General features: G+C 41.0%; 4 protein-coding genes and 1 non-coding gene across 10 annotated transcripts in view; 2 read left to right on the top strand and 3 right to left on the bottom strand.

The window, feature by feature from the left end:
* Positions 1-10,323: 10,323 nt before the first annotated feature.
* Positions 10,324-26,699, bottom strand: MYNN (myoneurin). Of its 4 annotated transcripts, XR_004299838.1 has the most exons (9): positions 25,918-26,698; positions 24,767-25,063; positions 19,604-20,397; positions 18,703-18,862; positions 16,712-16,890; positions 15,733-15,816; positions 14,647-14,733; positions 12,650-12,970; positions 10,324-11,010 (listed from the first exon to the last, which is right to left on the bottom strand). XR_004299838.1 is itself a non-coding variant. In XM_032407248.1 (8 exons), the coding sequence occupies exons 2-8, from the start codon at positions 25,030-25,032 to the stop codon at positions 12,708-12,710; spliced, it is 1,833 nt and encodes a 610-aa protein (XP_032263139.1). In that variant the 5' UTR covers positions 25,033-25,063; positions 25,918-26,698; the 3' UTR covers positions 12,491-12,707. The 4 variants fall into 4 exon arrangements, 3 of the variants coding, with proteins under 3 accessions (XP_032263139.1, XP_032263140.1, XP_032263141.1); XM_032407248.1 differs by lacking the exon at positions 10,324-11,010 and having other exon boundaries at positions 12,491-12,970; XM_032407249.1 differs by lacking the exons at positions 10,324-11,010; positions 15,733-15,816 and having other exon boundaries at positions 12,491-12,970; positions 25,918-26,699.
* Positions 26,700-27,543: 844 nt separating this feature from the next.
* TRNAV-AAC lies at positions 27,544-27,616 on the bottom strand. The gene has a single exon. It is a non-coding gene; the product is annotated as a tRNA-Val (tRNA).
* Positions 27,617-29,375: 1,759 nt separating this feature from the next.
* ACTRT3 (actin related protein T3) lies at positions 29,376-31,199 on the top strand. Its single transcript, XM_032406203.1, has 2 exons — positions 29,376-29,575; positions 30,108-31,199. Exons 1-2 carry the CDS (start codon positions 29,376-29,378, stop codon positions 31,024-31,026), a joined length of 1,119 nt encoding a protein of 372 aa, XP_032262094.1. The 3' UTR covers positions 31,027-31,199.
* Positions 31,200-64,520: 33,321 nt separating this feature from the next.
* Positions 64,521-64,967, bottom strand: LOC116633590 (ATP synthase subunit f, mitochondrial-like). Its single transcript, XM_032406204.1, has 2 exons — positions 64,844-64,967; positions 64,521-64,549 (listed from the first exon to the last, which is right to left on the bottom strand). Exons 1-2 carry the CDS (start codon positions 64,965-64,967, stop codon positions 64,521-64,523), a joined length of 153 nt encoding a protein of 50 aa, XP_032262095.1.
* Positions 64,968-103,445: 38,478 nt separating this feature from the next.
* Positions 103,446-144,179, top strand: part of MECOM (MDS1 and EVI1 complex locus) — a 534,952-nt gene continuing 494,218 nt past the window's right edge. For all 3 annotated transcript variants that reach the window (XM_032407252.1, XM_032407251.1, XM_032407254.1), the window contains exon 1: positions 103,446-103,532. In XM_032407252.1, the coding sequence (XP_032263143.1) occupies positions 103,496-103,532 (37 nt within the window). In that variant the 5' untranslated portion in view covers positions 103,446-103,495. The remainder of the gene's footprint in view (positions 103,533-144,179) is intronic.

Below are 144,179 nucleotides of genomic sequence, written 5' to 3' on the forward strand. Positions count from 1 at the left end.
AATCAAACAGTGGCTTTGAATGAAACACTAGACCAGGTGGACTTAACAGATATAAACAGAATTTTCCACCCCGAAACAGCAGAATATCTATTCAAGTGCACATGGAACATTCTCCAGAACGGATCACATGGTAGGCCATAAAACAAGTCTAAGAACACTGAAATCATATCAAGCATCTTTTCCCACCATAACAGTATGAAATTAGAAAGAAATCAATTACAAGAAAACTAAAAGAAACATAAAATACCTGGAAGCTAAATAATAGATTACTAAGCAACTGATGGATCAACAAAGAAACAAAGAGGAAATCAAAACATACTTGGAGCCAAACTAAAATGGAAACACTACAGTTCAAAATCTTTACCACACAGCAAAAGCATTTCTAAGAGGGAAATTTATAGTGATACAGGCCCACCTCAAGGAACAAGAGCATTTTAAATAATCTAACCTTATATCTAAAGGAACTAGAAAAAGAAGAACCAACAAAGCCCAAAGTTAGTAGAAGAAATAATAAAGGTTAGAGTGGAAATAAATGAAATAGAGACAAAAAAAAAACAATAGAGACGATCAATGAGACTAAGAGCTGGTTCTCTGAAAAGATGAACAAAATTGATAAAACTTTAGCCAGACTAATCAAGAAAAAGAACTCAAAATCAGAAATGAAAGATGAGTTAAAATGACACCATAAAAATATAAAAAATTATAAACAATTACTACAAAAAACTATATGCCAACAAATTGTACAACCTAGGGGCGCCTGGGTGGCTCAGTCGTTAGGCGTCTGCCTTCGGCTCAGGTCATGATCCCGGGGTCCTGGGATCGAGCCCCACGTCAGGCTCCCTGCTTGGCAGGAGGCCTGCCTCTCCCTCTCCCACTCCCCCTGCTTGTGTTCCCTCTCTCACCATGTCTCTGTCAAATAAATAAAATCTTTAAAAAAAAAAAATTGTACAACCTAGAAGAAAGAATTCCTAGAAACATACAATCTTCCAACTGAATCAGGAGGAAATAGAAAATCTGAACAGACCAATTAATAGTAACAAAATTGGACCAGTAATAAAAAACTCCCAATAAACAAAAGTCCAGGATCAGATGGCTTCACAGGTAAATTCTACCAAACATTTAACAAAGAGTTAATACTAACTATCCTCAAGCTATCCCAAAAAACAGAAGGAGAAAGTCTTCAAAATTCATTCTATGAGGCCAGCATTATCCTGATACCAAAACCAAAAACACTATAAAACAAACAAACACAAAAAAACCTATAGGCCAATTATCCTTGATGAACATAAATGCAAAAATCCTCAATAAAATATTAGTGAACAGAATTCAAAAATACATTAAAAGGATCATTCACCATGATCAAGTCATATTTATTCCAGGGATGCAAAGATGGTTCAATATCTGTAAATCAATTGATGTGAAGTACATTAACAAAATGGATAAAAGTCATATGATCATCTCAGTAGATGTAGAAAAAGAATGACAAAATTGAACATCCATTAATGATAAAAACTCTCAAAGTGGGCACAGAAGGAACATCCCTCAACATAATAAAAGACCTATATGACAAGCCCAAAGCTAACATCATAATGGTAAAAAGCTAAAGCTCTCTCCCCCTAAGATCAGAAACAAGGATGTCCACTTTCACCACTTTTATTCAGTATTGTACTAGAAGTCCTAGGCGTAGCACTCAGACAAAAAAATAAATAAAATAAAAGGCACCCAAATTGGTAAGGAATAAGTAAAACTGTCACTGTTTGCAGATGACATACTATATATAGAAAACCCTAAAGATTCCACCAAAAAATTATTAGAATAAATGAATTCAGTAAGTTGCAGGATACAAAATATAGAGATCTGTTGCATTCCTGTACACTAATAACAAAACAGCAGAAAGGGAAATTAAGAAAACAATCCTATGTATAACTATCAAAAATAATAAAATACTGGGATGCCTGTCTGGCTCAGTCAGAACAGCACGTGATTCTTGATCTTGGGGTTGTGAGTTTGAGCCCCACATTGGGTGTACAGCTTTCTTAAAAACATTAATAAAGGTTAAAAAAAAAAAAAGACATTGATGAAAGAAATTGAGGACAACACAAACAAATGTAAAGATATTCTGTGCTCATGGATTAGAAGACTTAATATTTTTAAAATGTCCATATTACCCAGAGCAATCTACAGGTTTAATGCAATTCTTATCAAAATACCAATAGCATTTTTCACAGAACTAGAACAAAAAAATCCTAAAGTGTGTATGGAACCACATAAGACGCTGAATAGCCAAAGCAATCTTGAGAAAGAACAAAGCTGGAGATAGCACAATTTCGGAGATTTCAAACTATACAACAAAGCTATAGTAATCAAAACACTATGGTACTGGCACAAAAACAGACACCTAGATCAATGGAACAGAACTGAGAGCTCAGAAAAAAACCCCATGCTTATATGGTTAATTAACCTATGACAAAGGAGGCAAGAATACACAATGGATAAAAGACAGTCTCTTCAGGGCGCTTGGGTGGCTCAGCCAGTTAAGCGTCTGCCTTCGGCTCAGGTCATGATCCCGGGGTCCTGGGATCGAGCCCCCCATCAGGCTCCCTGCTCAGTGGGGAAGCCTGCTTCTCCCTCTCCCTCTGCCTGCTGCTCCCCCTGCTTGTGCTCTGTCAAATAAATAAAATCTTAAAAAAAAAAAAAAAAAGTCTCTTCAATAAATGGTGTTGGGAAGGGCGCCTGGGTGGCTCAGTTGGTTAAGCGACTGCCTTCAGCTCAGGTCATGATCCTGGAGTCCCGGGATTGAGTCCCGCATCGGGCTCCCTGCTCAGCGGGGGGTCTGCTTCTCCCTCTGATCCTCTTCCCTCTTGTGCTCTCTGTCTCTCATTCTCTCTCTCTCTCAAATAAATAAATAAATAAATAATCTTAAAAAAAAAAATGGTGTTGGGAAAACAGGACCACTTTCTTATACCATACACAAAAGTAAACTCAAAATGAGTTAAAAACCTAAGTGTAAGAGACCTGAAACCACAAAACTCCTAAAGGAAAACATAGGCTGTAGTCTCTTGGACATCAGTATTAGTAGTATTTTTCTGGATATATGTCTCCTCAGGCAAGGGGAAAAAAAGCAAAAATAAACAATTGGGACTATTATCAAACTAAAAAGCTTTTGCACCGTGAGAGAAGAATCAACAAAACAAAAAAGCAACCTACTGAATGGGAGAAGATATTTGCAACTGACATTATGATAAGATGTTAATATCCAAAATATATAAAGAACTCCTATAACTCAACGCCAAAAAACACCCCAAATGATCTAGTTAAAAATGGGCAGAGGACCTGAATGGACATTTTCCCAAAGAAGACATACAGATGGCCAACACACATGAAAAGATGCTTAACATCACTAATCATCAGGAAAATGAAAATCAAAACCACAATTATATCACCTCACACCTATTAGAATGGCTAGTATCAAAAAGAGAAGAGATAAGTGTTGGCAAGAAAAGTGTTGGTGTGGAAAAAAGGGACCCCTTATAGACTGCTAATGAGAATGTATATTGGTATCACCACTACGGAAGACAGTATGGAGTTCCTCAAAAAAACTAAAAATACAACTACCATATGATCTAGCAATTCCATTTTTAGGTATTTACCCAAAGAAAACAAAAACACTAATTTGAAAAGATGCACCCCTATGTTTACAGCAGCTTTATTTACAATACCCAAGATACAGAAGCAACCTAAGTGTCCATCAATAGATGAATGGATAAAGATGTGGTACAGATACACAGTGGAATGTTACTCAACCGTAAAAAAGAACGAAATCTTGCCATTGGCAACATCGATGGACCTAGAGGTTATGCTAAGTGAGACAGGTCAGATGGAGAAAGACAAATAACATGTGCTTTCACTTATATGTGCAATCAAAAACAAATGAACAAACACGAGACTCATAAACAACAAACTAGTGGTTGCCAGAGGGGAGAGAGAGAGGACAGACAAAATAGGTGAAAGGGATTAAGAGGTACAAATTTCCAAATGTATTAAAATAATAAGTGATGAGAATGAAAAAGTACAGCATAGAGAACATATTCATAATATTGTAATAACATTGTACAGTGACAGATGGTAACTACACTTATCATTTTGTAATGTATCTAATTGTCAAATCACTGTGTTGTAACCCTGAAACTAATATGTCAACTATACATCAATTAAAAAACAAAAGAAAAAAAGACTGGAAGGAAAAAAGAATAGAAACTAAAATTTTAACCATGGAGGGGGGGAAAAAAATCAAGGAATTAAACTAATTTGTTTTTAAAAAGAAAATACCATTAAGTAGTAAAATAGCATAAAAAGAAAAAGTCATTATAGGTATCCTAACGGAAAGTTGTCATGAAGTGGTAAAAAGGGTTCAGGTGGCAGACTGCCAGGGAATTTCAGGGGGTTTAGAAGTTGAAAAAATATTTTATATATTTAGGTAATTATTATGATTGTTGATACAATTTCACAAATACAGGCAAAGATATATATAAACATATATATTACAAATACATATAAATATATGCTTTCTAGACAAGTCAGTAATGCCAGTGAACTTTTTAAGATCATTCTCTTTTAGAAGATGCCAGTAAAATTTTAATGATTTGATGGCAAATAATTACTGTTGTCCATGGCCAATCTTGTTTTCAAATTAAGATTCCTATGAGGAGGCAACAAACACTATGACGCTTTGACTACAGACCTACATTCACAAATTTATTCACACATGCCAAGAAGAGGTTGCTTCATCTGAATGATTTACTCATCAAGCAAAGTGTGAAAAAAAGACATGTGGACAGTTTTAAAAGGGTACTTTAAATTAAGCTGAGGTTCTGCAGTCTAAAAGAAAATACCATCTATCTCTAGGTGTTGACAGGGAGGAGGTGGAATAAAGGCAGTGGTCAACTTTATAGCTGTCAAAGTACTGGCCTTCACTTAAAGTATTGTGAATTCCTCATCATAGCTGTATTTATTTTTTTTAAATTAGCATATCAAAAAATCACATCTGTCCACTTCTTTAGTAGATTAAACAATTAAGATCAATATCCCCTACTCACTACTTAATGATTTTTGAAGGTTTATAGGTCTTTCCTTATAATTGGCACCTAACACCATGTTCCTATACTCCCTGGGAGGAATGGGGGGAGGGTGGGCACAGAGGGTAGTGGTGGCTACGTAAGGGGAAGAACATCTAATAAACTGTACAGGCATTATTTCACTTAATGTTACAGAGTCACTGAGCCAGAAAAGACTCAATGCCTTACCAAATCCATTCTCACGCTTTCAGAGATAATCTGAATCATCCAGGACAGGACAGATGGTTGCTATCAGGTTGAGTCTGTGCTGAAAAACAAAATCTTAAAACATCTGGAATTGGCTGAAAAATACACACTCAATAGTTCATGTTAATTAACAATGTGTGAAATGGATTTGAAGTTGTTTTCATTTTTTTTAGATACTGTTTATATGTTATATCAAAGAAAACTATCACAATCTGGTAACGGATTTCAGAAATAATATGACCTTCCATTGATGTGAAAATCATGTAAAAGATCTGCCAATGTTTACAATGGAACTAACAAAACTATACTGTATAGATTACAGAATTCTATAAATGATGTTGTGTATCCTGACACTTAAACTGACTGATTTTACTAGTTACTGATTTTACTTATTAGGTTTTATCAAACCTTACTTGGCAACATTCTGTGTGTTCAAATCTTATTTTATTTCCAATTTAAGATCTCTGCTCTGCAGATATAAAGACTGGTCATTCTTTACAGAGTTCTTTTACATTAGCACATGCTAAATAGTCTAGAACTAAATAGCTGTATCTAAAAAGGCTATATATCCCAGGAAAATCAAACGTCTTTGTATTGTTAAAACTGCAATACGAAATGAATAAAATCTTTTGTCTTTTAATCAAATTTGAAAATCTGCAGAATTTAATGGATGCAATAAAACCATGCTATAGGAAAAAAAAGAAAAGAAACATTTTAAACAACCGTCATTACATTTGTAAAACATTAAGGTGGTTAGGAAATGCTACACCTAGCAATTAGAGATCCAATAAATTCAGACTCCGGTAACAATATGACAAACCTCTCATACTTGAATATCTGTCCAGAGAGTTAAGGAGAGTTTGTTAAACTACAGATGCGAAATCAGCATTTTTAAAGTGTGGAGCATCAGAACCACTGAGGCAAATGTTAAAATAGATTCTGAGAGTCAGACCTACTGAATCAAAACTTTTGAGGATAGTTTGGGTGATCTGCATTTTTACAATCCAGGTCTTTAATCTCATTAAAGTTTAAGAACCAATGCTCTGGTTTTCTTCATTCTTCAAATTCGTTTTTTTAATATGTACTTTTTAAAACGGAAGTATAGCAATCATTCAGAAAGTACACAAATCTTTTTTTTTTTAAAGTAGGCTCCATGCCCAGCGTGGAGCCCAATGTGGGGCTTGAACTCACAACCCTATGCTCAGGGCCTGAGCTGAGATCAAGAGTTAGATGTTTAACTGACTGAGCCACCCAGGCACCCCTTGAAAAGTACACAAATCTTAAGTGAACAGGTAGATGAGTTATCCCAAAGCTAACCCACCCTTGTCAGCCATGACCTAGATAAAGATAGTAAATGCCACAGGCTTCCCAGAAGCTCCTCCAACCTTCTTCCAATAAGAAACCACTCTCCCGCCTTCAAACACTACAGAGTAGTTTTGCCTGTTTTTGAATTTTATATAAACTGAATCTTATAGTACACACTGTTTCTGACTTCTTTTGTACAACATTAATGTGATTCATTCATGTTTAATGTGGCAACAGTCCATCTTTTATTGAAGTATCTGTAATATGCTGGGTAGTAGAGGAGTTTACAGGATTCTGGAAAGAGGTGGCCTCATCAGGCTAGGTAGGGCACAGTCACACGAAAGTAAACCTTGGTAATGAGATTTGTTTGTCTAGGTTAATCTCTGTTCTTGTGTGGTATGGAGGGGACCCACAAGTTTCTATATTCTCCCAAGGGGAGACTCAGAAGGTAGCTGAGTGGGAAGCAAGTTGATGAATCGGAAGCAAAAAGGCTTACTTTGAGCCTGCAGGACGGTGGGGCAGGTTAAACCTGCACCCTGATCTACACTGGCCTGCTTGAGACAGAGCTGCAGAAATGTCAAGAGTTCTCCACATTTGTTAGAACTAAGGTGAGGCCAATTCAGTCAAGAACTACTGGGCTCTGACCAAGCTAGGAAAAACCTGATCACATGTTTTACAGGCTGTGGCCTACTGCATCAGAACCCAGAGAATGGAAGAAATGAAGATGCTGTCCTCCCTGATAACATTATATCATGTTAAGTCCCCTCCATATATCTGGACACCAGTTTAAAGAGAAGACAAAGGACAGAAATAAGAGCATTTTCCCCAAAGTTTAAGCATTACCTCAAAATCTTATAAATTGTATCTCCTTTATATCAGACTAAGTTTTAAACTGGCTGGGACTAAAAGTTAATTTTTTCCTGATTTCCCATGGGGTGGGAGCTCAAGAGGAAGGAAATGCAAGTTCCATCAGAAAACTCCACTTCTTCTGCACATCTGAACTGTAATGAGTAAATGTGCAACCATATAAAGTTTCCTTCTATCTTCCTCTTACCATCCTTTAAGATCAGGCTCAGATACAGCCTCTGATTACAGTGTTGCAAATCATACTATGCTCATTATTTTACAGTGTTTCAGATTTGAAAACAAGTAATGACGTGCTTTATATTTTTTACGTATTTGACAAAAAATAATCCTGCTCCACACTGCTTTTCAGCTAAATAGTAGTATTCAATGTCTTAACTACTTGAACCATATCCACCTAACTTCTACTCCTGCTATTACTATTACTGCCTTCTCAAAGGATCATCATGCTTCAATTACCCAACCCAAAGTTGTCTTTGATTTGCACCCTATTTAGTCTCTGTACTAGTACAAAACCACTTCTGTCTTCATAAAACTTGAACTACCCTGGTGTTCTTTCTGTTATCACTTTTTATCTCCATCTTTTGCTCATTTTTTTTTTTTTAAGAGTATATTCTTCTTGAAATTAAATACTACACTGGGTGTGGAGCCAAAGTGGGGCTTGAACTCATGACCCTGAGACCAAGGCCTGAGCTGAGATCAAGAGTCAGATGCTTAAATGACTGAGCCACCCAGGCACTACTATCTTTTACTCATTCTTTAAATGTATTTCCCCAAAGATTTTCTTAGCTTTTGTTCTATACCATCTCCCAGGGCTGCCTTAATCATTTCTATTGCAATAATTATTAGCCTTATGCTACAAGATCTGTATCTCTAGCTCTAACCTCTCCTGGATTTTGGGCTCCATTTCCAAGGACTGCTAGACATTTTCACGTGGCTGTTGTACCACCAACCAAATTCAGTGCATCTAAAATAAAGTCTTCTCTTCCATAAACCTCTTCCATATCTTCCCTATCACAGTTAAAGGTATCACAATCTTCTCAATCATTAAGGATCAAAACTTAGGTGTCTAAGTTGGGGCTAATTACAAGGAAAAGAAACGGATTCAAGCCTGTGTAAGAGAAGGGGGATTTACTGTAAGGATATAACAGGAAAAAGTCACTGGCACCCAGGGACAAGGAAATGAAGCATAGAGTTGTGCCACCTCAAGAATGGGACTGCAAAGCCAGACACCAAGGCCACACCTCTCTCTCACAGGTAATCAGTGGCTTGGTTCTGTAAACCTATTTTATTCCCTTGCTTCACTCTATAGATCAGCTTTCTCTGCTTGTTCATAATTTCTTTTAGATTTTGGCTTGCTTCACTCACTCTGGGCCAGTTCTAAATGATCTTTTCATTTACACGTATACCAAAACCTAACAGTCTCTGAATTTCAGAACTCAAATTCTTGAGAATCTAACTAGCTCGGTCAGAACTAAGAATTGTTTCCCTCTGGTAAGGTGTTCAGTTAAACTGTGGACATAAGTATGGCATCATGTGTTATAAATGTGGCTGTCTAATCCTCTAATCCCTGACCTTCAGCAATCAACTGTGCTTGGATGTGTGAGATTAGGGGTTAAAAACCTGGGTATCCAATCCTACTCCTTCAGCACAGGTTAAGGACAGAGGACTATTTCATGTAAGATGGTGAAGGCATAGTGCTGGACATTTCTTTGACTCCTATCTCCTCCCTGTTTCATACTTTTTTCATTTGGCCTATTTCAGTTGGCTGTGTGCACATTCCTTCCCATCAGCATCATCCATCTCTTCTGGTTTGTCTATCCAGAGGAACAGTGGCCCTTTTTCTGTCCATTCAACTCTCATTGACTGCTCAGTATTTCCTTCCTTGCCTTGCCCCATAGCACTTGACATTCTGTCTTGTTTTACTGCCATTATATTCAGGTTTGTCTTTCCCATTTGACTTAAGGGTAGCATTTATCTTATCTTTGTTAGGTTTATGTATCCTGATTTCAATAATTTTCCAGCATTTGAAATACTGGCCAGACACTTTAATCCAAGTATCTGTTCACATCCATGATGTAAGTATATTCTTCTTGAAATTAAATACCCTATTTCTGGATCATTATTATGTCTATCTGATAATTACCAAATTCCTTAAGTGAATATAACAAATCTCTCTTGAATAAATGGGGGCAGGGGTTGCAGAGAATAAAAGAGTAACCATACCATTGTCTCAAAAAATTAATGTTCCAGTAACTAAATCTCCATACTGTTCATAAATAGTGAGTAAAAATGCAGAAATTACTAGGTGGTATTTCTAGGGAAATTCCAAAGACTCAAAATCTGAGTATAAGATGGAAGTTATATCAAGAGCTTCAATTTTAAATGCTTCCCGAAAGAACACCAAGAAACATTTAGGATATTAGTTCTCAACATCTGGTTACATTAAAACCACCTGTGGAGCTTTTCTAGCATGTATGTCCCAGAGATTGTATGATTCAATAGGCCTAAGGTGGGGTGGGGCTTGGATAGTGTTACTTTAAAAATGTTTCTGATATGCATCAAATGTCAGAACTATTATTCTAGGATATTTTAAAAAACAAGAACATGTATATTGTCTTTATACATGTACATTTCAACTACTTTTGTTTGTACAATTTCTGCAGAAATGAAACATACAGAAGTGATAAACTACTTTTACAAGAGAACTGATAGAACCTTTTCTTTAAAAAAATTTTTTCTAAAATTTGTCTATCAAAATCATCCTATGAAATTAAACATAAAACAAGTACCATTTAAAAACAGCAAAAAATCATTTATATATAATCTATGGTTTCTTTTTAAAAAGTCTACAATCTAACAATACAGTAGGAATAATCTAATACATACAAAATTATTTTAGAAAATAATCTCTCAGTAAGATCTTCAACATCCTAAACAGACTTTCAAAAATGTAGTCATATTTAATTAAGAATAGAGTTTTCCGCAAACTGCATTATAACAAATATATTTAAAAACAGGCTTAATAAAAATGATAATTACGAGTGTTAGGACGATACCAGATACAACTGAAATATATCCGCATTATGATAAAGAAGCGTATAGTATTATGAGAGCGACAAGACAGGAACCTCAGCCTTCAAGACTTCTTACATGTCACTCCGGAAGAGCATCAAGCCATGTCAATTTAAAATAAAATGACTTTAGCTTTGAAGCAGATAATGTGATGAAGAAAAAGCACAGTAAATCAACCTTAGTCATTCCAATCCAATAATATTAAAAATAATAAATCTGAAGACTAATCTATGCAAAATGCTAATTATCATCACATTAGTGGAAATTTGGTTAACTACTGCTCTCATAAAATTCTGACATCACTGTAGCAGTTTTTGAAATTTTATTCATTAGATGCTTGGATTAATGAAGATGTGAATTAAATATAACCTCTCCATTTCAGCAGACTTCTTAAAGAGGCTGAGTCTTTTAATTTTCTTTAATTTCTTCACATTCCAATAAATTCCTATTGAATTTAAGCCAGAATAGATTAGTTGAACATTTTATAACTTTGTAAATTGTATTTAAGCCAGTATATTAATACACATGCATAATTAGATTTCTTAGATAAATAATTAAATACTAAGCTTGATGTCTATTATACAAAGGCAACAGTTCAAAATCTATTCAGTTAAGTCAGTCCCATTGGTGGCAATCCATTGTGAAAATGCTGAGTGTGTTGGGAAATAGTGACAACCTCTACAAGAATTAAGTTTTACTACATCCTCTTTTAGTTGGTTCCTCTGACTAGGACACCAGAGAAAATACAATTAAAGAAATCAATACCAAAAAAACCCTGACATTAACTTCATTATAGGTGTAGTTTAAAGCCAGAAAATAAATAAGGCAAAGCTAATGCATGGCAGAAATAAGAAATGTCACCATGGTGTTTGATCAGCAGTATAGAAATTGACTCTGTGGAACTGATAATTTAATGTCCAAAGATTAGGCAGCAAAATAAATCAATTATGTGGGAAAAGTGGGATGGGGAAGACTGGTAGTAAGTATCAGAAGGATACTCAATTTTCTACATTCAGCAGGAAGGAAACAGACTACTGTGAAACTATGACAACAGCCAAATGTTGTGGTTTAATTTATAAAATTTTAAAACTCAAAACTTATAGAAAACTTAAACATAAAATAGTTAATAAACTGGTTTTATGATAACTCAAATGTTCACTTATAATTGAAGCTAGTTTCTTAACTCTTTATGTAATTACAATGTGTCAATTCAAAGGCCAAGTGATTTAGAGTATGCATTAAGTTTATATTTAAAAAATTCTTTTTAGAACTTAGTATTTTAAAAAGAGTAGCAGGTATAAGAGAGGCTTATCAAAAATTTTCAAAACTCAGTATATTTTCCTCATCACCAGTAATGTAGAAACCTATTAAAACATAACCTGAACCACATTTTGAAACTGTCTTTTAACAAGTTAAAAACATCAAATGATTTATTTAAAACTCGTTTTGCAAATGTAGTCTCAGATAACTCAGTTAAGTCGAAAGTACTGACCCTTGCTTTTCTCCAGAATACTGAATTCTAAAAGAACAAAATTGTACATACAGTTTTCTAGCTTTTAAGAAAAACACTTTTTAAATTCATTAGAAAAGTTACCTCCAATGGAATATACTAAATAGCACAATTCTTATTCAGTACCTAAATTCTCTTAAGTAGAAATATGAAAATTTACTTCTCTGCCATAGTTTATATATTGATCTATGGGGCTTAGTAACAGCAACACTCTTGGCCTGATACTATCATGGATTTTGCTTAAATTTTGAGGGGAAAAAACTAAAAAATCCCACAGGTCAAAACTGACTCATATAAACGGAAAGATTCCACTTCAATAAATGACAGGCAATTTAAAATGCAAAATAAAAATGAAGTAAGGCAGCTCTAAAAGAAAATATAACTTATCCATCCAAAATAGTGTTACTACAGTATAATTCACTTCTTACACGTTGTGTTTATAATCTAGACATAAAAGCCAAAAATCAAAACAAGCATTGCAGTTACGATGCAGCATCAGGTGTTTACTTCAGTGAATGAAAAAAATAATGCTTACAACTCGAATGGTAATTTAATATGAATATATGCATCTTACCAGAGATGTTTATGTTTACTACCAGAGACGTCTTAGAAATTCCATATTCCTCACAAAATCAGTATAATTGCTGTAAAAAAATCAACTGTGGTTCTGAATACCCATTCACAGTTGATCTCAACAATGTATCTGATGTAGGAGACTGATTATCTGTGACAGGCAGAAGGATGTGGTGGTCCTCAGTTCCAAGTGGAAGAGATAGCGGTAAAGTCATATCAGAAGGTTTCACATCCAATGTTTCTGATAACGGACTTTTTTGTATGGAATCTTGTTCACTCAAGGGATGCTCCTCTATACTAGAATCTAGAATTTTATCTGCACCTGAAATAGAAGGGAAACAAATTTATGCTATCTCTCAAAACAAAACAAAAACCCTTAGACTAAATCTGTTTACCATTCCCAGAACTTGCATTCCAACCTCCACACCTTTTACTCACGCTGTTTCTCTTATGCTGATTTACCCTCATTATCTATTCAAATCCAAATCGGGCCTCAAGCCTAGGTTCAAGCACCAACTTGAACTTAAAATGGACTTAACTGTTCTAGACTAGGGTGAGCTGTTATCTATTTTATCACTCACTTGTCAATTTTTCATGTATCACCTTGTAACATCTATCGCTCTTATTGCTACTGAACATTCTACTTCAGTATGCTCTGAATTCTCAACCAGACTAAATTCCTTAAGGGCAAATATCAAGTTATGCTTTTCTAACTCCTTCAAAGTACTTAACAGTGCTATACACATAATAAATTTGTTCACTGAACATATTAATGAGTAAGTCATACTATTCTCTGAGTTCAAGTTCAGAGGTATGGCACTTTTGTATATTTTCAGAAGTGAGAAATTCTGCTCTACTTAGGGAGTGATTATCACACTATCATACACTTTTGCCTTCAAATTTCCCATGAGTTTACCATGCTCCTGTCACTCAAAGGATTTACATGATTTCAATCTCCCTGTCTTCATTAGACAAAACTGCCTATTAACTTTCATAAAATTATAATTCTCTCTGTTCTTGCCAAACTACTCTCAGTTCAACCAGCCAAGAATATAACCTGTACTTCCTTGTCCCAAAGACTCCCTTTACAATGTTCTCTCTGCCTGGGACGACCGCTCCTTTTCCTATCTCCATCTTTTGAACTCTCCTTCAAGTTTCCTAGAATTAAGCCTTTCTAGGACTTACTTCAGAAGGACTTTATCTCTTCTTTAGCACTTTTGTGTCTCTATTATACCCTACATTTTATCTTGTAATCACAGTTATTTAGCTTTCTGGTCTCCCACACTAGATTGTAAATTCTTTGAGGACTAAGAATGTGCCTTGTTCAACTTCATATATCTTGCAGTTATGTGTACTTTGGAGACAGAGGCATTTAATGTTTGTTGAATTAATGACACTGCAGTTTTCAGAAGTTACTGACTTAATCCTTATTATGTTTCTGTTCACTATCAGACTTGTTAACATCTCTACACACTGAAGAAGCCTAGTATTTTGTTTCTAATCATGACAAACACAGCGAAACTTTTTCAAGGATTCATTTTAAGCAACAGATTCAAAATTTTGTAGTCTCGCTTTCCATTTCTATGTAACAATTTGGGGCTATTTCCCTATTTATATGTTTCTATTATATTCCCTCTTATATGTTTCTGGATTAGGGTTCATGATGCCCTTTTCTTCACATAACTATAGTAATCCCCAGACTCTAATATGGAGAATAGTGATACATATTTTTTTTTCATATGCTTTCATTCTTGAAACTTCATAAATTAGGTTTTTAAAAGAGGAAATATTTCAAGTACTGTTTATTAGAAGGTCAATATGGAAAGAAAGAAATTCTTACTGAACTTACCTACAAATTATAAAGCTACATACCTAATATGTGTATATCTAGTTTTCAAAAATATATATCTAATTTAAACTGTTATAATGTGCATCTCAACATTTTAGGAATAGCACCAATATGAGAGCACCAAATTTTTATAAAACACAAACATTTACCGGAATGGACTTTTGTTTTGTGCTTCTTTAAATTTTTAATATCTGTGTAAGAATTTCCACATAATTCGCAGATAAATGGCCTTTCTCCTGAAAAGCAAGTTAAAAAGTTTAAACTCACTATTTTAGAAGTTGCTAAGACAAAAATATCAATGTCTATGAACACAGTGCAAACATTACTATACTGTTTAAATTTAGTTTCAAATGACCTTTTTAATCACTTGGTTATAATAGAGTGAAATGAAAACTTCTATACATATTAGGCACTCCTTTACCTTATTCAAGGCATCCCCATTTCTGGGAAAATGGAGCATTTTCATAACAGAAATTTAACTTACTCTTTTACTTCTATTAGACATTTCATTAGTGCCAGTTATCTGCCAGACCCTAAGAGGAATAGCTAAGGGAAAAAAATGTGTAATTATGGTTTCTGCTTTCTGGCAGCTTACAAATTAGAAAATCCTTTAAAAATAGTGACAGAATAAAATGCTACAGAATTATAATTCCTTTGAAATAAGAACTGTTCAATACTTTATAGACAAAGGAGCATGAGAATATAGACGTTTATTAAATGTCTACTAGGTGCTCACACTATTCTAGATAGGAATTATGAGGAATAATTTTAAAAATGAAAAAGTCACAACAGTACATTTTCGAGGTGGCATTTTCCTTTAATTTATTTGTTCCGTTTTTCTTCATACTACACAATACTATTACAAGAAACATGTCAATACTAAAATTCATTCTGAAAACTTGCTTACTGAACATTATTTGATAAGAAAATATATTATCCACCTATTCCTTTTCATTTCTTGGTACACCTCTGCAATTTAATCCAAACCATCTAAAAACTATTATTATCTGGCATATTAGAAAATCTATACAATTCTAGACCAAACTTAATTACTACTACTCCAAATAACTAAAAAAAAAAAAAAAAAAGTAAAAAATTGATATTTATACATGAAAATATTGCTATAGGTAGAGTACGACTAGATACCATAGAGTCCATAATGGTTTAAAAGTCAAGGTTTACATAAAAAGAAATTAGGGAGAACCAAAAATAATACGTTCTCCCTAAACACAGACCTGTATGGGATCGAAAGTGTTTGTTGAGCTCTCCTGAGGAAATAAAACTTTTCCCACAAATACCACATATGTATGGTTTTTCACCTAGATGGAAAATAAAAGATAGCGAAGTGGTGTACTATACCAATATAATATTTATCAATTACAATAATCTAAAGTAACCTGTTCTAAAATATTATTTAAATTAAAACCTCCTTATATATTGTACTTTAGAGGTATCTTCAGTGTGATCCTACTTAGATGAATATTAGTAATTATTTTACACTGTTCATGAGACCTGATGCTTTTCATATAATAAAACTTTATTTCTGCAAATATCCTTCCAGTAGACTAGAGTTGGGCAAGAAGTTCAATTTTTATATGATTACAAACATCTGATTAAAAATTCATCAATCCATTACTTTAATTCTTGCTATCTACTATATTATTAAGAGGAATAAGATTATTTAGGAAAGATCTGTTTTAAAAGGTAGGTACCCTATCAAAACTGAAAATCTTTGAGTATAATTTGCTTCAAAACTGATACTGTGCATTTGAAGTATCTGTTTAATTTGCAAATCTTAGAATGTCTGCGTAGGAAAAGTCCTAAGAAGTCATAAAAATCAATGTTCTACCTAAACCCACCCCCACCCCATAATTTCACTCTACAGTTTCATCCAAGGAAAGTAAAACAAGAGGCTAAGGAGTTTTTCTAAGGTCATAAAATATGTCTCAACTCAAGTTTATATATTGTCAAAACTCTCTGATGTTAATGTACATAAGTTACATAATAAAAAATTCCAACCACCGTTAGTACTCTAGAAAATAAATCTGCTTTTACAGCTAATATTTATGTGAAAATCACAAACTCAACAAGCACAAACACAACAGATACACAACACAGAGTCTATAATCTATTTTCTTTAAGGGCCCAATTTCCCTTTTTCTTTCTTTTATTTACAACTTTTCCTTATTTTAAACATCTCTGTCAAATTCTTACCTGTATGTTTTCGAGAATGAGTGATAAGAGAACTAGAGACAGCAAATGCCTTCCCACAAGTATCACACACATAAGGCTTTTCTCCAGTATGCCTACGAACATGATAGGTCAAAGTGCTGGCTTGAGCAAATCTCTGTCCACACCTATCACAGACATATGGCTTCTCTCCACTATGCTTCCTATTCATAAATAAATATAAAGTTATATGCTGGTAAGTAAAACAATTTGGGTCCAATCTATATAATAAGCATTTTTCATATAATTTTCACGCAGTATTTTATTTCATCTTAACAGACCAAAAATATGTATTTAAAATCAACAGTTTCAATGTACATATTTTGGTTATCAAAACATCTGTTCTAAGATCAGTTAAAAAAAAATTGTGCCATCATCTTCATATGGTTGTCAAGTGTGCCCCTAATACCCCAGGCAATTATTTTCACTTGTCCATTCACTCACTCTTCAAAACTCTTTCCTTAAACCTTCAGCACCTCCTCACCCATCTTCACCCTTAGCTGATGTCCTCGCTTCCTCTTTTACTGAGAAAAATTTAAGCAATCAGAAGAAAATTTCCACCATCCCAACTCTCTACCTATAGGCATCTGCATCTATGTATTTGCTGTTCTTCTGTTAACTCTAACATGAGGGTGACAGTTCACCTGAATCCAGCTACTCCCATTTGCATAATGAAGATACTATCCTATCCCCCATGTCTACTCAATGATTTTACTCCTGCAATTTCCTCCACCATTCAGTTTTCCCATCCCATTGTATCGCAGCATACAAATATACTGATGTCTTCAATCTTTAAAAAAAAGACCCCTGATCTCTCTTGCTCCTCCACTTCTCTGCTCCCCTTTATCAAAAATTTGAGTCTCCAACTGTTCTACTTTCATTTCTTCTCTACTAATCTCTTCTCTACTAGCCTCTGCTAACATTGCTTTTGTCAAGAGCGCTGCTGACCTCTCACTCTGCTAAATTCAATAGTCATTTCTCAGTCTTCACCTCCCTATCATTAGAATTTGACACAGCTGATTGCTCCCTTCTGGAATAATTTCCTTCACTTGGATTCCAGGGCAGTCTACTCTTGGTTTTCCTCCTAGACTAGATGCTCCTTCCTTGTTACCTCTAAGGGCCTCCTGACTCAGTCCTTTGATCTCTTTTCTATCCACATTCATTTTCCTGATGACCTCATTCACTGTTATAGTCTTAAATACTATCTATATGCTAAAGACTCCCAAATTTTTATCTTCAGCTCAAACCAGTCCCCCGAACTACAGACTTACATAACCAATGTACATCTCCATTCAGATGTCTAATAGTCACCTCAAATTTAACATGTTCAGATCTCTACTCCCTCTTTAACTGCTCTATCCACAAATCTTCTCCATTTCCATTAACAGTAATTCCATTTTTTCAGGTGCTCAGGGCTATAAACCTCAGAATCATCTTTGGATACCACTCTTCTTTCCTTCTTTCATACCCCACATCCAATCTGCAGCAAATTCTGTTGTGCTACCTTTAAAAATATGTCCAGAATCTGACTACTTATCTCTTCCACTGTTACCACTTTGGCCTGAATCACTATCACTCTCACTTGAGTTTTATCTATAGCTTCCTAACTGGTAACTTTGCTTCCATTCTTGCAATCTTACATTCTTTTTCTAATATTGCAGCCAGAGTCATCCCCTTAAAATGCAAGCAAAATACATCACCTACTTCTCAATCTCAAGAGTAAAAGCTTTATAATGGCCTATAAAACCTTATACCGTCTAGATGCTCTATCACCATTCTGACCTTATGTCTCGCCCTTATTTATTCCTCTCCAGTCACCTTGGCTTCCTTCTGGTTTCTCGACTACGTTAAGAAAATTTAATGGTGGAGCCACAATTAGAACTCTACTGTCCTGAGTGCTAATACAGTAGTCTATTCAAAAGACTATGGTGAATGACAGACTCAAAGATCAAACAACTTATTTTTTTGTTTTTTACCTTGCATGAATCTTGAGATTGCTAGAAGTTGCAAATTGTAAATTGCATACATCACATTTATAGGGTTTTTCCTCACCATGATGCATACGACTATGGAAGACCAGCTGGCATTTCTGAGCAAATCCTTTATCACACAATTCACATTTGTATGGCTTCTCACCTAAAAGAACAAGCAAATAAAATTTATATTTAAAAGGAGATACTCTGTTTTAGTTGCTTGAGCCACATAAGCTTTCAAAAGAGTTCATAACAGTACTATTTCCAGTATTCAGAAAATGTTAACTGCTGGAAGTAAAAAACAAATAGGATTTTTTCCGGATTGTCTATGTAGAATTAAAAGAAATCAGTGCTTCTCAATTCATAATAGTGAAAGGTGATCAATGAGAGAAATACACACTGCATCTTAAAATGTACAAATCTAAGTGTACCAACAGGTAAACGTAGAGGCTGAGGAATGAATGTATGTGTAATTCTAAGAAACATGTTCAGAGGTTGACAAAGTCTAGGAAGCAGAAGGTGAGATGTGTTGGCAAAGTCTGAGAATTGTCCTGAGTTGTAACTACTTTGTCTCTCTATCAGTTCTCTTAATCTTTGTCTCTGTTAAATACTTAGCAAGCTAGAAGCAAGTTTGTGTTTATTTTAACTGAGGAAAAATGGTACAAAGACCTCATACATTAGGACTTCAGAGTTACCAGCAGCAATAAAACAAATAACCATTAAATACTTGGTCACAATTAAAAAGAAATTTTCAACAATCTAACATGCTAAATACTTTGTGAATGCAAGTATATACCAAATGTTGGTCACAAATAGTCAACACTGCATATTAATATGTTCTTTACAAAAATATTGTTTCAGTCACAGTACAAAAGCAATTATATCTCCCACAAACCAGTCTTACCTGTATGAGTTCTTACATGCGTTTTCAGCTGGTTACACTGGGTAAATGCCTTTCCACACAAGTGGCAGACATAAGGTTTAACTCCTTTATGTATTCTCATATGCCTTCTCAAGCTGCTGGCTTCTGAAAACACTTTCCCACATGTGTTACACATTGGCTTGGCCTTGGAATACCTCTGATCCAGCTCTTCCCCAGAGCTCTCCAGCTCATAAGAATTCTTGACACTGGCTATATTAGACATAGAGTGTTCTTTCAGAGCACAGTTTGGTTGTGATTTTCCACGTTTCCGTTTCACTGTAACAGTTTGCACAATATCTTGTGCTGGAAAAGTATTTTCCACAACTGATGTCAATTCGAGTTCTGAATTATCATTTCTTTGTGCAACTTGTTCTATTACAGGTGTGGATAATTTATTTGCATCTAAAAATAATTCAACAGATGCATTCTCTAAAATGTCACTGGGATATTGCACTGTTTTATTCTGTCCTGTTTTCTGGGAGTTGAAGGCCTTCTTCTTCTTTTTAGTTTGAGATGACTTCTTTGCTAAAGCCCTTTGTTTAGGATTTGCCTGAACTAAATCTGTAGACACTTCTGATTTTTCCCGACTGTTATAATCTCGTAGAGTAAGGAGACAAGTCTGTTGATTCAATTCAATGTTTCCAGTAATACTAGATATCTCTGTAGAAGAGGGATTAGCAATAAAAGCAAAATCTTCCATCTTTATTTTACATTTAGTGACCACCTCTTCCACTTTGAGATAGTCAGCAGCCTGATGAATTTCTTTAACATTCCAACTGTAAGGAAACAAGGCTAAATGACAATATTCTGAACAAAGAAAAACTATTTGTGAAACAGAGCTGCACATATATTTCAATGTCTTTTAAAAACCTAATGAAGCAGAATGATGAAAAAGGCATAACTAGAAGAACAAATTTACGAAAATTCATTCACTCATTCAGAATAACGTGTAGGCAAAAATCTCCAGTTTTGCAGAACTTGAAAAGATGAAAAAAATTGGTTACAAACTACATTATGTACCACTATGGAAAAAGAAAATGTTAAAATTACTGTGTGTTTTAAAAAATACTTGCAACACAAAAGTAGCTGTTGGCAACTTACTGCCTCCTCCCATTATCCTGAGCCCTATTCAGATATAACCACCTTTTCTGGACTGGCAACAGCGAGTCTAAAAAATTATTTCCTATTATCTTTCTCTGCTCCCCTATGAGGGACTTTAACTGTGCTTCTCAAACTTTCCCATGCATCTAAGTCACCCAGGTATTTTGTTAAATGTAGATTCAGATTCTGTGGGGAGGTCTGTGATGGGACCTAAGTGTCTGCATTTCTAACACACTTGCTGGTGATGCCAATGCGGCTGGTTTATTGATTACACTTGGAAGGAACAAGGATTTAGAACGCACTAAGCTCTAACAACCCTCCCGTGTGTGTGTGTGTGTTACTCAACTCATGTTAGTTGGAGAATCTGTCATCATTAGAATTATATAAAAAGACTTAAGTTCATCCTGTTCAACATTCCAGTCAGTATTTACTGAGCATCTACCATGTGTGGTACACTAAGAGGGATATTAAGAAATATCAAATAGTCCCTGCCCTTCAGAAGCTTATAATGTAGTGAAAAATTGTTTGATTACTCTAGCATTACAATGTCAATTAATCAGGGTAAGTCAGCACCTTTAGGCACTTCAATTTTCTTAGCTATAAAATCTGAGAGCTGAGGGGCGCCTGGGTGGCTCAGCTGGTTAAGCGTCTGCCTTCAGCTCAGGTCATGATTCTGGGGCCCTGGGAGTGACCACCACATCTGGCTCCCCGCTCAGCAGGGAGCCTGTTTCTCCCTCTTCCTCTGTGTTCTCTCCCTCTGTCTCTCAAATAAATAAACAAAATCTTTATTTAAAAAAATCTGAGAGTTGAGTCGGTATTAATTCAAAAATATGACTCTTTTAATTATCGGAGGACAGATATACATACACACACACAAACACACCCTTCAAGTAACCTTACTACTTGCCATTTTCCCCGAATGATATTTAACTCTTCAGAAAAAAAATATATTTTCCCTTTTCCCTCTTCATTATACATATAAGCCAGAAAAGGGTTTTAGTCATAGCTGATAATATAAATATAATGCTATTAATACATCTTTTTTTTTCTTTAAAAAGGAGTAAAATTTGAAATGAAATTAAAAATTAACTAGTGTCATGAACCACTCGGGTCTTTGAAAGTATAGTACAGTATCTACAGATCTCTATCCATTTTCTCATCATCTAATGAAAACGTCTTTATTCCAAGTGCCACTTGTTTCTTCTTTTTTAATTTAACATTACACTGGCTTTTAAAAAATTGCCTTTCATCATATACATAATCATTTTTCAGCTCATTAATGATTAAGTAAGTTTATAGGCCAGTTTGGAAACCTAATCACAAGTTTAGGGAACATTTTATTTTCTGGGAAAATATACCTAAAGTTCCTAAATATACTATAAATAAACTTTTGGAGTATAATCTGTTTGCAAATGGAGTCTTTCCCCTAGATAAGAAAACATTACTTAAAGATTTCTTTTCTTATGTCCCTTGGTTATAATTTTGGAATATATAACGAATGATCTTTGTAATGAAGTTAATTCTCTATTTGCAAAGATATAGCACAAATGCCCCAAATATAAACACAATCTTGTTCATCTTTTATACAAAATATTTTTTGCCATATATACAGTAGCATTATCACTTCCTAAAAATATTGTTTTTCTTTAAGCATTTTTATTAATTTTGTTACATAGTCTATCATTAAATTACAATAAATGAGAGATACCACTAGAATGAAACCAAATTTATCACTTATTATACTTAGGCCTCCAGTTATAGTTGTGCTTAGTGCTCCATAAAAATGAACCACCAAACACATAACAAGGTCTGGTAGCCTTTAAGACCAATACAAACTAGCACTGAGTGGCACACTGTTTAGTACTGATACAGTATTTCGTACAAATTATTCATCTATTTCATAGACAGCCTATAATCTCAGTTACAGTTAAGGGAATCAATCAGCATTTGTTTACATCAATAACTGCTTTTGTTTACAAGCATGAAGCTACAGTGCTTGCAAACTTGCTTTCATCTTTTGAACAGTCACTGAAAGTCATTTAATTACATATTGCCAGGTATATGGCTAAACGCTTTACACGAATAGTTCATTTAATCCTTAGGACATATCTATGCAATCTGTAATAATCCCATTTTACATTCAAATGAAGGCTCAGAGGTCCAAAGAAAGTAACTTGTACAAGATCACAGTGTGTTAGAACTAAGATTTGACCAAGGAAATCTGGCTCATGAGTCCACTTAATTCTTTATTATTTTGTTTTCTTTCACTAAATTTAATCACTAAGTTGTACAGACTTTCTACTTTTGAGGTAAGCCGTCTCACATTTGTGGCTGGGCTCAAACAACTAGTTCCCAGGAAAGAAGATATGTACCAAAAAAGATTGAGCAAAAATCTGGCTCTTTTTCACACTGGTTCTTTGCATGAAGGCTCAAAGTAAGCTGCTCTTCAGTGTGTTCAAATCAATTCAAGATTGTTCTGGAAAAGTTAATTGAGAAAGGGAAACCACTAAATTGAAGATCAACCAAAATTCACTAGTTCTGTGGTTATTTTATAGTACATATTCTAAATATTTAGATAAGAGGCACCTGTAGAGTCAACTACTCAGTAAATTTAAATAATTTGTCATGTAGGTTAATCTATGACACTGGTCTGTTCCTTTAATCAACTCATACAGAACTGACTCAAAGATATCATTACACCAAAATTTAAAAATAATTCCAAATAGTATGAATGTTTCCTTTTCAAAAGGATTAAGGAACATCCTGATTCTAGCTTTTTAAAGAAGTATAGGTCCACAATAAGCTGCAGTGTAAAACAGAGAGAAGGATTCTGCTTAATGTGTATGTGCATATATATAGAGAGAGATCACCTGGAAAAGAATGAAAGAATATTTATCAAAATGTTAACAATGATTATCAGTGGGTGGCAGAATTTCAGGTGTTTCCTTTTGGTTTCTTTCCTAATTTTTCTCCAAAAATTGTGGAGTTAAAGGGAGAGAGGAGAGTAGAAAAGAGAAAATAAATGAAACTAATGTTCATCGGGAGAAGGGCTTTTGAGTAGATCCTTGATCTTCACAGTAACACCAAGGTAGTTATTACCATCACATTTTTACAAATGGGGAAATTGAGGCCCTCAGAGGTTGCATCTTGCTCAGAGACACAGTGACTGACAGGCTGGATCTAATCCTAAAGCCCATAATCTTTTTATGTCAGATTATGATCTAGTCATGTTCACACTTTCATCATTAAGAGAGGGAGGAAAGAAAACAGGAGTAATCTGATTGGTTTCTCTTTCACCTCCACCTTTCTCTCCACAACTGATAAATGCATTAGTATTAAACCAATTATATAGTTCACTATGCATGGAGGAGACACAGTGCCTGCATTATCAAATTCCTCAGAACCTACTTCTTGTAGTGCATGCAGTGAGAGCATTAAGCATTTCAGAAAAGCCTTCTAGCACCTTGGATCTAATTTAAGCATTAGTACTGATAGCTTTACAGAGATGACAGGAGTCACCTGCCATTTACACTCCAAGTAAATTATTTTCCTGAAACAAGATCAGGAAGAGGTCCTGCACATTGCTATCTATGGTTAGAAATGGGAGTACTATTAAACGAACACAGAGAAGCATCCTTCTTTCTTCATCTACACTCCCTTACCTCAAGCACCTTAAGAAGTAAGGGACAGAGTAAGGAAGAGACAAGAAAAGAGGTACATAAAGACCAAAGAAACTGGAATTCATTTAGAATTCATTGTGTATGTTCCCTAAGTTTTCATAACTGAAATCATAGGCTTTAAGTAGATAAATCAAATGTGTCAGAAAAAAAGGCTTTAATCTTATTAACACCTGTGCTTTTTGTGCTTAAGAAATGTAGTCTGTTCATCCCCAATCAGTAATACGGACTTCTTTATTAAAAACAACAGCAGCATTATGCACATGACTATATGAAGACTCCAAATTAAGGGGAAAAAATACAAATATACTTTAGCTCTACAGATTGCTGACCAGCTTTTATAGTGAAAATAAAATGTGTACTTTACCTGTCAAGATTTAAAGTTCCTGTGTATATAAACTCCAACAGTTTCTGAAATCCATCAGCCTTCACCTGACTCTGATCAAGGAAGACATTGTTCTCAGAAGTGCTTCTGTAGATCGCACCAAAATACTCACTAAATGAGGCAAGCACATTCCTATGAGCTTTAAACTGGAATTCCCCAATCACTACGGTGCAGTCACAAAGAAAACCTGCTTCCCGCTGTTTGTTCAGTCTCTCTAAAAGGTGCTCACAGTGGTGCGAATACTGCATTTTGATATCAGAATGGAATTTTACCCTTGTTCTAAAAGACAAAAAGAAATAGTAAGTCAGTAACCCTAAGTTTTCATCAAACGTTTCACCCAAGCAATTGGTAAGGGGAGAAGGGACATGGGACAGAACATGGACAAAAACAGTCAGTCCTCATTTATCCCCCGCCCCGAAAATTCTTATCAAACAGAATAGTTAAAAATGCTGAAGGTAAGTTCCTGTATATCTTTGTTACATCTTGGACAATTAACACAATCCTTTGGACACATAAATAAATGGCGATGAATGAAAACACTTGCACAAGCTGAAAAAAAAAAACACCGCAAAATTTCACGTTTTTGCAGCAGCTGAACCTTCAGACTTTCAAGCTCAGTACGCATGCACATGCTGGGGAAAAAATTTAACAAACCACTAAGAAATGACCTCCTTTGAACAGATGGCAAAAAAACACGGTACGAGTTCTTTAAAATTGTTCTCAAATCACCGAAACCTGTTAAGTTTCCGTGGTGCACAGTTGCTTCAAAACGCGAGGCGGGTGCCCAGGGGGCGGAGAAAGAGCAGAGCCAAGAGTTGTCAAGGTTCCGTCACTCGCCCGGAGGAGGCCACACCCCCTTTCTTCCCACTTCTCCATTCCCGACCGCAACGGAGAGTGACAACCAAAGCCGGTGTCTCCCGGCTTCTGCCGCACTGCCCTTCGCCAAGCTCCCACTACCTCAAGTTCCCACACCAGAGGCTGTGGCCAAGGCCAACACCGGGCTGCCTCCCCAAGCTTTCCACGTTAATACCTTCGCCCCGACCTGAATTCGAACTCCAAGAAGCCTACCCTCCAATGGCCCAGCGTCTGGAGTGAGCGGGACTGGCAAGCTGGGGGGTGAAAAAAGAACTCACCTAGAGCAATCCAAGGGGGCACAGTTTCTTCACGCTCTCTCTGCCATTTTGGAAGGACGTCACCGCGCCCGCTCCGCCTCTTCCTTCTTCCTCTACGGCGACATCATATCCGGCCCGGGCGTCACATGGAAACGGTGGAGGCTCTGGGACTGTGGAGGTCCGACACCGGGGAGGACAGACAAGACTCGCACACAGAAATTCCACTCCTCAGCATACTAGGGCCCCCACGCGAAACCGCAAACGTCATGAATACGGGACTTTAGGGCTCATTCACAGCGCCCCACTTGTCTTCCTCATTCTGAACATTGTGGTCGGCCGACAGTCAGCATCTCTCCTACGGCCCGCGGTCGGGCGGCGCCGCACGGAGGCCCTCTTTCCAGGAGCCAGATTGTGCACTGCATGCTGGGGCTTGTAGTTTCTCGTCTTCTCCCATCATCCTCCCCTTCCTCGGGACCCCGCGAGTGCAAACAGCTTGTGTACTTAGGCTCCTAGCCATGGGAGATTTTCGAGCTGAGACAGATCACCCCTTTTCAGTTTACGTGCCCGAAAGCTTCTGGGACCCTCCTGGGTTTTGTTTGCATCAGCCGACTGTAGCCTAGTTTCCAGGATATCCTTACCTGTTACAAGTCTGCGATGCAGCAAAGCGGAGCAAAGCAGTAAGGTACACTGAGCACGCGCAACATTGCAGGAAGGTGGGCTTTATACCGGAAAAGGTTCTGCGTCGGGACCAGAAAAATTTTAATATCATGATTTATATCGAATTCAGATTTTGTACAGTGAAGGAAAAGGAAGCCAGTTATCTGCGTAACATACAAAAGGCGCAGAAACAGTAAGATAAGTCCTGTTTATATGTTACAGTGAATTTTTCCCTAGTACTTGCGGACATCATAAATCTCAGAAAACCAAAACTTCATTTATTCTTGTTAAAAGTTGTGTCAGGACTTTAGGATATTTACTCATGACTTTATTTTAAAGGACAGTCAACTGGAATTTACTCCTTTCTTCTGAGATTTTTCCAACGACATTCTGTTTGCTCTTTAACTTCTTTTCTCTGGTCCGTAAAAATCATATTTGTGAATAAAGCCACTACCCTTATGTTTAGAAGGGAAAAAGTTGAGTCGGCTTATTGATTTCATCTTTCTGATTCCACTTTTATATTTTGTCGGAACCCTTTTCAGTAGTTTATTCAGAAATATTTATGAATCTCTACCAGGTGTTAAGCATTACACCAAGTATTTATAAAATAAGTGAAATATGGTCTCCTGGCGTTTAGGGATATTTGCAGTCTGAAGGGGAAAACTAATGGAAAACTAAATGACTTGTAATACAAAGAGTGCTAAGGAGGCAACAGGGTTAAAAGTTTTTAACACCGTGTTTGAGCTCCTCTTCTAGGTTGTACATTACATTCTTTTTCAGTAGTAGGTTGGGAGTTGAATTGTTTTTTTGAACCATTTCTGCGTGGCAAGCTGTCAGTAAAAACATTTGCTGAATAAAATAACCAACGTGAAAGTTCATATTCCCACTGTTCCACAAGTTTGTATTTAGGTTGTCTTTTAAAAAACTAAATTAGTGAAAATCACACGGCCCTGTTTGAGGGAAGCCAATACGAAAAAAAAGCACAGCATATGTTTCCGCCCGGTTTCGAACCGGGGACCTTTCGCGTGTTAGGCGAACGTGATAACCACTACACTACGGAAACCTAACTGGTAACTGTGGTTCAGAATAGCCTTGATATGGATGTAGTACCGTGAAATTCCTGGGCATTTAAAGTAATATTAAGGCAGCTTTTAACAGGAAAACAACAACAAACAAACAGAAAAGGAAAAATGACTATACTTCTAATTGTGTAGTGCTGACACTATTTCGAAAGTTGGAATTTGCCTGCGCTTTTTTTCCCCAGAGGCTCCTACGGACCGCTGCAAAAACCAGGCACAGGTTCCTTGCACTTCCTTTGGGTACACTTTCTTCTGTGGGAAAGAAATGTTTTATTTGACATTCTTTCTCCGCCACGCATTGCTGAGAAGCCCGGGGCAAGTGCCGGGCTTCGTTGGCGTTCCCCGTCTTGCCGCTGTTTGCAGCACCAAATGCCACCGCTGTTATTTAGTAACGTGACCCTTTCAGCCTCTGGTGGAGAGACAGGTAAATAGCTTCTGAATTTCCTCCCCTGCTTCCATAGGCCAACCAGAGGTTCGAACTTGCCTACTTTTAAAATTCTCTACACGGTGTGTAGAATTAAGGGGGTGAAAAAATCAGACATCAAGATGCACTTTTTGGCACGCAGTGTACTTAAATTATTCTAAACCTGAACTTTGCATGACCTAAGGAATATCGCTTTTCTTGCAAAGAGGCAGACACATCCTTATGCCTAAAAATAAAATATTTTTAGGAAATGAGAATGACTTTCCATATCACACGAGGTATAACCGGGTGAGATTGTTAACAATCAATCAATAAAAAAAAAAAAAAAAGCAAGATTCTACCTTTTTGGTTTTGAGTACATTTTGCTTAGAAACTGAAGGAAAGATACACACAAAGTATTTGCCCATTATATAGAAACATTAATAAAAGTATATAAAACCCACTTTTTTTCTTTCAAGATTTTATTTAAATTCAAGTTAGTTCACATATATTGTAGTATTAGTTTCAGGGGTAGAATTTAGCGATTCATCTGTTGCATATTAACACCCAGTGCTCATTACATGAAGGGCTCTCCTTAATGCCCATCACCCAATTACCCCATCCCCCACCCTCTTTTCTAGCATCCCTCAGTTTGTTTCCTATATTTAAGAGTATCTTAAGGTTTACCTCCCTCTCTGTCTTTATCTTATTTCATTTTTCCTTCCCTTCCCCAATGTTCATCTGTATGAAACCCAGGTTAAATCCTAGCACTCTTTCCTTTTTCTTTTTAGAAGTTGAGGAGGGTTTCAGAAGAGCTTCTGAAACCGAGCTTCTTCTCCGACAACTTTCCCCTGTCAAATCTCTCCACCTTTTGCTAGTTTCAAGGGCACATTCCAGAGCTTTCCGCAGGCCCCTGGACAGATACATATTAAGCAGAATTTAAAGGCTTTGGAAAAGAAAATTGTTTTTATGGCTCATCGAGGTATTAGAGAAAGCCACTTGTAAAGGGTTAGATTTGTATAGTTAGGGAAGAAAGTTGGGTTTTCCTGATATTGGTATCCCTGGATTCCAGGGGGTGGCAAGTGACCCACCCCTGTGAGATGCAATCGGTGGGCAGTACTTTGGAGAGTCAATGGGCCAGGCCTCTCCCTGGCCCCTGCCCTCACTTGCAGGCGCAGGCCTCGTGGGGCTAGGCCAGGGCCTCTGTGACGCGACGTTCCAGGCCGTGGGCCTGTTAACGCTGCCCAGAGTCCGAGGCCCGCACTTTCCGCCCTCCTGGCAGAGCCCGCAGGCAGGGCGGCCGGTGTGGCCAGGTGACAGGAGGCGGCGGCGGCGGCGGCATGAGCTACTACCAGCTACCAGTGGTGATCGACAACGGCTCGGGAATGATCAAGGCGGGCCTGGCTGGCTCGCGGGAACCCCAGTTTGTCTACCCGAACATTATCGGCCGAGCCAAAGGCCAGAACTGGGTGGCCAAGGGCGTGCCGGAACTGTGTGTGGGCGACGAGGCGCAGGAAAGGAGAAACTCACTGTCCATCAGGTATGGCCGTCTCCCAGCAGGCAGGACCCACGTGGGGGCAGGGGAAGTCCAGATGAGGGGCGCAAGGGTGCGAGGATAAGGAAGCGGGGAACAGGAAGGTCTCACCCCGCTAGTGCAGGCCACAAATCTCTAAGGGTGTATAAATAAAGTTATCATTCATAAAATACAAGTTCATTAAGAACATCACTTAATTCATAGTACCCTCATCATGTGGGTTTCTTCAGTTAATTGATATTAAAACTGTACCATATTATGTAAAGATTTCCCAATTTTTTAAAAAAGATTGTCTTCTAAAGGGGGGGGGACAAATGGAAAGCAACAAAAATTGCAGAGCAAGGTAGTAGCTATGCTAACTTTTGTTGGCAGTTACATTTTCTGACTGGCAGTCACTGCCCACAAAGGGATACTGGTAATAAATATGGGGATTAATCCAAGCTCGAAGAGAATAGATGCTGGAGAAATTAAAAGCTGCCATTGTTTAAAAAAAACAAAAACAAAAACGCTGCCGTTTATCTTACTGCTTTTCCTACAGCTACCCAGTGGAGCGTGGTCTGGTTACTTCTTGGGGAGACATGGAGATCATGTGGAAGCATATCTATGATCATAACCTGAAGCTAAAGGCCTGTGATGGCCCAGTCTTGATTACCGAGCCAGCACTGAACCCACTGGTGAACCGGCAACAGATCACTGAAGTGTTTTTTGAGCATCTGCAGGTTCCTGCCTTCTATATGTGCATCCAAGGGGTGCTGGCTCTCTTTGCCGCTGGCTTCACAACCGGCTTTGTGCTGAATTCAGGTGCTGGGGTTACCCAGTGTGTGCCCATCTTCGAGGGTTACTGTCTGCCTCATGGTGTCCAGCAGCTAGATCTGGCAGGCCTTGACCTCACCAACTACCTCATGATGCTGTTGAAGGACCATGGCATCATGCTGCTTAGTGCTGCAGACAGAAAGATTGTCACAGACATTAAGGAAACCTCTTGTTATGTGGTAATGAACTATGAAGAGGAAATGGCCAAGAATCCTGAGTCTATAGAGAAAGTTTACCAACTGCCTGATGGGAAGATGATCAAACTCCATGACCAGCTCTTTCATTGTCCAGAGGCCCTCTTCTCTCCACATCTTATGAAACTTGATACGCCTGGCATTGATAAGTTGTGTTTCAGCAGCATAATGAAATGCGATACAGATCTGAGGAATTCGTTTTTCTCCAATATTATCCTTGCTGGGGGATCAACCTCTTTCCCTGGTTTAGACAAGCGGCTAGTTAAAGATATAGCAAATATGGTACCTGCCAATACACCCGTGCAGGTTACAGCTCCCCCAGAAAGGAAACTATCAGTGTGGATGGGAGGCTCTATTCTTGCATCCCTGTCTGCCTTCCAGGACATGTGGATCACTGAGGCAGAATTTAAAGAAGTTGGGCCCAACATAGTACACCAAAGATGCTTCTGAATACAGATAAAATGGTTAGAAAAAAAGGTTTTGACAGAAAACTGGATATTATAAGTATCTGGGGGGAACAGGAAGTATTTCAATTATTGGATTGTCCATGTCTCTTGCATTTCTATGATGGGGGAAAATAATGTGGAAGTAAACCATTGAGTAGAGACAAATTAAATGCTAGAGGAAACTATTCTTGACCTTGGAGATCTTATATTTCCTTTGGAAAAAGAGCAATTTGTAGTACAACACATGTGCCCAATGAATGATATAGATTTAAGTTTGTTAAGGTTACAGAAAGAAGGTTGCTGTGAGGAAAGATTTCATAGCAAATGTATGCCATCATGGATGGGGTGGCATTAGGATGGGTGTATGGTAGAGGAGGAGGAAGAGAGCAGATATCCAGAAGAGCATAATGGAAATGAGCAAGGGCCTAGGGGTGAGAATGAACAAAGCATATTCAAAGCATGCTTAATAGACTGGTTTTAGTGAAACGAAGATCTCATAGGGAGCAAACTAAGAGCAATGACTAGGAAGGTAAAGGAAGGCCAGGGACTGGACTGGAAGGCTTTGTGTTAAATGTCCTATAGGCAAAGGGGAACAATTAAAGAATGAAGACACAGGAAATTAAGTTAAGATGAATGTGGCCGTAGTTTGGAAGATAAATTGGACTGGGAAGGCCCTGGAGATTGGGTGGTCAGTTAACAAGTTACTAGTCTAGATATAAAGTAGTCAAGTTTTATACTCAAGATTATAGGCAATAGGAATTAAAAAGAAGAAATTACAAAAAACTGACAAGTCTTGGTGTCTAATTAGATACGAAGGGGGGGAAGAAGGGTGTAAAATGACCTGGATTCCTGATAATGATGGCAGTATTAACATAACTCAAAGTATTTCATATTTGCTCTATGCAAAGCACTGTGCTAAGTGCAATGAATGCTAAATCAGGAGTCAGATCCTTTCCTTAAGAAGCCAGCAGTCTAGTATTACAGATGAAATTTTTACCTTAATTATAATAATACCAAATAGAAAGTGATTTAATGTTCTCAGAGAAATATAAAATGCTCTGAGGGCTCAAAGGAGGGAAAATACCTTGAGGGCTCATGGAAGACTTTCTAGTAGATTTGGCTTTCGGGCTGGGCTTGAAAGACAGTTGGAATTGAAACCTAATGCAATGCCCTTTCCTCAGAATTTAGGGGCAGCATATGTGGATTTAGGTCCAGGCCCTACCACCTACCAGCTGCAGGAACATTTCATCAAGTGGGGCTGCTAATCCCTATCTGTCTCATAGAGTCATTGTGAGGTTCAAATGGGATAATGTCCCTAAAGATACTTTCAAAATACAATAAAACAAGTTATTTTTTGTTATAGAATTAGATAATTTATAGGTCCAACTTAGATGCTACTTCCTCCACGCAACCAAAATTCATTTTATACTCCAGCACATGTATTACTTGTACTTCTATTGACCACTTAATTTATGCGGCCTTACTTGGTTTGCTTGTCTTTCTCCCGCACTAGATATGTTCTTAGAAGATAGGGATTGCGGGATTTCCTTTTTCATCTCTATCTCCTTCCCTAATGCTCTCTATGGTGCACTCCCAGTAGGTATGTAGATATGTAGAATTGACCAGAAGCACATTCTGGGCAGAGGTTGGAACGTTAGGGCAAAGGCTCCAAGGTGTAAAAATGATGGGCGCATTGTACAAGCAGGAGTAAGTAGACCTGAGTCAAGCATTTGTGAAGAGGTGCATTTCATTCCTTGGTACTTCTCTCCCTCTTTAGTGATTGTAAGCAAAACTAGATTGGATAAGGTGTAGAAAATGATTATCTGCGGGCAGTTTGAACAGTTGAAGCTGTGCTCACTAGATTCATAAGCACTGTAGAGAGCATGAACTCACTCTTCACTTTAGAATTCTTAAAGTACTTTTTTCTAAAAGAAAATAAGGCTATTTATCTAATTATCTAATTTAAACTTCAACATCCCAGAGAGGTGGGCGAGACAATTATTATTCCTATTTTACAAATTTAAGAAATTGAGATTTAAACAGGTTAAGAGATTTAAGTTTAAAGCGATCCCAAAGTAGCTTGCTAGGTTAGGCAGGCAAATGATCCTTAACCGTGGTCTCAGGTAGTTAACCCAACAACCAACCTGGAATATTCTGTACTGACTCCAGCCTCTAACATGGGGTCATAGATGATCCTTTTCAGGTAACCTAGGGATAGGGAATAAAATTCGAAAATCACGTTTATATTTTCCCCACCCTTACAATCGCTGGAAACCAACGCCCCTAACATTTTGCTTTTCTCTCAGATTTAAGTGTCAACAGCGACAACTCCACAGAATTCACCCAGTGGTACAATGAATTCAACAATTAGGATCTGCCAGTTGTATGTAAAACAGTATTACACCGGCCATTATAGAAACCCGCTACAATTTATGGTGGATTGTTCTTTTTAACCTAATCACAATATTAAAGCAAAGCCAACGACTGAAAAGCTTTTATTCGTAATAAAAGGTAGATTCAATCCTGAATGTTAAAATTAAGAATGAAGTAGTTATACTTAATAAAACCCATCCTTTGTTCAAGGAGAAGTTGAAGAGCGGCATTCTAATGAGAAGGGAGCAGGGTAGGAACTCCAGGGCAGTCCAACGAGCCGAGCCAATATTCTGGTTTAGTCAAGGCTGTCCGGGAATCTATTTTCTTAAAGATCTCTAACAAATGTGATTACAGTTAATTTCCCCGGCCCTAAAATTTTTCTGTGAACTCCATTTTTTAAGGTGGTCGAGCGCACCGTACCCTGTCTGTAAGTGATGGAAAATGGAGCGGTGCAGTACTGCAAGTTAGTTTTTACTCTCAAAGTACAGACGGAAAGAAAGACCTAACACTTGCCCTAACGAATGTGGAGGAGGGGCGCGATTGTCCGCATGGCCGGAAATACAACTTCGGGGGCGCGGAGGGGGAAGTGCCGACGCCGGGTCTCGCGAGAGCCGAGACGGGTAAGCTCCGGCCAATCGGCGCGGGCCGCGGCCTCTCCCTTTATAGGCAGACGCGGCCGCTTGTAGCTCGGATTGCGGAGGGTGGGCCTGGGAGGGGTGGCGGTCAGGTTCTCTCTAACCCTAACTGAGAAGGGCGTAGGTGTTGCGCTTTTGTTCCCCGCACGCTGTTTTTCTCGCTGACTTTCAGCGGGCGGAAAAGCCTCGGCCTACCGCCGTCCACCGTCCAGTTTGGAGCAAACAAAAAATGTCAGCCGCTGGCTTGCTCGCCCCTCCCGGGAGCCTGCGGTGGCTCGCCCGCTTAGCCCCCGCGTCCCGCCTGGAGGCCGCGGTCGGCCCGGGGCTTCTCCGGAGGCACCCATTGCCGTCGCGAAGAGTTGGGCTCTGTCAGCCGCGGGTCCCTTGGGGGCCAAGGGCGAAGCTCTGGCCGCAGGGAGAGAAACGGAGCGGGTCCCCGCACGCGGTGCGCTTCCCTGAGCTGTGGGACTTGCACCCGGGACTGGGCTCACACACATGCCGCCTGCTGAGCGGCTGCAGGAGGCCCGCAAGTCGGCTTTCCCACGGGAAGGGGTTGTGGGCACTCCCTTTTGTGCGCTTCGCTGTCCCTTCCCCATCAGTGGTGGGCCTGTGGATCCCCAAACCTCCGGATTGGACCAGGGTGCGTGCAACTTGGTAGACAGGTGGAGGGCATTTATACAGTTTGCCCAAGTGAAAGGGCAGTGAGCCAAGGAGCCAGCTAGCCATTCTTTTGTAGGGTTTTTGTCCTAATCCCCCTCTTCTGGTTGTGTTGCCCATTTGTATCTCAGGTATTTTCTGCTCTGCGGATTTTGTTGGAAGTTTTTGTCTTTACCAAAGTAAGATTTCTCGGCCAGTCGCCTCAATCGGTTGCGAGATTGTTAAACATTCCATAAGTATTTGTTAACTAGAACTAGCGTGTTCTCCAAACAGTGAAAACTGTGTTCCTTGATGGTGGTTGCGTTTTAATTTTCTTTGCCTCTGCCTTTGGATGCGAAGTGTTAAGTGGTGGCAAACTGAAAGGGAGTTTACGGAGAAATCTATTCCCCGCCCCCCATTGGATCTGGTTTTCTTCCCGAAAAGAAAACAAGCTGGTGGCCGTCTAGGTTAAAGGAAACAACCTACAGGCCCTTCTGCCCACTCATCCCCAAAACCCAATTCTTAATTCCAGGCTTATGTATTGGATTCACCCCAAATTTGGGCCTTCACTTCCTTAAGACAGCTATTCTGGGGGCAGTTGCTGGGAGAGATAGTAGCCAGCGGCCTGCATTACGAAGGGAATTATCAGGGGTGATACCCAACTCAAATCTGACCTGACAATGGAAAGGGTCAGTCAGGAGGACCATGTCAGCAAATTTGTAAATGTGTAGGTCTGTAGCATCTCAGCCCATTACCTAAAATAGGAACTTCAATGTTGTCCAACACAGTTCTTAGCCCTATTATGGGGAAAATGGGAAATGGGGTGGGAAAAAACTGGAATTCACTGTTGCTGGTAATGTTCTCTAAGTAAAAAAGGAAAAAAATTTCCCCAGTCAGCTTGGTTTTGTGGAGAGGACACAGGGTGAGTAACCAAATGAAGTGATAGTTCTGATTTTCTAGATTCTTGAAGTAACTAAGCTTCACTAAGATTCCATTTACTCAGAAGTTGATCTTTGAAGATCTCTTGAGGATTGCCTGGGTTCCTTGAGCTAAAATAAAAGTCTTTTGTTCCTGCTCCATCTAGTGGTACTTTTGCTTCTCCACATTCACAAAATTGGTGGTGGTATGGGGCCCGAGGCAAGGATGGTCATCTACAGGGAATGTTTTTGTCTCATTTTTAAAAAGAAAATGTAATTGAATAAACACAATTTAAAAATAAGCCCACAGCTGTTGTTGTTTTTTGTTGTTGTTGTTCTCATATTTGAAGTCCTCCCTGGATAATGTCTTGTAAACATTCCAAAGGAAAGTTCTTAGTATTATAAACACTTGACATATTTATTCTATTTTGGTAAAATGATTCTCTTCCTTAAGTTATATAGTTTTGGAGTAAGAAGGGACCATCAAGGTCATCCAATAAGAGAATTTACATGGAAACCTTTTGTAGATAATAAATAATTATGGCAAATGTGACTTACTGCTATAAGATTTAAATCCCTCTAGCAGATAAAGAAACTGATGCTTAAATGGGTTTAGATAACTTGCCTGAGTTAATTATTTGCTGAGTTGGGACCAGCAACAAGGCTTCCCAACTTTAAGTTCAGTGTTCTGTTTACTATGTGGCATCTTACTGCTGTGTTGGTTTGGCTGGGAGGGATGACTAGCATTAACTCCACCATCATCTTCTGGTTTAAAATAAAATAGCATCCTTAATTGTTACTTGCCTGTGAGCTTAGTTTTCATCCCACCCCCACTCCCTCCACAGTGTCTTTGATGTGATTTTCTGCTGGAAAGTCCCATGTGCGCTGCACTATTTTACAAGTACAGTTTATCTTCGTCATTTATGGTAGTTATGTTCTAATAAAGTCATCATAAACACTGAATTAGTGAATACCGAACCATTTCTCTCAGGGGAAATATAGAATTCGGTTTCTGTGAGCCTCTGGTCACAACATCTTCATCAACTGATTAATGCATAATCTTGTTTTATGTGTGTTTCTGTTTAAAGAACTGTATTAATATATTCAATATATTGTTGACTTACTATTTTTAATATTCTATTATTTAATATATATCGTTGATTCATTAACACTCAACTCATGTCTGTACAAAGCTTATCTAGCACATGTGTTTTCTCTACAGGTCATATCACAGTCGTCTTGCACTTAGGAACACCGGATAGCACTTCAACACTATGCTTGGGGGTTTTAAAGGGCAAAATCATTAAGAAAAAGCACAAAAGTGCAAAAATAGTGCCACTAAATAGAACACAAAAAGGGCAGTTATTTATAGTGTTCTTTTGGAAGAAGAGTGTAAAGTGTCACCTTGTTTGGCCTCAGCGGGGAAACTTCATAATCAGGTGACTCAAATTTTTCACTGCCCTGCACGTGTTTGTGATGACCATGAAAACATTGAGGTACTGATTTTGGGGTTACAAATTTTAGTGAGTAGATGAATTCCAAATAGGAAATCCACAAATATTGAGGATCAACTCAAGGGCTATGTGACACCCAAACCTGAGACTACAGGTGTCCCCATGGCCACTGATGTAGATGAGGCTTGTTTCCTGCCTTTTATATTCTTTAAACAAGTGATTTACAAAGGGGTTTACAAAGGGAGAAGGGTATATAAAGTTTGAAAATAACAGTTTTTGTCCCACTTATTTATTTTCAGTGAATGATGTTGAATTTCAAAGAATAAAGGAGGATGTGAGAATTTCATGCTCATGAAATAGCTTTGAAAATATTGAAAAACCTAGGTTTTGCTTTGTCTTTAGAATGAGAGGCTTCTCTTCTAAGGTCCTGGGTTGGCTATAGTCGTTGACTCTGAAAATGACACAAGTTTCATTTCAGCTTGTCCTGGTTCTGCAGTCGAAAATGTCATGCTAGCCTGGCTCAAGACTTAAGAGACTCATACATGGTACAGGCATGCATATGTGCGCACATGCACCCAGCCTCACAGAGAGCGTAGAGGAAGAGTAGTTTGCAACAGAGAATGAAATGAGGTTAATTGTCATTCCTTCCCTACCTATTCCTTGAAGTTAATAATGTGTGATGCAGTAAAAACAGCCAAAATACCCAAGGCCTAGGCCAGAGTTTGCAAATGTAAATATTTGCATGAAGGAAACAAAGGAGGGAATCACACCAAGAATAAGAAAACAGAGAGGTGGGAGATGGCAGGGAGCGTGAGTGTCCCTTTTAAAGGGGGCAGCAGCTTTATGGGAATGGAGGCCTAAAGTTGCCAATATGTTAGGGGAGGACAAAACATTTAGATTTTTATGTGAACACGGATTTTTAAATGTTGGTAGCTCAGGTGAAATAAAATTTAAATGTTGCGTGGGTTTTTAAATAATTTGGCTGGTGTTTGTTTCTGAGTTGTGGGGAGTAGTTTCTATACCCTTGGAATTCCCCCTCAGTGGTAGGAGTGCTTTTCTTGTTCATGGTGGGCCTCTTACAGTTTCTGAGGTGCCTAATAGTATGAGATGACTCAGTTTGGGGCTGGTCATGCCAGGAAGAGCAAACATGGGATTATCGCCCAGCCTCCTAGGAAGGGTGGGGGTGGGGTGGGGTGGGGTGGGTGGGCAGAGACTGATTCATGATTTAGCCGATCATACTGATAAAATGAAGCCCCAGTAGGAACTCTGGACACACTGATGCTTGAATGGACCTTCCTGGTTCGTAATAATCTGTCTTGTCACATAGCAATGTGTTGGGAGAATAAGTCCCTGAGGACCCAGGAGAGAACAGTGGAAGCTCCACATCTGGGACCCTCCCAGACCTCACTCTATGCATCTTTCCTTCTTGCTGGTCCTGATTAGAATCCTTTTGTATAATAAGACTGTAATTGTAAGTATTGCATTTTCCTGAGTTCTGTGAGTCATCCTAGCAAATTATCAGACTTGAGGAGGTAGTAGGAACCTCTAAATCTGTAGCCAGTAGCTTAGAAGGGAGGGTGGCCTGGGACCCTTGAACTTGTGGCTAGTATCTGAAGTAAAGGCAGTTTTGGGGCCTATAACCTGTGAAGTTTGGCCTAACTTGGGTTGTTGGTGTCAGAAGTCATTGCAATGGGCCAATAGAAAAGCCTTTTGAGGTAAAATCTGACCCATTATAGGCTACTAACTTATGACCTCTGGCCTAGGCAAATTCAGCAATACCAGACCTCAGTTATGCCTTCCTTAGAAGTATAGGGGTTTGGGCCATCTCACCAGTTCAGGGCCTACCCAGGATAATTGTATTTGAGAAGAAGTTACGCTGTTGGCATCTTCTGTAGGCCCCTGAATATATCCCTGGAGACAGAAATTTCAAAATTCAACTTTAATAATATTCTGAAATAGTGCTACCCCTTCCCCCATGTATAGGGCCTAGGGTATTTTCCCCAGGGTTCTTCTTCTTCTTCTTTTTTTTTTTTTTTTAAGATTTATTTATTTGAGAGAACGAGAATGAGAGAGAGAGAGTACATGACGGGGGGAGGGTTAGAGGGAGAAGCAGACTCCCCGCCGAGCAGGGAGCCCGATGCAGGACTCAATCCAGGGACTCCAGGATCATGACCTGAGCCGAAGGCAGTCGCTTAACCAACTGAGCCACCCAGGCGCCCCTCCCCAGGGTTCTTCTTGAGGGATGGGCTTATCGTCCCTCAGTGTCCATTCTGTCAGGTCCCGGTGGGGCTGTGAGCAGGCTTCTACCATCACTTGGTGGAATTGAGGTCATTTTCTCCCTACCATTCCTCTATTCTGGTTTAGCTCTCCCCTCCTAGAAAGTTATCAGAGTGTACAGTGTCTTCATTTGTGTTGCCTCGAATTCTAATTTCTTCCTTGAGAGAAAAAGGAAACAGGAAGAAATGGGAATGAGGGTATCCTTGTGGTCAAGCATTTTTATTTAGCTTGTGTTCTGACCTAGCTGGGAGACCTAGTATAAGTCACCCTGTTTCAGATTCCACGTCTGTCGAGTGGATATATTAAGACTTACCTGGAATGGTGTTATTTTAGAGAAGGGAGGTAGGCCTTATTCTCTTACTTTGCAAGGAATGATTTTCTAGCACTCGACTGGGAGTGTTTTGGCTACTCTAGCAGGGAGAGTTTTGATTTGTGTTAGGCATATAGGTAAGATATGTGTGGATAAGGATGGAGGTGCTAATGGTTTGTGAGTTTTTTAATATAATCCTAATTATGAACTTGATGCACATCTGTAATAAGAAATGTTGTTCTAGATGATGTTTACTCTCCTGTATTTTGTCTTGAGGCTTGCAGGTTTTTACTTTGGTGATATTTATGTGTGTACCCTGGCTATCTCTATAGATCTTCCTTGATTTACGATGGAGTTATGTCCTCTTAAACCCACCGTAAGCTGAAAATATCATAAGTTAAAAATGCATTTAATACACCTAACCTACCGAACATCATAGCTTTGCCTAGCTTACCGTAAATGTGCTCAGAACACTTACATTAGCTTACACTTGGGCAAAATCTCTAACTTAAAGCCTATGTTATAATAAAGTGTTGAATATCTCATGTAGTTTATTGAATACTGTGCAGAAAGTGAAAAAACGGAATGACTATGTATGGGTACAGAATGGTTGTAAGTGTATTCGTTGTTTACTCTGGTGATTGCGTGGCTGACTGGGACCTGCAGCTTGCTGTCACTGCCCAGCATCTCGAGAGAGCATCTCACCACATATTGCCAGCCCAGGAAAAGATCAAAATTCAAAATTTCAAGTATGGTTTCTACTGGAAGTATCCATATCGCTTTTGCACCTTCCTAAAGTAAAAAAGTTGTAAGACAAGTGAACCATTTAAGTCAGGGACCGTTTGTATTCGAAATGTTAAAATGCATAATTATTGCTATTAAAAGCAATTTTAGGAAAACCTATCAGAAAAAAATGCAACAAGGAAGAAATGAAAATACTGAATTTTTCATATCAATTTTTGAATGAGGATATTGTAGCTAAAATGAGAAACATTATTTATATATATCATTTGCATAAAATAGTTATATTCACCTCACAATCACTTTTTAGAGTGCAAGTAGCTTACTAAAGTGAACCAAAGGACTTATTTTCAACCTTGGAAGAAAAACTCAATTAAAGCTGCAATTGAACTATAATGGCACGAAGGAGTTCAACTTGACCTCACATGCCAGATGATAATCATCTTTCAAGTGTACAAACAAGGAAGCATAGTTATCAAAGAATGAGAAAGACATTTGTTCAAAGACCATTTACTGCTTTAACAAGAGGTGAAAGCTTGCCAGAAATGTATAAACACCTAACACGGTGCTATTCATAGGCTTAACATGTTCAAAGACTTGGGGGGCAATTTAAAAATATCTTTGAAGTTGTGAGTATTCATCATTATATCTAATAATGCTTACTTTCTAGAGCCCCTTTCCAAGGAGGGCAAAGCAATTTATCTGACTTATTTTCATGACATCCTTGTGAGATAAGGCAACTACCATTATCTCCCTTTTGCAAATGGAGAAACTGAAACACTGGGAGGTAAAATCACTTGAAGTAGGTCAGTAGCGGGCCCAAGAATTTAAGCACACACATTAAAGCTTTTAATTCCCATTTTAGTTTAACTACAGAAAACTAAACAAACAAAGAATTAAAAAAATAGGAATCTCGTACTTTTTCTTTCTCTTTTTAAGTTGAAGGATAATTAATGGTCAATCAATTTCTCCTTGTCAGCCTTGGTAAGGAAAATTGTCTTAAGATCAGGCTTTTCACCATTACTAGAATCTTATTACGTTGGAATGAATGAAATATTTGCAAAGCTGTGACGTTCGCTTACCAAATACTTAATGGTACTCTGTAACATGTTGCATTGTTCAGGATGTTAAGATTTCAAAGGTGAAAAACATATTCCCCATTTTTAAAGATCTTCCTGAAGAGAAAGATTATATAAGCAGATTATATATGGCAGTTCAGCATTACTTAAATTTAACTAAATTCTTCATTTTATCCCTCCAATATATTTCTTCTTCTATTTTCCCATCTCTGCAAGTGCCACTGCCATACACCCAACTGTTCAAACCATTAATCTGGCCACCATCTGTGACTCGCCCTCCCCGAATCCCACCATATCCTTTGGTCTATCTTGAAAACATACCCTGAAGCCTTTTAGTCTAATTCATCTCTTCGCAGGTGGCTGCAAACACCCCTGACTAGCCTCTCTGCTTTTTATTTCGTCCCCTACTCACTACCAAATCATTTTCCGGAATACAGGGTGATCTTTTTTTTTTTTTTTTTTAAGATTTTATTTATTTATTTGACAAAGAGAGAGAGAGACAGGGAGCACAAGCAGGGGAAGCGGCAGGTAGAGGGAGAGGGAGAAGCAGACTCCCCGCTGAGCAGGGAACCCTATTGTGGGGCTTGATCCCAGGACCCTGAGATCATGACCTGAGCTGAAGGCAGATGCTTAACCCACTGAGACACCCAGGTGCCCCCAAGGGGTGAGCTTAATTAAAGTGCAAACTGAATCATGTTTCTTTTCTATACAACCCATCAATGATTTCACGTCGCATTCAGAATAAAATTCCGAATTCTTATCAAGGTTTGGCAGGAACTGGTCCCTGTTTACCTCCCAACCTCATTTTACCCCTCTTCTCCTCTTGCACTGTGCTCTAGCCATGCGGGCCTCCTGCTTTTAGTTCCCAGGACTCTTTCTCACCTTAGGTCCCCTGCTGAAATTGCCCGGCCCCAGCACTTGCAGTTCGTGGCCACCTTCTCATTCTCATCTCAGCTTAGATACTACTTCCTTGGAAGCGTCTCTGACCTCCTTTTCAAGCAAGTTCTCCTTCCTATTATGACGTTATTTGGTTACCTTCATACCATGTTTTCCTCATTTGTTACAAATTATTTGCCTATAGTCTGTCTTCTTCACTAGGCTGTAAGGATAGGTCCAGGGACCACGTCATTTACTCATTGATATATCCCTGGTGCCTAGTAGGTAACAGTTGCTCAAAAATTATTTCTTGAATAAATGAATGAGTGCTGTTGGGACAGAGAACAGACCACTTAAATGGCATTGCTGCTTTTTTTTTTTTTTAATTTAAGTAATCTCTACACTCAACGTGGGGCTCAAACTCACAACCCCAAGATCAAGAGTCACATGCTCCTCCCACTAAGCCAGCCAGGCGCCCCTGTAATTACTGTTTTGCCACCATAGGGGCAAGCTGCTAAGTAGATATAAGTAATAATGCTTTCTTTTGTTTTTTTCCAGTTATAAAATTAATGTAACAGTATCACAAACAAAGTTGAGAAGTAGAGAACAATCACATTTCAATAAAACTCAAGTATTATTTGGTATATTTCTTTCCAGTCTCTTTTTCTTTTCCAATCATGTATATTTTACATGATTATATCTGATATGTACATTTTACATACTTATTTTCCAAATTCTGTTTTCACTCAGTAATTTGTGATATTACAGAGACCTCAGATCCATTAGTTAATATTGTTGCCTAGTGTTCCATTGAATGGATGTACCAGGGCTACATAACACTTTGCCTGTTGATGGATATTTAAGTTGTTTTCAATTTTTTCCCCGCTATTGTGAATAATTATTATGCACAACATTCGCCATGTTTTTAGATTATTCTTTCACTTAATTACTAAGAGGGCATGACTAACACAAGGGGTAGTATTTGGTTTGAAGGAGAATCACGCATGCTTGCATAGTGCCTTTGGATAATCTACCTATTTTGCTTTGCCGTCCAAAATTTCCCAAAATAGAATTTTTCTTGATCACCATAAACATCTACTTATATAGAACATTAAATCTGGCCATAGCTGCAAGCGTTGCTTAACTGTGCAGATTGAGTCATTGAATCTTTCTCAGAGTCTTTCTACTAAAATGAAGGGCACAGTATATATTCCCTGTCTTATCTTTCCTCATTCTCTTTCCTATCTTGCTTTCATGGTCAATCAGTTTTAACAAAGCAGGAGATAGAGATGACGGGAAGACCAAGATGGGGTGGGGAGAGAGGGAGGGATGCAGGGAGAGAGAGAGAGAGAGAGGAGAGAGAGGGTGTGGGAGCACAGGGGCGGGGCGGGGGGGGAGAGAGAGAATGGTTTAAAAGGCTGCGTCTATTTCTCAGACAGTTTTGTTTGTGGTTCTAAGTTATAGGGACCAAGGAAATCAACACAGAGCCTTGATATGGACATGGACATTCTACATTTTTCTTTCCTCCTGCATTCAGTTGCAGCTATGCATTATAGGTGGAAAGGACTGACCCTCGCCTATATCTGGAATGTTCTAATCCCATCTTCCTTGCCATCGTGATCAGTTCTGGTATGGTCCAATTGGAACAAGTCCAGCACTTCACTTTAATGGTTGAGTGAAATTAGAGTCTCTCTCCTTGGATGGGAATGAAGAAGCTAGAAATCAATGTTGCTGCTATTGGCTATTAGAGAGAGAATCTCAGAGATTCCGATGCTGATTTTTTAATAGGGCACAAAGACCCAGCTATATTATTCTTCATGCCTGGCTTCATTTTGCCATTTTCCTTTCTATTAGAAGGAAAGCCAGTCTGAGGACAGAGTCAACACGTAAAGGAAGGCAGAGTCTAGAGAAACACAGAGCAATGTGGGAGGGGGGGGAGCCCTTGATAGACTGTACTTAAAAGTTTGCTCTACTTCTGGAATTTCCAAATACATGACCTGACACATCGCCCTGATTGTTGAAGCCATTTGGAGTTGAGGTTTTTGTTGCTTTCACTAAAAACTACCTTACTGCTGCAGAAGGACTGGCACGACTGCAATATGATTGCTATCTTGCACGTAATCTTATTGTGGCCCTGTCCCAAAAGAAGGGTTACGGTGGCTTCTGTCCTAGAATGAAATGTTCTCTCCAGCACAGGAGGCCTGCCTCAGAGACTTCTGGACCTGCTCTTCTCCCACTTTGTACTCTCAGGCCCTGGACACAATGATAGGTGGCATTGCCATTTATTAGACTTGCAACTTTCAGATTCTGTATTTGCAAGTAAATGTTCTATTAGAAGGGTTTTATAACTACCAAATGCCATGGATGTGGTTTGTGATAATTTATAATATATAAAGATAATATAATTTAACTTATACATATTTTATTGTAAAATCATATAATTTATAAACATATAAATAATATAATATATCAAATAGAGGCACGGAGGCTGTAATTCTGAGGCAGAAGCGATCTGGACAACAGCCCTAGGCTATTCAGGGATGTAGGTCTGAAGGCTAGGAACTTGGAACCACAGGGCATGCTTGGAGTGCTTATTCTTAGAGGTGAAAAAAATTGTGTGTGTGTGTGCACGCGTGCGTGTGTGACACACAGCAATGAAAACTCGCAGTTCTCTGCTCTTCTCCATCTTCCACTCCTATTCCATCCTTCCCCCATCACTAGTTCTCCCCTTATTCAGCTGGTTGTTTATGACAGAGAGATTCACATGAATGATGTAACCGAAGTAAGAATATCTGTCTAGTTTAATTTTGTCTTAAAGTTAATGTTTTAAAAGAGTTAATGCATGTTATTAGATGACTGTCCAAGGTGTTATTCCCGTTATGGAGTAAGTCTTCCTTTGGTATTTTTTGCAACAAACTGACTCTAGCAAAAAATAGCACTGCTGATGATAATGCTTCTGAGTGGTGACTTCCCTATTAACAGGCCTCCTCTTTGCTACCAGATAGAACGGTGTTCCTCAATCAGAAAGATTGTTTTGACCTCTTTATTGATGGAATTTTCTCTGCTAGTGAAAGATACAGAATTAAAACAAAATTATAGAGAGCAAAGGAGAGGAACAGTGGGAATGGTTTGAATTCACCAGGACTCTCTACTTTTCTCCATGCCTGGCTTCATTTTGCCTTTTCCCAGCACTAACTCTGACCTAACTTGGTTGTTTGGTCTTTGTCTCAGAGATTCCGATGCTGATTTTTTAATAGGGCACAAAGACCCAGCTATATTATTCTCAATTTCACAGTATTTATACCAGTATTTCCCAAAGGTGTTCTGCAGGATGTTTGATTATTTTTTTCTATTTGTTTATTCATGTATTAATTCATCTAATAAACATTTATTGAGTACCTGTTATGTTAGGTGCTAGGAATGCCAGGCACTGGGTGATCAAACCTCAGGGTCCCTGGCAGTAAACTAGAGAAGACACATAGTGACAAGTAAGCTAGCAAATATGTAATTACAGAGTATGAAGGAAATGAACAGGGTGATGGACTAAGGTACAACGGGTGGAGGAGGAGGACTTTCGTAGTGGCTGGAGGAGAGAAGTATATATATTTGGATTATACTTTGTAGATAGACCTATGAGAGAAATTTTATGAAATCGTTGTGAGTGGAAGAGAGAATTGGGCATGATTCCCAGGTTTCTGGCTTGAGCAAATGGGATAAATATAGATGGGATTTAATAATATGAGGAAAACAGGTTTTTTTAGAAAAATCAATGATTCAGTGTTTTCATGTTGAATGAGATGTGAAACATCTAAGTGGAAATATTTATAGAGTTGCCATAAATCCCAGTTTGTATATAAGACAGGGCCTGCTTGTGCTGATTATTCCAGTGTAATTTTTTTTAAAAGATTTTTCTTTATTTGAGAGAGAGAGTGAGAGAGAGAGAGCGGGGGGAAGGGCAGAGAGAGAATCTCAAGCAGACTCAGCGCTGAGTGCAGAGCCCGACGTGGGGCTTGATCCCATGATCCTGAGATCATGACCTGAGCCAAAATCAAGAGTCAGAAGCTTGACCAACTGAGCCACCCAGGCACCCCTATTCCAGTGTAATTATTAATAATGTTACTTTTTATTCTCAAAAATCCTGCTTTGTGCAGTACACTACAGGGTGATCCTATGTATTGGTGAGACTAGTTTTGGTCAACTGGAGAGGTGTGATATTGTTGTTTGTAATAAGAAATACATATTGGTCTTCCACCCCATTTCTGGCACAGATCTCCTAAAACTTGGAATTTCCTGAGTAGTAAGAGTGATAAAGATGTCTTGATATTCTCTAACAAACCCCTTTTAGGCATATCTGAGTTTACATTGATAAGGTAACTTTTGGAAAGCAGCTAAGGATGGGTCTGGTTGCTAGGGGAATCACCAGGTGCTTAGGGGGTTGGAACTTTCAGTTGCCTCTCTTCCCCAACCAACATGTGAAGTTAGAGCCTAGGTCATGTGTAAGGATTCCTTCATTCTTCTAATACTCAAATAACTCTTTGTTGAATATTTGAAAATAAGTACCTTATTTTAGTAGCACAAAAACATTGTACTATAGCTACTATTATCTGAATTTTATATAGGATAAAATCGAGGGTGAGCAAGGTCTGTGACACCCTCCCTTAAGTAATGCTGCTTCTGTACTTCCAACCTCACTATGCCCCATGTACTTGTTCTTCTTTCCAACCTTTAGTGGAAATAAAGACAGAAAGAGCCATGTTTTCATTGCACTGAAATTTAGAGTTTTAGCTTGAGTGTCTGATGGGATTCCTCCTTTGGGAGCTCTCCCACAATTTGATCTTCATGCTTGAGTATTCTTTTTTTTTAAAGATGTTATTCTATTATTATTATTTTAAGATTTTATTTTTAAGTAATTTCTACACCCAACATAGTGCTCGAATTCACATCCTTGAGATCAAGATTTGCATGCTCGACTTACTGACAGAACTAGCCAGGCACCCCTAGTGCTTGTGTATTCTTAATTTAAAAACCAACTCTTGGGGCACCTGGGTGGCTCAGTCGTTAAGCGTCTGCCTTCAGCTCAGGTCATGATCCCAGTGTCTGGCTCCCTGCTCAGCAGGGAACCTGCTTCTCCCTCTCCAGCTCCCCCATGCTTATGTTCCCTCTCTTGCTATCTCTATCAAATAAATAAATAAAATCTTTAAAAAAACCCATGTCTTATATTCCAACAATTATGAGTGTAGTAATGAGGAGACTATGGCTTCACATGTGAAATCTGACTGGCCCAGAAAATCAGACTTATTGTCCCCGGAAGTAGAAGGAACACTGAATTGAGAGGATATCTGGGCTTAAATCTCAATTTTGCCCCATAGTTTCTCACTGACGCTGGGTAATTCATTTTAATTTGAGCCGGTTTCCTCATCTCTAAAATGAGCTTATTAATATCTGCTCTTTCTAACTCACAAAGATTTATACAGATTAGATTAGGCAAACCATGTGAAAGTACACTGCTATGCAAATTTAAGTTATATAACTTCTTTCCTTAAAAGAAATATTTTGAGTCATCCCTTCATGTCCTGAAAATGAGAATAAAGGAAATACATCTACACTTATGAAAGTGGCCTGATTCTAATGTTAGAGAGGAATCTGGGGCAAAGTAGAAAACACAAAGAATGATATAAAGAATTTCAATTACTTAGAATTCAGCTAACCCAAACCTTTAATTAATCCGGATTAGTTTTTAAATTTTCTGATTCTAAACCCCAAAAGAAATTTCTTGGATTTATCTTGTGATTTATCCCATTGTCCACCCATCTACATTACCTCACACCGGGTAAGTGTGAGGATGATGGCGGAGGGAAATGTGGGATGGAGGGGGTCCTTGATGACGCTGATGCACTGCTATCTTGACTTGCTCTGGAATCCCCTGCCCTGGACTTTGTTACATGAGATTATAAATTTCTTTATTGTTCGAGGCTCCTTCAGTTGGGCTTAACTGTTATTTGCAACCCAAAGCATCTCAATATATTTGCCTCTACTAATTTTACATCAGGTAATCTTTATTCTCATCGAAGATAGGCTTATATGAGTTTTTGATCTCTTCCTCACTAGAACTAACACCCAAAGGCACAGGGCTTCCTAGAAGCAGCACACGGCAGAAAACAGATAAAAAGCAAAAGTTCGTTCTAGAATCAGAAATTTATCTCCCCTACTCGCTTCATCTGTTCTGTTGAACTCCTGATAATTGATTTTGGTTGCCTGGACTTGGGTATATCTCTGTCTTTTGTTGCCTCTGCTGGTGATTTGAATTTGGCCATATATTGTCTAACACAGTACAGTCTTTGCCTATTTTAATGTCATCTTCTCCTACATTCTCACTTCTATTCGGCCCAGCTCCTCTTTTCCTTACTTTCCTTACCGCATGATTACACATTTCATCCCTAGGAATCGTACCTATCCTTATTCAAGCAAAGCAGGAAATGATCATTCTGGTGCTTTTCTGAAACTGTGAAAGATAACAGAAATTTACACATGAGAGACAATGGCGCCTAGCAGGGTTACCTCATTTACCGGGTCTCATGGTGGACGATGGCAGTGCCAGATTCAGCCCTGAGTCCATTTGTCTCCCAGTCTATTTGGCTGCTAGTCATCATGCTTTTCATTTTTTTACTTTCAAAACAGGAATAAAATCATCCTTAACTTGAAAGGTAAGCCTTATTTAATTTCTTTTTTTTTTTTTAATTTTATTTATTTATTTGACAGAGAGAGACATAGCGAGAGAGGGAACACAAGCAGGGGGAGTGGGAGAGGGAGAAGCAGGCTTCTCACAGAGCAGGGAGCCCGATGTGGGGCTCGATGTGGGGCTCGATCCCAGGACCCTGGGATCATGACCTGAGCCGAAGGCAGACGCTTAACGACTGAGCCACTCAGGCGCCCCAAGCCTTATTTAATTTCTTAAAAAACTAAACATACACTTACCATATGGTCCAGCAATCACACTCCTGGACATTTATCCCAGAGAAATGAAAACTTATGTTTTTACAACAACCTGTACATTAGTGTGCAGAGCTGCTTTATTTTCAATAGCCCCAAACTGGAAATAACCAAAATATCCTTTAGTGGGTGAGTGGTTAAACAAACCGTGGTCCATCTGTACCATGGAATATTACTCAATAAAAGACCAATGATACATACAACGGATAAATCTCAGGCATTGTGCTGAGTGGAACAAGCCAGTCACCCAAGGTCATGTACTGTGTGATTCCATTTCCATGACATTCTCTAAATGATAGAATTACAGAGGTAGAGAACAGATTCGTGCTGGCCAGGAATAGGGATGGTGGAGAAAGGGGAGGGTGCATGTATCTATAAAGGGGTAGCATGGAGGAGATCTTTGTGACATAGTTTCATGTCTTGATTGTATTGTGGGTTACATTAAGTCATATTTGATAAAATGACAACTGTACACATACATTGTACCAATGTCATTTTCCTGGTTTTGATATTATGCTATAGCTATGTAAGATGGTCCCATTAGGGGAAAGTGGGTGAGAGGTATTTGGGACTTCTTGTGAATTGATAATTATTTCAAAATAAAAAGTTAAAAAAATAGCCTTGTCTCTCATCTCCCTCCCTACCCCCCTTCCCCAATCCAGCTTGTCACTCAGCCAGAGACTAGGCAATATTAGTGTAGAGACCCAGGACAGGCTGCTTCAAAATATAGCCCGATGGTATACTGATTATTTTGGGTTGAAGCTCCTCAGGGAAAAGCTGATGCAAGGACACTCAGACCCTCCTCTATCGTACCACCCCCCCTTGCCCCGAAAGCAGGAAATAAATCTCCCATATGAAAAATACCCTCCCTATACTAAGCAGTAAAAAGATATACTTGCCACCAGAGTTAGGAACTTTAAAGCTGCGAAAGCTATAGAAACAAACCTGATTACTTTTTAAAAAATCTACTACCTCAGCCTAAATTCTGCTTAGAATTTCATACTAATTAAAGCTCCCAAACATCTGTTTTCTTTATTCTGTCAACTCCTCACAAATTTATTGTCTCTTCATTTAAAATGTATGAAAACTGCCTGCCCTGGTCATTTCTTTGGTCTCAATTTCACTATTGGACTTCCATGTGTATGTAATAAAACTTTGGTTTTTTTCTCCTATTGGTCTGTCCCATGTCAATTCCTAAGCCAGTTGGAAGAACTTGCGAGGAAAACAGGAAATTTCTTCCTCCTGTACATTTAGACTCTCTTCTTTCCCTTTCCCCCTAGGTGTAACTAGTCTTGGAGTCCTGTCCATCCGTTCTACTCCTGAGCATGTGTCTTTCTTTCTCTGCCCTGTGGCACACCCTCCAGCCTGACCTTCTGCGATCGTTCCCTGGTTGGCTTCCTAGCCATCACCTCTCTTTTACAATGCTGGTGACTTCGTTAAAATATGAATCAGATCCTCTTGCTTCCCTGCCCAAGAACAGTCCGTGGCTCTCTGATGCCCACAGCTTCGAATCAACTCGGCTTGGGAAACAAGAGTCTTCGGTTCTTGTTCTCCCCTCTTCTTAAGAGCAATAAATCTGCGTGTCCTGGAGGTGACTCCTCCCCATTGTTGGTAGATTAGTAGACAGCTGGCTTAGCAAGTCAGAATTAGTGCACCAGAAGGACAAGCTGATCCCAGTCTGTGGGCTTCAAAGGTTCTCCCTTTCTATCAAGACCAGCTCTTTGACCAGGGAGCGTCCACGGGGCATTGCTGTTCCCTAGAGTATTATGGAGTAGGGCCCCTTTCTACTGGATGTTAGCCCTGGGGCATGTGGACCATCTTTGCGGGGCCTGAGCTGTGGGATAATGAGAGTTCAGGGGACAATGAACACTCCACTACTTCTCTGCTTGTAAGCTGTTCTCCTCTAACCTTTATTTTATATCTCTTCCCTGCATATACGACACGTAGGCCTCTATGCCTGGGACTACTCTGCATGATGCTCCCTCACCAGACTCACCCGCTGATGCCCGCTGAGCACATGGCATCCAACAATGGCCTGTATTTCTCAGCAAGTGTAGCCTCTGCGGGCTCATGTGTTGTTTGGTTTTCTGTCACCTACGCTTTCCTGGTTCCTACCATGTGCCCCAGACAGAAACAGATCTGCTATCGTTCACTTTTACCGAGCGCCCCTTCATCCCACTGTCAGGGAACTTCTCACACTTTTATAAACCCAGCAGTGAGATTGCTCCCTTCTCACCTCGCCTAGACTGTGAAGCTCGTCAAAGGAGGGGATGCTTTCATGTTGAGCTTTGTGGGAGGCTAGCACACGGCTGGTGTTCAGTACACATTTGTTAAATGGGCAGATAACTTGTCACATGTGTGAGGGCCCTTTAAACAGTAAATGCTATAGTAATGCTAATTATGATGAAAACACCTTAATGAAACCAGCAAAATAAGCCACATGAGCCAGAATTGCTGGTATAGCAAAATCAGTTACCAATACATTAACTCCTCTGCAGACAGACAGACAGACAGACACACACGGCCACATGTATACACACACGCCTGTCTGCACACAGCGCATAGTGTGCAGTTTTCACACTTGGACTAACACACTGCAAGACTGGGGTCTCTGTCCTTTCTCTTCATAGATGTCCCCACTGGGGGTGTGTTCTGCACCATGCACACATGGCGCTTTACATCTGCTTCTCCAGACTGAGATAGCTCACACAGGACGTGGTGTGGTGCTTGACTGCTCACAGAGTTAAATAAATATTCCTTAAAGGGGAACATACTTTTTTATGTGCAAAACCAACTGAATTTCGGCCACCGAATCATGTCCTCCAGCTCAACACCAGCCATCAGAATAAAGACAGGTCATTCTTCACATTGATAGATCCGGAGTCACAGAACTCTGTCTCACCTTACTAGTAGGTGAGTTTTAATGTGCTGGGTTCTCTGACTCAGAGGCATTGCTTTTGTAGTAGCTTTTTGCCCTAAAGGGGCTTTCTCGAAATTTGAACTTAAGTATGTACTATAGGCTAAGTGTTAACTACCTTATTTTTCTAAGGAAAATTTATTTATAGCTGAATCTAAGGTTAAAAACTGGTTTTGTCTTATGCATTTCTAGTGGCTTTATGAAAAAATAAAGAAAATAAATTATATCGTAAATTTGGAAATGAAGTTAAGATAACGAAAAAGGGATAATTTACTTATATTTCATCTTAATTATAGTATCTAAAATTGTGCGCCAGATGGACACTGATGAAACAATGATTCGCTTTCAACTTCTTTTTTTTAAAGATTTTATTTATTTATTTGTCAGAAAGAGAGAGATAGAACATGCATAAGCAGGGGGAGAGGCAGAGAGGGAGAGGGAGAAGCAGGCTTCCCGCTGAGCAGGGAGCCCGATGCGGGGCTCGATCCCAGGACCCTGGGATCATGACCTGAGCCGAAGGCAGACGCTTACCGACTGAGCCACCCAGGCACCCCTTGCTTTCAACTTCTAATCTAAAGTGAAAATAATTACACATAGGAATTTTTCACATTTTAGGGAAGAAATTTTCCTGGTTTGCTATATTTTCTATTCTCTTTAGTTTTCAAACTACTTTATGAATACTAAGTAACTGTATAAGCGACGAGAAACTATTTTCATAAAGCCATTTTTTCCCTTTTAGATTTATGATCTGTCAAAACCATAGCAAGCCTGAAAAGTTCGGGCTTAGCCATTTTATTTTTTCTCAACAGTAGATGGCAATATCTGTTCACCTGTAGCAAAAACCTCAATCACAGTCATGACCATGGACTTGGATTTCCCCCCCCTCTCTCCTGTAGAGTGGAATCAGTCTATTCAAAATTGTAAAATTGGGGGCGCCTGGGTGGCTCAGTTGGTTGGGCGTCTGCCTTTGGCTCAGGTCATGATCCTGGGATCCTGGGGTCCTGGGATCGAGCCCCACATCGGGCTCCCTGCTCAGCGGGGAGCCTGCTTCTGCCTTTCCTCCCCAGACGGGCGTGCTCTCTGTTGCTGTCTCTGTCTCTCTCAAATAAATGAAATCTTTAAAAAAAATAAAAATAAAAAAATAAAATAAAATTGTAAAATTGAAGACAGAAGCAGTTTGCATGTCAGTATAGTCTTTTAAAATTTTGGCTGAAGGAGCACAAAAGTATAGGAGTAGATGAAAACTATGCCTTTTTTCACTCCAGGATAGAGAGGCTGGCGGTTCTGCGAAAGGCTGCTGGATCCGGTGAACAAAGCCAGCCTAGAGGTAGTCTGAGGCAAGAACAAGAGGTTAAGCTAACAGTTTTTAGCTAGTTCTGTTAAAATTTATGCTCAGATCTTGTTACATATCCATAGCGATTTTTTTGCTTATTTTTTTTTTTAATTCTAATGTGTGGTTTTGCCTAGAAATTTTTAGGCTTTACACATTTTTTACTTTTTGAGAAATAAAACAAGAAATAAAGAAATAAAACAATGCCAGTTTTGTACCCAAAGCCCATGGTTAAAGAAGTAAGTGGGGGGGGGGGGGCAAAGGGAGAAAGGGGGGGGGGGGGGTCAAGACTAGGATTTGGGAGAGGTTTCCTTCACATCTGACTCTCCCTCTGATCTCCTCAACCAGAGCAGTTGCATTTCTTTATAAAGTGAGTTTCTAAGGTATGTTTGAAGAAATGGCTCCACAGTTTCAAAAATTTCAAAAATGACAGTTAATAGTCTATAAAAATAGCTGCTCTACAGGTTATACATCTTCGCCTCTGTGACAGAACAAGAAACAAATCTTTTTTTTTTTTTTTTAAAGATTTTATTTATTTATTTGACAGAGAGAGACATAGTGAGAGAGGGAACACAAGCAGGGAGAGTAGGAGAGGGAGGAGCAGGCTTCCCCGCGGAGCAGGGAGCCCAATGCAGGACTCGATCACAGGACCCTGGGACCATGACCTGAGCCGAAGGCAGACGCTTAACGACTGAGCCACCCAGGCGCCCCCAAATCTTTTTTTTTTTTTTAAAGGAGGTAATACGTAGTTGTGTCCTCCTTAACATGTGACATCGTCTATGCCTCTGAGAACTCTAAGGTGTGGCGTTGTGTGCTATGATGAGAGAGATCGACTGACCCACCACAACTCTCTAGCTTGTACTTTAGGAATTTCTGTAATGACTATTATCTTCATTAGAATCTATCTTGAATATGGAACAGCGGGTACTAATTTGATTTTTCCTTGGCTATGACTTTTTTTAATTATAACGTTTCCATAACTCTGCTTTATTTATTTTAAAATAAGTCAGCCTTTTGCGAAAATAGTTCCGTTGACTGTACAACTGAAATTAATAGAACACTGTATGCTAATTATATTGGAAGTGAAAAAAAAAACAAACAGTTCCATTGATAGTGGCTCTTTGGAGGACTGTGGATAGGAAAACAGCTATTTTGGACAAAACTGGCGAGAAGCATGACAAGAGTCTACTACATCACCAAGCGGCAAGCCATATGCAAAGTACAAAGAAAGAGAAAAAGAAAAAGAAAAAGTGGGGCATAGCTGATGCTATCAGGTAGGTCTAGCTTCTTTGACATCACAACGATCAAGACTTCACACGTTTTCATGGACCACATTAATATTGGGCCAATTTCCATTAAAAAGATGACTTTCCTTGTCTTGATAGTGATGATCAGCCTCTCAGACTCAAAATATCTGAAAGTAGTATATAAAAGGATTATAGTCCTTTTGGATTCTTTTTTAAAAGTGGCTCACTTTAAGTTAGATTTTAAGAATAAATGTTCTGAGGAGCCAAGGAGGAATGAGAGACCATCTATTTCTAGGTCAGTCTGTGCTGGCGACTGTTGATGTCAGTAGAAAATTCGTTAGGATTCTGGAGATTTGCACTGATACTTGAGTTCCTATTAGAGAACAGGGCTGATGGCAGTCCGTCTGTCTCTCTCATTATTTAAGAAGTCTACAGCATGTGTGGTTAACTGAACACAGTTACTGCATAAATAAAGTAACCACATTCCATGAAGTTTTGATGGGTTTATGGTCAAATGAAGGAAATTATCTTGGCTATTTCATGGTGGATCTTTTCCATAGAGTACGGCTGTGTTTCTCTCATTATTTCCTGTGAAGTGATGGGTTTCACAGTAGAAACTTAACTATTTTTAGGAACACTGGACATCTGGCCAGTTTTACTATTTATAACAAGTCTTCCTTAGGCAAAGAACTAAATTATATCATTTCTTTTATCATCTTAATATGCCTGTAAATGAATGCATTATAGGATCTATTATACTTAGCTGAGGAATATCTACAGTGTGTATGTACATCTATGTATATTTCATCATAGGAAGCAGCTTGAATTTCTTTATAACCCATGGAACTCTCATTTATCTTATTTCACAACAGCCTTTTGCTGCTCACCTGGTTTTATGGCCCCTACTATGTACAAAGAAAAGTGTGAACCTAAGAACAGGCCTTATGATTGTAAGCTCCCCCACATCAGAATACATTAAAGGTTCAATTTAATATTATGCATCTGTGGGCAGCTTTGAACAAACAGAGCGTGATGGTTCTGAGTGTGAACTGGTAAAGCCTGCTTATTTCTCTTCCTTTCCATTCACTCTTATCTCAAATTCTCCAAGGTGGAACTTTTATCTGCATGTTTCCAAGAAGGAGTTCAATTAATAACAGAGAAGAATTAAGGCTGATATGATCATTTCATGTCTTAATTTAGCTCTTTTAAATAGACTGCTGGGAAGAAAATACCATTTTCACGTCGGTTTTTTTTTTTTTTAATTCTAGGCTTTTTTCCATTTTTGTTGTTGTTGTTGTTGTTATGTTACAGATTTAATATTTCCTCTCAGCAACTTATCCCAGGTAATATGGTATCTGATCACATAGCCACATAGCATATCCCAAATTTAATTTTAGGTGAATAATATTTAAAATGTAATCTGTCTAGAGCTTGCTCAAGCCATGGATGCTCCTCCTTATTCAGAACAATGACCTCCTGTTAAGGTGTCCCCGTTTGATACCCCTCATGTATCATCCCCTCCAAGCTTTCTCTTCTAACCCCACCTTATGTTACCCTTCTCCTGTCAGCCGTGGGTTGAGGCTCTGGGTCCTGCTTTAGCTTTTCCCCACTGTTGGAGAGCCGGGGTGAAGGAGAGCTATGCAGCCAACATGCAGCCAGCTCACTCCAGCCTTTGAGACTTAATCAAATGGACGTAGCCCTTCCTGATGTACGTAGTGGGAAAGGAGGTATCCCTTGCCCCCCACCCCATCCTCGCTATGTCTGAAGGCTTTTGGAGGAGGCTATCTGGAAGTCTCTACGGTGTGTTTATCTTACCGTCTGTATTTCCTGCCTGGTTTTGCATGTGTCTTCTTCCTGGACATCATTCAAATCCTTTCACTGCCCCAAGTCCTGACATCTCAGGGTTACACGTGAGATCTTATGAAAGGTTTGGGGCCACGAAGCTGTGTAAATACAGCTAAATTTCAGACATTTCTGTTCTCAAAAGCCCTTGGCCATTCCTGCTACCAGGCAGTTGCTCTCCTCTGGACTGGGAGGAGGACCCAGAGCTCCCTTTTTCCTCCTTCAAAGTCTGCCCTTTTTCTCAGACTAGCATGTGCTCCTAAACCGCACAAAGCCCTGTTCTCTTCGTATGTAGAACAGTTTTGCTCCCTTTGTCTTATTCCTGCCTCATTCAAGCTGTGCCCCAAGGACTCTTTCCACAGCTGAAAGGGCACATCAGGATTCTGTGTCTCACCAAACAGAGACTGTTCTCTGATATGAATTCTGCTACTAGCTACTAAAGTAACATTTATTTCAATTTATGTAATACATTATCAAGTTTATTTATTTAATGCTCTACGCTAAATATTAATAGTTACTGGATTAATATACTTCTAGAAATATTAATAGTTACTGGTTTAATATCCATCTAGAGATGTTTGCATGTTCACAGGGGATTTGGCTGAGGAATCGGGAGATTTCTCAGATAGTTCCTGGACTACTTGTGAGTCCTTCTGGTGAGATGCATCTGACTAGGAGAGTCAAGGTTCATAATGAAAATAGAGTTTAAGTAGGTGCCTGTGCTAAACCATTTATGTGCATTCTTTTATTTAATGAGCAACTTTATGAGGAATCCATTGTGTATTAGGAAACAGTTCCTATGAAGTAACTCACCCAAGGTCACATAGGCAATGGATTCAATCTAGATGGGTCTTACTCCAAAATCCCATGCCCTTCACCACTGGGCACTAGGGAACTTTTATCCAAAGACTAGTTCATTACATTCCTTCAAGGGCAGAAGTCCACTGACTTCAACGTATTATTTTTTTCCTAGTTAGTAAATAATGCATTGTTTAAACACACACTCTTTCCTTGTATGTAAACAAGAATCAATTTGTTGTGGGTTATGTTGGTTGTGTGACAAGTTTAAACCAATGATAACGTTTTGAGATAGTGCAACATCGTCTGAAAATTAACTTCAGTTCCTTTATAAATATGTATTGTGTATAATACACAAATAATATAAAATATATTTGCCCTTTATTTTCCTGCACCTGTCTCAATATCAAAAAATTTGAAATTTTTTGTTTGTTTAACTATGGTAATGTGGTATACTTCATGTTAAAGTTAAATATGAGAAAGCAATTAATACTTCAAATTATATTATAATTGCCTTCATCAGGGTAAAAAACAGAGATTTTTCACAAACACATTTACAAAGTCATCTCATGGTGTAAAGAAGATGGTTTTCAAATAATTCATGAAGAAAAAATGTCCAACTAAAATTTAGTTAAAAATTTTCCAGTAGGTAGTACATTCACACTATTCAAAAATCCACAAGTTATGAAAAGGTAAATCGTGAAAATTCCTCTTCTCACCTCTGGTCTTCCCTTGTATTTCCTGAAACCCGGTCCCCTTTTCCGAGTCATCGTGGTTCTTTCTTATGCACTTGAATCTATATTTTTATTTCCCCCTCTTATACACAAATATTAGCATATTTAAACACTCTCACGTACTTTGCTTTCTTAATAATATATCATGGAACTTTCCCCATATCAGCACATAAAGAATTTTTTCCTTTTCTTTTCAGCTGAATGATATTTTTATATGGATGTTCCATATTTTATTTAAGCAGTCCCCAACCAAAAGACATTTAGCTTCTTTCAATCTTTTACTATTTTAAACAGTGTTTCAGCAATTAATTTTGTGTCATTTTGCATGTATGTGAGTACATCTGTAGGAAGTGGAATTATTGGATCAAAGAATACATGCATTTATAATTTCAATAAATAACATGCAATTACCCATCATAGAAATGTAACTAATCTATAACATACAAGCAATATAATAATATTCAACCAGTGTATAAAAGTTCCTATTTACCCACAGCCATGTTAATAGAGTGCTATCAAACTTTGGTTTTCGCCAACCTGGTAAGTGAAAAATGGTGTCTTAGATGTGTATTATTTTACATTTCTTTTATTACAAGTGAGGCCAAGCTTCTTTTCACGTATTTAAGACCAACTTGTATTTCTTCTTTTGTGACCTGGTCATATCTTTTGTCCTTACCCAGAGGAGCTCTGGGTCCTCCTCCCAGTCCAGAAGAGAGCAACTCCCAGTGGCAGGAATGGCCAAGGGCTTTTGAGAACAGAAATATCTGAAATTCAATTGTAAGTGCATTTTTTTCTATAAAATTATTGTTTTTTGGGGCACCTGGGTGGCTCAGTCGGTTAAGCGTCTGTCTTTGGCTCAGGTCATGATCCCAGGGTCCTGGGATCGACTCCTGCATCAGGCTCCCTGCTCAGTGGGGAGGCTGTTTCTTCCTCTACTCTTCCCCCCTGCTTGCTCTCTCTCTCTCGCTCACTCTCTCTCTCAAATGAATAAATAAAATCTTTAAAAAAATAAAATTATTGTTTTTTTCTTAGCAGTTGCTGTTTGGAAGATTTGTCTGTCATATATGTATTGCAAACATTTTCCCCAGCCCCCCTCCTGGGGTAACCACTACTGACAGTTTTGGATTAGAATAAACATATAGATTAGTTTGGTATTATTATTATTTTTTTTAAAGATTTTATTTATTTATTTGAGAGAGAGAGAATGAGAGAGAGCGAGCACATGAGAGGGGGGAGGGTCAGAGGGAGAAGCAGACTCCCTGCCGAGCAGGGAGCCCGATGTGGGACTCGATCCAGGGACTCCAGGATCATGACCTGAGCCGAAGGCAGTCACTTAACCAACTGAGCCACTCAGGCGCCCTAGTTTGGTATTATTAAAATTTTTTCAGGGGGTACCTGGGTGTCTCAGTCGGTTAAGCGTCCGACTCTTGATTTCAACTCTGCTCATGATCTCAGGGTTGTGGGATCGAGCCCCATGTCAGGCTCCCTGCTCAGCAGGGAGTCTGTCTCCCTCTCCCTCTGCCCCTTGTGCTCTCTCTCTCTTAAATTTAAGATTTAAATAACTCTTTTTTAAAAAAGATTTTATTTATTTATTTGAAAGAGAGAGAATGAGAGAGAGAGAAAGAGAGAGAGAGCACATGAGAGGGGGGAGGGTCAGAGGGAGAAGCAGACTCCCTGCTGAGCAGGGAGCCTGATGCGGGATTCGATCTTGCGACTCCAGGATCATGACCTGAGCCAAAGGCAATCGCTTAACCAACTGAGCCACCCAGGCGCTTCGACGATTTAAGTAAATCTTAAAAAATAAAATAAAAATTTTTCAGAATTGCTCTTTCCTATTTAGAAATAAGGTCTGTTTCAGGTTTTCCTAACCTCATTTATTGTTTTTGTTTGTTTTATTGTTGTGATTACAGCAGTCTTGAACATTTCTTTTATATATATATTTTTAGATATTCTGTGGCTTTTTGTTATCACTATTGTCTTTTTGGCCCAAAAATTTCCTCTCATCTTTCTCTGGTTCAATGTTTTAGTGTTCTGGTATGTAGGTCTGTCAGTTTATAACTGTTCTGAACCTTTTTGGGGGAGGAGGATCTCGATGCCCCACATGGCTATTGGTGGTTGAAGAAGAGCAAAGAGAAAGGCCAGCGTGGTTCTTATTCATTACTGTCAAGTTGAAGAACATCCCCTTTAGCATTCTGTGATTAGGAAGGAAAGGTTCCAATTCTAAAAGTATCATTCCTTTTTTTTTTTAATTTTTAAAAAATTTTATTATGTTAGTCACCATACAATACATCATTAGTTTTTGTTGTGGTGATCCATGATCCATTGTTTTCATATAACATGCAGTGCTCCATGCAGTGTGTGCCCTCCTTAATACCCATCACTGGGCTAATCAATCCCCCAAAAGTATCATTCCTTAATATGAAAGTTCTAAATGCCTAAAATGAAAACGCAGTACAATTATTCCAGTTTGCTTCAAATGGGTTAAAACGTAGATAGTGGTTTTGAAAGTTTTTCCTTAGATTAATATAGACTGTAAAATAGAATTATTTTCGTGAAATCAATTTTTTCCCAATGATCACATTTCTAAAAAATGTGAGCCTTCATTTTATTCTAAATACCAGCTGTCTTGGACAGTAAAAACCCCTATCAAGTTAGTTCTGTGCACTGGACATTGTCCATTCTCAGAACTAGTGAAAAACTCATGACATCAAGACTTGTAATTGGTCAGATGATCACAGTTGAGGCAATTTCTTATTCTGTGGGAATTCCAGTGCATTACAAACAAGTAACAACAGTAGCAACATACCTTGGGGGAAAGGTTTCAACACCTTTGGCGATGGCAAATTTTTATGTTTGTCATTACCAAGTCACTCTGCTCTATCAATTCATAATGTAGAGCATTTATGTTTATATAAGCAGCTATGGATTTTTTTAAAGATTTTATTTATTTTGAGAGAGAAACAGAGAGAGCACAAGCCAGGGGAGCGGCAGAGGGAGAGGTAGAGGGACAAGCAGATTCCTGGCTGAGTGCGGAACTCTATCCCAGGACCCCAGGATCATGACCTGAGCTCAAGTCAGGCACTGAACCAACCAAGCCACCCAGGTGTCCCAGCAACCATGGGTTTTGAGGGATTATGCCATACCTTTTAGTTTATGTTCAATAGTAGTGTCCAAAAAGCTTTTATTTGTTATTAAAAAAAAAATCACCTGTGATAGCATGAATTCTGACCGTGTTACCCTTTTCTTGTTGCCTTTTCTTTCTTCTTTTGAAATTCTTTATTCTGGGGATTTGCGATCAACCCCAGCTTTTCATGTGGTCTGCTGGCCATGCCCCTTTGCTCACACTGTCGAGAACATGTTTTTCTGCAAGTGAATGATCAGGTGGCCAGGATGTGGCTTCTGTGCATCAGAACATGGTAGCTGGTTTAGTGATTTATCTGATGGGAAATTTTCTCTGGAGGAGTCATGTTGATGATGTCCCTCTAATTCAGCTACCTCTGCTTCATTGAACACAACTAAAGCAGATTTGAAAGCAAATGGCAGACAATGTGGTAAACCACAGGCAGAAAGACAGCACTCTTGAGTATTCCTGACCAAATAAAGGCCTGACAAGGAAGAATATGTGTTGACAGCATTTCTTGGGACATGCTTCAAGGATCACATTAAAACATTTCCACAGGGTACAAGCTTCAATCAGCAGAAGGTGTTCTTATAGCCCAAGTACCACAGGGTCGAGTTTTCCAGTGACCCCAGCCTAGCAGCCAATATAGGGGCTGCTGGAGTAATTAAACAGATTTCATTAAGTGTCAGCAAAAGCTCCTGGCCAGCTATTAGAAAAACTTTTATGCATTATTATAGTCAGGTCCTTCCAAAAACATCCAGGCTAATCTAATTGAATTGGATATTGCAGTAAGGAAACATTTATTAAAAGGGAAGATTTGTCCTTCTGCCTTATGTGACAATGTTTTAAGAAATTCTGCTTTATTCAATTTGTAAAATATATAAGTGGCTGGGATAAATTCTTCCCAAGGACACTTCTCAGACAGATGTATATACTCTCTTCTAGAAGTTTTACTGACCTTTGGATTCATATTTACCTAATGTTAATTATCTACTATGTTAGGCATTGAATTCTAACAAACTCTACCATAGCTATTGGTCTCTCAATTTTATAATTGAGGAAAGGGGGACTCAGAGAGGTTAAATAATTTATCCTGGATCACACAGCCAGTAAATACACCCAGGTTGAAATATGCAAGCTAATTACATTCCCTTCTTACATTATTTTTATTATATGTTTTTAAAAAGCAGTTAGGGGGACCCGAGGTGGCTCAGTCAGTTGAGCGACCAACTCTTGATCTCGGCTCAGGTCTTGATCTCAGGGTTGTGAGCTCCAGTCAGCATTGGGCTCCACGCTGGGTGTGGATCCTACTTAAAAAAAAAAAAGCAGTTGGTATTATGGGGTGTGTATTATCCTCATCACATTACTGAAGCCATATTCTTCTTGATGTGAAAAATCTGTATGCTAATCACACTTACTAGGAATTTGTTAATGGAATAATAAAACTATTTTTTAAGAAATAGACTTTATTATTATTTTTTAGAGAGAGACAGAGAGACCACAAGTTGGGGGTGGTGGTGGGAGGGGCAGAGAGAGAGAGAGAGAGAGAGAGAGAACCCTAAGCAGGCTCCATGCTTAGCATGGAGCCCGATGTGGGGCTCGATCTCATGACCCTGAGATCATGACCTGAGCCAAAATCAAGAGTCCGGTGTTTAACTGACTGAGCCACCCAGGCGCCCCAATAAAACTCTTTTCTTATCCCGGTTAGTCTATTATATATTTTTCTATTGACTTTACCAATGTGGCAGAAATGGGAACAATTTGAATAGGAAACATTTCTCCACAGACAACAAGGTGGGATATTTGGACTGTGGCCATTACAGTACATTTTAGAGATCATGGCTTTTATTTTCCTTTCATAACTCATGGAACTCTGGAGAGAAGCACGAAAGTAGGAACATGCATAGTTTTAATGGTTGCAGGAGGGCAAAAATTTGACAGACAAGAGCTTATAAACAATTTGGTTTCTCTTAGTGATGCTTTGGGTTGTTTGATGGTATCTCCTTGATATTTCAGTTTTAAGAGTTCACTGAACTCACAACATTGAAAGGAGACTGCCCATTCCTTTTACCTTAAGCTATCTTCAAGTTAATGATATTGACTAGACAAATAATTATCTTAAAAACTCCAATTTCTCTGGTAATCCATGCATTCTAGTGTCAGGTGGTTATTTATTTATTTTTAGGTAGTTATTTTTTTTTTTAATTGCACAGTGTCTAGAACAGTATCTAGCACATGATAGGCATTTAATAAATACTGAGGGAATAAAAGACTAAAGCATGAATCCATTTGTTATCCTCAGAGGAGATAGAATGACAAGAAGTCTCCTTGCAATGGTGAGATAAATTGAGACTAAGGGAAAATTGGATTAAAATCAGTGTAAAGTGGTGAAAAATGCCCTTCATATGTATTGGCTTTTTGGTATTAAAAAACCAAAATTTTAAAACAAAATTCTTTCAACAATAGAATAAAATAAATTTTAGTAGTTTTGTGATTCAAATAAAAATCACTATTAAGGGGACGCCTGGGTGGCTCAGTCTGTTAAGTGTCTGCCTTCAGCTTAGGTCATGGTCTCAGGGTCCTGGGATCAAATCCTGTCTCTGGCTCCCTGCTCCGTGGGAAGCCTGCTTTTCTGTCCCCCTCAACACCCCTCATTCATGCTCTCTCTCTCACTCTCTCTCTCTCAAATAAATAAAATCTTCAAAAACAATCACTATTAAGTAGACATGGTAGGAGAATAACAACAATGGCATAAGAAATAGCAATAAAAAATACTTTATTATAACATCCATATCATGCTTAGACTTGATGAAAGCAAACGCCGTATCAGAATCTTATGTCTCAAACCTGAGCTTCGTATGCACAAAAAAGATCCACAGCTGCATAATAAAGATATTGAAAAGTGATCTATATCATAACTTACTGCACAATTCAAAGACTGATCCCTAAGAAGTGTTAGGTGTAGTATAGAACAAAACAGCGCAACTGAAGATTTGAAAACAGTACAGACACTGAAATTAATTGACCAAAGGAAAGACAGAACTTACAGTGTGAAAATAACCATGTTACTGGCTTGTTAAAATTTTATTTACTTACTTATTTCCATGAACCAGTCATCTTTTGTTAGGTGTTAATGCTTAATTAGGATGTGAAAAGATTCAAGGGTGCCCAGCAAAGGTCATGGTCAGGAATGCAGAACATGCCTCCACATTGGGCCCTCCTCAGTGGTACTTGTGTAGCTGCTCATGTTTGAGTTCCTTGTTAAGAAGGACAATAGCTGGGGCGCCTGGATGGCTCAGTTGGTTAAGTGTCTGCCTTGGCTCAGGTCATGATCTCAGGGTCCTGGGATGGAGCCTGCTTCTCCCTCTCCCTCTGCCTGCCGCTCCCCCTGCTTGTGCTCTCTCTCATTGTCAAATAAATAAATAAAATCTTTAAAAAAAAAAAAAACAGTAGCTGAAAAGCACATAGGATGCCAGCCCCATACAAATCCCAGCAACGCCCCCTTTCTTCACATTGACATCCTTGTTGTAATGCTAGCAGTAACCTCTCTGAACCGCCTCAGCAATGCCTTTAGGGGTGAAATCTTGCATCAGGATCCAGCTTGGCAGCTCTCCTAGTTTAACTAAGTCCATGAACTTTTTCATCTTCACTGGTATGGATGATGCCATCTTGGAGTCCTGGGTGTCTGGCCTATTAAAATTTTTAAAGTCAACATTCTGCAGAGGATCTTAATAGGGCCTGGGATTTCATAATACAACATATACTCAAAATGTCCAGAATATAATCTAGAATTACTGAACATAGAAAGTAGCAGGAAAATATGACCAATTCTCAAGTGAAAATAAGCAACGGATGCCAACTCTGAGATGATCCAGGTGTTGGGATTGCTAGGCTTTAAAACAGCTATTATAATCACCCTTCCGAAGTAAAATTGAACACATTTGAAGTGAATGAAAGATTCTGAGGGAGGAAATAGAAAGTATAAATGAAAGAGCCCCATGGAGATTTTAGAACTGAAAAATACAATGTGTGAAGTAAAAGTGAGCCCACTGGATGGCAGAATTTAGAGACTGATCAATAGAAATCATCCAAAGTAAAGAACTGAAGAGAAAATATTTTTTAAAAATGAACAGATCATCAGGTACCTATGGGATAATATTTTAAGATATAACATATGTGTCACTGCAGTCCCCAAAAGAAAAAGAGACTGGTTCAGAAAAAATATTTGAAGAAAACTTCCCAATATGGTGAAACATATAACGTTACAAAATAAACTCAAAGAAAAACACACCAGGCACATTATAATCAAACTGCTGAAAACCAGAGGTAAAGAAAAAAAAAGATCTTGAAAGCAGCCAGAGAAGAATAACACATTACGCAGAGCCTAGAAGACAGTGGCACGAGGTCTTTAAACTGCTTAAGGAAAAGAACCGAGAGGGGCGCCTGGGTGGCTCAGTCGGTAAGCAACTGCCTTCGGCTCAGGTCATGGTCCCAGGGTCCTGGGATTGAGCCCCGCATCGGGCTCCCTGCTCGGCGGGAAGCCTGCTTCTCCCTCTCCCCCTCTCCCTGCTTGTGTTCCCTCTCTCGCTGTGTCTCTCTGTCAAATAAATAAAATCTTTAAAAAAAAAAAAAAAAAAAAGAAAAGAAACGAGAATTCTACATCTACTGAAAATATCCTTCAGGAATGACAGTGACATAAAGATATCCTTAGAGTAAGAAAACTAACAAAATTCATTGCTGGCAGACTAGCTCTAAAAGAAATGATAAAGGGAGTTCTTCAAGCTAAAGGGAAATGATTCCAGAGGTAAAGTTGCAAGAGCAGGAATGAAGGAGGAACAAACGCATGTTTGGATAAATGCAGTGGAATATTTTTTTTCCATAAGTTATTTAAAATTTTTATTGATTTATTTTTTGAGGGAGGGAGGGGCAGAGGGAGAGGGAGAATCTCAAGCAGGTTCCATGCCCAGCATGGAGCCCGATGTGGGGCTCGGTCCCACGACCCCAAGATCATGACCTGAGCTGAAATCAAGAGTTGGACGCTCAACCGACTGAGCCACCCAGGCGCCCTTCCTCAAAAGTTATTTAAAAGCGATATGGCTCTTCACAGCAAAAATATAAGATTGGTGGGGGTTTCCATGCATGTAGATATAATGTAAGTGGCAACTACAACATGAAAGGGGGGGTAGGGTAAAGAGAGACTTCGATAACTGTTAGGCTTCTTCCACATTTTCCTCGATGTGCTAATAGTAGCTCTAAATAGGCGGCTAAAGGTTACGTAGGTATATTGTACTCCCTATAGACAGTACACACACAGAGTGAATTTTACTGTATGTAAATTTGAAACCCAGAGTACTTTAAGGACTTTTATAAATAACTGAACTTGAAAGGAAAAAAGTTAGAGAAGATTTTGCAGTTTTGTAGCATTTGTTGAGAAGAGGAAGTTTTGTCAACTCAAGCATAAGAAGCACACAGGTTCTTACTCTGAAATCAATGATTCATCCTCATATTTTCACCACAGACTATGTAGTTTCAGTGTTCTTCAAGTTCAGTTCAATAGAAGTGTTTGACAGTTGGCATCGTATACCTGGCCAGATAATTAAATGGTGTTACTTCCCATTATCAGCTTTGAGAAAGCCTGCAATTAAGCATTTTATAATTTTTTTTTAAAGATTTTATTTATTTATTTGACACAGAGAGAGAGAGAGAGAGCACAAGCAGGGGAGTGGCAGGCAGAGGCAGAGGGAGAACCAGGCTCCCCGCAGAGCAGGGGGAGCCTGATGTGGGACTCGATCCCAGGACCCTGGGATCATGACCTGAGCTGAAGGCAGTCGCTTAACCAACTGAGCCACCCACGTGCCCTATAATGTTTTTATAATCTTTTTTTTTATTAAAGATTTTATTTATTTATTTGACAGAGAGACACACAGTGAGAGAGGGAACACAAGCAGGGGGAGTGGGAGAGAGAGAAACAGGCTTCTCATGGAGCAGGGAGCCCGATGTGGGGCTCGATCCCAGGACCCTGGGATCATGACCTGAGCCGAGGCAGCCGCTTAACGACTGAGCCACCCAGGCGCCCCATGTCTTTTCTTTTTGATCTTGGTTTCTGGTGACTTTTATTCCTCAGTTTTCCTTTGGACTGCAAAATTACTGATTGGGAGACATTTGAAAAAGATGATGCTGGATTAATACATGAAGCCATATAATAGGATAAACTCCTATTACAAACTCCTATTATAAGTTCCTACTATCTCTATATACTGTTATGAAATGGGTTCCAGATATGCTATTAAGTGCAAAAGACAAGATGGAGAAAAGTATATATTAAATGCCACTGTTCATCGAAGGAGGTGCATGTGGGTGTGGACACATTTGCTTTTTTTATATAAAAACAACAAACCTCAACAGCAATGGAAACTGTGGTAAGCAGAATTCTAAGATCGCCCCCAGTGTTTTGTCCTCCTAGGATATATGCCCTGTATCAGCTTCTGCCCTTGCGTGTGAGTGAGGTTGGTCAATATGATGTTCTCCTGCTGGCCTGGAAGAAAGAAATCAGCCACGTTAGGAAGTGCATACGGGGGTACCCAGGCTGCTAGGACCTGAGGGAGACCTCTAGAGCCAAGAACAACTCCAGGACAACAGGCTGCATGAAAGGAGGGACCTAAGTCCTACAACCCTAAGGAACTGAATGGGCTTCAAAGACGACTCTGAGTTCTAGATGAGACTGCAGTCCTGGATGCCACCTCCATTTCAGCTTTGTGAGGCCTTGAATGGAAAACTCTGTCTTTAGCTCAGGCGTCTGGCCCACAGAAACTAGGGGATAATCAGTATATTTTGTTTTAAGCCACTAAGTTTGTGGCATTTGCTACCTAGCAATAGCAAATGAATACAGACACATAGTCCAATACCTGCAGAAAACTTAATGGAAAAGGGGGACGGGTGGGGGAACGACAGTTTTATATCCGTATTTATCTATTTAGTTAGTTTTGAATTTCAGATCATGTAGATATATTATCTAAGATAAAGTTAAATGAAGAAGAAAACAACCCAGGAACTGACCACCAAAGAGTTTCTGAAGGCTGTTGACGCGTGCAGTCCTGCCCCCTACTTGTGAGTTCTCTGGATGCTGTGGAAACTACCGCACACACCATAGCTCATACTGTGCTTACCCTGGTGTGCCACAAAACAATTCCTCACGAAGACTGGGACATCCCGGCTGCCAGAGAAAGAGAGTGTAGAGGTGAGATCTTAGCGTCCTTTTGAGGAACGTACTCAAGAGGACACGGAAGGATAGATTGTGCCATCCAGAATGCTTCTCCCTCCTCCATCATTTGGAACGACCCTCCCCTGTCCCCCTGAAGAACAGGGTCCCTCTCAAAGAATCATGCTCTTGCCCTGTGAGAAGTGCCTTTTGTATGTTCTCATCAAAGACTACACTTTTGAAATAGTTTGGTAATATTTACTCAGCCAGTACCAGTTATGAATATGGGCAGTGGGGGAAAGGAGTCAATGGAGAAAGGGAAATGGATAAAACAAGGCCTCAAATGAAAATAAGGCATAGCAGGAAAACTATACAAATAAGAATGGTACCTCTGAAAGTAACAGACGAGAACAAGTCAGAACAGGTAAAGATATGAACAAATTGGGAGATTGAGAGGAGGTTATAGAGCAAGACCCTTGGTTGCAAGTATAAGAAATGTGATTCCAACTAGCTAAAGTAAAAAAGAGAATTTATTGGATCATGGAATTGAAAAGTTCTCCCCTTGAGGGGCAGGGTGGAATGTTACAGCACCAGGCTTATTTCTTTACAGATTAGCAATCCCCAAAGAAAGTTTGTACTTTTCCTCCCTGCCCCGCCTCCCCCCCCCACCCCACCCCCAAATAATTCTGACAAGGGTTTCGTTGGTTTGGCTTGGTTCACAAGCCCATGCCTGATGTGTTTACTGTGCACTGGGCAGCCATTCATACCCAGCTTTGGAGGAGAGGGGAGCCAGTCCACTGGAGTTACATGGACTAGAGGTGGGAGAGGGGCCATTCCTCCAAAGAAGACTGAGGTATAAGGGATCTGGGTAGGTAAAAGCAACAGATGTCTGCTCTACGGGGGAAGTTTAGGGGCTACAAACTTGATCAACATAAAAAGAAGAAGGTCAACAATACATCCTCTGGGTGTGAGGAGAAATTAAGAGGAAGAGGAAACAAAGAGAGGAAAACATTTGGCATCAATGCAGTGGGAGTCTACAGAGATTAGTAAAATAATCACTGAGTGGCCCTGAGGGCCCAATTAAAGCTAGATAGCGTGGATTTGTCATTAAGTCATTAAACCCAGTTTCCAGTAGACTCAGAGCAGGAGGAAAGAAAGGACATTTTACTGTAGCTTTCCCAGGGCTGGGGATTGGCCTAAGGGTGGAGAAGTCAGGTGCTAGCAAAGTCATGGCTAAGATAGGGTCCAGGCCGAGGCATGACAAAGGGGAAACTAGAGGGTGGCTGGAGTACTAAGAAGCCGGGAGGGGCAAGGCCTGAATGTCAGGAGGCAGATAAAAAGCAGTTTTACCAGGAGCAGTGGAATATAGAGGATGACGAACATGTTTTCTGGAAATGCAAGGTATGTGGGCAAAAACAGAAGTTCTAGGGAGAGTCACAGCTAACTGTCAGGGGACTTCTGCTGACTGGCTTCTTTGGGGAGCAGGTCCTGAAATGGAGTTGGGAAGGCAAAAGGCTTATTGAGAAGGTAACACCAGTGAACAGAGGAGGGTGAGAAGTAGGATTGGCCGGTGTGGGGGGGATCGGACCATGAGGCAGACTTGTGGCCACGCAGGAAAGAACACGAACGCCCCTTGAAAGCAAGGCAGGCTCTGGAGGAGCAAACAGCTGGAGGCTATCAGCTAATTGCACTCCTCACAGCTGGTCAGCCGGTCCTTTCTTGAAGGGGAATCTGAGTGCACCCCCCCCCCCCCACAGGTACCTTTGTGCAAATCAGAAAGAGGCACCTCCACTAGGAGTTTACGGCCCTGTGGGGACATGGCTTGGTGAACATAAGGAGACTCTGATTGTATTTGGAGGGGAGGGGAGGGAGACCTGGGTGCCTAGCTGGGTGAGTAGGCAGCCCTTACCCATCTAGGCACCTTGGACAATGAACAAACTACAGAACTAGAAGCAGTGACCCGGATGGACACACTGCGAGATCAATGGCCGTAGTGGCCACCTCCCTTCCCTTCTCAACAGAACCCGGGCTACATCCTCCCTCTCCCCACACAGGGCAAAATGATTTCCTCCCAGGTCCTGAAAAATCTAAACCCATCATGGTAATCCCATCCTCTTTGCCAGAGATTGGCTCAGGAATTTGGGTTTAAGCCAATCACTTGGAGCCTTCCCTTGTTACTGGGGTGGGCATATGACCTAAACTGGTCCACTCAGATGTGATTGGAGGAGAATTCCCACTCCCACCCCTCACCTGCCCTGGGACAACAGCGGTGCCAGGTGCTCCTAGCAGCCACCCTAAACTCCTGGGGGGAGCCAGGCTTTGGATCAAGTTTACAGAGTGGGGAGATCCTTGATCCTTGGATCCCTGATGGCAGTGTCAAGTTGCTCAACCATGTAGCCGTGAGATGTGATCCACCCTTGACAATTCTTAGTATGTAAGATCGATACCCTTATCAGTTAAACCAGCCGACACTGGAGTTTAGATTCTTACAGCCCAAAGTATCCTAACTGACATTAGAGGAGTTTTCTGAGCCGTTAAGCTGGGAGGAGCCCCAGAGGGATGGCAGAAGAAACAGTGGAGGGGCAGCTTTTGGTTAACATCGCGGAGTAAGGTGGCTAACTTTCCTTGAAGTTGGTAAATAATAGTGATCGGGGCAAGGGATAGTGTAAAGAGAGGTGGGATATTTTAAAAGAGGGGTGTTGCTAGGGATTGGGAAACAATATGCAGTAGTGATTAAAAGCATGGGCTCTGGGCTTAGAAAGCTGAAGTTTATTTTCTGGCTCTATCACTTCGTAGTTGTGTCACTTTGGACAACTTAATCTCTCTGGACCACAATTTCTTTATCTGTAAAAGGATGGTTATAAGGATTGAATAGGGTAATATTTATCAGGCACCTAGTACATAGTAAAACTCAATAGTAATTACTTTAAAAACTTCTGTCAGATGAATGGAGACTGTTTTTCAACTAAAATCACACTGTTGAGCAAAAATTCTAAACAATCTCTTTTGTATCCAGGAGAAAGGCTAAAGGATTGGGATGAAAGAACTGGAAATGCTGCTCCTGAGGATGTGAGCACTGGGAAAGAGAGTGAATTTATGGGATTTGATTTTGTCCTGTTTGTGGATTGGAAGTTGAGAAACACGGGCTCAGAGGAGCGTGGGATGCAGGAGGAGGTGACCGTGCTTCTGAGAACAGGAATGAGTAGAACCGAGGTGTGTGGGCGTGACAGCATGGGGCGGGTGGCTGCTGCAATATGTCGAAATGGGGCAACAGTTGCCAGAAGTGAGCTGGAGGGTCCTGCAAAAGGGAGGCAGTGGTGGGGTGATAAATGAGGGGCCTCCGTGTTGGAAGATTTCACAGACTGACCACATCCAGAGTTCTGGAGAGGTCAACACAGCCAGCTAGGGTCTTGGCTCTCGCACTGGCGGAGAATACCCGCCCTAATGTTAGTGACCAGCAATAGCTTAAAAAGGGGATCGCATCTCCCATTTCAAGGGAGTGTATGTTGCTTTTCTAACTTTGTTCGGGCTGTGGTGGTTTGCACGGCACCAACATACAGTGTCTGAAATAAGCCCACTATGGGCATCCACCTCTGCAGTTTGCAGGGCTGTGGGGCCAGTTACCAGGGAAGGGAAGCTCGCTCTCCTTTTCTCCTCAAGGGGCCTGTGGTTAACGCGCTGCCAGGTCACTAGCAGTTTGTAATCGTGTTTGTGTCCACTGTGGTGAGTTCCCTAGGGAGATGCGGGGAATTCTGGAGACAGCAGCGCTGCAGAACTGCGTGTGTCCAGAGGTCACTCCGTTGCTCTGCTGGGGTCAGAGAAGCAGGGAGAAGAGTTGGGGGGACATGGAGTGCCGGCATGAGAGCGTTTGCCAAGATCAAAATGTTCCCCATTGCTGCGAGCAGTTGAGATCTTGGAACCTGGAATCACACAGTCCCAGCTCCAGCAGGGCCTCTGGCAATAGCCCCAGTGTCTTCAGCTACAGACACCACCTCTGTGAGTGCCAAGAAAAGCAAACACAGGCCCCAGATCTCCTGTTGCACCAATTGGAATGAAGCCCACAGCAGAGGAGCTGAGCTGTGAGGACAGTCTTCCCATAGCTCTTGATTTTCCGCCATCCTTTCCCCATCCGAATCGAACAAACAAACAACACACTTGTAATAAAATTTGCAGGTGTGGCCGGTTTATATTCTGGGATTCTCTTTTGATCAAATTCCTACAGGACACTGGGATAAAATGGTGAATAAAGCTGGATAATGCTGTATTTCCCAGACGTTTGAGACTGAATAGGAGGGGAAGAATCCTGGAAAAGCAGAGATTTCATTCCACTCCTAGGAGCTGGTTCTTTGTAGTGGTCCAGGATGGTATCACTCAAATGCCTACCAGCCAGCCCTTGGGAAACATATTCCATGTTCTCTTCTTAGGAGTAGAGATTGGGGGAGCGGGGGGGAGCGAAGGTTTCTGTAAAGCTTAAAGAGCGAGGCAATAAAGTGGCATCTTAAAATCCTGGCTGTCCAAGATTGGCAATAAGAGCAGAAATCCATCTGGGGGAAAAGCTTATCTCAGCTTTCGGAGAAGAAAAGTAGAATTAATAATATCAAGAGTTACAACAGCTACCAAGGAGTTTACCGAAGAGAATTGTAAGCCTCTGGGGGCACACAGGTGAGTGAGGAATCTGAGATCTGAGGAGTCTGAATTTCTAGAAAACAAACTGGAGGCTGTTTGTGACTTGAGTCTTCAGATATTCCTAAAACTTTAGTTTTCTGATTAGACAAAGTTTAGTCCTGTTTCCAGTCAATTACCATGTTTCTAGATTGAAATCGATCAACAAATGAGCATTGGTCCCATTTAATGTGTGAGGCCCTGTGTTTTCTCTGGATTATTCCTAACAGTTTGTTCTCCATTAATGTTTCCATCAGCCCTGGATACCCTTCTGCCTCCAAGTTCTGTAATTAGGGAAAAATCTCAAACATACAAAAAATATAAAGAGAATATCCCAAAGACCATCATACCCATCTCTCTGCTTTAACAGTTATCAACATTTTGTGAATCTTCCTCATTTTTCTCCCTTTTTACAAAAGCAGATCCACCCATTATATCCTTTTCACCCTTGGCCATAATTTCTGCTTTGTTACTGCTGTTCAAAAACCATGTTTTTCTGTTTGTTTGAACAGTTTCATTGTGAAATATACATACAAAAGATGCAAAGACAAACAAAAAAAATAAAACAAACATTCATGTGTCTACCTCCCAGCTTAAGAACTAGAACATTAATCCTTTTTTCAAAACCAAAGATGAAATTTAAGTTGCAGTTCCTACCATGATGGTAAACGACCGTGGATGCTTGGCTCCCTCCCCTGAAGTCGGCAGAAACTATAGGAGTGAGGACCTCACTGCTGCTGCCCTCCCTCCCAGAAACACTGGACTCTCAGTTCCGCCACGTTCACCCAGAAAAATCAGACCATGCTTCCCTCTGTGCATTATCCCATCGATAGGCAAAAATCCCTGCTGGGGCATCTGACTGGTCACTGTGCCCTCGCTGCTAAAGAGCTTAGAAAGGAAATGCGCTCCCCTGCAGATTACTCTGATGGGAGGAGGGGCCCTGCCTCCATTCATTTTATATTTTTCCCAAATAGGAAGGAGATTCAGACAATGAGCACAAAAATAATAACAGTCCACTCTGCCTTGCATATATGGTCCAGCTCAGGCCAGTCTTCCGAGCTCCAGCTGGTATAGCCAACATCCTACTTCTCAACTCCACTGGCTGTTCCTCACGTGTCTCAGACCCAGCATATTCAACTCCAAGCCTATCATCTTCTCCCAAAACCCCCTTCTCCTCCTATATTCCTTTTCTTAGAGAATGGCATTGCCATTCCCTAGTTACCCAAATCAGAAACCTGGGGGCCATCCTGGGATTCCCTGATATTTTCCTTTTTTATTTTTTAACATCTTTTGAATGTATCGCCAGGTCACTTCCTTGGTCACCAGCTCCGTGTTCCTGGCTTGAATCAGGCCCTCCTCATCCTGCACTTGCAGGGGCCTGCAATTTGAGTTGCCCCAGAAGCAGACCCTAAAATAAATATTTGAGTCCAAGTCACTTATTTGGGAGGTGAAGTATGCGGGACAGGGGAGTGGGGAGGTGAGACAGGGAAGAGAAAGGGCTAAGAGGCCTATTACCAAGCCTGCTGATACTGTGGGCGACTGGAGCCGAATCCCAGGGAGCCTCGCCCACACTCCAGAGTCAGGGGCCAGCCCTCCAGTCCCAGATCCAGGGTGTGGCTGCAGCACGAATTCTCGGACACTTCAAGCCTGCCACAGGCAACAAAATGAGCTCCAGCAACAAAGGAACGCTCCCGGGTACCACACTGCGGGTGCTGGGGGACAGACGACTGATGTGTAGAGAAGTCCTGAGGGCGAGGCACTGGTGGCCAGGGACCCAGGCCTCCTAACTTTCTTTCTGTGTATCTTGGACCCCTCCACTAACTCACTTTTCTATTTCTAAGCCATGGTGATTTTTTAAAATTTATTTTTATTTTATTTTATTTTTTATTATGTTCAGTTAGTCACTGTATAGTACATCATTAGTTTTTGATGTAGAGTTCAATGATTCATTAGTTATGTATAAGACCCAGTGCACATCACAACACGTGCTCTCTTTAATACCCATCCCCCTGTTACCGCCTCCCCCCACCCGTATGTATTTGGGGGGAGGGGCAAGATGATGGAGGAGTAGGGGACTCCCTGAATTTAGCTGGATATCTACCAGACCATTCTGAACACCTATGAAATCAGCCTGAGATGTAGGAATAGATAACTGGATCTCCACGGTGATATTTTTTACATTGCAATCTAATCATGTCATGGCCCCACCGAAAATGCTCTTAAGGCTTTCCAGAGCTTTTTATGTAAGACCCAAATAATTTAGCAAAGTGTGTAAGACCTTTCCTTCATCATTTGTCTCTTGCTTACTTCTTCAGCCTCGTCTCTTAACTACCTCCTCTCTAACTTCTCGCAGATACAATACTCCCTTCTTACTGAACCATTTGCCGTTCCCAGAATATGCCACGTTCTTTCATGCTGCTGGGTCTCTGCCTGGACCAGCCCCTCCGTGGAACGCCTCTTCGGGCTCCTTCGCCTGGCTCCTCCCAGACCAGAGTGGCTGAGCATGCGCGGCGCTGGGGAGCCAACCAGAGTTTCAGTCAGAGCCGTGAGAGAGGAGCACAGGTATCTATATACCCATGTATCTGTGTGTGTGTTCCTGGTGAGACTCTATCCTGAAGATGTGTCCTTCTGCTAATAAAACATAAATAGAAATAAGAAGTGACTCAATGGGACTATCAAAATCCAGTGCTATCAAACATTTGAATCATACAAATAACTCCCTTAGTTCAAATTCCTCACTGTTCACCAAGCAACCTTCTGGTTATAATATGATTTAAATATCAACTGCCTACAGGGAAAGTATAAGCCATGCCAAAATGAGCATTCCTTTGTGTGTCATGGTCGTATTTCGCACTTAAATGAGTAAATTACATTACGACTTACCTATCAGTCCCCTGCGCGTTTGGTTGTCATGAGGTTGTCTCCCTGAGTCCGATAACTCTGGTGCACTGTGGAGGTCACATTTTTAAATCTGTAGAGCCAAAATCCATACATAGCTTTGACGCCTGCGAGGTCAGCAGGATAAAACCCTCCTGTAGGGTCACCGGCCGGCTGGTTTTCCTATGGCAACACCCTCTGTTAGCCTTCTTTTTAAGGTGCAATGATTTCTTGTTGATTTATTGATTGTTGTCGATTTATTGATTTCTGAAGCCATGTTTTAAACACCACCTTCTGTATCCAAAGATGTTGCCAGTGACTGCCTGAAAGACATTTTTCGTAATCTGCTTTTCTGAGTGGTTATATGTGGAACTAAGCCATGAACATCTTTTCATTTAGTTGCTCCTTAGACCTGTATACTTTTGAGACTGCTAACTGGGCAGTCTTCACTGTTGAAAAGAATTTATCTCTGGGCAATATGCAAACTGGGTGATTCACACAGACTGACTCTGTGGCCTTATTGAACAAGTCAGCCTAGACGAGATGATTGAATCCTCCATTTAAGGATAGAAGGGTTCTGATTTTTTTTTTTAGAAGTATCATGTAGGTGAAAATATTAATGTGGAAGATTAACTTTCTATGATTATCGGTTCCATAGGGGTATTAAACTAGTAAATATCAAAATTGAGAAGCACTTTTTAATCCCCCCAAAGAAAATGAGCTGGATAATTATTTTAGGTTAGTAATATATGGTTCTATTCATTCATTTTGTGCAAGCTGAAGGGATGTCTAAATAAAATGTCACCCAACCACAGTTTAATTAATTAATTAATTAGTTTTCAGCTATATTATTAGCTCTAATAATCTACCCTGAGAAGTTTTGTGCTCTTAAACACATTAAGAAGGCCACACTAAACTCAGTTTAGGAAGCAATTCTAGATAGATTATCGCTTCTCCCGATTAGATGTGGAACAGAAAACATTGATACAAACACTTGATTTGTAACAATCAGTTTGCTTCCTTACCAACAAAAAGTTGATCAGGAATTTGACCTACACAGCGTAGCCACCTTTCAGAAGAGATATCATTGAGCAGTAAAACCGTCCCACTCATGCTCCTCTTTGTGCTCTCTTTTACCTCGGCCTGGATGCAGATTATGCCCTAAAAAAGGACAGTGGAATTCCATGATGTGGATGCAGCTTGGGTCTCTGAATTATCCTGTGGAGGAGAGCTAAAGCACCGGCCTGAGTTCCCCACCAAGACAAGAGCAAGAACAAACATTCTATTGTTGGAGCCATTCCACATTCTGGTCTACCTGTCATGTTAATCAGTCTACCCTAACCGATATATTATGAGAAATACAGTGTGAAGTTAGTGAAATTAGGGGGACATGTAAAGTCATCAGAACAAAACAGAGAGACAGGAGAAGGGGAACTTCAGAATGCTTACAAAAGCAAGAGCTTGACCAAAGAGAGTCGAGGTTTCAGAAATGCAAACTATACATGCACCATTACTGGTTATGTTGGTAATTGGTGCCCAGCTGATATTATTATAATGAGAACAATCCCAGAAAATGAAGTAAACAGGTATCAGAGGTCTAGCATGCACTTGTTCTAGCTAGCTTTACTTGGAGAAAAAGTCTGGGGTGGAGTCTTGGTGGGGAGGGATTTGTGCTGAGACAGAACATGGGGTAAAACAAGAAAGAAGTTGAAGGATGTATAAAAAGGTTAAATTGAGCGTGTCTGAGATCTTCTTAGGAGTACTGAGGGCATGTTTTGCAACAGACTTTATTTGTTCAAAGTCAGTGAAGATAATCATACAGTGCCATGTCCACCTGGTCATCATGATTGACGTCGCTGCCAGGAATGAACCTTGGGCTAGAAAATGGTGATATGTGTAATTTGGCTCAGGATTCTGGCGTTTGTGGCGGCTACGGCTTAGACGGTAATCCGTGCGCACAGGAGATCGGGCCCACTGAGGGGTGGTAGAAGTAGAACAGGGAGTCAATAGTATGTTTAACTGTAAACAATTTAGCCACCCTCCTATTTGTGTTCTCACTCTTTTGCTAGTACAAACCATATTGCAGTGAACAACCCTGAACATTAATATATCCCTCTGCATGGGACGTGTTTATGAAGAATGCAAATTCCTAGACATAAATTGTGTTTGGCTCTCTTTTATCTTGTCACTTTTTGCTATTATGTTTCTTAACCTCTCAATATTTTAATAGCTTAATAGTTTTAATGGTTAAAAAAATAAAATATGGATTAGGATCCTATGGCAGCTGGTAACAGAAAATCTACCTCACAGTTATTAAAAGAAGAAAAGAGGAGATGTTATTATCTTATATAAAAGTCTCCTAGTGGGGTGCCTGGGTGGCTCAGTCGTTAAGCAGCTGCCTTCGGCTCAGGTCATGATCCCAGGGTCCTGGGATCGAGCCCCATATCGGGCTCCCTGCCAAGCGGGAAGCCTGCTTCTCCCTCTCTGACTCCCCCTGTGTTCCCTCTCTCACTGTGTCTCTCTCTGTCAAATAAATAAATAAAATCTTCAAAAAATAAAAAAGTCTCCTAGTATGATGACTTCAGAATTGATTTATCCAGTGGCTTAACATCATTGAGGACTGGGGGTTCTTTCCAACTGTCCACTATGACCCTCTCAGTATGATAACTGTCTTCAGGCTAGCTCACCTCCTGGTGGCAAGGTGTTTATAAGAGACAATAGATAGTCTCTCTTGTGCTTCTTTTTTAAGAGTGAGGAAATTCTTTCCAGTTACTTCCCAGCAAACTTCCCCTAAAATCATATGAACATATGCCTGGATCAGTCATTGAGGGAATGGGACCATCATTCTTAGACCAATCAGGATTCACCCCCTGGGACTGAGGCAGGGCTAACTTTCCCAATGCAGAAGGCCTGGGAAGGAAAACATACTTGTAAGTGACCAAGGTTCTATAAAAAAAGAGAAGAGGGAGGAGGAATGGTTGTCGGTTAGACATCTAACAATGTCTATTATAGATCATGTGTGTTATGTCTTCTTTCAGAATAATCTGTGTTGTTAACATGCCTAAAAAATTTGAGAACCGAAGGGTGCCTGGGTGGCTCAGTCATTAAGCGTCTGCCTTCAGCTCAGGTCATGATCCCAGGGTCCTGGGATGGAGACTGCGTAAGGCTCCCTGCTCAGTGGGGAGCCTGCTTCTCCCTCTCCCTCTGCCTGTCCTATCTGTTTCTATTCTCTCTCTTTCTCTCTCTCTCAGATAAATAAATAAATAATAAACAAACAAACAAATAAATAAATCTCTTAAAAAATTTGATAACCATATGTTTACAGATGGTAGTTACACTTAGATGGTGAGTGTTGGGTAATGTATAGGATTGTTGAATCACTATGTTGTACACTTTAAACTAATGTAACATTGTATATCAACTACACTTCAATAAAACAAGCCCCCAAATCGAATTTCGTATCCATTTTGAGTAATATTTTTATCAGTATGTCATCATGGTATTATTGAATTGCTGACAACCACATATACTTTCAGAGATATATTCAAAATAAAGTTCCTTCCAGTTTAGGGGAGTAACACAACTAATGTAATTTAAAAAGATATTTAAAAAATTGTTTTTATTCTTTTGAAACCAAATCACTGAATCTCTGTTATAATAGTCCTAGAAAAAATAAAGAGCAAATTTGTGTATGAGAAATCTCGTTTCAAGTTTGTACATCTTTATGTTGATTTAAAATAGAAACACCATCTTATTCTGCTTGTATGCTAACTCCTATTGTATTGGCTAACTCATATTTTAAAATACTAATTTGACCTTGAAGATTTATTCATACGCATTTGGAGTAGACAAATGCTGCACATTAATTAAACTTGACTTAGGGACAGCTTATGGGCTTCATGTAGGTTCGAAAATTTAGATGTTGTTTTTCATTAGAGCTGCACGTTCCAATCACAATTCATCTCAAACTGTTGCAATTTAACCCTTTCTTTTGGTGTTTTAAAGACATTGATTATCTGAGGGAAGAAGGAAAGGAGACATTAAAGAAATAAAAGTGTAATAGAGACAGTTTTGGTAGGATGTTTTTGGAAAAATTTCAAAATCAGAGTCCTTTGTGTATTATGATCAATACATTTTTATTTTTTTAATTTAAAAAAAATTTTTTTAAAGATTTTATTTATTTGAGAGAGAGAGAGAGAGAGAGAAAGCATGAGCAGGGGGGAGGGGCAGAAGGAGAGGGAGAAGCAGACTCCCCGCTGAGCAGGGAGCCCAATGTGGGACTTGATCCCAGGACCCTGGGATTATGACCTGAGCGGAAGGCAGACGCTTAACCGACTGAGTCACCCAGGCATCCCCCCCCCTTTTTTAAAGATTTTATTTATTTGAGAGAGAGAGAGAAAGAGAAAGCATGAGCGGGGGGAGGGGTAGAGGGAGAGGGAGAAACTCAATACATTTTTAAACGTAAACAAAGATAGGCAGGGCGCCTGGGTGGCTCAGTTGGTTAAGCGACTGCCTTCGGCTCAGGTCATGATCCTGGAGTCCCTGGATCGAGTCCCGCATCGGGCTCCCTGCTCGGCAGGGAGCCTGCTTCTCCTTCTGACCCTCCCCCCCTCTCATGTGCTCTCTCTCTCTCTCATTCTCTCTGTCTCAAATAAATAAAATCTTTAAAAAAAAAAAAAAAAAGATAGGCAGGAAGATTTTCAATATCATCATCTCCAATGCAGTGGTCTGTTCTAAATGTTAAATCTAAATGTTTTCTGCTCTCTGCTGTCTCCTTCCCTTTGGCTTGCCAGGGAGTGTAGTTGTTTATTATTATATTATAAACATAAACAAATAATATTATATTATAAATACATATTATAAATAATAAAACTATTATTATTATTATTATTAGTGCCTTCAACCTCTTCAGTCCCCCTCACATCCCCAATCTGGTTCTCTGTGTATAGTTACCAGTTTGCCTAGTGTCAACATCGTACCCAGATACCCAAGCCTCAGTTCCAGTGTCATTTCAGAATCTTTCCTGTCCTTCACCAAAATCATCCAATGGTTCACCCATGTCTTGGCGTTACACCTTCTACATACCACTAAAATAATTTGGTCTCTGTAAAGACATTCATTACTTTGGCCTGTTTTATTTAGTCACAGTTTTCCTTTGGAGAAGCTTCCTTCTCACTCTTAGTTCAAGTGGTTTGGGTGGGGCTCCAGAGGTGGGCATGGAACCCAGGCTTGCCCAGTCGGCAAATCCCATTTGCCTGTCCACACTGATGGGTCAGAGTGATGGGCACGCAGCCCAGTTCTTCCAATGAGATGCATACTCAGAACTCTATTGGCACTTCTGGGGCTTTTATAGGATGAGATATAAGCCTGGAGCTGCTTACAGACTACTGTAGAGTCAAAGAGAAAAAAGAGAAAGATAACGAGTTTTGGTGACATCATCTGAGCTGTTGGACTAGCCATACCTGAAACCTTGCCTCAGTACTTATTGGTCCAAACTACATTTCTGCCAGTTCTGGGGAAATGTTCTGGTGGACCATCGTTTTTCCATGCCCACTTAACCCCCTAATCACTCTCCGAAAGCAGTCTGTCCTTTTGTCTACTCTGACAATTTCATTCTTTCTTTGAAACGCAGTGCAAGTGTTACTTCCACGCGAAGCCCTCCACAACATCTCCCCCTAACAGGAGCGTAGACAGTTCTTTGTTCTGCAAAAATTTATGATGTACAAAGCATACAATGGTGTAATTGTCAATGTGATTGTTAGTCTACGTAATTGTTAGCCTGTCGTTAGACACTACTTATTGCCAATCAATCTCCATTCTCCCGTTTTTCTTATGGTAGAATCCCTATTTTGTTTGGAGTGGCAATATGCCTACCTTAGATACTTGTCTTTCCAGAATCGTTTGCATCTGAGGTAGCCTTACTGCACAATTTTGACCAGGAGACATAAAGCAATGTCCACGAGAGATTTCTGGGACAGATTTTGTTTTCCTGATTCAGGCAGTGTTTTTTTCCTCCTCTAGTCTTTCCCTCCCTTCTGTGCAGTCAGGAGGCACGAGATCAGAGGTAGAGCCACTACCTGGCAGCCTGGAGTGACAAGCCATGTGTTAGTGGTAGTGGAGCAGAAAGGTATTTGGAGCTACAGCCTGGATGACTCTGAACTGCCCATCTCTGGCTCTAACTTCAGGTGGAATATACCCTATTTAGTTAAGCCACTGTAACTGGATTTTTATATTTGGATATTGTATTTGGATTGCTTCCTAACTAACAGTTCTGCTGAAGTCTATGATCTTCCTAAAAATAGAGAATAGTCTTTTACTTCTGAACCCTGAATATGTCTAAGTTGGTATGTAGTAAGGCTTCGCTCTAATGCTAAAAATGGGATTCAAGCCTCAGATCCCTTTCAGTCCTGAGATCTCTTGGTTTTATTCCGTAAACCACGTACAGTGCCAACTCTCATGCCAGCCTCTACCTCCTTCTCCAGTCATTTTTTTTGCCTGTTATTTTAAAAGGAGGCCCCAGACCAGGAAGCCGAGGTTGGTCTCTACTTCTCTGTAATATGGGTTGCAGTTGCTATTACCCTCCTTGCTTCATAAACTTCTAACCATTTATTCACATTTTTTCTTGTTTCCATTTCATCTATGGGACCCGTAAAGACTTCAACATGAGACTGAAATTTCAGATTCCTTAGAATATGGTTTCACTCAGAAAACACTTAAAACAATAATTCTGACTTAGGAATTCAATGTATTAACAGCTGCCAGTATTGGTCATCAAATTCGGCTCCTTGAGAGGTGCCTTGCGCCTTAGGTAAAATTCTTCATCATCCTAGATAAAAATGCATTTCCTTAGGCCCTCACTCTTGCCCCAGGGGACCGATCAAGCTGATGGTGATGATTATTGTAATGAGCAGTAGTTACTGTTGGCTGAACATTGATTCCAGGATTTCTGAAGAAAGAAAATAAAAACCGCAGCTATTATTATAGCAGGGAAGAGAACTTTATCCCATATGACATGTGCAGTTTAACTCCCATTAGCAGTAAAGGAAAATTATTCATGTATATTTCTCATTCATCAGTGGTATCAAAGAATTTAAGATGGGCATCTCCCAATTAGCTTCTGAAAGCACAAGTGGTGTTATCACCCAGAAGGAGGCAAAATTAGTTATGTCCTTTCATTAAAAAGAAGTTTACTAGAAAAATAGTCATGTCTTAAATTAACCACACAGGGCTTTTTCTCTATAAGAAGCAAGGACTAGATTCCTTAGATCATCACTAAAGTCACTCCAAGTCATAGGTGCTGATAGGTTAACCATTTGCAAGAAAGGAGAAAAGAAGTCCCCTGAGTTGTGTTGGTGGCTTCTTGCTGAGATGAAGGAACATAGAATGTATGATCCAAGATTCTTTGGGCCATGTGACTTAGAGAACCTAGATGTTAGAGCTAGAGCCAAAATAGTGATTATCATCATCAAAATTCAAACATCTCCAAAGAACATTCAAGAAAGGCAGTAACACCTGTGCAACCCTGGTACTGCCCTTAAAGATGAGGTATTGTTTTTAGATTTCCTCAGAGTTCATCTTACCCAAAGGCTTTTCCTTATTAAATTCTACCCCTGGAGAATATCTTTGAAACTAGCTTTACTGACTTTTGAGATGTCAGCTAAAAATCACCTCATTTGTTGAAAAAGTGCCACAAAGAAAACTAAGTAACACTGTAAAAAGTGATGGTTGGACGGTGGCTGTTTTAGAATGAATGGTAAGTTAAGTTCTGAGCTGAGATAAGAAGGAGCTGGACCATACAAGATCTGGGAGGCAAGCATTTTAGGCAGACCAGTGGAAGTGGAGGCTTGGAGACTTTCTGCAGAACAGAACGGGTGGGGAATGGGCAGGGGCTCCCTGTGCTCTAGCAAACAAAGCTGGGAGTTGGTGGGAGGAGCTATGTGAGATGAGGTTTGAGGAGCAGGCAGAGGCTGGGTTAGACTGGCCTTAGGAAAGAGTTTCTGTTTATTGTAAGTGGAATGGGAAGCTGTTGGAAATGAACTGATCTCATCTATGTTTTTCAAAGATACATAGGCTGCTGTGTAGAAAATAGATGTTGTGGGGTGACAGTGGGGATAGGAGATGTCAGGAGGCTATTGGGTGAGTACACGTGAAGACTGATGGTGACTGGACCTGAATGGTAAGAAGGGGAGAGACTTGAATGGATTCACAATGCATTTTGGAGGAACAGCCAACAAAATATTTTGATGAATTGAACACAGGATAAGAAAGAAAGAAGAATCGAGTCTTGAACTGAGTGGACGATGTTGCCATTGCCTGAAATTGGAAGACTGGAGAAGGAGCAGATTATTTTATGGTATTAGCAAAGAGAAATTGTGGACATACTGAGGTTCCTTTTAGATATCCAAAGGGTTGCTTGGAAGGTGAGGCTGATCTTGACAACAGTGTTTTCACTAGAATATTAGGGAGTGGGGAGAGACACTAATGACAACTCTTTTAAAGAAGTTTTAAAGTGAAGAGAAGCAGGGAGATGGTGTGCTAGCCAGATGGATGTGGAGTTAAGGAAGGTTTGGTTGGTTTCAAGATTGAGGATACTCATTTAAGATCGAGGATACTTTAAGATTGAGGAACATATTTGGAAACTGTGGAAAGAAACTGGCAATGCATTCCTATGAAGAGAAGAATGAAGTCCCTTAGAAGATGAGAGGAGAGGAGATCAAGAGCAAAACCAGAGGGTTGATCTTTGATAGGAGCAGGAACTCTTTATCCATAGCCAGTAGAGGGGGGCAGAATGTGGGTACAGATGTGCATGGTTTTGTAGATTTGAAGGTAGGAAGATGAGGAATTCCCTCCAACATCTGTATTTCCCCAATGAATTATGAGGCTATGTCATCAGCCAAGAATGGTGGGGAAGGGAAGGGAATTTAGGAGATTTGGGTTAGAGAATAAAAGGTGTAGTGTGGCAAACTGAAAATCTGAAATCATAGTAGGGTTTTGAGCTGTGTTGTGCGCCCTACTGAGATTTGTGATCATGGATTTAAAGTTAAAATAAGCAACGTGGTCGGTTATGTGTTTTTCCCTAGGGATCTCTGGGAGCTTCGGTTCAGGCATGAAGTAGTTGTGGCAGTGAATTTAATGGCATTAGGGGACTTCATGAGGGAGATGAGGGTGAGGAGACGGTGAGCATTTGCACATGATTATAATTATGGACTACGGGAACCCGGGTACCAAGACATGAGAAAGTGATGAATGGTGAAAAAGCAATTGGGCCAATGGATCAAAGATCTCTATAAGGTCAAAGACTTATTGTGGAGAGAGCACTTGAGTAAGTGAGTGGAAATCATCTGGAGAGCTATTAACGCACAGTTCATGCCCTACTTCCAGAGATTCTGATTTAGTTAGTTTGGATTGGAACCTTAGCATCAGTGTTTTTAAAAAGCTTTGTAAGTGGTTATAGATGCAACTTTGGTTAAGAACCACCGTGTAACAGGAAGATGGACAATCAGCTCATGCTTGAGGACTAGTGGTTAGCTGGAAGGAGTAGAGCCACTGAACAAATTGTTGTATGGTGGCCACAGAGCGACCTGAGAATGAACAAGAGTTTTCTCCTCCTCTGATCAAACAATGTCCACAAGGGTAAATTTGAACGTAACTATGGTAAATATTAACTGGGACAATAATCCCAGCTGTTAACAGGGGTACATTTCCATTGTTGCAAACATTCTTTATGGGGCTCTCTGAGCTTGCTGTGGTATGGCAGTTTGGGAGAGGAAGGACAATCTCCCCAGCATAGAAAGACCCTGGGAGGGCCCTCTCATAGCATCTGAGTCATGGGTGCTCTGATATCATTCATGGGGCCTCTCCCCTCTCAGCATGGAGGAATAAATATTACCTTGCAGTATATGGTCAAAAGTGATAAAAGAAAACAACCCCAGCAAAGAAACCCAAAATGCAAATTCCCTGTCATTCTCTTCCACTCATTTTATAGATTAAAAAGATGACAAAGTTGGGGCTCCTGGGTGGCTCAGTTGGTTGAGCGTCCAACTCTTGATTTTGGCTCAGATCATGATCTCGAGGTCATGAGATCGAGCCCCACATCTGCACTCAGCGCAGAGTCTGCTTGAGAGTCTCTCCCTCTGCCCCTCCCCCACTTTCTCTCTCTAAAATAAATAAATAAAATCTAAAAAAACAGAACAAAAACAAACCACGACAAGGTGTTACTTACAGCCTAATGAGATAAGAAGAATTTTCTTTATATCAGTCAACAAAAATATGACACAACAGTTTCTGAAGAAGTCCTATAGATAACAAAGAATGTTTGCGACACACAACACTAGTTCCTAGTCTTGCTGACTTAGGTACCCAGGAATTTCCAGGGTCACCCCGGGAGCCAGAAGAAGGCTAGCTTCACGTGAGGTCAAATGGGTGGACCTTTCTGCACTGGCTCCCGCTAAGCACAGGAACCAGAGAGATAAGCTTCCAAGTTATAAAGTCAACATAGGGCCTCTTACCTGCATGGCCACAAAAATATCCAAGTGGCAGAAGACAGATGTGACATCAAAGAGAAATCAGGGAAGATGCCATGTAGTGTTTAGCCATGGCTGGGTCCGAAAGTTATGAACACCAAGTAAAGTCAAATGTGGCCAAAGAACTTACAGGACTTTCTAAAGCAGGGCTTTCACTGCTTATTCCCATCACTGTGCAGGCAGGGTGAGCAGCAGCTCTTGGGAGGGGGGAGGGGGGGAAGAGGCGAGAGGCATAAACATTTTAAAGGAAAATAAACTGCATGGCTTTAAAAATGTTAAAAGATGCTTTCTGTTGGTTTTAATCTAAAATGAAATTTATCAAAAAGAGATGAAAATGATCAAACAGTGTCCAAAAGGGTAAATTAAAGGGTAAATTTGAATGTAACTACAGTAAATATTCACTGGGATGATAATCCTAACTATTAACATGACTACATTTCCATTGTTACAAACATTTGGTTTAACTTAATCCACCAACTATATTACTGCCAAAAGGAATCTCATTGACAAGAGCTAATGCATTGGTTACTCTTAAAACTATCCATTTTTAACTGTTGACTTACTGGTAGTGTTCGTCATGGAAAAGACCATTTTTATTACCATTGTCATCAATCTCAGTGAAGTTCAGAGGTATTTCCTTGTAGTCACTACAGCTTAGTCCTTTGCTGGTTAGAATCCACACGTGTGAACAAGAGCCCAGAAGTTCCGGTGAAGCTACATTTCTATCGGATGACAGCGTGACTGTGATTGGATCTGTTGACAGTGTTTGGCAGAGCTTCCAATCCAGATTCTTTCGACTAAAGCCAGCAGGCAAGAGGAAGCAGAAACAACATGTGCAGTGAACTCATTAAAAATGTTTTTAATATGATCAGCCTTGCTTGGAAGAGCTGAGGGTTGGGTGGTGGGTAGGAGATCTGTAATACTTCCCTCCAGCTTCTCAGATAGTCCCTAGACTCAGATTGGCAGATACCTCCTAATATCTCAGAACTGGAAGGGGAACACAAATTAGGAAGCATCACCAGATGCCTTCAAAACCAGCATTTCAATGAAATAATGTAATACAGTGGAAAGACCTTTGGACAAAAAGAGAATCAGGAAATGTAAGTTGAGCCCCAGTTCAGTCATCAAACAGAAAAGTTGTCTTGGCCAAGTCATTTCCTTTCTGGGCCTTGGTTTCCTAATCTGTAAAATGAGAGAGGTCTAGTGTATCAATGGTTTGCAAATAGTGCTCCTATGGACCCTTCAGGAAAGAGCAGATAGGGAACCCTACCAAGCTATTCGTTATTTTAGGTATTGGGGCTTTCTTTGAAAAAAGATTTCTGCCACTAAAAAATTTCAAAACTTATCGATTAGATGTCCTTTAAGGTCTCTCTAAGAATAAGTACTTTGAATTCACAGCAGTGGTTTCCAAATTTTTTGATCATGCAGACTAATCAGTAAAAATATTTTTGCCAGGTATTCCCAAAATAAATATTCAAAAATTAGATATGTATATTACTGTAAAATATATTCCATACAAAGCATTTCCCCCAAAACAGGAATGTCAAAAGGGAGATAAAAGTGAAACTTTTAAAGTAAATCATAAAAAAATAAAGTAAATCATAAATTTGTTCTTTAACCATTAAGGCTTTTCATTATCAGTAATGATACTTTCATTACTTAACATTAATATTAAAGCTTTTAGTGAAAGTAATACCATTTGTATATGCCATATCTTGATTGGTTGGTCATTGTTTTTCACATTACTGCATTGTATCTGTTAATTTTCTACTACTACAGTAGGGCTCAGAGTAGATATTCAATACTAATAGTGCTTTGTGTCAAGATCTACAAACAAAAATTAAATAAACAGTCTATGGCTCTGGGATTTTCGGAATCATTCAAAGATCACAAGATATTGGAAGATGGTAAATTCAGGGTTCTTAATTCCAGACAAAATATTCCACTCTGGTTTAAGCAGAAAGGTTTTATTAAAAGATAGCAGGAATTTTACAGATCTTTGAGAGGATCAGAGAACCAGGCTTGGATGCTTTACATAACTAGAAGTGCCCTCGCATAGCACAAGACTGACCTAGTAAAACATAGTGGCTGTCCCTGCCTGCTTCTGAACATGAGGCTTGGGGTTGGATGCTAGAAACTCCAGCACCACTGCCCCAGGAGTTCTGGATGTCTCTGCCTCTGGGCTTGTCTGAAAATCCAGTTGCTTCCTAGTGACCCCTGCCTCACGTGCTCTCTCTGCTTCCATATCTCTGTAGGTGAGTCTGCTGCTAGAAGATCTGCGCATGACTAATTGCAATTAACAGGGTGGATCTAGTCATGCTGTTCCCTAAGGAGTCCTGGTGAGGAGAAGGGACATATTGGGTAGGATGGCTGAGAATGAAGAAAGAGCTATCCCCTTCTAAGGAGGGGCCAGAGTCCAAATTACCAAGTCCATGAAGGCAAAGCTTGGCTGGCAGCTGAACTGGAATTGATCTTTGAGTGGTCCTGAACAAGTAGTGGAGTGAGCACCAGGGCTTCTAGGTAACAGCCAGGCTCAGCTTCTGGTGAGTGGTTTGGCTACTCTAGGTTAGGTCAGCTTGTCAGAGTTCATATGAGGGAGGGCAGAGGCCAGATCCAGACCTAAGGAAAAGGAGAGCAATAATGAGTTGGGAGGTTACTGCTCTCAGGCAACTAGGTTGGTCTCAGGCCTGGGTCAAAACAAAAGCTAAGTAAGATGGACTCAACACACAGGGTGAGAGCCAAATGCTCAACACCTGTCCAGAAACCAAAACCCACTTGAAACACACTTTTGATTCTGGACATGGGAGCAGCCATCCACCACCAGACTAATCACTGGGGTAAAGGCGCTTCTTTATACTACCAGCCCAACCTCTGAGGGTTCAGAACTCACCAGACTATAGGTATTCCTAACCGACAGGCCAGATGAAGGCAATGCTCTAGTTGTTTACTGTTGCACAACAAATCAGCCTAATGTATTGGCGTAAAGGAATAATCATTTTATTATGTTCACAGAGGATGTGGATGAGGAATTCAGACAGAACAGAGGAGGATGGCTTATCTTTGCTCCATAATATCTGGAACTTTAGCTGGTAAAATTCAAATGTCTGGAGGTGACTCAGTCAGCTGGAATCCAGGGGCTGGAATCCGCTGGGGACTTTTTCATTCACCTGCCTGGCATCTGGACTGGGATAACTCAAAGGCTGGGCACAGCTGGGACTATGGGCCAGAGAACCTATGTGAGGTCTTTCCATGTGGATTGGGCTTCTTACAGTGTGGCCACTGAGTTCTGAGATGGAGCACCCAGTTGGGAGCATTCAGAGAGCAAATGTTCCAAGACACCAAGACACATAGGCAGAGGCTGCATGGCCCAGCCTTGGAAGTCATATAACATCACTTCTGCTCTGCCTTATTGATTGAAACAGTTACAAACCTGCGTAGATTTATGGAGAGGAGACACAGACACCACCTGTTGATTGGAAGGGTGTCAAAAAATTTGGGCCATATTTTAAAACTTCCACTAAGAGAAAATAAGAAAAAGAGGAAAGCTCAAAAGCACATCAACTACATATAAATACTGACTGATGCTTGCTAATAAACTAACCCAGTTTAGTTTATTTAAACAATAAAATAATGGAAGACTTGTCATGTACTAAGTAGTGTGTTATGTGCTAGGAATACAGAACTAAGGCACAACCCTCAAGGAATTTACAATCCACTGGTGAAGACAGATGAACATACATTGTTGTAACTAAAGGTAAAGTGAGGAAAGTAAACCAAGACAGATAGTATACAAGTGCTGCAAAATAGCCTAGAGTAAGGGGTAATTAATATAGTAAAGAGCCTGTGTTGTCCAGGGGGAAGCACATGAAGTTAGAAGTTAGACCTGAATTTGAATCCCATCGTCACCATTTCTTAGATTGAGCTATGTAAAAATGCTTTTTCATCAGTAAAAAATACTTGAGTATCAATTATTTCATATGGTTCAACCCAATACTAGCTAGGTCACCTTGAAAAAGTCACTTAACCTCTAGAAACATTGGTTCCATCACCTGTACAATGAGGTTAAAAATGTCATAGAGTTATTTAGAAAAATAAGGTAACATTTGCAAAATGTCAGTATGGTGCTTTATACAAAGTAATAGCTTGAGAAACAGTTGTTTTGTAATTATTATTACTATCATAGAAAGCTTTAGAGAGAAGGCTGAATCTGAGATGACATTTGAAGACTCAACATGCTTTTTTTTTCTTATTTATATTTATATATTTATTTATTTATTTTAGGTAAGCTCCACACCTAGCATGGAGCCCAACACGGGGCTTGACCTCATGACCCTGAGATCAAGACCTGAGCCAAGACCAAGAGTCAGACGCTCAACCAACTGAGCCACCCAGGCACCCCTGAACATGCTCTTGATGGCCAGATAAGGGAGGTAGGATGAGTGATTTTAGGCTGATCAGAAACATGGGAAAAGGCTGTTTTTGTGATTCTACTTATAAGTGATACTTGGTTCTGCATTTGTTTTGGGGCCTAGACATTTATTTTGAATAAAATAAAGGTTTTGTTTTTTTTTTAAAGATTTTATTTATATATTTGACAGAGAAAAACAGAGCGAGAGAGGGAACACAAGCAGGCAGAGTGGGAGAGGGAGAAGCAGGCTTCCTGCTGAGTAGGGAGCCCTATGTGGGGCTCGATGCCAGGACCCTGGGATCATGACCTGAGCCGAAGGCAGACGCCCAATGACTGAGCCACCCAGGTGCCCCCAAAAAAGGTTTTTATGGACTAAATAATCTGCAATCCCTGCCTTCCGAAATCACTGAAGCATTCTGCTTAATAACTAAAAATGTTGCTGAAATAAAGAAAAGGAAGTCCTTGCTGAATACTGAACACAAAAGGGAATGAAAATCCTGGCAGCCTGTAGTTGGGGAACAGGAAGCTTATTTGAGAACTCAGAGCTTAAGTTTCAAAACCTTCATGGAATCAAGACATGAAGCTCTGTTTCAACACTAGTTAGGAAGTTAAAACTGATATCTTTGCATGAAGTTGGTTTTCAAAGAATTACACCATCAGTGAAAGGCTGATCTAGAAAATCATCAGCTCACCAGAAAAGACATAACAAGAAAGCTTCTATTTCATCTGGCTTCTAGGTTACAAAGAAAAAAGTCTCCCTGACAACGCTTTCCAATAGACCTACTATTACTTATGTCTGGTTCTAATTACACTTCCTCCATCTTTTGGAAAACCCCAGGGAGATAAATAAACTTTAAAGCTGATGATATTTGGGGCACCTGGGTGGCTCAGTTGGTTAAGTGTCTGCCTTCGGCTCAGGTCATGATCCTGGGGTCCCAGGATTGAGCCCCACATCAGGCTCCCTGCTTAGTGGGGAGTCTGCTTCTTTCCCTCTGCCCTTCCCCCCACTTGTACTTGCTCTCTCTCTTGCTCACTCTCTTTCAAATAAATAAATAAAATCTTAAAAAAAATGAAGTTGATGATATTCCTTATACCTGATATTTGATAAAAGCAAATGTAGGATGTGAGGGAGATCTGGCTGCAACATCTGTCACCCCATTGATCACCAGGGTTGATTCAGCTGATCTGGCTGGCTAGGCAAGTGTACCCTTCCTCCCTCACCACTCCATGTGTGTCCCTCCTGAAGCTGCAACTCCCTCAAGGAGGACGACTTTCCCCGATAGAGGAAGACCGTTCTTCGGTCAAGGGTATATGAGTAGCTGCGCTCCCCTGCTAGAAGCTCCAAACAAACTCTAAACGTCCATTTGTAGGAGAACATAGGGTAGTCAAGCTTCCAAGACTCCAGACACATCCAAATGAGGTGCTGCATGTGTTAGTCTGCCTTTCTTTAGGAAAAAATAAAAAGGAAATGTAAAATCACTTTGGAAAGATAAGTCTTCAAGTAATATTTAACATGATTTCCACAGATAATGTCTTGCTAAAGGTGAACTAACAATCCAAAATTCTAAAGTATGGGAAAACAATTTATTTGAGCAATGGTCAGTGGATACAACAAACAGCAGGATTATGCCTCTAGCAACCTCAAACAATAGAACTGTCAGATAAAAGAAACATGCTTAAAGTGTTTAAAAACTTAACCTTGAAACTGGAAATAAGAGGACAACAAGGTAGTGTGAAAAGATAATGGGAACATCTAAAAAACCAATAAAATTATAAAAATGAAAAAAACATAATTGAGATGGAAAAAGTTAATCAACAGGTTAAATTGTTGATTAGACATAGCCAAAGAGAGAATTAGAGAACTTGAATATAGATTGAGGAAATTATCCAGAATTAAACACAGAAAGATAGAGATAGAATTTATTAAAGAGAGGTAAACAAACATGGAAGATAGCACAAAAAGATCCAATATATACCTACTTAGAGAGCAAGAAAGAACAAATTGAGAGGCTGAAGGAGAGGCAGTTTTAAAAAAGGTAATGGGAGCCCTTTCTAAAATTGTTGAAAAACAAAATCCTCACATTTAGAAAGGGCCACGAGTTGTAAGCAAGATATTGTTTAGCACTGGAGGGCAAGGAAAGTTGGATACAAACACCCCTCAAGGGACTTAGAGTCTATTAGGAGACACCATACAGGTATACACAAAAACAACATGGAAAGAAGAGAGCTGCAGATGTTGGTGATGGGGAGAGACTGCTTCCTGTTAGGAGAACCATATCAACAGTTTACTGGAGGAAGTGATGTTTGCCTTGGATCTCAAAAGATGGGTAGACTCAGCATGTGCAGAAGTGTAATCCACCCAACACACCACTGCCTGCTTAATTTCCCTAAGGCATAGTTCTGATAATGTCATCCCTTTATTCAGAATTTTCAAGATCTCTCAATTATTTTCAAGATAAAGCCCCAGGTTTTTGTCTTTCCTTCAGAGTTCCTCATGGCATGTGCTCAACCTATCTTTACAAACCTATTTCCCATAAAGTGTCTTCTTGAATCTCATAACTCAGGCAGACTAAGATTCTTAACACTTCTGGTGCATACCTCATGCTTTCCCACCTCTCTTGTTATTCCCCCTATCTAGAAAAGCCTTGAATTAAAAGCAAAAGTTTGGGGCCTTATCCTGAAAATATCTAAGGGATCTTGAAGATTCTGAGTAGGAGAAATAGTATCAGAACTGTGCTTTAGGAAGATTAGTGAAGCAGTGGCATGTAGAGTGGATTAGAAAAGGAGGTTCCTGGCGCTAAGGAGGCCATGCACCAGGACTATTATGTTGTACTCATCTGGGCGGCACAAATGCACAGATTGCCCATTTAGTGTGATGAAGAAACCTGAATGATTATTGACTGTGTAGAAATTTTGGACATGAATGTTGTGACAAGCCCAGCACAGCATTAACACAACAAAAACAGATGTATCAAAACAGTATTCACTATCTTGGCTTCTCTGCATTGGTGCTCCCACTGCATCCAGAAGTGAAGCTGTCTCCTAGAGCCCTTCAGAATGCCAAATGTCTTGATGAGTACAATATATACAATTTCAGAGTTTCGGTTCAATGCCAACTAGCTAAGGGAAAACCTGGGTATGAGTTGGATGGTAATCTTTTTGCCTACAGACTATTTCTTCTAAATGGCTATGAGCCCAGACCAATTTTAAACTTATTATTGTTTCTCCATGCAACAGAAAATTCTTCCTCAGTTTGAAAAGTATTTTTCAAGAGTGTTTATAAAATTGATTTGGAAATTTTTCTATTAAAACCCAGCATAACACCATTGTATTTTTAAAAACATTTGAAGTCCAAATCTTACCATATGTCAGACTTCTAGTACATCTACAGGAGCTCTCAAAGTAGATAATTCAACAGATCAGTTCCTACAGTTTCTTCTGGGTACAATTGATTCTCTGTACTGAAATTGTTTCTTTCCCAGTCTCAGAACTGTGGTATGCTTCCTAACCTTTGGAAATGGACTGCTTATAAAACATTTGCTAAGAGACATGCATCATCATTAAAAAAAATAGAGTTTTACCTCCATAGGTATGTTTCTGGGAAAAGTGAGTATAAATCAAATTTTTGTAAGTCAAATCATATTTTAGATGTCTCAGGGGAACTCATTATTTAATAAAATAGCATGGAGAGAATAATCACATTGTGATGTGGCTTTTCATGAAGCAGGGCCCACCTGTATCACACTCTGTCATGGCTGTGAGCTTCACTCTATAGCTGAGTTTGAGGGTAGCCAGGTCTGCCTTGGACTCAAGTCAAGGGAATTAAGTTACTGAGTACTGAGGATCTTGTTACGAGGCAGTCTCCTTTATAAGCTGTGTCAGCACAGGTCCTATAGTTAGTGCTTTATAAAGACATGGAAAATCTGCTATATCTATAAATTTAAAAGTACATTAAGCAAATTAATTTACTTTGATGATGTCTATATTTTCTTATGTCAGCCATAATTATTTGTTTGACTAAAGAATTTTAAAGTAGTGCATATGTAAATTTCACAAATTTATTTCCTGGCAGGGATCTAGACTTAATCAATGGGTTCCTGTATTGATAGTAAGGATAACAACTAGATCCATGAAAATCAAAATTTAAAAACACTAAACAAACAAAAAAATCATGTAAACAAAATCTTTTTAAAAAAGAAAGAGCACTTACTAATCCCATTAAAAATCACTTTCTCTTTGAATTGTCTGTGTGGCTTCCATCTTACAGGGAGAGAATATGGTAAAACAAATACATTAGATATCTTTGAATTATGACTTTGTATGTATTGTCTAGCAAGACTTGCAATCAGGTGGTCAGGGGAGGAGTGGTGTCTCCGTCAGTGAGTCTTGGTGGCTCTCATCATCTGTCCCAGATCCTGTTGCTTCAGTTTGTTTGAGAGATGGTCAGGACACCGCTTGTGTGGGATGAGCTGAGTACAACCCTGATTTATACTGTGAGTAGGAACAAATACACAAGAATCCCTTGAAAATATGTAGCTAAAATCCAATCACATACACACACATTAATGCCCATTCAAACTGCAATGTTAAGATCTAATTGCCCCAGCCAGTTTTATATACAGCAAACGCCTCAGACTTCAGCTATTTGAGGGGACAATTTGCTGAGCAAAGAAAAAGTATCTCATTATAGATGGGAATGGAAAGGGCAGTGTCCAAGACCCCTGACCAAAACACACACACACACACACACACACACACACACACACAGTAAGTCTTATCATTATGCAAATTATAGAATGTTAGAACTTAGAAGTCTAAATAGCTTCATTTGTCAAATTTCTGTTATGCAGGAGGCCCTTCTTACATGGTCTTAATCCTCACAATAACCCTGTAAAATATACATATTTATTTCCATCATACAGAGGAGAAAATGGGGACTCAGAGACATTCAGCAACTTGCCTAAGGTTACACAGCTGGTAAAAAGTAGAACTGAGATTTGAACCTCCAAAGGTTTGACTCTTAAAGTCTTTCAATTTTAACTTGCTATTCCAGGGTTTATCTAATGTATAATGGCTCTGAAATCTGAATATTGCTATCTTTTCCTAACACTGGCAACCATGGCTTCCAAAAGAGTTCCAGAATCTTTGATGGCATTTGTCCTTTTTATTTTTTGCAGTCCCCGAAAAGGGCTCACTTAATAGTATATACAAAAGCTACTTTTTAATTCTTGAAGATCTCAACTTTGAGCTACTGATCATTTAGAATGCTGACAGCTTCCAGGCTCCAGAACCAACGGTCTGAGTAATGAAACCAGAATATGCAGATGTCACACAGAATTCTTTCTATCCTAGATTAAAAACCTCTTCTCTAGAGAATTTTATGGAGGAGAAAAGTAGAACTTACAAAAAGCTTTAAATTTGACTGTGTTCTAGGTTCAGTATATCAGGTTTGTGATTGAGTTCCAGAACCTCACAGAGAGAGACAATACCATATTAAGTACTTAGTGATGTAAAGCATTGTGCTAGTCTATGGGAAGGGGGGTTAGGGGTATGAAAAAGAGGTAACAGTTACTTTAGCTTTATTGTTCACAAAGCATTTTTAGACATTGATCCCATGGAGGAAGGAATGACTATTTCCCTGATGTATTGAGAAAACAAAGCTTAGAGAATATAAGGCATGGACTCCTTCAAGAAGCCTATAGCTGAGAGGGGAAGGAAGAGGTGGAAACAAAGAACTCTAATGTAAGGAGGGAGAGATAAATGTCAGAGACTTGACAACAAGATACTGGGGTGGGGGTGAGAAGGAAGTGGAGGGGTGTGTCATTCTGGTGATGACCAGAATCCTGGGAAAGCCTCACCGGTGGTCTTGAGTCCAGGAGTCAATTGATGAAGAGGGCAAGAGTTTCTGCAATGGGGCAGAGGAGTTGTAGCGTTTGAAGGGACAGGTTCATTGACTCCACGCTCTTCCATGACCAAGCAGACAGCAGGTTAGGTCATGGAGGTGTCCTGATCTAAAACAGAAGAAAGAAAAACGGCCAGGCAACATTCTAGAGCACCGCTTTTCAAACTTCGACAATCATGTGAATCTCTTGCTAAAATACCAATTTTGATTTAGTAGGTCTGGATTGGGACCTGAGACACTGTGTTTCTAATAAAGTCCAGGTAATGCTTGATGTTGCTGATCCGTGGGCCACACTTAGAGGAGCATTCACTTCACCTAGGAGCGTTAGAAGAGCAGACTGCTTGGGTCTCACTCCAGACTTACTGAATCAGAATTCGCATTTCAACAAGATCCCCAAGGGGTTCATCTGTACATTTAATTCTGAGAACCACTTTTCTAGGTTCTTCTTTGATCAGTAGAAGGGACTCAAGGAGGTCCAAACTTTCCTTGGCATCGCATACCAGCAGTCTGGTCTCTCTCCGGAGTTCCTGTTCCCACCGGCAGAGATTTGTGCCCCGTGGAGCTGCTCCTCCTGATCCTAAACCAGTAGCAACTCCGGGAGTTGATCGCCTCGTAATCCTCGTCGCTGGGTTCCTTTCCACCCCAACCCGCGCTTCCCCGGGGCGCTCCAGCTGTTTCCCACCCCCACGCCCAGGCAGCTACTGTGCACAGCTGGAGCCCTAGGCAGCGGGCGCACCCGGAGCTGTGGCGGCTGGGGAAGCCAGGCGGGGGCGCCGCAGACTAGGCTGTGCGGGAGGAGGCTGTTCCGAGCCCGCGTCCGGAGTGACGGGCGGGGGAGCGCGAGCTCCGCATCTGGTGCCAACCAGCACGGCCCTGGCGCGGCCCCACATTCCCACACCGCGGGAGCGGCGGCTCGCTACCTGGGAGGCGGCGCGCACCACCCCAACCTGTGTTTCATAAACCCGTCGGGAAATAGTTCCCAGCCTCGAGGGCCAGTAATCAGGCCGACATTCTCTCGAAAGAACTGCTGATTATAATTCCCGAGCTGGGCGAGGGCCTCGGGGACCTAGATTTTAAGTCGACTATATAATATCATTATCATCATTATTAAAAGCCAGCCACCCCGCCCCACCTTCCCTTATATGCACGTCTGAAGTTGGGGAGGTGGAGGGGGGTAGTTGAACGACCAGAGGGTTGCAGCAGGATTGTAAAACCTAACGATTTGCTAAGAAATCGGGGCCGAAAAACGCAATTTACAAAACGGCGAGTTTTACAAGATAGAGAAGGTAACTGGGCAGAAAACGCACGGCCGCCGAACCCTCGCCGCGCGTGCTCGCAGGAGCCGGCGGGCCGCGAGCGCGCCTTTTTCCAGCCGCGCCGCCTGGGCTGCGCGAGGATTTCGCAGGAAGAGGAGGCTGCCTTGGAGCCTCGGACCCGGCGTCAGCGCATCTCCGAGAGGGCCACCAACGCCTCCGTGAGCCCCATGCGGCCCGCAGCGCCCCTTCCCTGGCTGGTCGCGGAAGTCGCACTATCCCTGCCCCTCGCCCGCCTCAGCCGGGCTCTCTGTTCTCGCCTCGCCGGCGTTTGAAGCACGTATTTCACCGCGAGCTTCCTTTTCAGGGCAAAGCGCAACGTGCAGTTTAAAGTTAACACCTCCACGCAGCCACTGCTGCGGGGATGTGCGCATTTCCCCCCGCGTATGTGTACGAGTGTGTGTTTCTCCAAGAATGTCAGACTAAACGGACACTCTTAACATTTATTAAAGCCTACGTGTTCTGTCTCGAGGCTTATCGGGTTTGTCCAAACTTGTGTGTGTGTGTGTGTGTGTGTGTGTGTGTGTACGCGCGTGCGCGCGTGTCTCCACCCTCCTCTCGCCTCCCCACCCCCGCCCGTGCAGGGCGAAGTAGTCCTATATAGCGATGATAAATATCCCTGTTGATCACTTGATTGATTACCTCCCTGAAAGGTCACGCGGGCTCGCAGTAATTTCCTTTTGCCTAAGGCTCCCTTTTCACTTTTACTCTGGCACGACAGCTCCGAGTACACGGGATCTTTATTTTTTATTTTAACCCCTAAATGCAACCCCTCCCGAAAACAATGCAGACAAGAAAAATCGAATAAAATCAACTCGAGACCTTTTAGCTCACTCGCAGTCGCCTTCCCCATCTCGCTCCTTTCTTCTGGCCCCCGCCCCTCCTACTGCGACCCCCTCTCCCCAACTCAAATGTATTCTAGACACTATTTAATAGATGAGTGTCTTGCAAGTAAACTCAGGCGTCCCTTGGGTCTGCATTTCATGTCTGTGACTCTCTCTTTCTCCCGTGGACTAAAAATTCGGATTTAAACCACTAGACAAGCTATTAATTTAGCTAGACTACCCAGGGTCCTGAACCCAATTAATTTCTAATAATTATAGCCCAAGGGGGCTAGATAGATCTCCCTGCCTCTTTCTTTTATTGCCACTCCACGCCACCGAGGTCAGCGTATAATAATAAAGTGTATATTTTGAAAGCGATCTCCAGAACAGTGAGTTATTGCAATGAATGAAAATTGTTTCCATTTTGGCTAATTGAGCCCGTGGCCGAAAGCTAGAGCTCTGAGACTAAATAAAGAGGACTGTTTCCTTTCAACATGAAGAAACCCCTGCCTAGCTCTGGTCACCCAGTGAGAGTTTAATTTCTTAACAGCCAACCTGAAACCCAGCGTTGGGTAAACAGTATTAATAATTGCATTACAATGATTAAATTAATCTTGCTGGTAACCAGGAGAATATAGGTTGAATAGCAAGATGTAAAGTTCACTGCACAAAGACAATAGGCCAAGAAATACCTCCATAAAGAATTCAAACTTTCTTCCAAAGACACTGTGGGGCTGGTTCAATTATATTTCGAGGAAAGGAAAAGTTCCTGTTGCATGCAATGTATTGAAAATCAGTTCTTTGCCGTTTTTAGCATTTATTAAAGAAACATAGTTGGAGAAAGGGTATACTTCTCTTGTCTTCTTTCATGACCCCTCTTCCTTTCAACTCCCATCTTGATTTCTCTACTTCTCCTTAAAAAAATTCCAAAAAAAAAAAAACCCCAACAAAAACCACGAAACAAAATATGACAGTAATAAAACAAGCAAATCCAGACAGCCCCGTAAGCTCTTCGACTTTCCAAGGAGACACTGTTTCCAGGATGCTCGCTTCCGTTGGAGAAAACGCAAGGAAACGTTGGCACTCATGCCCCTCAAGGAAACGAATTTCAGGAGGAGAGGGAAAGGTGGGTGGTGGGTAATCGGGCAGCGGGGGCAGTTCGGCCAACTTGTTGGAGGCCTCCTTTCTCTTGGGCGAGCGACAGCTTGGACGTCCCGTCCGAGGGTTTTGGGAATCCGAGGGGCCGCTGAACAGAAAGTCACCTGCTTGGGTCTCACGGCTGAGACTTGGGACAGGTGGAACTGACGGGGTTCATGTACTTGGAAGTGGGAATCCGCCCAGGTCCGCACGCCGGGGCCGCGGCGCTGCAGGCGGCGAGCGCAGTCAGCAGCTGCTGGGCGTTTGCTCCATCAGGTTAAACACACTTGAACTAGAAACTTAGCTTTTTTAGTAACACTCACCTAGGGCAGAAAGCAAATAGAGAGAGAGAGACAGAGGGAGGGAAACCCAGCTTTCGGGTTTGAAAAGAAAAGTGATGATATTGTGAATACTTCACTAAAAAAAAAACCAAAACAGCAAAAAAGAATGATGCCTTGTCTATTCACAATGCTTTGGCCCTAGGGCACAGAGGAGTTTGTGTTTATTATTTCAGTTGGAAGAGGTTGGATTTGCTCGTGTCCCGAAACTCTTGGAAAGACCAGGCATTCGCTGAGGCGGCCGCGACCCCAGGGACTTAAAAAACCAGAAGGGGAGGGTGCTCCAGCAGCGCTTCACCCCCGCGCCCTTCGCTCTCTAGAAAAGTTTAAAAGACTGGGATCTTTAAGTTTGGGAACTCCGATTTTATTTTCTTGAGTCCATATCCTACCCAATTCCGTTCACAGCCCCCACCCCACCCCTAAACCGCCACGTGGTTTATAATTTCTCAGCGGAAACAATCATCGCAGCTTCACGTATGGGTCTTCTATTTAATCTTGGGGTTGGTTCCATGGTACCTTCGTTTCCTAGAAAATTCTCTGGCACTCCTCTTAACCTCCTCTCTTCAAGTGGATCAGGATATAGGACCCCCTTCCCCCCCCCATAAGATGAAAGGAATTAATGAGAACAGCAGAGGGAAGGATAGTAACTCCTTTTATTATTTTTTTTAAGCTTCCCGGGGCTGAGAAGGTGAAATGAAAAGTCCCAGGCAGAGCCTCCGACTGTTCTGGGAGCTCTTCCTCCCTATGGGGTCTCCTTCTCCTCTCCTGGGGGACAGGGCCCTCGAGGTTCCGATAGATGGTAGGGGTCTGATCTTCCAGTGCAGCCTCTCCATCCTGTGGCCTAGGTGAGGGTCCCCAGGGAGTCCTTAAACTGATCAGAAGCAGCTTCTATGAACATCATGCCGCCAGCCTAGTGTTTCTCTCCCTAGAGACTCAATTACCTTTCTAAAGGTTCTCAATCCCCCACTTCTCCTTTTCCTCTGGGGGCACTTACTGGTCAGAGGGAAGGCACTACTCCATCTAAACCGAGGGGAGCCTGTGAACTCACATTCACAGACTTCTGGGTATCCACATTCAGAATGTTGAAGTGCCTGGTGCTTTTGCACCCAGCTCCGCTGTGTGTAAGTACAGCACCCGGATGCACAGAGCAACAGGAATTACAGTCTGACTGGAAAAACAAAAAACAAAAAACAAAACCCACCTGCCTCTTCAGTCCAGAGGCAATGATAAGAGTACTCTTGTGTCCGTCTGGTGCTTACCAGAACCTTCTCTTTTGGAAGTTATTTTACTCCTGCTCTGTGCAATTCCTTCCTTTGCTCCCTTTCTTTTCCTCACATTTCAACATTACACATTTGTCTCTCTTGGGACCTGTACTTGGTTCTCCAGGGACCTGTATCTTACAGTCACATGCTCCCAGAATTACACAGCTCTGGAGAAAGAAATGGTGGGCATCCTTAGCCAGGGTGATCCTTTGAATTTTGACTTCCTCAGAGATATTTTATGAGCCATTGGTGGATGCCCTTTAGGCTTGAACCTTACTGTTTGCTCAGGACATTCTCAGTGATCTCTCTTCCCCTCCCCTGCCTTTGCCAAACTCATGCCCAGGGCTTGCTTTTCTTTTCCTTTTCCTCTAACTGGAACATCGAGGATGTACTGTTGCAGCACAGAGACTGAAAAGATTGTAATTTTCTTTTACGGTGTCTGGCAGGATTTGCAACAGATATTATTGGGGACATAAATAGCTCATGGAAGGTATTGAACAAAACTGTTTAATGCAAGGAGGTTGTACCAAGAGAAAATCTATACGTAGTTGAAATTGATTCATACCTTGAACACAGCTGGCCCCTTTAGGATTTCCCCATTTCTATGTGCCCACTTCATTGGTAAATCCTGTAATTAAAGCAAGTTTCAACAATGTATTTTTTAAGGGTGGGGGAGGAATTTCCCCCCACCTCCTCTTTCTTTTGACCCCAAAGGTTGTGGGTTTAAGCGAATGAGTGAAAATGGCTGGCAGGCTGAGCTGCAGCCAGAGGAGATGGGGGCAGACTTGGGGGAGGCCGGAAGGTGACAGCCAACCTCAGGGACGCAGGAGGTCTTGGATATTAAATGCCCGAGCCTGTCCGGCCTGGGAATCAAAGGTGATCATTACTGCTTGGTGGGAATAGACCACTGAAATGTTCCAAGGGTAGCTGCAAGCATTGGATTATACCTAACACCGAGCAAGAAAACAGTTACTTATTTAGCTTTCAACTCTGAAAGCACAAAGCCGCAATAGCTTCAGCAGCAGCAGGGGCGGCAGCAGCAGATTGCCTGAAGTTCAGGATGATTCTCACTTTCTCTTGGATCGTTTGTCAACAGTCCTGTCCTTCTAGTTCTTTAGCATGGAAAAGGTTTTAAAAGCCCCACTTCTTGCTTTCTCCGTGGATGGTATAGAAAATCTCCTGCAATTTATGGTGGGAAAAACAATAATAATAATGATACAGGCTTATTGGTGATTCCAACACAAAATCAAGCCTTTGCCCTAGTCTTTTTATTCCGCCCCCCCCACACCGCCCGCCTTTTTTTGGGGCGAGGTGTCTGCTCCCCTCTGGCTCCCTGTGCTCGCTCCCCGCCCCCCGCCGCCCTCCCCGTGGCTCCCTTTCTCCGCCTCCTCAGCGATTGCCATCTGACAAGATCTCCAAATCAAAGTGATAAATCGCTCCAAACTTTTTTTGGCGGCGCTGAGATGTTGGAGGGGCGTCTAGCGCGCATGTGCGAAGGTGTCCGAACTGACAATGCTGGAGAGATAGCGAGTGTGGATTGAGAGAAAGGGAGAGAGGGAGGGAGAGAGAGTGAAAGAGGGAAAGACAGAGAGTGAGTGTGTGTAAGTGCGTGTTTGTGTGTGTGTGTGAGGGGGGGGAGAGAGAGAGAGAGAGAGGAGCGAGGGAGGGAGCGAGAGGGAGAGCAAAAGAAGGAAAAGATCCAAGAAAAAAAAACCCCAACCACACACCAGCGGCTGCAGGACTGGGCACAGCATGAGATCCAAAGGCAGGGCAAGGAAACTGGCCACAAGTAGGTGCAATATCCCTTTTCTATTGGCTTTCCCCCTCCTCTGCCATCTTGCATATCTGTCTCCAGCGCTCCGGGAGGGAGAGCGCAGCTGCCTCTCGCGCCGGGGCCCGGGTGGAGGGCAGGCGCAACGCAGCCCCAGCAACCTGCCGGTCCTAGCCTTCGCGCCCGGCCTCCCGCGCTCTCGCTCTTGGTTTGGGCGCCAGAGGAGCCGGGGCAGCCCTTAGCCCCGCGCACCGACCAGCTGTGGCAACCCCGGGGTGGGGGTGGGGGTGGGGGCAGCCAAGACCGGGGTGGGAGGGAGAAGAGCGCGCGAGAGCAAGCGGGAAGGGGTGGGGTGGGGGGGGGAGAGGAGATGAGAAAGTCTCCCCCTCCCCTCCCCTTCCCCCCAGGCGGAGGAGAGTTGCCTCTGGCCAACCAGCTAGTCCCGGGTATGGGAGGGGGAGCGGGGGATGGGGGGAGGCGGGCTGGGGATGGGAGCGTTTTCGAGTCTTGGTTTGTTTCTGGGGTTTGGGGTGGGTGGCAGGCTCGGAGGGAGCCGCAGTGGCGGCGGCGGCGGGCAGCAGTGGTGGAGTTGGGAAAAGTTGCGAGGCGGCCGCTGGAAGTTGCGCGGGCTGGCGGGCTGCGCCGAGCTGCGGTTGCGGTAGTGGGCGCTGTGCGCTCGGCGGTGCTCTCCCGCGTGCGCCGCGCGGCGGGACGACTGGGGTGGGGAGGGGGGGGACGAGAGTGGGGGCAGTAGTCGCCGTGTGTGTGTGTGGTGGTGGTGGGGCGCAGGCAGTGCAGAGCTACCGGCTCGCCGGAGCCGGGGGCAGGTGAGGAGAGAAGAGGCCCCGCGAGCGCCTAGAGAGTGAGGAGTGCAGGGCGCGCAGCCAGCGGCGACAGCCGCGGAGGAGAAGAGGGCCGAAAGGGCCTGCTCCCGCCTGCGAGATCCAGGCTGGCCGGGCGCCGAGTGACCCCCAGGGGGCGGGCTGCCGGGACTTTAGGCCGCGGAGAGAGCGCCGTAGAGCCTGTCGCTCTATTTCTGGATGCAGCCCGGGTCTCGGGTCACTAACCCTCCCCGGCGCCCCCTGCCTGCCCGGCGTGGAGCCGCGTTGGTCACGCGGGACCGGGGAGATTGGGTTCAGGGCAGGGGTGGCAGGGTCCCCATCCCCCACTCTTCTCACAGAAGTGTCGGGGGACTTCGCCTGGAATTGTCCGCCGAACCGACACAGTCGGGAAAGGCAGAAGCCTAGATCGGGACTGTAGGCGTCAGGACTGGGTTTGTCCAAATGCTTCTAGCGCAAGTGTAAGGGGACTAGGAGGTGCCGAGACCCGGAGCAAACCCGAGCAGTCCAAAGCCCTCCTCCTCGAGGTGTCAGCACGCGAGGCTGGAGCAGCCTCGGGAGGGGACAGGCCGCCGTTCGCTCTTCCACTCGCTGAAAACAACTAATTGTTTTGCTTGGGGACCAGAGAAAGGAGAGATGGGGGTGGGTAGGACGCTTCTCCCCAGTAAAATCCCCAATCTCTCCCCCCTCCTTTGCGCATTAAAACCAAGTACGTCCCCAAGCCTTCCAGCCTCCCAGGTCCCCGCAGCAGCCGCGCGGAAGGCAGCGGCACCTCTGCGGGCTGGGTTTCTTTGGCAGTGGGAGTCCGAGGTCTAGCCCAGTGAGATGGTGTCATCGTAGGCTCCTTTCCAGTGCTTCGTCCAGTCCTCACTCAAGCACTCCTTCACTTCCCAGTACGTTTCCTTTCGCCCTGGTCTCAGGGATCAACCTAAGTATAGGGCTCTTGGGTCATCAGTACATCTGTTTCTCTTTTGGATATTGTTCATTTCACTTAGCTGCGACGTTGTCAAAGGGCGCCAGTAGAAGACCCGTTTTTTCTGTTTTCTTTTAAATGTGGCCGATGTCTTTATTTTCATCTGAGGAGGAATTAAATGTACATATGTTTGGAGGCCTGGGGGCTTCAATTCCGGCTAAAGGTTTGGAGAGAGAGAGAGAGAGAGAGAGAGAGAGAGAGTGTGTGTGTGTGTGTGTGTGGGGGGGGGGGGGGGGGGGGGGGGGGGGGGGGGGGTTTGGGGGGGGGGGGGGAGGCGTGGAGAGCCTATTTCAACCATGCCTAAACTGTGAAATGAAAGCCGAATGCTTTGCGCCTCATTGCCCGGTATCCGCCGAAGTGAAAGCAGAACACAAAACCCTTCGAATTTTCTTGAGCAACTTTTTCAACTATTTTAATTGCCAAGCTGTACGCCGCCCTATTAAAATATTCCCGCACGCACAGCCCGCTCAACATCCAGAAACTGAACCTCGTTTTCCGATCTGATGATACTTGTCATTCATCCAGTGGGAGACCCATTTTTTGTCTCTAGTGTCTCTCAGGATGCCACTGCCGCTTTCTGATAGCTAGATAGGAACTCTTACAAACTTTTCTTGCTGAGCCTCAGGTTCTCGCTCACGCTGCTCCAGCTGTTGCCACCAGGCAGCTTTTCTTGGGCAGAAGCACTGCTTTATGCAATTCTTCAGTTACAATCTGGGTAATAAAGGAAATCATATCAAAAGTAGGGATTTTTTGTATTTTAAAGCGCTATTTCCGTCCCCCGCCGTAGTGCGTGAGTTTCCTTGAGCGTGGCAGAGATAGTCAGTGACCCCTTGCCGTGCAGTCCAACGAAAACTTCGCCGCTCTGTCTGCACCGGTTTCTTTCTTTTTTTTTCTGGCTTAGAAAGAGGCAGTGTGACCAGCATACTTTAAAAAGCATACCTTTATGTTTTTTTAAAATGCAAAGTCAACATTGTAGTGGAAACAAATCACATAGGAACAGTAGTTTTCTGGATTTCTTGTTATTCTTTTTGTCTTTTGTAAATTTCTTTGGTGGCCAAGTCCTGTCCGGGTCTTGGCTACGGTACAGGATCCCTTGAACCCTGAAAGTACCCACTGAAGTTAAGCCCAGAACGAATGCACAACCCATGTTCCAACGTATAGGGCTTGTTTTTTTCTTCTTTTCTTTTCTTTTTTTTTTTTTTTTACACACTGGTTGAAACCGATAAATTCGTTGCAAATCATTTGGGAAGAATAAACCGTTTAATTTAAAAAAAAAAAAAAGAAGAAGGGAAAAGCAAGAGGACTGACAGTTGTACTGTCTAAAGCCCTTGGCTTTTATTCCCATCTTTAAGAAAAGAAAACTAAAAGCAGACTGCGGCAGCGCCGGGAGGCTTCCCAGCGGTTTTTTTGGTCAGCTAGGAGAGCACCTGGGCGGTGCCAAAATTGCCAGTTGCAACTTTTTTCTCCTGGTGATGGGAAAGAAGTCAAGTTGGGTTTGCCCAGCCTACTTAGAGCCGAGACACCGAAGCAACCCCCACCCCACTTTTCTAAAGTGACACCCGGCAGGGTTTCAATCACAGCACTGAAGCACAGCAACGTGTAACCCCCCTTTAGCTACCGGCCCCCCAGAAGTCTCGTAAAGACCCAGAAGGCGATGCGATTAGCAAGACCCCGGAGAGGGGGGCACTTGTTACTTGTACACTTGATCTCTGTTTAAAAAGAGGCTCTTAAATAGGTAAGGTAGATGACGACCCTCCCTCACGTGCTTAAACTCCTCACCTTAGCAGCCCAATACTTAAGATAACAAAGGGAAACGCGCACCCAGGTTCCAGCCTGCACTCCCCGTATGCCCACCCATTTGTGTTTCTCTTCATAGTTAAAAAAGAAAAGATGGAAATACAGAGCTTTGTTTAAAAAACATATTTTACTTGTTTATTTCAGACTGTTTTTGAGGAGGAAAAACCCTCGCCTGTCGGAGGCCGGAGGCCCCTTCTAGGAAGGCGGTTTATTTGCCATTACTTGACCATTACCCTGGCTTAAGGCTTCTTTATTGCATTTGGCACTTGGAGCGCAGTATTCCTGCAGCATTTCGATGTGTTTCGCCAAAAAAAGAAAAAAAAAAAAATCTATGTTTAGGAGAAGGTTAATAACGCTTTTCATCCCCCCCCCCCCCCCCCTAAACATTGTGGAAGGGTACCGTTCATTAGATGCAGAGGCAGGAAGGCTGGAAAGAAAGGCTCCTTTTTCAGATTTTTATTTGTAGGGGCTTGAGAAGTCACAGGTCTTGGCGACGATGTGCGTGTGAGTGTGCGCGTAAGTGTGCGTGAGCGAGTCTTGGAGGGGTAGCCCAGTTCACAGGTTCTCTGAGCTGAGGCCTCTCTCCACTACCCGGGCCTGGGCCTCCTCTGCCGACAGACATTCAACACGTAGGACGCTTATCGAATAGAAATTAACGCGTCATTCTAAGAAATCTTTACTTCCTTCTTCTCTCTTATAAAGTTGAAGGTAGTAACTCTGTAAGCAGTTTCTCTTTAAAGATCTTGTCGTTTGGGAGTTTATTTCATTTTTGGAAGCTGGGGCCAGGTTATCGCTGCAGACGTGGCCTGGGCCAGGGAGGACAAGGATGGGGACCCCCGGGGCAAGAAGGGCAAAGGAGGGCAAGAGAGAGACGACTTGTTGCCCTCTGCTCCTTTAGCTCAGTCCCCCTCTCCCCGCACCTCCTCCGTTTGCCTCTGCTGGAAGCGGGCCCTGGAGTGGAGAAAATTGACTTGTCACCTTCTGGCCAATGGCTCTCACCCCGTTCCCGAGGAACTCAGCTCCTAGAAGAGCCCCAGTCCCAAAAGCTGGGTACAGCCTCCCACCCCTCATCTCAAAACCATCGCAGGCAGTGGAAGCGGGCTCTCTTGGGTAGTAGGGGGTGGAGCTGGGGAGGCCCTAGTAGGAGCCTGGCAGTGCTCACCCAGGGAGGACCCCCACACCTCCCGCCCCAGCTGCTCAGCTCCTGGCTCTCAAGCTTAGGCCAGATCTTCTCTCTCCAGCCTCAGAGGGGCTGCGTGCCGGCGCACTGCTTCGCTAAGAGCGCTGACGGTGTACACACATGCACCCACGCGCACCTCTCTCTCTGTCACACACACACACACACACGCACACACACTCTCACACACGCACACACACGCTCACACGTCCGGGGTTAAGGAACACTCAAGTGGGGAGGGCAGGCACACCTTCATTCACTCACCCCGGCAGGGGGGAGAGAGGGGCTGGGGGGAGACCGGCGGGAGAGGACAGGCACACTATAAGGATGCCAGCCACATTTTTCTGGAGTGGTGGTTAACCCTTCCTTGGCTGGAAGCCGCTGCTTCAGGCACTTTCTAAAAAGGTCTGTGGGGTCTGCTTTTCTTTTCATCTGGGCAGCCCAGTATGAATCATTAGTTCCCTCCCTACCCCATTTGCCACGGTCCTTTTTCTAAAATTAGATTTCCCCCTTCCCACTCTTCTGGCCTTGCTAGTTTACCAGAGAGTTCTCAAGGAAATTGGCTGTGTAGTGAGAACAAGTGTGAGGAAGAGGATAAAAAAGAGACAAACAAATGGAGCAGAAAACAAGAGAGGGAGAAAGGAAGACAGAAGCAGCATGCCTCTTCTTCCAGATCCCCCGTTTGCACACCGATTGGTATTATATTTTGTTCCCCAGTAAATGAAAAAAGTATAATCCTTGTTAATTATCCTTGCTTACATGCCATACAAGAAACTTCAGAGATGTTTCTACATAAGGAAGAAACTGTTTACAAAACTCTTTCAAAAGTGTGACATATCACTCTAGTTCAGCACTAAAAAGCTAAACACACTTGCCCTCCTTTGAAGTGCCCTGGCGAGGCCAGCGAATTCGAGTGCGGTTCAGATATTGCTGTGGGTATAACTAATGGCCTCTACCTATTTAGCTCAAGTGGGAGGAGAGAAAGGCCTGAATTCCTTGTCCAATGGGTCCCTCTGGAGACTGGGTTCTGGCTCCTGGCCAGTTCTGTACAATGTCAACATTGAATATTTGAATTCCCAGACTCTATTTAACAAGTTTCTAAATAAATAAACTCATTGTGTGTCTGTGTTTAAAATTATTTCACCTCTTTCATAAAAGCTACAGCATCTTATTACATTGGGCTTGCAAGTTGATTTTTTAAAAAAATAAACAAACAAACAGAGCTTAAGGCATTTTAATAGGCAGACCGTCACCGTATGTATGTTTTGTAAAGACATTCTCTCATTTGTGGCTGAGTAGGAGCTATTTCGATGGATCTTGGGCTGTTCTGTGTGCTGTGATAGCGAATTATATAAAAAGCCAAGCTAAATTCAGAAAGTCAGTGAAATATTAATCACATGAAAAGGGAGGCCTGAATGTGTAACTGTAGTGTCTTTAGATATTTGATAATTTTGTCTGCTGGGTGCTACAGGGTATGTGTCCTAAATGGATATCTGTAGACTCCCCAGTCCACAGGTATCAGTAGATCTACAGCTCTGCCTGGATGATGTTTTGTTTCTGGGCATATTTTCTTTATGTGTGTCTGTCTTTGTAAGTTGGAAAGAGTAGATACACAAATGCTATCCTCATATTTCAGTTTGATTTTGAAAAGGACTACATGAATTCTATGTTTTTACTAATCTCTTAGCATTTGAACATCCACAGCATTTTAATGAAGATAGGAACATACTTGTTCTAAGAAGTACATACTTAATAATAATAATAAAAAAGGCAAGTTCTAGTCCTCTTGAAAGTGTGGACCCCATCTGGAGTTGTTAGGAAAGAAAGTGGAATTCATTCTAATTTATGTGTATAAAGTACAACATTATTAAAAAGAATGGGATTTGAAAGGGCACATAGCAAAACCCATAACAGTTAGCTGGTAACATGGAGAGCTCAAAGCCAAGAAAAAAATACCACCAACCTGTGCAAACCCTAAAATAGATTACAATGACCTCAGCCATTTTCATTTTCAAAAATAATAGCCATGATTAAAATGGGGGGAGTGTTTTACTTGGAACCATACTCTTCTGCATTATTATAAAAGCTGTTTTGTGGTTAAGGAACTGTTTCATTATAGAAAAAAAGCAAGTGAATTTTTAATCAAATGCCTAACTCTTCAAAAGCTCTTATTCTTGAATTACTTTTTATTTTAATTTTAGTTGTTATTCTTATTCATTAGCAAACATGCTTTTGGCTTATATATTCAGCCAAATCCTTGACTACTAGCTTTTATAACAAATCTAAGAAGAAATGTTATTTAGAAAAGAGATTTTGCTAATCCCCTTAGTAAACACCTGCCTAGGGGTCACTGACTATATATAACAGGAAGAACCAAGGCTTTCTTAACCTTGTTCAAGAACTTGCCTAAAGGAATTAATTTTGTACGTTAGAGTTGTTCAAATTATGACATTTGGGAAAGTCCTTGTATGTAGCACTTGGTCAGCTTCAGCAATGGGCAGGCTTATGGTAAAAATACCAGTGAGATCTCTCCATGTACATGGACCAGGCACATTTCCTTCTTTCAGGAACATTACAAACATGCTCATCACAGTTTGAATCTGGCTGTGGTCCCTGATTGAATAGCCAGGTCATCTTCAAGTTACTGAGTGCCTCTGAAAGGTACCTGTCTTTGTAAAGTGGGAGTAGTAATACTACCCATCTTGGGCTGCTCTGAGGGTTAACTGGGATGATGCACGCAAAGTACCTAAGTCAAAAGAGATCACTCAACAAATTTGTCATTTTCCTTCCAATATATCAGTTAAATTTTCTGAAGAGTAATTTTTTAGACATATTTCCCTCCACTCTATTTTTTATAAAGTCTCATTTTTAGAAGCATTTGCATGTATATAGTAAGCATTTTGTCTGTCTTCTCAATAAATCATGCCCTGAGGATAAATTTGGGCACATTAAAATTGTATACTAAGCCAAAATAGGGAGTAAACTTATTCTGAAAACTGGAGAATCTTTCTTTTTGGGGAGGGGGACACTGGGTAAATAAAGTAATTGAAATTTTAACCTTGCTCCACTGATCTTGGCATTGTATGCGCACAGCCTAAATTGAATTATGTATATTCTCCAGTTGTCATTAGACCATAATCCCTGTGGATGAACATTTTTTTTTTAAGATTTTATTTATTTGACAGAGAGAGCACAAGCAGAGGGAGAGAGAGGGAGAAGCAGGCTCCCTGCTGAGCAAGGAGCCCGATGTGGGACTCGATCCCAGGACCCTGGGATCATGACCCGGGCTGAAGGCAGCCACTTAACCGACTGAGCCACCCAGGCATCCCTGAACATTTTATTTTTAATGGAATGAGTTTTTTTTTAATTTAATGATTTTTTTAAAAAGATTTTATTTATTTATTTGAGAGAGAGAGAGAGTGCATGCACAGGAGCGAGGTGAGGGGCAGAGAGAAAGGGAAAGAGAATCTCAAGCAGATTACAAGCCAAGTGTGGAGTCAGAAGTGGGGCTTGATCCCATGACCCTGAGATCATGACCTGAGCCGAAACCAAGAGTCAGACGCTCAACAGACTGAGCCACCCAGGGGCCCCAGTGGAATGAGTTCTGTAAGTCACTTTACCACCCTAGCTGAGTTGCTCTTCTCTAAATCAGGAGAATGGACTAGAGCACAGCTTGTAATCTCAAATGTCTATAGGATTTGGCAGGCACAATAAGTGAATGAAGCAAAGTGGGTATAAGCACTAAACCATCTCCTATTTTATTTAAATTTTTGACACCCAGCCTTGTATTCTAGAACAAGAAGGAGTGGTGGGGGACTGAGTTCAAGCCTCCTCTAAAGGAGGCAACTGCTACTCAGTTCTAGCTCACTGCTGCCATTTGGATAAGGGGGCTCAGTGCTGCTAGGTCTCCAATTTTTAAGAGAAGTCTCATATCGGGATTCTTATTTAAATTTTCTCTACTTTAAAGTGTTGACTCAGTTAAAGTAAATAATCAACAACAAGCAACATTCTGCAGGCCCAACGAAACACCTCTGTCTGCTGTGTATAGTTCATGGACCCTGGGTTTGCAACGTCTGGATTAGAGGACTTCCAAGGGTCCTTCAAAGTTCCAACATTTTACGATATCCACAAGGCTTCCTGAATATTATCTTGTGTTTTTAAGATCTTTATCTTCCTTCTCCAACCCAAAGTTAATGTGTGTGTATGTGTGTGTGCATGCATGTGTGTGTGTGTGTGTGTGTGTGTGTGTGTGTGTGTGTGTTTATGTTTTGATAGGTGGAAGTACTTATTACAGAATCTGATATCTGGCCATTTATCTGGGAAAAAAAAAGTCTTTCACGGCCATGTTGTGTCTTTCTTTCCCTCCATGCCGCTTTATCATTAATTGGCTTAAGAAAATAAACTGAAACACTCAACTCCCCTTCTCATAGCCAGTGGCCACCATTCTTTCTTATTTCTCACTCAACCCAATTCTTTGATTTGTGGTCTGGGGGTTGGGCAGTAAATCATTAGGAGATAGTTTTCTGTGGTTTTCCACAGTGGGAGAAGAAATAATTTGGCTACTGTGAGTATAACAGAGGAAAATTCATCCCTGCCCCCTAGGAGGGTCCAGATGTCCCATCCTGTGCATGTGTAACTGAAGAACCCAATCGATTTTTAAGACATGAGCCTAAGATGAAGAAATTAGTTTTTAAGGGATGACTGTATTATTTGACAAGAGTGGCTCTCCTTGCAGGAAGGTTTATATATATTCGGGGAATATTTGAAAGGAACACACATTGTTCTGTTTATTATCCTGAGCCGTATTTCCAGCAGAAGTAGTAGGTGAATAACAGGTAAAATTAAGTCCTGGGGACTAAAAGGACAAGATATGATGATGGAATACCAATACAGGGGATTCTCCTAATAAAGTGTGGGCTGAGCGCCTTATAATATGTAAATCAGTACTGTAGTCAAGGAACTGGTCAACAGATACTTGTTACCATCAGTTAACATTGTTGGAAAAATCATCAGATAATTCAGTGTTTGCACAGGAATCTCTAGAGTAGTGATAAGCCATGCCTACAGGCATTATCAGTGGGTTATCAGATAACATAGCTCCCATTTTTACACCTGACACTGAAACCTAAATTCCTTAGCCTGGTCTATGAGGGCCTCCCACCCTTGAGTCAGAAGAATGTGGTGATTCTGAGCCCAGGTTCTGACTTACATTAACCTGGGTGTGAATCCTGACTCCACTGTTTACTAGGTGAGTAAAATGAAGGCAAGCCACTAAAAGTACTTACCTCACGTGAGGATTTGATTAACTAATGCGTTTAAAGTGTCTGAAATACAGTAGGAGCTCAATATGTGTTCATTAGTATTTTATGAACTTTTCAGGCTTATTTATATCCGTACCCAGGACTGGTCTATTCAGCCTAACTTGTTTGCTCATTCTGCTCCTCTCCCTTTCTTGCCAGCCCAGCCTTTTGCTTCCGTCTTCCAACTTTTGGCCACAATGTTGCCTTAATCTGTAAATCTACCCAGACAGTACTTTGACCTTCAAAATCTAATTCCTTCTTTAAGAGTTAGTTTAAACCCTCCCTTCTTCATAAGATTCATCCTCATCACTCCTGGAGATGTGATTTCTCTATGTCTTTTTATTCCAATAGCATGGAATTATTTTCACCTACTGTCATTTTGGCATTTTATTATAAAATCCTTATCTTCACTACATATATTTATCTATAGATATATATATCTTATTTTTCTAGCTAACTCATAAAACTCCTGGAGAGCCCATTTCTGTTTTGTATAGTGCCTAGTTCTTTGCTTTGCATATGGCAGATACTGGTACAATTAGGTGATAGTGGTTAGTGATGGGCTTTGGTGGATTATGTGAACCCCTTCAATTTCTCTGCCTGTAAAACCTGCACAGTCAGGTAATGTCAGCACTAGAACTCCGGGGTATCTGACACTTTAATTGCATACTAAATTCACAATTGGCCTATTTTGACAGTGATAAACCACCTGGAAAGCACATTTGGAAAGTAGAGTATTATTCCTAATTTTCACCAATAATGCTCCTCATTTTGCCAGTGCAGGTATAAACCTATGGTTCTTTACTTAAATTACAAATTGTTATTGATCTACACTTGATCTTAAGGTTTATGGAAACTCTGTAATGGACCTGATTCTGGAGACTGTCAGTGGAGTCAAGATAGAGATGGTTAAACGTTTTGTGGACTCATGTATTTCCCAGGGGTTTTGGGTAGTCAGCTTTACAAAAGTCATCAGAAGTTGAGATTTTACATAAATGGTAACCCCAATATATGCAATATTAATATAGACCAAAGCAACATGAATTTTGCTCTATATTTTAATATACATTTATGATTGAAGGCTCTTTTGAGCAATTTAAGGCCAACAGATAATGATGTTGCATTGAATTTTGTTTTGCTGATGAAATTAGCCCCACTCATCCAACGGAGTTACTTTAATTAATTAATTAATTTAAAAGATTTATTTATTTATTTTAGGGGGGATGAGTGGGGGAGGGGCATAGGGAAAGAATCCTCAAGCAGACTCCCTGCTGAGCACAGAGCCCAAAGCGGGGCTCCATCTCAGGACACATGAAATCATGACCTGAGCTGAAACCAAGAGTAGGAGGCTTAACTGACTGAGCTACTCAGTTGCCCTGGGGTTCCCGGAGTTCCCTTAATTTAAATGCAACTATGACTTCTTCTCCACTCTTTCCCCCAATCCCTGTACCCCACTCCCCACTTCTGCACCCCCATTTCACAAATCCCTTATCTTTATGGAGAAAATTTTTGCCCTTTATGGAGGGCTATTAGCATCTTGGACAACTGTCCTCAAGTCCTGAACAATTACAGAGTTTCAGTGCCTGTTAGGAGTTTTCCTACCCCAAGACCAGCCAGGTGTGACTTTTTATCCTGTTCTTAGGATTGTTCTTAAGGCATTGGAAGTCTCTTTAAGGAAGGGCAGAGACTAAGAACCACAGATTTTATACTTTGGTGCTGATTATAGACTTTACCTTTGGCAAGAAATATGAAATTAAGCAGTAATAAAATGTTTCATGATAAGATGATAATAAAAATGAATGGAAGGATGGAACAACTCTCTTGGTTTCTGCTAGAATCATGGTTTGTGACCTTCTTTTGGATCTCTGACACTTCCCAGAATCTGATGAAAGGTATGGAGCCTCTCTCCAGAAAATGCAAACATGCATAAAAATTCTCACATAATTTCAGGGGCCCATGGACTTCTAAATTCCAGTTATAGATATTACAGAGGTTTGCCCACGTGTTCAGACTTGATTCACCCTCCTATGTTTATTATATAATGTCCCAAAGTCTTATATCAATCTTTTTTTTTACTATCTTAGAAACTTTTTTTTCTGATTACAAAACTTATATAGATTTCTAACAGTTAAAAAACTACAAGACCTTATCACATAGAAAATGAAAGTTCTTTGTGGTCCATGCTCTTTTGTCACACACTGCCTGCAGATGACCACTATTTATCATTTAGTGTATAATGTCCTGCAGATTTCCCCTCCATGCATCTATTAGTATATGCATGTGTATAGATTTAGAACTTTTTAGAGCAACTTGCATTCTTCTTTTTTAAGACTTAATAATATACCTTGAACCTTTCCCCCATCAGTACGTATCAATCTAACACATTTCTTTAAAGGCAGCAGATCTACCATTGTTTGGATGTCACACATCTTATTGAACCAGTCCCCTATGGATGACACTTGGGTCATTACCAGTTTTCAGAACAGAACAGAACAGACAGAGAAGTTCCCCAAACCAGGACTGTAAGGGAAAATGAAAGTGAAGTATACAATTAAAGGAAGCTCACAGTTCAGGGTGAAGTGTGCTGGCCTCTGAGCCATGGGCACAGCAGGGCTTTGGGAAGGTCATAGAGGGTTGCCTCACCCTGTCGGGACAGATCAGATTTCCAAGCATCCTTATCACCCTGAGGGACCAAGGGTCGAAGTCCAGAGCTGAAGTAGATTTTTGTAAGATCCACTGTCATATATCTGTGATATTGCAAGCTTATTGGATTGTTCTGGACCTCATATTTGTGCCCCCACTCCAATTTTTCTCCCGCTGCTTAGAATCAGTTATAGCTGAAATTAATCCATACAGCTCTAACTGGATAAGGATAAGGGTTTCAAGCCTCAAGTTTGTTCGTTTTTTTTTTAAAGTTGTAATTTCTTTGTTTGCATGGTCATTGTTATCACACTGCCTTATCCTTTTATATACACCTTAAGATCACTGATGGGACTACATGAATGCAGAAAGTTATCTGAAGCCAATCAAAAATTTTTGATGTTCCTTAAAAAAAATTACCCACAATAATTTCTAACCTATGAATTGGAAAGACCATTTTTATAGGAAAATCTTTTTCACTGGGTAGCCAGGCTATGGGAAAATTTTTATAATGGAAACTATCTCTTACTTTTAACTATAGCATCAAAAATATGACAGTATAATGTTACACACTAAAGCCCATCAGATGCAAAATTCCAGTTTTTGATTATAAGTTATAAACCAGGATAGAGAGACTTCTGAAAAGTGGTTTTCTTTGGCAATGATATTGTTGATTAAATATAAAAAATTCAGAAAAAAATTAGTTCAGCTCATTCCTTTACACAGAAGTTTACAAAAATGGAATAGCTGGGTTTTGGCCCTAGTGGGAACAACTTTTTATTAAAGCTCATTGGATTATATTAGATTAAAAACATACTAGACATTTTAGATTGGATTTGAAAAGGTACCATTCAAGGAATTAAAATTTAGTCATATATTAATATACTTTGCAATTTTGATTCCTTCGAGTACAGTATTTGTTCCAAATTCATGTATTTTTTGAGAGTGCATAAAGGTCGTTCCATGGGGCATTACTCTTGTTAACATTTTCAAAGCATATTTTAACTGAGATCAATCAAATCGAGTCAATAAATGGTTATTGAGTGCCCAGTATATATAAGTCATGAGGAACAAAATCCTAGAAATACTGGCTTTCCTAAAAATATTGACATATACCCATGACAGTAGTTTATTAACTGAGACAAAGATCACTATGTGCCTGTTGCTGGTTATCAATGACTACAGAGTGGTTTCATGAGCTTGGAATACTGAATCCTGTGCCTGATTCTTCAAATATTTTGTTAACATTGTGAAGTCACACACCCACCAAGCTAAGCGTTTGGGGTCTTCCATCTGAAAATAATATTGTACTTCATTTCTCTTAATACCTGTCAGATGTGGAGGTCATTGCCTGCCCCACTTGGGTGTTAATGCCGAGATGGTTTTCATTCGAAATACCTGAAAACAAAATCAGACTCTTTAAAAATGCTTGCTATGACTATCACCCACCCATTCATTCAACAGCTATTTGTTGGGCACCTGTAATTTTAGGTGACGGGAAGGTGGCTGCACACACTCAGACAAGACAACGGAGATCCCATTCTGGGGTCAATAAATGTATACCATCATGTACTTCCAAGTGTTGACTTCTGGCATGAAGAAATAAAACAAGGTGACTTGCTAGAGATGACGCATAGGTCTTATTTTAGAAGGGTGGGCAGAGAAGACCTTTCTGAGCAGAGAGCTAAGTGAGGAGAACGTTTATGAAGTGTTTGAAGCATGGCACATGGAAACTTAGAGAATGACAGGCGTAGTCAACTTGTCTCATTCTCTACCCTAGGGCAGAGCAGATAGGTGCATCAGTATTACATTTTGGTTCATTTTGTCAAATGCACTTATAGTTACCACACGGCCATGTCGCTGGCTCCACAAGCTGGAAGGAAGCACAGAGGTGTTTGTATATGGAGGGAGAGAGAGTTTGTGTTTGATCTGCAAACACGAGGCTAGTGGCAGCATCAGAAGAGCACAGTAGGTTTCTGGACTCATAATTCAGTCCATTTAAACAAATATTTATGAATATATATTCAGCAATCTGTGTTGGGCACTGAGTATACATAGAGAAATGACATATGTGTCCTGCCCTTATAGTCTTGAACTTATAGTCTATTGGGAGAGACAGACATGTGAATAGATGGTGTCAGCACCGTGGGCTACGTGCAAGTGCAAGGCAAACAGCTTTATTCCTGTTGAATCACAATGATCTGGACGGTAGTGCATGACCAGTGGCATACCCTCATTTCATATCTATTGTGGCAAAAAGTTCTTCAACCTATATGCCTCTGGGCTCAGAACAAAATATATGTTTCAAATTTGAGGGTTAAATTTTGCATGTGTTTAATGCATGTTAAGGCATATTTAGAAATTTATCTATTTCAAATGCCTGGTTTGAAAGAAATTTGTATATTACAAGGGCAATGAAATGTTTCCCCAAAGGTCCACACATCACATTCGTCTGTGGTTAGGAGAATGCTGAAGGCAATGACTAAGATGCAGGGCATACTTGGGGTGTATGCCCCATAGCCTTGGGTCTGCAGATGGGCAAATTACTCTTCCCGTGCTCACCAGTCTGAGTGTATTTTCTCCCTTGTGCAGTCAGAGCAAACTGTCTCCTCACAGTTCAAGAAGAAGTTCTCAAAGAGTTTCCTCAAACTCTTTGCCACTTGTAGCTCTGTCTGAGACCAAAGATCTGATCAAAATGCCCAGACAGAAGTTACATCTCACTCTTAGGCTCAGTTTTTATCTGGTACCAGATAGTGCTTCTCAAAGACTGACAGGAGCTCAGAGAAGTGGCTTGTCTCTCAGGCTGGGATGTGATTTTGTTGTCTGTAAGACAGAAATCAGAATAAAAAACACTGCCCTTTCTTCCAGTTCTCTTTGCCAACCATCTTGCTGTGCCGGGTATATGGGCCCAAGCCAATGTTCCAGCCACTAGGCTTGGCACAGAAATCAGTGCATACAACATCATTACTGCTGGGCACAGTTTGAAATCCTGAGCAACCCCCCCCCCCATTTGCCTAAATGCTTAAGATGCTAATGATGTCAGCACCCTCTTAATAATGTTGCAATATTAAAAAAACAAGCAAAAAATAGACTAGATCTGAGAACTCATTAGCCTTCCCCTTATTTAAATCCTACAGATTGTTCAATTATGCAACTAGCCAAATACTTGGTTTGCAAGGCCCTGCTGGGCACAGTTTGAAATCCTGAGCAACCCCCCACCCATTTGCCTAAATGCTTAAGATGCTAATGATGTCAGCATAGATGTCGTTTGACCCCTGAAGCAGCATTATATCTTTGTTTCTCTGGCCTAAAAATACCGGGTAGGTGGATCTGAAGAGGATGGGAAATGTCAAGGTGAAAAGCATGATGCATCAAGGGCTTTCAAAGGACCTCATGATCTCTGTATCACATCTCTCTTCCTGTCCTTCAATGATAGTAATCTCAGTCACCTAGGCTTTACCCTCAAGAAAGGAAATACTGTGATACCTAATACAATGAGCTCCATCTTAGGAGCATTGGCTGGGACTTGTAAACTGCTACCAGGATGTGTGGAAAGCTACCACTGGATTCGCCCCACCACATCATAACCTCTCATTATGTAGACTTGACTATCTGTAATAACTTTCCTAAGAGGAAAATGTTCTGCAGCATTGTAAGCCCTATCTACTTTGAAGATAGACTCTTGTTTCTTCCTTAGGTGTGATCATCTCAAAAGTTCAGGCTATCTTGGGCTCCATCAGCATGTTTTCTGGGGGATGATGCTGCCCGAGGACTCAGGACACAGTTTGAGTCCCTACTTTGCTATTTATTAACCTGGTGTCCTGGGGCAGGGCACTAACCCTCTGAGCTCAACACCCTGAAGTCTAAGATAGGAACAATAACAACTTCTGTCTGGGCTTCCTCCAGACTAGTGATGTTAAAATAAGATGACATATGTGTAATCTTTTATAAGCTGTAAAGAGCTGTGTACATTTAATGTGCTATTGAAAGTTCTAGAAATGATAGAATATTAAAAATGCTAGGGAGGGATTAAGAGTGCAGATTCTGGAGCCACATTCTTTAGGTTGAAGTCTTGGCTCTGCTACTACCTTGCTGGGTCACCATGGACAAGCTCCTTAGCCTCTGTGTGCCTCAGTTTCTTTGTAGGTTAAAGCTAAGTTATAATAACAGCAGTACGTAATCGTACTAATCAAGATTATTGAGTGTTCATGCATTATTAAGGTGAGTTCTCACACCTCTGTGAGGTGGGGGATATTATTATTTTGGTTTAGAGATGAGGGCACTGGGGACATGTTAGTTACTTGCCTTCGGCCTCTCAGTCCCAAGTGCAGAGCTGGGGTCCAGGAGGAATCTGCTTTACACCAAGGCCAAGAACTTGATCTGAATGTTCCCCTGTATTTTTTTCATCCAGGAATAAAAGTGGAACATTACACTGCCTGAGCATTCCAGAGCTCATAAAAGGTAATAAGATTTTGGACAGAGGACACCTTAATTTAAAGAAATGATTTCATACAACTCTTAGGAAAGAGGAATTTTGCTGCAGGTCTATGGGCAATTGTTGGTTTATGACAAGGGCTAGTCATTTATTTGCCTTTCATTTTCTTCCCAGAGTTATCTGCAGTGTGGTTTTCCATCACTTTATGTTTTCAGTTTTATTTAGGAAATCTACAAATCTCTGTTGAATGAATGATTTAGAAGAGACGTCATTACTTCATTGCCTGAAATCACAAAGTAATTATACTCTACAACTTGCTAGTGGATGGTGCTGGATTCAGATTCTGATTTTCTATTTTTTTTTTTTTTTTTAAGATTTTATTTATTTATTTGACAGAGAGAGACAGCGAGAGAGGGAACACAAGCAGGGAGGGGAGTGGGAGAGGGAGAAGCAGGCCTCCCGCCGAGCAGGGAGCCCGATGTGGGGCTCGATCCCAGGACCCCGGGATCATGACCTGAGCCGAAGGCAGACGCTTAATGACTGAGCCACCCAGGCGCCCCAGATTCTGATTTTCTAAACTGTGCACTGTGACTGTAACTTCCCCATGATCACCAGTATATTTTTAAGGCAAGGAAGCAAGCAACAACTTTCCAGATCTTTCCTCCAAGCCCGACATCTGAAACCAAGTCCTGTTACCCATCCTCAACTTTGTTTCAATATCCAAATCTCTAGGGCCTTGCAAACCAAGTATTTGGCTAGTTGCATAATTGAACAATCTGTAGGATTTAAATAAGGGGAGGCTAATGAGTTCTCAGATCTAGTCTATTTTTTGCTTGTTTTTTTAAAAGAGGGCAGTGGACAAGTTAAGAGCAGATACAGTGACTCAAATATGACCTCAGAGAATCACTTGGAGAGCTTAAATACACCAATGCTTGGGATCCACCCCAAATCACTTAAATCAGAATCGCTGAGGACAAAGCTCAGCCAGTGGGGAGTAGTGAGTCCTGGGTATAAGAAATTGGAAAGAAGAAGGTCATTTTAATTAAAGAATTAGGGGGATAGAGATAGCAAGGTGGCTCCAAACGTTACCTTTGGGGGTGATCCCAAGGTTATATACTTTTAATGTAAGGCTTGCTTTTAGCTTTTACACACCCAGGGTTGGAAGCTGGAGATATTCTCTTAGCACTTGCTTTCTGCCTATAACTTCTGGTCTTTGTAGCAGTCATAGGTGAGAGATTTCTAGTGAAAGACCATCACTGGAGAGACATCATCACAGAGAGTGGATGATCTTTTGAGAGTCCAGGAGCTCTGACATCTTTTTGACCATTTCAATCTGGTGGCCATTTCTAAAGAGACAATAATGTGTTTTAGATTAAAAAACAACAAAAACAGAATCCACAGCTGCTTTGTGAGAGAGCACTTTCATATTGTTGGTCGCTCTTGTCTTTTGTTTTTCTAGAATCGCACACATATATGCTTCTGACAACCTTCCCGTGCAAAGGGAGCCCTGGGAATTCTAGAGAAGGCATGTAGGGACAACAGAAAAGTAATTGCAAGAAAAAAAAAATAATAATAAATAAATAAATAAAATAAAGGTCTCTACCCAGACATGTTAAAAAGCAGAAGAATTGGGATTATGCTATATTTTAGGAAGTTTGGACTCTGAATGCCTATGACCCTTATGCCTAGCTAGTTTTAATCAATGCTATCAGTCACTCACTTCCATATACATGAAAATTCATTAAATAAACATGTTCCATGTTGTTGGATGGTCCGGGTATGTTCAGTTGCACCCGAGTGCACATTTGCTTAACGTGCCCAATGCTTCCAGAGGTTTCACTGAACTCAGTGGGGTAGACACCAGAACAGACCGTGTTAAGGAACACAGACGTTTGTGTGCACTTATGGTGAAGGAGAATGGCCTTACTGAAAGGCAGGAATAAGCCAGTAAAAAGACCTGAGTGTGTATTTATAAAGTGTGGGCTTACGTGGATCTTTGGACACTTGAGGGGCTCTCCTTCATTTTTCGTTTAAGTTGTATGTTTCAAAATTATTAACTGTGTTACACAAATCCTTTTAGGAATTTCATTTGGATTGTGCAGCTTATCCCAATGATATTTAATCTAATTGCCCCTTTGTTTTTTCCTTCAAAGCAATCACCTGCATTTTATAATTTTTAGAATTTTCTTCAAACCAGGTGTGAAGGGATAAGGTGGTTCACTTGTTTAAAAGAGAGATTAAAGCCATGTTTTTATAAGAGCTTTTGAATGTTTATTTTGATTAGAACGCTGGTATAAGATGAATATAAAATATAAAATGACAGGAACTGAGAGTATAATTTTCTAGCCTCAGGAACGGGGCTTTTGAATCACACGTATTTGAGATATTTTAAGAGCATTCTAAGCTACAATGCAAGAGAAGTTTCGCAAAAGCTATATGGTCAACTGGAGAAAATAGAATGATTCTATTCTGCAGCTGAGGCTTGAAGTTAGGAATACGAGGGTAACTTTTTCCAGGCCACCCATATGGGGAGGATGGAGCTGAGGAAAGGTTTCTCAGCTACTAGGCTGCACATATCCGTTGCTATCAGGAGAAGTTTTGTGACTTCTTTTATGGAAGTGGAGCATCTTTTTCACTATGCAGAAATTCATTTCATTCTCAGTGCTTAAGTACTATTTTTGCTCTAGAGCTTTTTGAATGCCGTTTAGATAAAATAGGAAGCTGTGGTCTAAAAGATAGGCCCGATTCAGTGCCCTCTGGAGATGAAGGAGCAAGTCCAGGCCAGAGTTGTCATAGTGTCTTCAGTTAATGTTTATGAAGCTTCTATTTGGGGAATGATTTTGTATGAAGGATTTTTAAAATAATTTTGTATATGACCTATTTCTCCCTTATGCAGCTTCTGTTTTGAGAGTAAGCAGAAGGGAATGGTAGTAATAACAAAATTGGCTTTTGCTCGTTCACACTTTTCTACCATTCGGATTATGGGACCAGTGAGGTAGGAGACAGGATGGCAGAAGCAGGGACGTGGAGGAAAAACATAGGTGTGTGGGAGACAGAAGATGTGCAAGGCTCCAACCAGCTGTGCTTATGAGAGGGTTTGTTTAGAAAACACGGTGCTAATAGTTCAATATTTCAACATTCATATTTGGGGATTCACACATCTCTACTAGTAGTTCTGTGAAAAGGAAGTTTAGCAAAATCAGATTGATGACTGATGTAATTTAATTAGACCCTGGCTTCATAAATATGCAATGTTATTTGAATGAGAAGTTGAATTCCTAGATTTCCTGGGGAAAATGGCAATTTGGCTTGCTTGAGACGTGGTTGCAGACATTTCCACCCTGGTTTATATGTGGCTAAAATAAATTTAAAATTAAATTTAAAAATTAGAAGAAAGGCTAAACTTGAGTGACTGATTACAGTCACCATTTATAGATATTTCTTGCCTTTCTTTGCAGCTCTCTCTTTTCCAGTTTTGTGATTGCAGACATTTCTTTCCTGAACCATGCCTTCTGTAATAGCTTTGAGAGATGCTATTAGGCTTATTGCCGCCTGATCATTTTACAGTGCCCTAAATCCTTTGCATGGTGGCTTTACTAGCACATCCAGAACAAACCATTAACACTTTATTTAAAAAAAATTTTTTAAAGATTTTTTATTTTATTTATATGAGAGAGAGAAAGAGTGCGTATGCTCGCACGAGAATGAGAGAGAGAGCACAAGCAGGGGGAGGAGCAGAGGGAGAGGGAGAAGCAGACTCTCCGCTGAGCGGGGAGCCCGATGTGGGGCTCGATCCCAGGACCCTGGGATCATGACCTGAGCCAAAGGCAGACGCTTAATTGACTGAGCCACCCAGGCGCCCCAAATACTTTATAACAATATTACAATCAGTCAGTTGACCAGAGACTGATTTTTTTTTTTTTTTTTTTTGACAGGTCAGCAGGATGAGGTAGGGGAAGGAGGTGTGAGAGTTCTTTTTTTTTCTTTAATTTTTGTTTTGAATCAAACTCTGGCCAGGGAAAATACCTGTTACTGTGTGAATCGGTAGACTCCCTCTCTGAGGTAATTTGGCAACTTGGAGCATGTTGGAGTCCTTTCCATAACCATGGTGATACTTCCAGTAGACGGCCTTTTGTTTTTTGTCTTCTCTGGACTGCTCTTTACGTCTGGCCAGCAGTCTTTGCTTGGCACTTCTGTTGTTGTTGTTAGTTGGCTCAAGAACATACCTTACAGTTGAGGAATTTGCTGTGTTCTTAACATTTCATCAGTTATCTGACTATTTTCAAATCCCATTTGCAAATATTTTCCTTCCCTTGCCTTCCTTTCACCTTTGGAATGGATAAAGCAGAAATTTTATTTCTCGTGCTTACCTTCCCAGTCACCATCTGCACGATCCCTGTGTTTTCTCTGAGCCATTCCGTTAGATTCTTTGCTGAAATGAAATATATCACTAATAAATGTGAAGGCCCTTACTGGTGATTGATAACTACTCTTAGAAACACTGTCATTTGCAATTCATTAAATGCCTTATTTGCCATTTATATTTACTGAAAATTGATACTCTATGTATTAGTTCTTTCTCAGTGACAGATCACTGGTAAATGTATAATTAAAAGAGAGCTTAATTCCAATTTGTCTTCATTTCTCGTTGAAATAATTTTACAGCTGTCATCTGGATCCTCTTCTCCATTCCAATGCATTCCTCATTGCCAGTTCCCACAACTGTTCTCTTACTTCTGAATTTCTTTCCTCAGAGCAGTGTGATATTGTCAGAAGACCCAAGTTCAAATTCTGCCTCTGCCACTTGCTGTGAAACTTTGGCCAAATAGTCAGACTTTGGCTGTGAGACTTTGGCCAAATAGTCAACGGCTCTCAACCTCAGCTTTCGCCACCATAATGTGGGAATGAGAATAACTGTTCTGCAGGATTGGCATGAGGTTCAAATGAGATACTATACTGGAAAGTTCTTTGTTAGCTGAAAAATGGCATGCATACTGGTATTGAATTAGCCAGAATGTTCTTGTAGCTCCTCTGAATGAAATGCTTGTGATAGTGCCCTGTAATTGCAGGTTACTGATAGATCACATGGGATAACTTGCAGGGGGAATGGAAGACAACAGACATTATTTATTTTACTCAAAGGCAGTGAGACCTTTGGCGAACAGTGCCAAATCTCCCCACTGCACGGGGGCACAGAAGGTGCAGCCTTATCAGAAAGGAGTTGGCTCAATGGGGTTAAAGTCATGCACAAGTACTGACTCACCCCAGATCTGTGCCCTATGCAAATAGAGAGCGGTCATATACGGATTGATTTTCTTTCAGCCGACCATGCCCTGAGATAACTCTAAGTGCTTTTCTGCTTCTTGTCATTGCTGTGATTCCAGCTCCCTCCCTCCCTTAGACCTTAGCAACTGGCCTCTTCACTCCTTAGTCTTGCTCCGGTCTGGGGTTTTCACCAAATGAGGTTTTCTTGATCACTGAAGAGATTCCCTTCCATTTTCCGGCCCCTCCCCCCTCCTTTTTCACAACTCCCATTTCAAGGTGGCCTTTAGCATTGCAGGTGTCCATACTCCTATGTGGGAAGACTTCTGCTTATCCAGTGAAGCTGCTTCTTGTCTGTGGAGACCTGGAATGTCACTGCTAAGGCTTCGGGTGGTTTGTCAAAAGCTGCATGGTGTCTGTAGGAGAACCCATTGAGCTTTATCCCCCCAGGGAGTGTCTGAGCTCTCCCTGAGGACTTGCATTGATTGGGCAGGGGACAATGATGTAAGCTTGGAATCACCTCCTCTCAATTTTGGTGAGATCAGATCCTGTCTCTTGTCTAGCAAACCTTGACTTATGGGAGTTATAGGTTTGGGGATTTTGTAGTAGCTCTGCAACCTTGCACGTCAACTTCACTGCTGTAAGAGATGAGACTACCTACATCAAAGGGTGTTGGGCAGTCTCAATGAGATCGTATTTGTACTATGCCTGGCACTTTGAAATCCTCAGTAAAATCCTCCTGTTCAGTCCTATGACTTCTGTAAAGCTACTGTCAGGCCTCCCCTTCTAGATGGGAAGCCCAATAGTAAAGTCAAATATTAGAATAGTTTTTTGAGATGGACATACTCCTGTGGATAAGTTTCTTCTCTAATTCCATTATGGCCTAGATATTCTTTCTGGTTCTGCCTTCTACTGACCCGCACCTCAGTAGTAATCATCACAATTTTAGAATAGTAAAAGATAATGTTTTGATGAAGAATTTTCAGTAATTATTTATTGAAAGCCTGATTTATTACAATCTTAGAAGAACTTTTCAGATTGTGACTTATGGGCCAATAAATTATAAGGTTGGATCCTGATTATTGTTTCAGGTCTTAATTATTCTTTTAATGGGTAGTGTATGGTTTTTGACTTTAGGTACTATGGCAGACTTTTACTTCAAATAAAATATTTGAATAATTTTTTGAATTAAAAATTTGAATAAAATATTTGACTCTTTTTTCAAAGTAAATATTCACTGCCTTTTCCTGGAGGAGAATTACTTGCTTGTCTTACGACCCTCACGTGTGTTCTAACCAATATGTGTGGACAGACAGAAGTTTTAAAAATTCAACATGTGGCTTACCATGTTTTGTTTTTTTTCTCTGTTATGAGAGCAGAAATGTTTCAGAAAGAAATTATTTTGGCTCTCTAGGGCCTGGAAGAAAGATGGAGCTGAGACACGGTGGACCCAGAATGAGACACATAGCACAGCATAAGCAAGAAATAAACTTTTGTTACAAGCCACTGAGATTTGGGGGTTATTTGTTACTGCAGCATAACCTAGCCTATTCTGACTGATATAGATACAGATATTTGTGAATTTTGATTGGTGTCTTATTGATGTACCAATTACATATCCTATATGTACTAGGGGTTTTGTGAACTCTGAACTATATTTAATATTGTAATTGGTTTTCATTTACTTCTTTTTCTTACATTGATTTCAGCAGTTTCGTGTATAGTCAAGTATACCTGAAAGATACTAGTTGTTAATAAAGAAAGCAAATTTAAGCTAGCTTAAGAAATAAAAGACATTTATTAGCTTATGAAACTAAAAAATCTATACATAGATTTTTCATTATGCTTCAGGCATAGTTTGATCTGCTCTCTGGTTCCATTTTTTTCAATTTTCTCTTCTTTCCTCCGTATGTTGGCTTCATCCTCAGACCGTTGCAAAATGTCTTACTACATGCTTTCTTATTCACATTCAAGAGGAGAGAGAAGGCTTCTTTTCTCCAAAACTGAAAAACAAATAACCTTTCCTTTAATTGGACTGATTTAGGTAGTATGTCAGCCTCTGAAGAAACTTCTGTGGCTGGAGGAACACTATGCACTGATTGACTCAGACCTGGGATACATGCCCATCCCTGAAGCTTGGAGGGATACCGTATTAATATGGGAAAGCTAGCTGCTATAACAGATAAATTCCAAATTCTCTCTGGCTTAACACAACACAATGAACATTTATTTCTCAGTCATGTCATAGACTAATGTAAATGTTCCTAATCCTAATGATTGGTTCACCTCCAAGAGGTTATTTGGGGATATTAGTATCTTAAGAGTTTCTCCACCATCAACACAGGGCTCCCAAAGTTGCTACAAAGAGAAAGAGATCTTGGGGGAGACACTTCTTACATACTTTAGCCCAGGAGTGACAAGCATCACTTCTTTATTGGTGAGAACTTGTCACATGGCCTCTTTTGGGTCAAGAACGTGGCAAAATGTGAAATGTGGTCCTTGGCTGGGCATCTGTTTCCCAGCATGCACTCATACTGTGGAAGGTACTATGAATCTCTAGTGGTCAGTCAGCCGACTCTGCCACAGATGTTAATCCCACCCATGCTGCACAGAGGGAGAGGAATGGAGTGAATGTTGGGGAGGCAACTAACCATGTCAACCACACCAGGGAACCAGGTCTTGATGTCAGGCACACATTGATTTGTGCTGAAGCAGATGTGTGAGCCCTCCATTGCCTATTGGACTAACTGATGTGATCAAAAGTCCACATATTACTTAAAAATAACTTTGGAAAACTCTTAGGCTAGTAAATAAATAATTTTTTGTAAGATGTCAGGTTCCCTCTCTCTTGAGGAACAGGTGAGGGCTGAGGCTCAGGTGGGGAGTGAGGTAAGGTCCTCTTTCTTGGGGTTGTGGTGATGGTTGCAGGGGACAGACACCACCAGTCATGTGTGGGAGGGCTGTTGGGGATGAAGTCAGGAGAATGTGTGTAAGAGGGTCAAATAGAGGGGCTCTGTGCAGAGTGAGAACTAAACTCTGAAGTCTGTATTGGAGGAGCCTTGAGGACTAAGACAAAGCAGAGGAGTAGAAAGGGTGAGTAGTTAGTTGGAAGGAGTCTTTAAGATATTCTGAAACTGAGTCCAAATTCCAGTAGAAGACTTTGAAGTGCTCTGAGAACATAGGCAAATCAATGAAAAAAATACAGTTCACTATAATTATCTGTTATATGAGTCTTAACTCTCAAGTTCTTTAACCTACATGAAGTACTTTGGAAACTTTTTTTATCCTTCAGGTGTCAGATTAAATATTTCTTCTACAGAGAGAACTTCCTTAGAATTTTCTCTATCCTGCCATTACTTCTTCATTACTGTACTCCATGTCAAAGTTGTAATCGTTTGCTTACTTGTTTAGAGTCTATCTTTCATACTGGATTGCAAGCTCCATGAGAGCAGAGGCTGTCTCCTTTGACTCCCATTGCATACCCATTCCCTTGCACTGTGTGTAGAATCATCTTGAATGAATGGCCTTTTTAATATTTTAGAGCCCCCAGTTGTAAACATCTATTTTTTTTTTTTAATTTGAAGAGTAGGTCCTCTAATCCAATCAAAATCCTGAAAGTTAGAGAAAAAATTATTTCAGACTTTAAAATTTAAATATGATATAGAAGGAACTCATGATTTATTGAAATTTCAGTTGAGTGTGTTTGAAGTAAAGTAAGATTTTTTGCTGTTGTGTGGTATTCTCTAACAGGCTCTAGGACATAGTGCCAGAGAGCTCATTTTTTTCTGGTAGATCTTTATTTCAGAGTTTGGAGTCCATCATTGCCCTCTAAAATCTGAAGCCCAAGGCAACGTGGCTATAAGTCCTTAACCCCAGGGTCATCTTTGGCATTTCTAGGCCTTGAATAAAGTAGATTCTAGCATCCACAATCTCCATCTTGGGTCTAATTCCAGTTATCTATTTCTATGTAACAAACTAATCCCAAACTTAGTGGCTTAAAATGAGTAATTATTTCTTGCCATTCTGGATGTTGATGGAGTTCACCTGGGTGGTTCTCACTTGGGGTGCCCTATAGTTGCAGTCAGCATGGTGGCTGGATTGCTGGAGGAGCATCCCAAGATGTAAGGCTTTTTATGACCTAGCATTGAAGTCATGCTGTGTCACTTCTGCTGTTTCCTATTGGTCAAATATAAGTCATAGAGCTAGCCCAGATTCAGAGGGAGGGGACTACCCAAGGGCATGAATATCAGGGCTCATGGTTCATGGGGCAGAATTTTGGGAGATGAGCTACTGCAGTCTATTTAAAAGTGAACAGATCACAGTCTAGAAGGCTAGGCCAGGTCCGGTCACACAAGAGTGTTTGCTCTATCTAGAGGTTGTCTTTGTTTGCCCCAGATCATGGTGGGAATGGGGAAATGTCTTTCTCAGTGGATGGAAGTCCTGAGGAATCTAAAATTGTTGCAACTAAAGATTTTCTGAAATATCTCAAGACTGATCCCAGGAGACCTTAACTCTTTCTAGTTTGCTGTATGGCTCACCTGACATAATCAGGAGGCCATATCCCTGGAGGCCAACCAGGGATAGGATTAAAAACTTTCGAAAGTCTAAAGGTTCAGGAGGTGTACTCTCCTACTTGGCAGTTATAAACTGCTAAGGAGTGGCTGTATTGTATTCAGAAGTTCTTCTGACCCTTAGGTTCAGTAGAATAAATATCCTAGACCAGTTGGGATTTCTGGGCTTCTTCCTATTACTGAATTGTGAGCGTTCCCTACTGGTTTCCCATTTCTTTTTTATATGCCATGAAAAATGTATCTAGGCATTGTTTGGGAACATTAGGAAAGAATGATAATGTCTGTCACAGCAAAATAACCCCTTGCTCTTAAAAGAAAAAAAATTCTTGCTAGGGGAATGGTATAGGCATTGAAAACTTTGGTTTGGGGAAAGCATTTTGTAAAGTTTCATTATGTCTTTGTGGATAAGGTCATGAAAGTGGGCTAGGTGAGTTAGCCGATGAAATTAGCATATCTCGAGGTCTGTGGATCTGTCAAGCTGGGGAGACTCTTGAATTGATGGCTGCAATAATCTGTCCTTGTTCCTATATTATTTCACCATGGTATCCATGACGCGGATAGAATACATTTCAGATGACCTCACTGGAAGATATAGCCAATGCAAAAGATAACAAAGTTATGTTCCAAATTATTCTGTCAAATTGGAACTCTGCCCTGGGACCTACAAGGTGCCACTCAGTAGACACAAATATAAAATTGTTCATTTAGGATTAAAAAATCTGTGGCATTATTATGGGAAGGCCTGGCAACAGATTTAAGTGAAGAATATTTAGTTGAACAGAAGCTTATATCAGTTAGAGATATCATGCGGCTTCTAAAAAGCTGACATTATATTAGGGTGCAATAAAGAAATAAATTAATTATGAAAATGACCTGCCCCTTTATACTCTGGATTAGTCAGAGCAAATCTAGAGTATTGTGCACAGTGTTGGTTGCTACTTTTGAAGGACATTGACAGCTGGAGTACATGAAGAAGCGGGTGAAAAAGATTATAAAGGGCTTGAAAGCCACATCATATGAGAAACAACAGAACTAACTAGAGATGTTGAATTTTACACCTTCAGTGAACAGACATTCAAGCTGAAAGCACGGGCAGCATTTTAGAATGCTCTTGAAAGATGGATCCACTTTTGATAGACATGTGGACGGGGGTGAAGGAGAGGAAATTGTATGAGCTGAGTGAAGGACCTGTGAGCTCTGTCCCGGCAATGATAAACCCTCTCTTCTGTTTCCAGCATATGGCACATGGCAGGTAGCAGTGGGAGATGAGGCTATAAAACTAGGTTGGGGGCAGGTGGTTCAAACCTTGAACGCCACACCAGGGGTTGTGTATTTACTTTGGTAGGCAAGCGGGAGTAATGCATGGTTTATAAACTAAGAATAATTATGGTAATAATAATAGTAAAAATAATCATCTAAGCTAATAGGTGCTCTTCTAAGCTCTTAATCCTCATAGTAGCCCTAGGACTTAGACATTGCTCTTATCCTCATGTTTTGGATGAGGAAACAGGCACAGATGCACAGAAAGTTAAGTAACTTCACAAAGTGACACCATTCACCAAGGGCCAAGCGGCTGCCCGGGCCTGATGCGGTGCGATGCTCTTACCCATTCCCAGAGCAATGCCCTGTGAGCCCTGCCTGGGCAGATCTGCCTGCTATGTGCTTCTGTGTCCTCCTCAGCGCTGCTCCAGCCCAGCTGCAGATTCCCCACACAGCCCAGCCCGGACGAGCATTTCACTTCTGACTTCTACCTGATCCTACTCAACAGAAAAACAATGTGCTAGTGATAGAGAAAGCAGATGATTTTAAAAAGTGATTAGGAAGCTGTGTTTACGTTTTGGATTTTAAGGCCTTTCAAGTTTCAGGTTTGAACAGTGGGTCCTGGGAGGTGCATCCCGCCTCTGGGTCACTGCCAAGAGTTGGGTGTGTCTAGCACAGAGGAGTGATTTAAGAGTAATTTAAGCTTAAGTATTCCCAAATGAACATTACCCCAGTAGCATAAGGTTAAATTCTGGGTTTGCAAGGCCCCAAGCAGACATTTAAAAAAGAGACCCTTTGGCCCTTTGTTCAAGTCCCACTGATGTCTGGCTGCCTTGCAATTTTGGTGCTACTTGGGTGGCATTGATGTTTTGAGAGAGAGGAAGACTAACTGGAGCTCAGACCCTTCTACCCTCCTCTCTCCGCCTTCCGTTACCCTGAGCACCGAGGCTTAGTTAACTTCATCAAGCTAGATGATGTTTAGCTATTTAAGCCCAAGTCTGAGTTAGTAAGACAGGGGATGTGGGCTTAATAGTGACTTTGATAAACTTATTTGCCTTGCTCTTTTATGAACACATTAGCTTAAAAAAACTTACCACAGCATGCCCTCAAAAACTCTGTAAATAAGGGATAAAACTTGTCCTATTAACACTGAATTATAAACCTGTTTATCTTTTTGCCAGCAAAGGGGTGTGTATGTGTGTGTGTGTGTGAGAACACACATGCACACGTGTGTGTATGTGCTGTAGACGCTTGGGAATATTTAGCGTAATGACTAAGGTCTATGTGTTTTGGGAGGACCTAAAGTTAATTCAGTCAGTAATGCAGATTTCTCCTCCTATAATGACACTTGAGTGTGTCCGTGCACTTACTCTTATTGTCCCTGTCCTAGAGCTAGTGGTGCTGTGCAGGCCTACTAAATGGCCCCAGTCTGAGTGGTGGCTTCTCTAACCAGCAGCTGGACTGTTGTGTGGACGCCTAACCACACCTTTTCTCAGCCCCTTTTTGCCCACAGTCACAGCTATTTACCTCCATCTTTCCTTTTCCTTTTTCTATCTTACCTTGTTTCTTCTCTGACTGTTCACCCTTCTTTTATTCTGTATCTTCATTTTCCTTTTGTCCCTTTTCCTGACTCCCCCACCTTTACCTCTCTTCCTGAGTTGGCTGACCCAAAACAAGGTCACTTTACCCCAGACACCGTGAGATCAGATCACTGGAAAAGGCAGATGAAGGCCCCTGACATTAGATGTTGGGATAGTTTGGGGACTATCTTCCCAGTGGTTGATCTACACAGGGTGAGTGTGTGGGTGATTTATTCTGTGCTTCTTGTGGAGACCAAGGAATATAATCCATGTCTGACGTTGCCCCCACCCGTCAGGCACCTTTAGTACCTTGAAACCCACCTGTGTGGGTTGACTAAATTTAGTGAGAGTAGCGAGTAGCCCAACTACCAGTGTGTTTTCTTCTTTCTAATCCATTTAACACACACACATACACACATCTATCTTCTGCTAAGATGTACAAGTAAGAGATAAATGGGAACATAAGGATCATATTGTACTTGAGTTATATCATTGCTGACTTCCTGAGAAGCCTGCTCAAATGACCAGAGGATGTTAACTAAATTGACAATGTGTTTCTCCGAGGTGGAAGTGAGCAGAACATCTGCTTTTATAATAGTCTCCTTGCCTGGATAGACATGTTCTGTTTTGTTGTTCCAGAAGACTTTCAAGCAAATATACTGGTGAGTTTCAATGGCTTGGAACTTCCTGTTTTGTGATTTAAAAAAGTGCCTTTGGAGAATGGGTAATGTTCACAGAATTCTGTGTTGCTTTAAATGTATCTTCAGTCCCCAAGTTATCACAGGAAAAGATTGATTAGGAAGCTACATGGGATAGAAAGCAGATGATAGGTCCATTGCCTTCCTCCTTTAGTTCGTAGTGTTTGTTGACATTATTGTGCAATACAATGGGCCTAGTGTTAGAGACTCCAGGGCCAAGAAATACGGAACATCGGATGGACAAGCATCCTACAAAATGTTCAGAAAGTGCATACAGAATTTTCCCTTTTGATTTATAACTTTTGTTCAGATAAGGCTTCAGAAAACCAAGCCTAACAAAATGAACAGTGTGGGATGAGCTAACTGAGATAGGTTGCCATGAATTTCATGAAGCATTTGAGGGACATAATATTTAACAGTGATATAGGCAGATAGAATGGCTTTTCTGATGTTTGCATGTGAGGGCTGTGATTCCAGCCAATCCACTGTTTAACTCAAAAACATAAGCTGAGAGGGTCTGGAGTTTCAAATTTGTCCCCCCCTGTATATGATCTTGGCCTACTGCTTTCACTTCTTTGGACTTGGAGTTAGCCCATCTGTAAAATAGAACTATAAATATAATTTGTTCTCAGAAGCTTTGCCTGACTGGTGGATGCTAGTTGGCTGGTGGGAGAATGGAATATTTTGCCTGAGGGACAGTGTCATTGTTAGCCCATATTCTGAATAAATATCTTGTCAACTCTAAGAGGTTTATTCTGAATATTGCCTCACCAGAATGCTTCTAGGGAAGTGAAAAGGAAGGAGTAAGTGAGAAAAGATGATAGACAGATGCATTTACTTGCTCTCAGTTCAAGCTGTGTCTATGCACTCCCCTCCCTTGCAAGCCGAGTGTTGGTGTAGACAAGGTCCCTAAACTCAAGCAACTTGTGGAATTTGTGCTAACTACATGATAAAGAAAGTGTCAAAATGCTGTCATTCTCCCTGAGATAGGAAAAATGAAAACAAAACAACAAAACCAGACAAACTCAGCCTTATATCTCCGGATCCTTAGCATGAGGTTTCCCGAAGTGTGGGGTGTAGGCTTGAACAAAGGGTAGAGTGATTTTGGTGGGTCACACACATATTGAGCACAGAAGAGCCTTGAACCAAGAAGTGAGAGTCATTTCCTTTCAAGCTCCTCAGTCCTTCTAACAACCGTAAGAGTAAATGCAGCTTAATATGTACTCATTTCTCCACTCAACAGAAAGAGAGGCTTAACTGGGTAATAGAACGTAGCTAGAATTTTTTTTTTTTTTAAAGATTTTATTTATTTATTTGACAGAGAGAGACACAGCGAGAGAAGGAACACAAGCAGGGGGAGTGGGAGAGGGAGAAGCAGGCTTCCCTGCGGAGCAGGGAGCCTGATGCGGGGCTCGATCCCAGGACCCTGGGATCATGACCTGAGCCGAAGGCAGACGCTTAACAACTGAGCCACCCAGGCGCCCCAGAACGTAGCTAGAATTTAATAACTTCGTTTTGTTTTCATTCTCTTCACCATTCCCTCTCTTATACCAGAGGATAGTGGTTCTCCATGAGATTGTTCTTTTAAAATGAATTTAAGGGATAGAAATGAGTGCTTGAAGAAAATCATTAAGTACCCATTTTCCAGGTGACTGTGAAGGGGTACCAGGATGAGCAAAGTTTTGGAAGCACTTGAAAATCTTTTTTAAAATTGAAGTATAATTACATACAATATTATATTAGTTTCAGGCATACAACATGGTGATTTAACATTTATATACATCATGAAATGATCACCACAGTAAGTCTACTTACCATCTGGCACCATACAAAGTTAATACAATATTATTGTCTAAATATTATTGTCTATATTCCCCATGCTGTACATGACATCCCCATGACTTATTTATTTTATAACTGGAAGTTTGTACTTCTTGGTCCCCCTCACCCACTTTGCCCACCCCTGAATTCCTTCTCCTCTGGCAACCATCTGTCTGTTCTCTGTATCTATGAGGCTGGTTTTGTTTTGTTTTATTTATTTGTTTTGTTTTTTAGATTCCCTACATAAGTGAAATCATATGGTATTTGTCTTTCTCTGTCTGACTTATTTCACTTACCGTAATGCCTTCTAGGTCCATCCATGTTGTTGCAAATGGCAAGATTTCTTTCTTCTTCATGACTGGGGAGTATTCTATTGCATATATGTACCACATCTTCTTTATCCATTCATCTATGGATGGACATTTAGGTTGCTTCCATATCTCGGCTATTGTACATAATGCTATAATGGACATAAGGGTGCATATATCTTTTGAAATTAGTATTTTCATTTTCTCCAGATAAATATCCAGAAGTGGAATTACTGGATAATATGGTGGTTCTCTGTTTAATTTTTTGAGGAACCTCCATACTGTTTTCCAGAGTTACTGGACCAATTTCAGTCCCACCAACAGTCCATGAATGTTCCCTGTTTTCCACCAAAACTCATTTCTTTTGTGTGTGTGTGTTTTTGTGTGTGTGTGTGTGTTTGAAAATAGCTATTCTGACAGGTGTGAGGTGGTAGCTCATTGTGGTTTTGATTTGCATTTCCCTGATGGTGAGTGATTTTGAGCATCTTTTCATGTGTCTGTTGGCTATCTATCTGAATGTCTTCTTTGGAAAAATGTCCATTTAGGTCCTCTGCCTACTTTTAAATTGGATTGTTTGGTTTTTAGGTGTTGAGTTGTAGGAGTTCTTTATATTTTTTTGGATATTAGCTCCTTATCATTTCTATGTTTTGCAAATATTTTCTCCCATTCAGTAGGTTGTCTTTTTCATTTTGTTGATAGTTTCCTTGGCTGTGCAAAAGATTTTTAGTTTGAAGTAATCCCATTTGTTTATTTTTGTTTTTGTTGCCCTTGCCTATGAAGTCAGGTCCAAAAAATATCACTAAGACGGAGGTCAAGGAGCTTACTGCCCATGTTTTCTTCTAAGAGTTTTATGGTTTCAGGTCTGACATTCCAGTACTTAATCCATTTTGAGCTAATTTTTGTATATGGTGTATACCAAAAAAAGTTAGTGGTTCAGTTTCATTCTTTTGTATGTAGCTGTCCAGTTCTCCCAATACCATTTATTGAAGAGATTGTCTTTTCCCATTGTATATTTTTGCCTCCTTTGTCATAGAGTAATTGATTATATAAGCATGGGTTTGTTTCTGGGCTCTCGATTCTGCTCCATCAATCTATGTGTCTGTTTTTGTGCCGGTACCATGCTGTTTTGATTACTATAGCCTTGTAGTATAGTTTGAAATCAAGGAACATGTTGTCTACAGCTTTGTTTTTTCTCAAGATTGCTTTGGCTATTTGGGGTCTTTTGTGGCTCCATGCAAATTTTAGGATTCTTTGTTCTGTAAAAAATGGCATTAGTATTTTAATAGCTATTGCATTGAATCTGTAGATTGCTTTGGGTAGTATGGACATATGAAAATACTAATTCTTTTAATCCATGAGCATGAAGTATCTTTCCATTTATTGTGTCCTTTTCAATTTCTTTCATCAGTGTCTTGTAGTTTTCAGAGTACAGGTCTTTCACGTCCTTGGTTAAGTTTATTCCTAGGTATTTTATTCTTTTTGATGCAATTGCGAATGGGATTGTTTTCTTAATTCCTCTTTCTCCTAGCACTTTACAGTCTTTAAGAGGCAAGGCTGGAATTTGAAGCCAGGGCACTGAGTCCAAACCTGGGGTTCCTCTGTGGCAAGCCTGTGTGCTTCTGCAGATGTGTGTGCAGCCCACCTAGACAGCCGATGTGGAGGACATCAATATACTTCACAAAGATGGATTTTAGCACAGAATTCCACGACAGTATGATCTCATTCCCCATAACTTGCAGGAGTTAAGAGAAAAATGCCCTAAACATCTCCCCCATGGGTCATTTGACAATTCCAGGTGACTTTCTAGGGAAGCCACTCACTGAGTCTCAGCAGACCCTGAGCCTGTTTTTCTAGAATTTTCTGCATCTCTGCTATAAGAAAAGTGTTTTGTGTTTTTAGCGGGGCTCCCAGCATTTGGCTGTCCCTCACCCTCAGGGGTATGGTAGTTGCTGATGACTTTGAAATGGCATGAGGGTTATGGCAGAAAGTTGCTGTGTGTTTTCCCTGCAGTGGAGGGAAGGCAGGTTCTTTCTTCATTGTGTGGAGGGTGTAACCGGCCGCTCTCATTCCATCTGCCAGTCGTGCTGAGACTTGTGCAGATGGCCAATGGAGAAGGAGGCAGGAACCCTCCCTTGGCAGGGCTCCAAGAAAGGGCCGGTAAAGGTGGGCTGGCAGGGGGAGCTGGCCTTCTGCTGTTCTCAGGAGGCTCTGCTTTGATGGATAGCCGGGCAGCCTGAGCCACACAGACCACCCAGCAGTGGCTGAGGTGGTGAAGCGTGTCCCTGTTAACTCCACTCTGGGCAGTGAACTGAAGAGGGAGCAAAGCCCAGGAAATGGGCCTTAGTGGTAGTGGTGGAGGCGGAGTGACCAGCGGCAAAGCTCTCGGTGGCAAAGCTCTCTGCTTGTCCCCAACCATTCAGTTGTTCCCGAGGCAATGTGCTTAGAATGGTAGTGGAACAAGCTCGCCAGGGGAGACAGGCTTTCCACAGAACACTTCCTACCTCACGTTCTCATACATACATGGTCAGCTAATGTCAACCTTAAGAACACTTTTTCAACAAAAATGTGCTTGTTCCAACAGTAGAACCTCTTGGCTATGCAGAAGAGCTGTGAGTTATTAGTTTACTATTCAGTGTTAATTGAGTACACATTTAGGCAGCGCTGGGGAGCAGGGGTGGGTGGGAGAACTGGGGCTGCGGTGCATTTTGCCGTAGCTTTACATTCACGTACAGCCTCAAAATTTCATCTTGTGAGATTTTCTCCAAATGAGGGTAGATATCCTGAAACAGAGATACATGGAAGTTTGGGCAAAGCTCATCATAAAGCTTTGAGCTTGTGTTCCATTTCCAGACCATCCTGTCTAAATGGCATTATGATTCTAGCAAACATATAAACGTTATATTTATACGCATTTTTACAATGCAAGAAGGATGTATCTATTACCTGTGCACATGGCAAATATACCACAATTTTTGTAAAGGTGTCTTTGTCCTTCTTTTCCTCCTAATCCAATCATCTGGAGGGAGTTAAAAACAAAAACCAAAAACCAAAGAACCACAAAACCAAACAAACAAAAGAGAAGTTCCAACCAGGAGCAAGAGGATGATGGGGAAAAGATGGTGTTTTTTATGGATTAAGAGCTTCGGCAAGTGACACACCATGGAATCCACTCTGCTTCCGCATACCACTTGAGATGTGTGCTAATAAGCTAAACTTTGTCTACAGTAGGATGTTCATCCAAGTGCAATGGCCAGCAATGCCTGCTATGCCTTTCTCCACTCCGCATGCTGCTCCTCAGGGCCCAAGGGCCAACTTCCTGGTGTGCCAGGGCACCCGTGCATTCCAATCTCCGAGTCTTTGCCTGTGTTGTGTCTCTAGCACGGACCAGGAACGCTCCTCTCCTTGAGCCCTTCTGGAGAGCTCTGAATCATCCTTCAAGGCCCAGTGAACTTGCCACCTCTTCTTTGAAACCTTGCTGGATCCCCTCCACAGCATAAACCCTGCCCTCCCACTGCACCTCGGAAAGAATGGTTCCTCCCCTGAGATGCCTAGGTGCCTTTATGTGCCTTGACTGTGTATAGGACCAGCTGTCTGTGTCTCGCCACACCGTGAGCTTCCCATCCAGGCCACGGCCTCTTCATCTTCGAATCCTTAGCCGAGTAGCTTGCAGAGGAGAGGTGCTCCATAAATGTTAAATCTAATTGAGTCTTTTAATAAAATGATGAGTGTAACCTCTAACACTATAAAAATTACACAAAAACCCTCAGAAGCAACAATGTGCACTAAAAATTAATTTGAAAATTTCCTTCCATATACTGTTAGCAAAGCACTTTACTTTTATAGGCCTCTCCTGTGCTATAAAACTCCTGAAAGTTCTAAAAATATTTAAAAAATAGGCATTTAGAACCTCTTTAATGAACTACTTCCAAATGTGGCTTAGATGTTTGAGGCTTTCCCCACAGCAGGTGTAAAACCAGCCGATGGAGCCGGAGACCAGGAAGCTGGGAATTCGTGGCCCAGAGATGGAGAAGTGGTACCCGCGCCAGGCGACACGCTCCTTGGCGGGGAGACCCTCAGGGCTGGAAGTTCTCTCTGGGGGTGCTGTTGGGTGTGGAAAGCAAAGGAGTCGGTGCATCTTGGACTCCAACTTTGTGCGTGTGCGGGCATCCTGGAGGCCTGCCACTTCACCTGCCCTCTGACCGCAGCCCTGCTCAGGTCTGACGTGTAACTCACGGCGTCCTCCAGCACCTCACGGAACTGTAAATTCATTCTCATCCCCTCTCCCGATTTTCTCATGGCCCTTGTTTCTAAGTGCTTTATGGTAAAGGGTGTTTGAGAAAGCCATTAGTCTATCTCACAAGTTAATGTTCCAAAGAACAAAGGCTGCTGTACAACAGAGCAGGAAACAAAAAATGAAGAGGGGCGTGTGGCCCCAAAATGAAGCTCTGATCATTTCATTTGCTTCTAAGGGTGTAGCTTAAAATGCTGCCATTAGAATCTATTATTATTAGGATTCCAGTATTCCAACCTCATTGGCGATTGTGATGCGTATTGTTTTCTCGTGGGTGGAGAAACAGGTCCATATTTTATTTTAAAAAGAACCTTTTCATCTTTGATTAATCGACAACTTATGTATGAAGCCATCTAAGTGTTTTTCCTGTACGTGGCTCACGCCAATACGTATTTAATGCAGCGTGGAAAAGCACTGGTGAAGCTGTTGAGTAAGGTCGCTCCGTATCAGTTTCAGGGATGGCCATGTGAGGAGTGAGAAGGCTAATAGCCGTGCTTGTATTTTGGCAGCAGATGGCTTTTCACTCTTGCCTCATTTCTCAGAAGTTCTGCACAAGCCAACCACATGAAATGACTTTCGCATCTCTTTTCAAACCTCACGATGCAGTGCTATATTTGTTGGGCCATGTACACCTGCTTTCACTAGAATCCAGTCTCGTAAAACTGTCAATGCATCCTTCACAGGAACACATTAGCATTGTTTAAAGGGTCGTGCATCACTTTTTTGACTGCTGTAACTCGTTATAAGCAGAACCTAAAAGGGTTAATTGATTGGTCCTCCGTGAAGGTGATACAAATCCAGGTTAGTGACACCTTCCACATTGTCATTACCCTCATATGTGCGATGTGTGCGTGTGTGTCTTCGTACTCACAAGGGCAAGATGACTGGGGAGACATAGGAAGAAGCAAGAAAGGGGAAAATCCAACTTATTTTAGAGATTAGGAGTGGGAGAAGCAGGGATAAGATGGAAGGGGAAAAAAAGCAGGAAAGAAACCTTAAAATTCACATAGGATTGTTAAGGGGCAGAGAACAGACATCCAGAATCTTCGAGACTCTCAATGTATCTGAGATAATCGGGTAAAGATGGACTTCTGCAGCCTGTTCCTGGAAACTAGGTGTTTTACATGTAAGGGAAAGGGCAATGTTTAATCCTTTAAAACTTGGAATTGCTGCTATCTGGAGGGAGGGGAAGGCTGGTGTGGAGGGCTGGCACTGGACAAGCCTCTGAACCTTCTCTGCAGAACGCTTCAGTTCAGGGACCCACCTTTCTGTTGGGTGAAAGGGAGGTGTAGTTACAGATGTGACATTTTCTAAGACTTTGTGATTTGCCAAACTCTCCATTAGCCACTCTGAAGTGAACGTATGTCAACACAACAGGATATTCACTTACCACCTCTTCCCAATGATTGCTAACTTTTTAATTGGGCAAAGTCAGCTTATACCAGGCACACATAGAGAATTTTTTTTTTTTAATTTCTTGGGGCTCGAACTCACGACCCTGAGATCAAGCCCTGGACTGAGATCAAGAGTCGAATGTTTAACCAACTGAGCCACCCAGGCGCCCCAGACACAGAGAAATTTATACTGAGTATACAACAGTACTACAGAAATTTCCTAATATAAGCAATGAAAATAGAGATGAGTCTTTGGTTTTGGGGACTGAGGATAAGCTACACAACAAGTACCAGAAGACACAGCTAATGTTATAAACGTATCAGTCCTGTGGCTTGTTTGATTCTTTCTGATACTCCGATTTAGACCCAAGGACAAAAATCTCAGGCAAACTTTAGGAATATTTTTGTTCTTTGTAACTATCACTTATGTACACGAACTTATGAATAGAATGAGCTTTTAGAAATAGAATAGATAAATGGCTGTTATATCTCAAGTAATACCTTATCCTATTTTTTTTCCCAATATGCTAGTTTTTGGATGGATAATTTCTTTGATAATCACTGACTTGTCTGAAATGTAAAGTTTGTATTTATCCTATGCTCTGTACTTCAGACTATCCCTGCCAATATGGGAATAGCCTGTGATTGCTTGTCAGCTGCCTTGAAATTCTCAATGGAAATGAGGCTCGCATTGCCAAATATTTTTACTGGGTCTAATGACAGATCACCTGAGCGTATCCTTCCTTAACAATTAACTTCAATTTAGAAGACATTTAGAGTCTTTTGGAAGACATTTAACAGCTAGTGAAGTGATTTGTGGAAAGACTGTGAATTTCAGTCTTTCAGATGAAAGATGATAATGGGATTGAAGTCTTTCCTTCTGATTTATTATTTGTGTTCCCATTTCTCACACAGTAAAACTTCATGTTTTTCAGGGAACTGAACTGCTTCAGTCCCACAGCTGAGATAATGATTAGAGGGCTGGTGGCTTTATGGGCCCTAGGATAAGACTTCTTAGTACATTTGGTGTGTAAGGTAAGGCTTAAGAGCCTGGTAAAAAGGGGCTCCTGGGTGGCTCAGTTGTTACGCGTCTGCCTTCGGCTCAGGTCATGATCCTGGGGTCCTGGGATCGAGCCCCACATCGGGCTCCCTGCTCAGCCAGGAGCCTGCTTTTCCCTCTCCTGCTCTGCATGTTTGTGTTCCCTGTCTAGCTGTCTCTCTCTCTCTCTCTCTGTGTCAAATAAATAAATAAAATCTTAAAAAAAAAAAGAGCCTGGTAAAAAGAGAAAACTGTTGTGAAAACAGCTTTAACCAGGCCAAGAGTAAGAGTTAAAGAAGGCACTAAATAGGAGATATATTTCATCATCTCAGGTTAGCATCTTTCTGAATGAGGTGTGAGAAAAAAATCAGGTAATGAGTAAGGTAAGGTAGTTGGAAAACAGAGAATCCCCAAATGAGAAAAAATTATCGAAGCGAAACCATTGCTTTTCTAAGCAATAACTCCACTATTAATTTGTCACATGCCAAATGTTTATAATTGCCTTTTGGCAACTCCATGTGGGCTTTCGTTCATCACAGCTGTGAAGAAACCACAATATTGCTTCCTTAAGCCACAGCTCTTTTCAAGGATGAGCAGCCTCCTCATCCCTGAGCTCTGGGACTCAGAAGGGTGGAGAGCTTCGGGGATGGTCCGAGATTTCAATCTTGATGAGAAATTCCTTGTCAGCAACAAGTTGCCATAAAACAGGGCAGTTTTCCCAGAGGGGCTGGTAAAAATACACATGCATTAGTGAAGGAAAGCAAGGGGCAGATACTGCCAGGTCGAGCTGTCCAGTCAGAAGTCGAAATGTTTGTGCACACCAGACAGTGTGTCTGGCTACCTCGTGGGAGGGTCTGTGTTTGGTCTGGGAAAACAGTGCCATGTTTACCACGAGGCAAGGCCTATGAGTGAATAACAATGACCAGGCCCCAAGAGCTGGAAGAGGCTCCTTTATAAATGGCTGTCTCATTAGGTTGAGAGGGAGTGTTTTTCAGCTTTGAGGTAGAGCAGCCCAAACAGCTGCTTCTGTCAGTGGGTAGCACACAAGTCTGTGACCCCAGACACTTCCATGTGCTTACCTTGCATCGGAAGGCGGCCACCTACTTGGTGGTGTTGCTGTGGCCATATACTGGCTGTCTTTCAGTTTCCTTTCTTGGGGTATCTTTAGGGGACTCTCTGCCATTATGGAATGGTTGGCATATTCGGGAGGGCTGCCCCATCAAACGTCACTTTCCAACCAAAGACTTTTTGACACAAATATCAAAGAAGGAAGTGTGTCT

The sequence above is a fragment of the Phoca vitulina genome, unplaced genomic scaffold (assembly GCF_004348235.1).
Source record: "Phoca vitulina isolate PV1807 unplaced genomic scaffold, GSC_HSeal_1.0 scaffold8, whole genome shotgun sequence".
In the NCBI taxonomy this organism is placed as follows: domain Eukaryota; kingdom Metazoa; phylum Chordata; class Mammalia; order Carnivora; family Phocidae; genus Phoca; species Phoca vitulina.

Excerpts from the sequence above, each read along its gene's own strand:
- LOC116633590 (XM_032406204.1), bottom strand. The coding sequence starts at position 64,967 with ATGGCATCATCCATACCAGTGAAGATGAAAAAGTTCATGGACTTAGTT. Across the intron at positions 64,550-64,843 it reads TGCTGAGGCGGTTCAGAGAG|AACATGAGCAGCTACACAAG; the intron begins GTTACTGCTAGC and ends ACAAGGAACTCA.
- ACTRT3 (XM_032406203.1), top strand. The coding sequence starts at position 29,376 with ATGAGCTACTACCAGCTACCAGTGGTGATCGACAACGGCTCGGGAATG. Across the intron at positions 29,576-30,107 it reads AGAAACTCACTGTCCATCAG|CTACCCAGTGGAGCGTGGTC; the intron begins GTATGGCCGTCT and ends CTTTTCCTACAG.
- MYNN (XM_032407248.1), bottom strand. The coding sequence starts at position 25,032 with ATGCAGTATTCGCACCACTGTGAGCACCTTTTAGAGAGACTGAACAAA. Across the intron at positions 20,398-24,766 it reads GGAACTTTAAATCTTGACAG|TTGGAATGTTAAAGAAATTC; the intron begins GTAAAGTACACA and ends GTTTCCTTACAG. Across the intron at positions 16,891-18,702 it reads AATCTCAAGATTCATGCAAG|GAAGCATAGTGGAGAGAAGC; the intron begins GTAAAAAACAAA and ends ATTTATGAATAG.